This window comes from Rhinoderma darwinii, chromosome 1 (genome assembly GCF_050947455.1).
Source record: "Rhinoderma darwinii isolate aRhiDar2 chromosome 1, aRhiDar2.hap1, whole genome shotgun sequence".
Lineage (NCBI taxonomy): Eukaryota > Metazoa > Chordata > Amphibia > Anura > Rhinodermatidae > Rhinoderma > Rhinoderma darwinii.
In genome coordinates this window covers 345,124,930-345,269,108 of record NC_134687.1, presented here as the reverse complement: position 1 = coordinate 345,269,108, position 144,179 = coordinate 345,124,930, and positions in this window count along the sequence as shown.

The window sequence follows — 144,179 nt, the reverse complement described above, 5'->3', positions numbered from 1 at the left end:
TGGCATTATTATTATTATTTGTCAACATAATTTATATACATGATAATTGTCACCTTTTTTTCCTCAATTAGATTTTTATTGAAAATGTTACAAATAGAAATATACAGATATTCAGCATATCATACAGTGACATATTCCATAAGGGAAGGGAATACCAGGGTAGGGCTATCGCAAGCCCAAAGGAAGAAGACACGTAAGACACTGTCTGAACCTATACATGCAATACCATCTAAATTTTGTATCGCAGCTCACAACATAAAGAACAAGCATTACGTCAAAATATAACTTTAATTATTTTTATTTACATATCTTTTATTAATTCATTTTGGCATCTACCGCTTAGCATTATTAAATTAAATAGGCACAAAATACAGTGACAGCATTAAGTAAGGAACCTTTTTGAGGAATACACAATAAAGTCACTGTATTTACTGTGTCTACTGTTGCCAGTATTGTTTAATTGTAAAGTAGGGTGATATTGTTTAGCTGTAAAGTATGGCAGCATTTCTTATGTGTACAGTATGGCATCATTATTTAAGAGCTCTTATATAAGGACCCTGACCAGTACTCGCGTGTGTATATCTTTGTGTACTTGTATGATAGTGTAATTTGTGTAATTGTGTGCATGTGAATCTATGGCTTTAACCCCCTCTTCCCCAAATACATTCCTAAAACAACTGCTTATAAACATTTAGATAAACTATTGAAGAAGTGTATAAGACTAATAGTTCGATTTTACATGTGTATTAATACAGTTGTGTCTCAATAATTCATCTGTCTGGAGCATTACGTATTGAACTGTGTACCAGAAATGATAAAAGTTTTGGCACAGTAAAGAAATTAGTTTCAAGTTGAAGTATTGTTAAATCGTAAAGTAAAAAGAGACTTTGTGAAGCAGTAATGAAGTGTATATCTATTAAATACAATTGTTAGGTAATGATTCATGGAATATAAAGTGGTTTATCGTTTTTAGGTTGAGTTTTTTTTATTTTTTACTTTTGCACTTTTTAAATAACAGGTAGCAAAACAAAAAAAAACATTACAATATAGACAGACAACCATTCCCACTAGAGGAACTATAGCTGTAGTATACTAAACATTCCTTTTCACAATGTAAGACATATATTAGGGAATAAGCAAAGAAATCAACCAATTGTGGGGAGCTTAGTTTTCCTAATATACCCCACTCACAAAATATCCAAGGGATTACCCGTTTCTTGTTATAGCAATTAACAGCGTAATGGCCTGTTCACATCAGCCTCGAACTTGTGTTAATGGGTTCCGTTCGACCTTTCCATCAGAAGATCACTTAGAAGATCACTTAGTGAGAGATTGCTTGTACTCTCAGTTGTCTACTGGGAGCACATGGTAAGATGAGCTTTTTCCATCTGTTCATATGTTGTGGTGCTGTGGGGTGGTATCTGTTGCTGTAGTGCTGCACTTGTGGAGGGACGTGGCCCAGTGCCAAGGAGGCTTGGCATGGCCTGAGAGCATGGGTGCTTTTGGGCCACTGGGTTGCTCCCTCTGAAGGAGCGATGCTGTAGTGGCAGTGGTCGCCATGTGGTGCTGCAACCGATAGAGTAGGGACCCACTTTTATGAAGTCGCCGTGAAGTGGCAAGTGGGCTTATATACAATTTGATCAAAATGTTAACATGTTCATGTTTATCAATTTTGCCTAGCCTCGATAGATCAAAGTATTTAGTGGATGTGCGGTCCATGTCTAGTCTCTCTCTAAGTGAGCTTTCTATTGGAAGAACCGATGAACGGAAAGGTCAAACGATACCCATGAATGGAAGGCCGACGCTGATGTGAACACACCCTTTGGAACGCATGTAATAGGTTATTGGTTTTTAAAATAAATACTTCAATGACAAATTCAGCTGTGCTTTAACTCCATTTTCTGTACAGTTAGAAATAGTTTCCACAAATTCCGAATATAAAATGAACTCTATAGTCTTAGCCTCATACATTATAAACAGTTAGCATTATCACTATTCTTAGCACCCTTGTCTTTCACCAAAGTGTCGCTGAGGGACTTCTGCAGCTCGCAATTCTCAGATTGTACACTGAGACCACATGGAAAGGTAAGCTTTTGGGATCTGGATAGTGGGATTGCCCTTATCGGGGCAGCAGTTCCACTGGGGACAGTGCCTCTATGAAAGAGCAATATATGTAGGGTGAGATTTTACCTTTCTACTATATGTACCATCCCCTTCATGGATTTCCCTGCCTTCTTTATCAAGTGTTGATTTTGTGTTACCCAGCTATAAAAGCCATTTATACGTGTAGTGTTTGTATTAAATGTCAAGTTTTATATTCAGTCAGTTCTGTAACAATATGCACAGTTATAGTCAAGAATTTGGAAAAGAGAAGCTCAGATGCTATGTATATGTATATACATTACCGTTCAAAAGTTTGGGGTCACCCAGACAATTTTGTGTTTTCCATGAAAACTCACACTTTTATATTTATCAAATGAGTTGCAAAATGACTAGAAAATATAGTCAAAACATTAACAAGGTTAGAAATAATGATTTTGATTTGAAATAATCATTTTCTCCTTCAAACTTTGCTTTCGTCAAAGAATGCTCCATTTACAGCAATTACAGCATTGCAGGCCTTTGGCATTCTAGCTGTTAATTTGCTGAGGTAATCGGGAGAAATTTCACCCCATGCTTCCAGAAGGCCCTCCCACAAGTTGGATTGGCTTGATGGGCACTTCTTGCGTACCATACGGTCAAGCTGCTCCCACAATAGCTCTAAGGGGTTGAGATCTGGTGACTGCGCTGGCCACTCCATTACAGATAGAATAACAGCTGCCTGCTTCTTCCCTAAATAGTTATTGCATAATTTGGAGGTGTGCTTTGGGTCATTGTCCTGTTGTAGGATGAAATTGGCTCCAATCAAGTGCTGTCCACAGGGTATGGCATGGCGTTGCAAAATGGAGTGATAGCCTTCCTTATTCAAAATCCCTTTTACCTTGTACAAATCTCCCACTTTACCAGCACCAAAGCAACCCCAGACCATCACAATACCTCCACCATGCTTGACAGATGGTGTCAGGCACTCTTCCAGGATCTTTTCAGTTGTTCTGCGTCTCACAAATGTTCTTCTGTGTGATCCAAACACCTCAAACTTCGATTCGTCTGTCCATAACACTTTTTTCCAATCTTCCTCTGTCCAATGTCTGAGCTTTTGCCCATATTAATCTTTTCCTTTTATTAGCCAGTCTCAGATATGGCTTTTTCTTTGCCACTCTGCCCTGAAGGCCAGCATCCCGGAGTCGCCTCTTCACTGTAGACGTTGACACTGGCGTTTTGCGAGTACTATTTAATGAAGCTGCCAGTTGAGGACCTTTGAGGCGTCTATTTCTCAAACTAGAGACTTTAATGTATTTGTCTTGTTGCTCAGTTGTGCAGCGGGGCCTCCCACTTCTCTTTCTACTCTGGTTAGAGCCTGTTTGTGCTGTCCTCTGAAGGGAGTAGTACACACCGTTGTAGGAAATCTTCAGTTTCTTGGCAATTTCTCGCATTGAATAGCCTTCGTTTCTAAGAACAAGAATAGACTGTCGAGTTTCACATGAAAGTTCTCTTTTTCTAGCCATTTGGAGACTTTAATCGAACCCACAAATGTAATGCTCCAGATTCTCAACTAGCTCAAAGGAAGGTCAGTTTTATAGCTCCTCTAAACAGCAAAACTGTTTACAGCGGTGCTAACATAATTGCACAAGGGTTTTCAAGTGTTTTCTAATCATCCATTAGCCTTCTAACACAGTTAGCAAACACAATGTGCTATTAGAACACTGGAGTGATGGTTGCTGGAAATGGGCCTCTATACACCTATGTAGATATTGCATTAAAAACCAGACGTTTGCAGCTAGAATAGTCATTTACCACATTAACAATGTATAGAGTGTATTTCTCATTAATTTAATGTTATCTTCATTGAAAAAAACTGTGCTTTTCTTTCAAAAATAAGGAAATTTCTAAGTGACCCTAAACTTTTGAACGGTAGTGTGTATGTATATATATATATATATATATATACATACATACAATATTCAACAACAAGACGAACACAGCACTCCTCAAAACACTGTAAATTAGGCCTAGTGCAAGTTACCACAAGGAATGAATCAACTCCTTGACTTAAAATGGATAAAAGTAACCGCAGAGAAAGTAACAACACCAAAACTTCAGGATGGATGAAAAATGACGGGCCGTGCAAGTAGGCAGGAACTGAGTGGCGGGTAGATTAGGGCTCACCTGTCCGTCTCCCTACCCCGACATTACAGTGTATATATAAAATATGCGCACATCTAATACATAATTAAGCATAAATTCAGTGTAAAGTGCAATTTCATAAGGAGATCCATATATTTAACTGGTTCCCGACCGCTCACTATAAACTCACGTCGGCGCTTGCTGGGCTCTGTGCAACGCTAACGTGGATTCACGGTGGGTGTTAACAGAGCGATCGGGTGTCTCAGAGTGCCGCTGACACCTGGATCACGCTGTTGACACCTGCCTCTGGACCCGGAGACATGATCGGGGCCTGATTGGTTCAGGTCCCGATCATGTGATGGTCATGGTAACCAATCACAGGCCATCGCAGGGACAGTTTGTTGCAGCAACAAACTGGAATGTTTGTTGTAGCAACAAACTTTCCCGGGGATCAATCGCGGGTGTTGCCGATGGTTGTCAAGGCCTATGAAGAGCAGCTGGAGGCTGGTCCTGATAAGCTTCCTGTCAGAGTGACTCCCAGCGTCACACTGACAGTTATAATACATTACACTACATAGATAGTGTAATGTATTATGGCAGCTATCAGTGCTGCAGGTCTCCAAGTCCCCTAGTGGGACAAAAAAAAAGTTTAAAAAAGTTAATAAAAATGTTTTATAAAAGTGTAAAATTAAAAGTTATAAAACTGCAGTTCTTCATATAATAAGTCATTTATTATAGGAAAAAAATGAAAACTTTAAGAAAGTACACATATTTGGTATCACCGCATTTGTAATGATTTTATTGTGCAAATGCTGCAAAACATAAAAAAAACTATATACAAATGGTATTACCGTAATTGTATCAACAAGCAGAATAAAGTAAAATTGTTATTTAACTCACACGCGAACGCTGTAAAAAAGAAAGCATTTAAAACTGTTTTTTGGTCACCTTATCTCTAAAAAAAAATGTAAAAGGGGGGATTCACACGAGCGTGTATTCGGTCCGTGCGGGCCGCGTGGTTTTCACGCGCCACGCACAGACCAATACAAGTCTATGGGGCAGTACAGACAGTCCGTGCTTTTTGCGCAGCGTTTGTCAGCTGCGCAAAAAGCGCGACAGGTTCAATATCTCCGCGTATTTCGCGCATCACGCACCCATTGAAGTCAATGGGTGCGTGAAAACCACGCAGGTCGCATGGAAGCACTTCCGTGCGAACCGACTGAAACAGCGCACCAGCTGTCAAAAGGATGAATGTAACCAGAAAAGCACCACGTGCTTTTCTGTTTCCAAACATCCAAATGGAGTGTCTTTGAGATGAGCGAACCGGGACAAACGAACCGAACTTCACCGGGTTCGGCCGAACTCGTTTTGGCCGAACCCGGCAAAAAAATTTCCGGTACGCGACGTCCGGAGATAGTCACTGTCCAGGGTGCTGAAAGAGTTAAACTGTTTCAGCACCATGGACAGTGACTACCGATTCCAATAAACATGACCCTGTAAAAAAAAAACGAAGTTCTGACTTACCAATAACTCCCGGCTTCTTCCTCCAGTCTGACCTCCCGGGATGACAATTCAGTCCAAGTGACAGCTCCAGACAATCACAGGCCAAGCACAGGCTGCAGCGGTCACATGGACTGCCGCGTCATCCAGGGAGGTGGGGCCCGATGTCAAGAGAGGCGCGTCACCAAGGACGCGTCACCAAGGACGCGTCACCAAGGCAATGGCCGGGAAATTCTCGGTAAGTACGAACTTTTTCTTTTTTTTTTACAGGTTGCTGTATATTGTGTTCGGCATTCACTGTCGAGGGTGCTGAAAGAGTTACTGCCGATCAGTTAGCTCTTTCAGCACCTTGGACAGTGACGGGCGTCGACTAGCCTCATCTCTATGATGGTGGCTGCGCGAAAATCACGCATCATACACGGATGACACACGCAGCTGTCAAATGTTTTTTGCGCGCGCAAAACGCTGCGTTGTTTGCGCGCGCAAAAACGCAACGTCCATCTGTATCTGCCCTAAAAGTGATTACAAAGTTGTATGTACCAAAAGTTTGTACCAATAAAAACGACAGCTTGTCCCGCCAAAAATAAGCCCTCATACAGCTCAACCGACCAAAAAATAAAAAAGTTATGGCTCTCAGAATGTGGTGAAACAAAACAATTGTTTTTTTTAACAAATAGTTTTTTCTTTGTAAAAGTAATAAAACTTTAAAAAAAATTGTGTCGTTTTTACCGTGCGGTGAAAGCCGTAAAATATGAAACCCAAAAAACAATGGAGGAATCACATTTCTTTCCAGTTTCAGTCTGCAAATAATTTTATTTTCAGTTTTCCAGTACATTATATGGTACTTTAAATGGTGCTACAATTCCTGCCGCAAAAAATAAGCCCTCACACCGCTCTATTGACGGAAAAATAAAAAAGTTATGGCTCTTGGAAAGCAGGGAGTGAAAAACTAAACTCAAAAAGCAAAATAAAAGAATCAGTCATGAAAGGGTTAATTAATTTTTAATGAAAAACTATTTATGACCACATGTGGGGTATTGCAGTATTCGGAAGAAATTGCTTTACAAATGTTGGGGTGATTTTTCTCCTTTATCCCTTGTGAAACTGAAAATGTCAATATTTTAGTGGAAAAAAATTTGATATTCATTTTCACGGCCTAATTTCACTTAGTTCTGAAAAAAACCTGTGGGGTAAAAATGCTAACTATACCTCTAGAAAAATTCCTGGAGGGGTGTAGTTTCCAAAATGGGGTCATTTTTGGGGTGTTTCCACTGTTTTGGCACCACATGACCTCTTCAAACCTGATATGGTGTCTAAAATATATTCTAAAAAAAAGGAAAATAAGGAGGCCCCAAAATCCACTAGGTGCTCCTTTGCTTCAGAGGCCGGTGTTTCAGTCCATTACCACACTAGAGCCATATATTGGATATTTCTAAAAACGGCAGAAAAAAATGTACTACAAATGAATTTCGGGAAAAAAAAATAAAAATTATTTGGAAATTTCACCTCTACTTTGCTTTAATTCCTGTGAAACGCCTAAAGGGTTAAAAACACTTTCTAAATGCTGTTTTGAATATGTTCAGGGGTGCGGTGTTTAGAACAGGTCCCTGAAAAAATAACCTTTTGAAATTTTCTTTCAAATATGAAAAATTGCTGCTAAAGTTCTAAGCCTTGTAATGTCTTAGAAAAATAAACGGACATTCAAAAAATGATGCAAACATAAAGTAGCCATATGGGGGATGTTAACTAGTAACTATTTTGTGTGGTATTGCTATCTGTTTTACAATACAACCTATTTGTACATCCAGGGAGAATATCCTTCGCTTATAATATTAGTCATGTTTCATAATAGAACATAAGGCAAAAGAGATTAAAGTATGACCAAGTAGAGACTTGGTGCATTGACCTATTGAATTATACATATAACCTATAGATGAGGTCAATTAACACAAAATATTTTTAGAAAAATACAAAATATACTTTATTGTTACATATATTGAACAAACAGATTAAAACTGAATCATACAGTGCAATACCAAGGTGTTTGTCAGGGCAAGAAGCATATGGATATTGAAAAATATAGTATATGACCATAGGGTATGTGTCAAGATACATGCAAAATTGTTATGGGCAAAATCCCCATGCATGTATTAGAAGAGACCAGGGTCAAATATGAAAATATTGTAAAAGATAACAGATTATCTGAATAACGTGAAAGAACCCCCTGGTAAATATGCTGTTACATTAGAAGGTTAATCTGACATAACAAAGTGGGGATGTGGACAATGTGAACCTACCCATATTATTGCTCCTGCACCGTGGAGACACCAAACCCGATGCGCGATTCGGCGGAATGCCTTCGTCCGGGGGTGGTGCCTCTCCAGCGGAGGTCTCTACTTATGTGACATCCGTCCAATCATGTGATGGAAGTGGGGAGTCTCTAATGAAAAAAGGGGATAGCCTCTATGTGGCGTCATACACCGGGTGTGGAGGTGTCCGTCAAAGTACTTCCGGTGTCACATTATCGGGAGGGGCCAGAGAGCAACGAGGACGTCACTCCAACTCCGCCCATCTCGATAGAGACACGAGAGCGCAACACAACTCGGACACTCCCCCCGATGCGTAAGCGCTCAGCTTATCACTGAATTGTCAGCTGTGAAGGATACAACACATGATTGGGCGGAGGTGACAATGGATGCGTCGGATGAAGAATCGACTTACATAACAAGTAAGTATAACTGAGACGTTAAGATGGGATTGTACCAAGGATTATGTGACCAAAAATAAATAATAATGAAGTGTGAATATAATAGTGACATACCAAGAATGTGTAGGTATATGAATTATGATAATAACAGAATAATGTGTGGTTGAAATTCAATAATAAAATATAAAAAGGAACAAAATATGTATGTGCATGTATACAGAAATGTACACATGGGAATGCATACTTGTGTGAAAAAAAATATATATATAAAGTCATAATAATTACAATTAGTGAAGGAAAGTGAGGGAAATAAGGAAAAAAAGACTTTTACAAGTAGATACATTTAATTTTAGAAAAATGCAAATTTTTGCACATTTTCTCTAAATTTCGACCAAATATTTTCACTGACATCAAGTACAATATGTCACGAGAAAACAATCTCAGAATCGCTTGGATAGGTAAAAGCATTCCCAAGTTATTACCACATAAAGTGACACATGTCAGATTTTAAAAAATCGTCTGTGTCCACAAGGCCAAAACAGGCTGTGTCCTAAAGGGGTTAAAAGTGTACACTATAAAAAGGTGTTAAGTACAATAATTAGGAAGGGTCAGAGGCCAATCATGTAATATAATTAATACAGTAAAACCTGTACATCGCTGTACGAAAAGGCATGTTCACATCCATGTCCTAAAACATCTACTGTGCATGTCCAAGATGGCGCAGTGACAGGAAGTACCTCACTGGAATGTACACATTGTGGGAACCATAACTGCGCATGCACCGCACTTAAAGGGTGCGTTTTACTATTGAACTCTACTCTGCATGCTGCAGTATGAAAATATAGATTATAATCATGGAGCATGACAACATATTTTATTTCTTACAGTCAATTCTTAAGATTTTCCCAGCTTCCTGATGGAGATCTATGTCCAGATTTTAAGTATATTTTATCTGCACATGCAGAGACACAATTCAGCATGAAGAGATTCTATACACACGGTTTTCCCTTTCCAGACACAGTCCTGGTAATCTCATATTTATTGGAGTTGTTAAAAGTAAATTTTGACAGTGGTCATAATCACAAAAAATAAGAATTGGTCGCAATTTTGTATGTGGAGAGAGCAAAGAAATACCTCAGCTACCTGCTTGTCTCTTCCTCCAAGTCTAACACCTATCTAGTGTATGTCGGCAAGAAAACAGTCATGTGAATATTGTTGCAGGTGATTCTTACATCGCCGCAAGCAGTGGGAAGAGGATGAAAATGAATTTTGCAGACTATTTGTACAAAGATTATAATGCATATTTTCTATATGCTGTTAGCATTTTGTGTCTGCAGACACAGTTTTAAAGCAGTGATAGCTTAATGTTAGCCTCCGTTCCGGCCGATTAACCCCTTAGATGCAACCCTCAAAATGAGCGCTGCATCTATGGTGTTTACAAGCAGATCGGAACCCTGCAATGAAATTGCGGGGTTCCGATGACTGCTCTGGGAGACCGGAAGCCCAACAATGGCCTCCTGTCTGCCTAGAATGGATGCCTGCTAGGTACCGCCCAGAGGCGGGGCCTAAAAGACGTCCGGCCACTGTAACAAGATGGCGCAGGCTCAGAAGCTGAGCCTGCGACATCAGCCACTGGTGTCATCTGTATGTTATGCTGTAACAGCAGGGAATGGAGCTAGCTCTGATCCCTGCCATTAACCCCTCATATTCCGCGATCGCGGCATCTTAGGGGTTTGTAGCGAACGGCATCGACACGATTGCTATGGCAACCGGAGGCCTAATAATGGCCTCCTTGTCTGCCACGTATGATAACCTATTAGGCCCCTGCCCACAGACGGGACCTAATAGGCTTGCTGTCAGTGAATGACTGACAGCTCTAATGAATTGCACTACGTGGGTAGTACAATGTATTAGAGTAAAGATCAGAGGTGCAGGACCTCAAGTCCCCTAGTGGGAAAAAAAAAAAGTTCAAAAAAGTTAATAAAAAAGTTGAATAAAAGTGTACAAATTTAAGTTTCAAGTTAATAAAAACAGACACTGCCTTTTTTCCTATAATAAGGCTTTTCTTACTGGAAAAAAATGAAAACGTTATAAATAGTACACATATTTGGTATTGCCGGGTCCGTAACGACCCAAACTATAAAACTATCATATTATTTTTCCTGCATGGTGAACACCGCAAAAAAAATTATAACGTCTCATGTACCCCAAAATAGTACCAATAAAAACTACGACCCGTCCCGCATAAAACAAGCCCTTACACAGCTTTTTTGACTGAAAAATAAAAAAGTTCTCTCTCTCAGAATATAGCCACACAGAATGTGCAGAGTGTCCAAAAGCGGATAAGATTGGGGACCGTTTATCAGTGCGACACTGGCCACATATCTCTGAAATATTATTTATTTAACGCATTATTATACCCTCTTATTATGCCCTGATGTACTCCGCACAGATTACATACACCCCCACATTATAAACTGAAATACCAGCAAAACCCCAAACAAAACTACCACTAAGCAAAATCTGCGCTCCAAAAGCCAAATGGGGTGCTTTTTCTCCTTTATGCCTTGTAAAAATAGAAAATTTCTTCGTTTTATTTAAAAAAAAAATTAATTCCACTAAATTCAGCAAAAAAAAAGTGGGTTCAAAATGCCCACTATACCCCTTGATAAATTCCTTGAGGGGTGTAGTTTGTCAAATGGTGTCTTTTTGGGGCTGTTTCCACTGTTTTGGCATCACAAGTCCTCTTCAAACCTGACATGGTGCCTAAAACATATTCTAATAAAAAGGAGGCCCCCAAAATCCTCTAGGTGCTACTTTGCTTCGGAGGTCTGTGTTTCAGTGAATTACCACACTAGGGCCACATGTGGGATATTTCTAAAAACTACAGAATCCAGGCAATAAATATTGAGTTGCGTTTTTCTGGTAAAACCTTTTGTGTTACAGAAAAAAAAGGATTAAAATGGATTTTCCGCCAAAAAAAAGAAATTTGTACATTTCCCCTCTACTTTGCTTTAATTCCTGTGGGACACCTAAAGGGTTAATAAACTTTCTATATGCTGTATTGAATACTTTGAGGGGTGCAGTTTTTAAAATTGGGTGACTTATCGGGGTTTCTAATATATAAGGCCCTCAAAGACTCTTCAGAACTGAACTGGTACCTATAAAAATAGGTTTTGGAAATTTTCTTGAAAATGTGAGAAATTGCTGCTAAAGTTCTAAGCCTTGTATCGTCCTAGAAAAATAAAATTATGTTCAAAAAACGATGCCAACATAAAGTAGATATATGGGAAATGTTAATTAGGAACTATTGAGTGTGGTATTCCTATCTGTCTTACAAGCAGATACATTTAAATTTACAAAAATGCTAATTTTTGCAAATGTTCTCTAAAATGTGGTGACTTTCACAAACAAATACTGAATTTATTGATCAAATTTTTCCACTAACATACAGTACAATATGTCATGAGAAAACAATCTCAGAATCGCTTGGATAGGTAAAAGCATTCCCATGTTATTACCACATAAATTGACACGTCAGATTTGAAAAAATTGGTTGCGTCCACAAGGCCAAAACAGGCTCAGTCCTGAAGGGGTTAAGAAAGCCACTGCTAAGATTGCAAAATAAAAATAAAAAGACTTGCCTGAGCTTGGCAGCACCTCCAGTGGACTACTGAAGAGAGGAAGAAGGTCTTACGAACTGATGAATCAAAATTTGACATATTTATATATCACGCAGGGTTTTTGAACATACGTGAAAGGATGCTTCCTCAGTGTGTGACACCAGCTGTCAAACATGGTGGAGGAAGTGTGATAGTCTGGGGCTCTTTTTCTGGATCCAGAGTTGGCAACTTGCACAGGGTTACTGGCACACTGACAAAAAGGGTTATCACAGAATTTTGATGCGCCATGCAATACCCTCTGGTGTACGCCCACTTGGTCAGGGGTTCATATTACAGCAAGACAATGATCCAAAACATACTTCTAGGTTATGTCAGAACTACCTAAGAAGACAAGAAGGAGTCGGTAGGCTTCAGATAATGGAATAGTCTGCACAGTCTCAAGACTTAAACCCCATTGAGCTTGTTTGAGATGAACTGGACAGAAGGGTGAAAGCAAAGCAACCTATAGGTGAGAGGACTGAAACGTAGCTTATCCTTTGAAACATGGAACAATAAACCACATTTTTGTTTGACATCAACCTACTGGAGTGCTGCAATAATTTCTTCACACACACCCATATATATATAGTAAAAAATGATCTGCACTCCGGTTACGGTACTTTAAAACTTCTGTTGGCCGCACTGACTTATCAGCGCCTTCCGTACGAGGCCGCTGTCTCCGCAGTCACTGCTGTGCAGGTTTGAACATGTTACGTCTGTTTATTTGTGACTGCGGTGCGAGAAACAATGGCTGCCACACTTGTGATTTGAATGAAAGAAAAGCAGCGTGCAGTGATTCGTTTTTATAGTTTGAGGGGGTCTGATACCGATATTTATTGAAGACTTTGTGCACAGTATGGAGAAAGTGTTTTGTCACGAAGAAGTGTGTATGAATGGATAGAGAAATTCAAGGAAGGTTGCACAAGTGTCAGCCATGAAGAAGGAGCCGGACGCCCGTCCACGTTCACCAGTGATGACAACATTGAGCGTGCACGTGAGCCGATTCTATTGGATAGACTATGACCTGTTTGATCCCCTGAAAGTAGCCCTACGAGGACGAAGATTCACATCTGATGAAGACGTGAAGACAACGGAGCATTCGTGGCTCGCAGCTCAGCCTAAAGCATTTTGTTTATGTGGGAATACAAAATCTTGTTCACAGACGGAGAAAGTGTATCGAAAAGCAGGGAGATTATGTTGAAAATTATGTATTTGTCTTTTCTGAAAGCTGATTAAAGTAAATTCTACAACCAGAGTGTTCACCCTTGACTCACCCTTTAATATATATATATATATATATATATATATATATACATATATATACTGTATATACTTTCCTCGTCTCTCCATCCTGTCCCCTAATACTATTATTAAGAAATGACCCCAGACCATATGTTGGGTAAGTGGAGTGGCCACAACTTTATTAAATAAGAAAATGACCATAAATATTATATATCAAAACTTTATAAAAACTAGAAAATTTTCTGTTCGAGTACCGCCTTGCTACTATCCGTGCAGCAAAGCAGGTGACCCCTGCGCAGTGTCTTTCCACTAAAACCCCGCCAAGGAGGAAGATGTGTAAGCCTACACATCTCTCGGACCACCCCCACTCAACAACTGTAAAGCCTTCTCAACGCCGTTTTGCACACTGGATAGAAAAATATTCTTCCCGATATAAATCAGGCAACAAGACATCGATATTATCCCCTTCAAGCATCCGATGTCTGATCACGACACCACCTAAGGCCCTGACGAAACGAGACATGGGCAAATTGAATAGCTATCTCATGCGCTCAATTGCCACTGGATCCCTAGCTCCTCTTCAGGCCTACCGAGGCACTGCCTCAGACCAGACCAAAATCCATCTTTGAAAAAACTGATCAAAATGATTGACATTGGACTTCATCAATGACAGTAACTCATCCAACTTCACCTTACATAAGTCATTTCCACCGGCATGAACTACCGGCCCAGAACAGTCACGACTCGCCGACACCACTTCCAGCAGAACTTGCAACCAGTGCATATCTCTCACCCCTCTCCAGTGAAAGTCAGCAGAAAAAAAGCCCCCAATTTTTTCCAATTATTTATTTAGAAAAATAAATGATGTGGGGTCCCCCCCATTTTTCATAACCAGCCAGCTACAACTTAATAGCAGCAGAATAGCATTACCAGGGTGGGAAGGGCCAATGTTTTGGGGCTTTTCCAGCTTAATATTACCAGCGTGAGCCGCCCCAATGCCCGACCATCACTACAGTGTACCCAGCTCTTCCCGACACCCCTGGTTGCGGTAGGTATCGGTGTAATAATAGGGGGTTAGTGTTAGCCTCTGCACCGGCTAACACTAAGCCCCGCCTAAGTAATGGATGCTGTCAATCAGCCAGGTGCCATTACTAAGGCGATAGTAATAAAGTTTAAAAGTTAAGACAAAGACAAAGAAGAAATATGTAATTGAAATAAAAAAAAAACACACAACATTTGTTAACCATTTTGTTAAAAATAAGAAAAGCCGTAATCGAAATAGTCCTCGAATCCGAAGTAGTCCAACAACCAAACTCAAAAATAAAAAAAACACAAACACAAAAAAAACCATTAGTAACACATATGGTAGGTACAGGGCCCATGGGTGATACTGTCTCTTGGACCCTGTATCTAAGCCTACCACATGTTAGGCTTAGATACAGGGCCCCAGCAGACAGTAATCTTATACTGTATAAGATTACTGTCTGCTGGGGCCCTGAATTTAAGCCTACTATGTGGTAGGCTTAGATACAGGGCCCATCAGACAGAATCACACATGGGCTGTGTATCTAAGCCTAACATGTGGTAGGCTTAGATACAGGGCTCAGCAGACAGGATACTGTGTGATACTGTCTGTTAGACCATGTATCTAAGCCTACCACAAGGTGGGCTTAGATACAGGGCCCCAGCAGACAGTAATCTTATACTGTATAAGATTACGGTCTGCTGTGGCCCTGTATATATGCCTACTATGTGGTAGGCTTAGATACAGGTCCCATCAGATAGCATCACACATGGGTCATGTATCTAAGCCTACCATGTGGTAGGCTTAGATACAGGGCGCAGCAGACAGGATCAGAGTATGTGTGATCCTGTCTGATGGGCCCCATATCTAAGCCTACCACGTTAGGCTTAGATAAAGGGCCCCAGCAGACCGTAATCTTATGCAGTATAAGAGTACTGTCTGCTGGGGCCCTGTATCTAAGCCTACTATGCAGTAGGCTTAGATACAGGGCCCATGTGTGATACTGTCTGTTAGGCCCTGTATCTTTAGCCTACCATGTCGTAGGCTTAGATACAGGGCCCAGCAGAAGGAACACACCAGGCATGATCCTGTTTGATGGGCCCTGTATCTAAGCCTACCACATGGTGGTACCCAGCAGACAGTATTGTTACACTTACCCTCCTCTTCGGCTCCGGGTGCAGCAGATGTCCTGACACCACCCAGTGTTGCAAAATGGTGTGCGGCGCACAGCGTCGTGATGTCATGATGCCAGAAGACGTCATGACCTCCGCTGCACTCGGCAAGGAGGAGGGTAATCATAGTGTCATTACTATAGTAACAGGGGCCCGTGTATTTTATTACATAGGCTCCTTGGCTTCGAGGTCCAGTCGCAATTGCGACCGCTGCAACCCCTATAGCTACGCCACTGAATGTGGCAGTCGCCCGGGGATGCGGGGCACTGGGAAAAAGATTCGGGGCTTGGGCCCCGAAGGCCCGGTGCTAGCGATGCCCCTGGGTGCTGGACTGGGGCTCAGACGTGCGGGAGGTCGCATATGCCTTGAAGGCCTAACTCTGGCTGTTGTAACACCTGCTCCTACCCGCTCATCCTCCGTCTGATGGCAGCATGCCTTCCAGCCACGAGGGGCCCTCCTCCAGCCATTGCAGTACCTGATGCTCCAGGGGATCCATTCTTCTCTCTGTTCCTCACACCGCCCCGGTAGTAGGTAAGAGACTATGCATAGGCTAATTCTGTGTATTTAAGCTAACTAGTCACCCCTTTCCTAAACCCCCTTGACCAATAGTATCTTGAGCCCTTTTCCCGCTCAACTAACTCCTCCTTTCACCCTACCCTGCAGTCCTAGGTCCTTTCTGTAACCTCTTCAGTACCCATAATAAAGTGCTTATAGGCACACCAAAACACGATTTGTCTCCTACATTTACATAATATTTTCTGCTGGATATGGCACCTTTAGGCCAAATGCACACAATGCCTATTACATGTGGATTTGCTGCACATATTTTCGTGCGGCAAACCCGCAGCATAATACAGTTACAACAAAGTAAATGAGACCCCAAGAAATCTCATCTACATGTTGCATATTTTTTCTGCACGTAAAATGACCTGCGGTGTGTATTTTAAAATCCACAGCATGTCAATTTAGCTTGCGTTTTTCCATGCGAATTGTATTTGACTAGTTTAAAAAAAACGCACCAAAATCCGCAGCATAAAAAAAACATCAAAATGTAAAAACTGCACATAAAAACGCATAAAAAAGAACGCACTATTAAGTGCAGATTTTCCTGTGAAATTACCTGCGTCTACCTACGGTTTAGATGTGGATTTTCTGCACCAAATTCTTCAACGTGTGCAAAACTTTACTTGAACATTTCAGCAGAAAACATTTTGACTCAATCTAATTTACTGTAGGTGTACAAACTCTAATGGATGTGTCTTGGAAAAGGTACATAACCAACAAATATTGAATATTTGTGTCGTCTTATTTATTTTTCATAATCTCCTTGCCTTACAAATATTGCGCCCAGAAAAATGTGGACATTTAAACCTGAGCTTTGATAGGATTGTGTACACAATTCACAGTGGATTAACAACTTTGATAACATACTGCCGCTTCAGATAAAGTTATTTTGTAATAAAAACATTAGCAGCAATATCAGGTAACTTCCTTCTTTTAGAGGTTTTTCATCCATGACTATATAAGGTTTAAACTATTCTAGGCATATAGGAGGCCATGCACTGTGGATAAATAGTAATCTTTCTGTTCCTGGGATGGATTAGGATTCATCTTGGCAAATTACTAAATTCTGCTATAATTTTTTTCAGCGAATGTTCGCTTTTATTTTATATTGCATTTTGTATAGGTAAAACTCCTCATCTGTGATTATCCGCAAGGTTATTTGAGGCCAATGCCTAGGCACAACTACATTCTAGACAACGGACTTTAACCCATTCCCAATGTATGACATATACTTACATCATAGCCGGGTAGGGGAAGTATGGAGCGGCTCACGGGCTGAGCCCGCTCCATACAAAGCGGGTGTCAGATGTACAGCTGACAATTCACTGTAACAAGCGGGATTGCGCTCAAGCGCAATCTTGCTCGTCTAACCCTTTAAATGCAATAGCGACCACATCATTTAAATGGTTAAAAAGAGGGGGGCGACCCCCTCCAACAGCCCAACGTTGTTATGGCAGCCTGGGGGCCTAATGAAGGCCCCCATGTCTGCCACCTTTGTGCTCCTATTAAGCTCTGCCTCTGGCGATATACTGCAGTACATTAGTATTGCAGTATATAGTGCAAGCGTTCCAATGATTGCTGGTTCAAGTCCCCTAGCGGGACTAATAAAAGTAAAAATCAATTGAATAAAGTATTTTTTAGGTACAATTTTTTTTTTAAAAGTTAAAAAAAAACCTTTTCCCATTTTCCCCCTAAAGTGTTGTAAAAAAATAAATAAATAAACATAATTGGTATGACCGCATCGGTAAATGTCTGAACTATTACAATTTATCATTATTTAACCCGCATGGCGAACACTATAAAAATAAAACTTGCATGTACCTTAAAATGGTACGACTAAAAACGAAAGCTTGTCCCGCCAAAAATTTGCCCTTATGCCACTCAATCAGTGGAAAAATAAAAAAGTTATGGCTCTCAGAATTTGGTGACACAAAATACATTTTCTTTTATTACAGTTAGTTTTTTTTCCTTGTAAAAGTAGTTAAATATAAAAAAAACTATAGAAATTTGGTACCGCCGTAATCGTATTGCCGTTTGGGTCCGCTCTTTCTCTGGCTCTGGATTTTGTTCCATTCTTACAATATGTATGTATCTCTCCTATAGGGGTAACTATATGTGCTCATTTATTACATTGTGTATTTTAACCCCTTCCCGACATTTGACGTACATGTACGTCATGGAAAGTACTGACTTCCCGCATCTTGCCGTACATGTACGTCAAACGTTTGGCACCGGCTCAGAAGCTGAGCCGGTCCCATCATCACCGGATCTCAGCTGTATCTTACAGCTGACATCCGACTGTAACGGCGGGGACCGAAATTAGCTTCGATCCCCGCCATTAACCCCTTAAGTGCAGCGCTCAAACGCGATCGCTGCACTTAAGGTGTTTGCAGCTCATCGGAACCCCAGTAATGAAATTGCCGGGGTTCCGGTGGCTGCAATGGCAACCGGAGGCCTAATACTGGCCTCCCGGTCTGCCTAGCACCGAAGCCGGTCAAGATCCGCCCGGCGGCGGAGCCTGATCGGCTTCCGTAGCTGCCGGCAAGATGGCGCCGGGTCAGGAGCTGATCCGGCGTCATCAGCGGTGGAAGTCAGCTGTACTGTACAGCTGACATCCACCTGTAACGGCAGGAACCGGAGCTAGCTCCGATCCCTGCCATTAACCCCTTCGATGCAGCAATCGAAAGCGATTGCTGCATCGTAGCGGTTACAAGCAGATCGCCAGCCCTGACAGGCAATCGGGACTGGCGACTGCTGTTATGGCAACAGGAGACACAATGGTCTCCTGCTCTGCCATTCCGGAAGCCGATTTAGGCCCCGCCGGGAGGCGAAGCCTAAACGGCTTGCTGTCAGTGAATGACTGACAGATCTAATACATTGCACTACATAGGTAGTGCAATGTATTAGAAAAAAAAAAATCTGACCGTTGGACCTTCAAGTCCCCTAGTGGGACTTGAGAAAAAGTGTAAAAAAAGTATAAAAAAGTGTAAAAAAAAGTGCAAAAATTAAAAGTTTGAAAACAATAAAAGTTTCAAGTAATCAAATAACACACAATCCCCCTTTTACTCTTATCAAGTCCTTTATTATTGAAAAATAATAATAAACCATATGTATTTGGTATCGCCACGACCGGAGGTATCAAAATATTATATTATTTATTGCACGCGGTGAACAGCGTAAAAAAAACCCGTAAAAAACGTTACCAGAGTTTCTGTTTTTTAGTCACTTTGCCCTACAAATATTACAATAAAAAGTGATCAAAAAGTCGCACGTATCCAAAAATGGTACCTATAAAAACTATAGCTCGTCCCGCAAAAAACAAGCCCTCATACACCTCCGTCGACAAAAAAATTAAAACGTTATGGTTCTCACAACTTGGCGACAGAAAAAATACATTCTTTTTACAAAAGTAATTTTATTGTGCAAAAAGTTGTAAAACATAAAAAAGTTCTATAAATGAGGTATCGCCGGAATCGTACTGACCCGCAGAATAAAGTTAACATGTAGTTTATAACGCATGGTGAACGCTGTATAAAAAAAAACCAAAAAAAGCTGTGCCAGAATTGCGTTTTTTGGTTTACCTGGCATCCCAAAAAATAGGATAAAAGGTGATCAAAAAGTCACATGTACCCCAAAATGGTACCAATAATAACTACAGCTCGTCCCGCAACAAACCAGCCCTCATACCACTACGTCTATGAAAAATAAAATTAGTTATGGCTCCAATAAGTCAGGAAATAAAAAAATATGCAGTTGTGCCCGAGGAGAACATTTCTTCTGTTTCAAGAGGCGATTTATCAAGGACCTAAAATTAGGGAACCAGGAAGGGAGGGCCCAAACATATCCGCTGGAAGCGACGGTGCCCGTATTATACCAGGATAATACTTTCCCAGCAAAATTCCCCAAACTACAAAGGCGCGGAGTGTGGACCAAAAGGGGGATAAGAAATGACACCATTTATCAGTGCGACACCGGCCTGTGCAGAAAGGATTGCTTCACAGCGTAACACACATCTATGGATTATTTTTATTTTTTTATACCACCTGACTATGCCCCTTATATACTCCGCCCGGCTTACATGTACCCCCACATTATAAAACACCAGCAATACTAAAACAAATATAGTACCAAGCAAAATCCGCTCTCCAAAAGCCAAATGGTGCTCCCTCGGCCCTGAACCCTACAGCGTGCCCAAACAGCAGTTTCCTTCAACATATATGGCACCGTCATACCCGTGAGAACCCTTTTAACAATTTTTGTGGTGTGTGTCTCCAGCGTCATAAGCTGGGCATGACATATTTGCCACTGAATGGCATATCTAGGGAAAAATATAAATTTTTAATTTGCACCATCCGCAGCGCATTCATTTATGGAAAAGACCTGTGGGGTGAAAATGCTCACTACACCCCTTAATAAATGCCTTGAGGGGTGCAGTTCCATAATGGGGTCACTTATCAGGGGTTTCTTTTTATTATTTCACATCTGAGCCTCTGCAGTTGTGAACCAATACTTTGTAAATCGCCAAATTAGGCCTCCACTCCGCATGGTACTCTTCACTTCTGAGCCCTGTCATATGTCCAGACAAAAGATTAGGGCCACATGTAGGGTGTTTCTAAAACCGGGAAACACCGCATAATAATTAGAGAGCTGTCTTGTTATGGTGGCACAAGCCGGGCACCACATATTGGCATATCTATGGAAAAAAATCCCATTTTCACTCTGCAACATCGAGTTCACACTAATTTCTACAAAACACCTGCAGGGTTAAAATGCTTACTACACCCCTTGGTAAATGCATTGAGGGGTGTAGTTTACAAAATGGGGTCACTTCTGGGGGGTTTCCACTGTTTTGGGCCCACAGGTGCCCAGAAACCAATCCAGCAACATCTGCACTCCAAATGGCGGTCCTTCCCTTCTGAGCCCTGCCGTTTGCCCAAACAGCAGTTTATGACCACATATGGGGTATTGCCGTACTCGGGAGAAATAGCTTTACAAATGTTGGGTTCTTTTTTTCCTTTATTTGTTGAGAAAATGAAAAAATTTGCGCTAAAGCTACGTCTTATTGAAGAAAAAGGACTGTTTTTATTTTCACTGCCTAATTCTAATAAATTCTATGAAACATCTGTGGGGTCAAAATGCTCACTACACCCCTAGATGCATTCTTCAAGAGGTGTAGTTTCCTAAATGGAGTCCCTTTTTGGGCGTTTTCATTGTTTTGTCCCCTCAGGGGCTTTGCAAATGTGACCTGGCCTCCGCAAATCATTCCTGCTAAATGTGATCTCAAAAAGTCAAATAGTGCTCTTTCCCTTCTAAGCCCTGCCGTGTGTCCAAACAGCCGTTTATTACCACATGTGTGGTATTGTTTTACTCGGGAGAAATTGCTTTACAAATTTTGTGGTGCTTTTTCTCCTTTAGTCCTTCTGGAAATGAGAAAAAATTAGCTAAACCTACATTTTCTTTGAAAAAATGTAGATTATTATTTTCAGGGCCTACTTCCAATAATTTCTGCAAAAAAACTGTGGTGTCAAATCGCTCACTATACCCCTAGATAATTTCCTCAATGGGTGTTGTTTCCAAAATGGGGTCACTTGTGGGGGGTTTCCACTGTTTTGTCCCCTCAGGGGCTTTGTAAATGTAACATGGCCTCCGCAAACCATTCCTGCTAAATTTGAGTTCCAAAAGCCAAATGGCGCTCTTTCCCTTCTCAGCCTCGCCGTGTGTCCAAACAGCCGTTTATTACCACATGTGGGGTACTGTTTTACTCGGGAGAAATTTCTTTACAAATTTTATGGTGATTTTTCTCCTTTAGTCCTTGTGGAAATGAAAAAAAATTAGCTAAACCTACATTTTATTTGAAAAAATGTAGATTTTCATTTTCACAGCCTACTTGCAAAAATTTCTGCAAAAAACCTGTGGGGTCAAAATGCTCACTATACCCCTAGATAATTTCCTCAAGGGGTATAGTTTCCAAAATGGGGTCACTTGTTTGGGGTTTTCACTGTTTTGTCCCCTCAGGGGCTTTGTAAATGTGACATGGCCTCCGCAAACCATTCCTGCTAAATGTGAACTCCAAAAGCCAAATGGCGCTCTTTCCCTTCTCAGCCACGCCGTGTCTCCAAACAACCGTTTATTACCACATGTGAGGTATTGTTTTACTCGGGAGAAATTGCTTTACAAATTTTGCGGTGCTTTTTCTCCTTTAGTCCTTGTGGAAATGAGAAAAAAAATCGCTAAACCTACATTTTCTTTGAAGAAATGTTGATTTTAATTTTCACGGCCTACTTCCAATAATTTCTGTAAAAAACCTGTGCGGTGAAAATGCTCACTACACCCCTAGATAATTTCCTTGAGGTGTCTAGTTTCCCAGATGGGGTCACTTTTGGGGGATTTTGACTGTTTTGGCACCGCAAGAGCCCTTCAAACCTGACATGGTGCCTAAAATATATTCTAACAAAAATAAGGCCCCAAAATCCACTAGGTGCTCCTTTGCTTCTGAGGCCGGTGCTTCAGTCCAGTAGCACGCTACGGCCACATGTGGGATATTTCCTAAAACTGCAAAAACTGGGCAACAAATATTGAGTTGCATTTCTCTGGTAAAACCTTCTGTGTTATAAAAAAAATTGTATTAAAAATGTATTTCTGCAGAAAAATATGAAATTTGTAAATTTCACCTCTACTTTGCTTTAATTCCTGTGAAATGTTTAAAGGGTTAAGACATTTTCTAAATGCTGTTTTGAATACTTTGAGGGGTGATGTTTTTAAAATGGGGTGACTTTTTGGGGGTTTCTAATATATAAGGCCCTCAAAACCACTTCACAACTGAACTGGCCCCTGTAAAAATAGCCTTTTGAAATTTTCTTGAAAATGTGAGAAATTGCTGCTAAAGTTCTAAGCCTTGTGAGGTCATAGAAAAATAAAAGGATGTTCAAAAAACGATGCCAATCTAAAGTAGACATATGGGGGATGTTAATTAGCAACAATTTTGTGTATTATAACTGCCTGTCTTACAAGCAGATACATTTAAATTGAGAAAAATGCTAATTTTTGCAATTTTTCGCTAAATTTTGGTGTTTTTCACAATTAAATACTGAACATATCGAGCAAATTTTGCCAGTAACATAAAGTCCAATGTGTCGCGAGAAAACAATCTCAGAATCGCTTGGATAGGTGAAAGCATTCCGGAGTTATTACCACATAAAGTGACACATGTCAGATTTGAAAAATGAGGCTCTGTCAGGAAGGTCAAAAGTGGCTAAAGAGGGAAGGGGTTAACATATGAAGCATGATATTTGTTTACCATTGTTACTGCCTGTAGTTACCTGGCGTACCTATGTTGGGATGCATCAATACATGATTTTATTGTATTATGCTAAGCCTCATATGTAGGACCTGATACAGTCTTTATACCCATTCCACCTACCGTGTCTCTTCTTTCCCCCTCTTGTTGTGAAGGTTGCACGCTCCATTTTATCCTCATGTACGCTTGTATTCTTTTAATTATGCTGTGTAATAAAATTTGCTTTTAAAATTTTATTTTTGCAAAAAGGTTGTGTTGTTTCTTAATAGGCTTATAGAACACTATCTGGTAAGATTTTGTGCGCGTAGTGTAACTATAAGGGTATGTTCACACGACAACGCAAAATACGTCTGAAATTACGGAGCTGTTTTCAGGCGAAAACAGCTCCTGAATTTCAGACGTTTTTGAATGTACTCGCGCTTTTTGCGGCGTCTTTTACGGACGTAATTGGAGCTGTTCTTCATTGGAGTCAATGAAAAACGGCTACAAAAACGTCCCAAGAAGTGTCCTGCACTTCTTTGACGCAGGTGTATTTTTACGCGCCGTCTTTTGACAGCGACGCGTAAAATTACAGCTCGTCTGCACAGAACATCGTAAAACCCATTGCAGGCAATGGGCAGATGTTTGCAGACGTATTGGAGCCGGTTTTTCAGGCGTAATTTGAGGCGTAAAACGCCTGAATTACGTCTGAAAATAGGTTGTGTGAACATACCCTTAGGGCACATTCAGATGTGGCGGAATTGCTGTTGAATTCTGCTGTGGACAGTCCGCAGTGGAATTCTGCAGCAGCCGTTTTTTACATTTGTTTCTATACATTTTTAGGAAACTCAGTTCAGACGTTGCGGAAAATAACTGTGTGAAATTTAGGCTGCGGTGCAGAATTTCCCCTCCGCAGCATGCTCATTACGTTGCGGAGAAGAAGCGGAATTTCACTGCAGATTTCAGCCTTTGCAATGCAAAAACTGAAATCTGTGGCAAGTCCGCTGTGATATCTGCAACGTCTGAATTACCTGTCAAATATGCAAATGTTGGTGCAGATTCATTGCGTAATTGCCCCGAATCTGCACCAACATTTGCAGCGGAAAAATTCTGAAACATCTGAACATGGCCTAACAGAGGTATGGCCATCACTCCATGGATGGCCTAACATTTTTAAGTGCAGTACAGCACTAAGTATTCCCATGTACATGAATATTGCATGGACAGTACTGCCCCAACATCCATTGCATGTTGTTAGGGATCTGCCAGGTACTACGTCTAGGTATACTCCTGGGATTAATCAATCCACACCTGAGGCCAGACCTGTTCCACTGACACCATCTCCCACCAACCAGGGTGGCAGGCTCAGGAGTGGGAGAGCCTATCGCGGCCTGGTCAGTCGGAGTTAGCTCCGCCCCCTGTCCTTTATTACCTGCCGTGTTCTCCTCCTCAGTGCTTGTAATTCTTTTGGATTCCTGGCCCCACTGCTGCTTGCTCCAGCCTGCTTCTGCCGTGCTTCTGCCTTGCTGCTGTTCTGCTTAACCTGCTTTGCTTTGCCTCCGGCTTGCTTCCTCCTCCGTGCTCACCTGGGTATACTGCTCTTTATCCTGATCCTGACCACTCGTTCACCGCTCCATTTCCTCACGGCGTTCCGTGGACTGCTGCCCCTTCCCTTGCGTGTTCCCTGTTTGTTCTCCCGTGCACTTAGACAGCGTAGGGACCGCCGCCCAGTTGTACCCCGTCGCCTATGGCGGGTCGTTGCAAGTAGGCAGGGACAGGGCGGTGGGTAGATTAGGGCTCACTTTCCCTTCACCTCCTTCCTGCCATTACATAATTACAAGCCCATACCTAGTCTACCATTTCTCCTACGCTGACGCTATCATGGACCCCCTTGAGACCCTGACCCAGCAGATGCAGGGCCTCTCCCTACAGGTCCAGGCCCTGGCCCAGAGGGTCAACCAGGGTGACGCTGCCTTAGTAGTTCCCCTCACCTCACCTCTAGAACCCGACCTCAAGTTACCTGACCGGTTCTCAGGGGACCGTAAGACGTTTCTCTCCTTCCGGGAGAGTTGCAGACTGTATTTCCGCCTAAAACCCCACTCCTCAGGTTCCGAGAACCAGCGGGTGGGTATCATCATATCCCGACTCCAGGAAGGGCCCCAAGAGTGGGCCTTCTCCTTGGCTCCTGACGCCCCTGAACTTTCCTCTGTTGATCGTTTTTTCTCTGCCCTCGGACATTTACGACGAGACTGACAGGACTGCTTTAGCCGAGAGTCAGCTGGTGACCTTACGTCAGGGTAGGAGACCGGTTGAGGAATACTGCTCTGATTTTAGAAAGTGGTGCGTAGCTTCTCGGTGGAACGATCCGGCCCTAAGGTGCCAGTTTAGGTTAGGATTATCTGACGCCCTGAAGGATCTGCTGGTTAGCTACCCCTCTTCTGACTCCCTTGACCAGGTTATGGCCCTAGCAGTACGACTTGACCGACATCTCAGGGAACGTCAGCTTGAACGCTTCCATGTGCTCCCCTCTGACTTTTCTGCGATCCCCCCCGAGGTCCCGTCTCCTCGCCCCTCCACGGAGGACTCGGAGGTACCTATGCAACTCGGGGCCTCCATGTCCCCTCGACAATGTAGGGAGTTTCGCAGAATGAATGGTCTCTGCTTCTACTGTGGGGACGACAAGCATCTTCTGAACACCTGTCCCAGGCGCAAGAATAAAAAGCCGGAAAACTTCCGCGCCTAAGTGATCATCGGGGAGGTCACTTGGGCGCACAGGTATTTCCCGTTAATGTGAAACACAATAAAATTTTGCTTCCCTTTCAGGTCTCGTTTGCTGGCCGGTCTGCCACAGGCAGTGCTTTCGTGGATTCTGGCTCATCTGCTAATATCATGTCTGTGGAATTTGCTATGTCTCTAGCTATGCCTTTGATTGATTTGCCTAAACCTGTCCCGGTAGTGGGTATCGACTCAACTCCCCTTGCTAATGGTTATTTTACTCAGCATACTCCTGTTTTTGAACTCCTGGTTGGCTCCATGCATTTGGAGCAGTGCTCTGTACTGGTGATGCAGGGATTATCGTCTGATCTGGTATTAGGTCTTCCCTGGTTGCAGTTGCATAATCCCACGTTTGATTGGAATACTGGGGACCTCACCAAATGGGGTAGTGAATGTCTTATGTCATGTCTTTCTGTTAACTCTATTTCTCCCCGGGAGGAGGTAAACACGCTTCCTGAGTTTGTTCAGGACTTCGCCGATGTGTTTTCTAAGGAGGCCTCCGAGGTGTTGCCCCCCCATAGAGATTACGATTGCGCCATTGATTTGGTGCCTGGTGCCAAGCTTCCTAAGGGTAGGATATTTAATCTTTCATGTCCTGAACGTGAAGCTATGAGGGTGTATATCCAAGAATGCCTGGCCAAGGGTTTCATTCGCCCCTCGACTTCTCCTGTAGGTGCTGGCTTCTTCTTCGTTGGGAAGAAGGATGGTGGTCTTAGGCCGTGCATTGATTATCGTAACCTGAATAAGGTCACCGTAAGGAACCAGTACCCACTTCCTTTGATTCCGGATCTTTTTAATTAGGTTCAGGGAGCCCAATGGTTTTCTAAGTTCGATCTACGGGGGGCATATAACCTTATCCGCATCAAAGAGGGGGATGAGTGGAAAACTGAGTTCAACACACCCGAGGGTCATTTCGAATACCTGGTCATGCCCTTTGGGTTGTGTAATGCCCCTGCTGTCTTCCAGAATTTTATTAATGAAATCCTGAGAGATTACCTGGGTAATTTTCTTGTTGTGTACCTTGATGACATACTGGTGTTTTCCAAGGACTGGTCCTCCCACGTGGAGCATGTCAGGAAGGTGCTCCAGGTCCTTCGGGAGAATAATCTGTTTGCTAAGACTGAAAAATGTGTCTTTGGGGTACAGGAGATACCATTTTTAGGGCAAATCCTCACTCCTCATGAATTCCGCATGGACCCTGCCAAGGTTCAGGCTGTGGCCGAATGGGTCCAACCTGCCTCCCTTAAGGCGTTACAGTGTTTTTTAGGGTTCGCCAACTATTACAGGAGATTTATTGCCAACTTCTCGGTCGTCGCTAAGCCTCTTACGGACCTTACTCGCAAGGGTGCTGATGTCCTCCATTGGCCCCCTGAGGCCGTCCAGGCCTTTGAGACCCTCAAGAAGTGCTTTATCTCGGCCCCCGTGCTGATTCAGCCTTACCAAGAGGAGCCATTTATTGTGGAGGTTGACGCATCCGAGGTGGGAGTGGGGGCCGTCTTGTCCCAGGGTACCAGCTCCCTCACCCATCTCCGCCCCAGTGCTTACTTCTCTAGGAAGTTTTCGCCCACGGAGAGTAACTATGATATTGGCAACCGCGAACTTCTAGCCATTAAATGGCTTTTGAAGAGTGGCGGCACTTCCTGGAGGGGGCCAGACACCAGGTAACGGTCCTTACGGATCACAAGAATCTGGTTTTCCTAGAATCGGCCCGGAGGCTTAATCCTAGACAAGCTCGGTGGGCACTATTCTTTACCAGATTTAATTTCTTGGTTACCTATAGGGCTGGGTCCAAGAATATTAAGGCTGATGCCCTGTCACGTAGTTTCATGGCCAATCCTCCTTCCGAGAAGGATCCTGCTGGTATTTTACCCCCTGGTATAATCGTTTCTGCCACGGATTCTGATTTAGCTTCTGATATCGCGGCTGATCAGGGTGCAGCTCCCGGGAACGTCCCTGGGGACAAACTGTTTGTTCCCCTGCAATACCGGCTAAGGGTACTCAGGGAAAACCATGACTCCGCTCTATCTGGTCATCCTGGCATCTTGGGCACCAAACACCTCATTACCAGAAACTATTGGTGGCCTGGGTTGCCTAAAGACGTTAGGGCTTACGTCGCCGCTTGTGAGGTTTGCGCTAGGTCCAAAACCCCTAGGTCCCGACCTGCGGGCTTACTACGTTCCTTGCCCATTCCCCAGAGACCTTGGACCCATATCTCCATGGATTTTATCACCGATTTGCCTCCATCTCAGGGCAAGTTGGTGGTGTGGGTGGTAGTAGACCGCTTCAGCAAGATGTGCCACTTTGTGCCCCTTAAGAAGCTACCTAACGCCAAGACGTTAGCTTCTTTGTTTGTGAAACACATCCTGCGTCTCCATGGGGCCCCAGTCAATATCGTTTCTGACAGAGGGGTACAATTTGTTTCCTTATTTTGGAGAGCCTTTTGTAAAAAGTTGGAGATTGATCTGTCCTTCTCCTCCGCCTTCCATCCCGAAACTAATGGCCAAATGGAAAGGACTAACCAATCCCTGGAACAATATTTAAGGTGTTTCATCTCTGACTGTCAATTCGATTGGGTCTCATTCCTTCCCCTTGCTGAATTTTCCCTGAATAACCGGGTCAGTAACTCGTCAGGGGTCTCCCCGTTTTTCTGTAATTTCGGGTTTAACCCAAGGTTCTCCTCCGCTTCCCCTGGTTGTTCCAATAATCCTGAGGTAGAGGATGTCCATCGGGAACTGTGCACTGTCTGGGCCCAGGTTCAGAAGAACCTAGAGGCGTCCCAGAGCGCACAAAAGATTCAGGCGGATAGTAGACGTTCTGCTAACCCCCGGTTTGTCGTCGGGGATTTGGTCTGGTTGTCGTCCAGGAACTTGCGCCTTAAGGTCCCGTCCAGGAAGTTTGCTCCCCGATTTATTGGACCTTATAAGATCATTGAAGTCCTCAACCCTGTATCCTTCCAAAAATAGGAGAAGAGGGGGGAGGAATCCTCCAGCTCACCTGACACTGTGGGTTGTGTCACAATAGCGCCCGGATCCTCGTGTCGGCACACGGTCTGAAGCAGGGAAGAAGAAGAGTATTTGGATCCAGCGCTGCGTGCAGTTTAAAACGGAAGCAAAATTCCAAGTTTAATGGTTCTTGATTTAAAAGATAGTCCAGAGGTATAAAGTCCAGGTGTGAAGGTAAGCGGGCGGTGATGTCCTCAGAGCCTACGCGTTTCGGACGCTTCTGCGTCCTTAGTCTTGGCTGTAATGTCTGTGACATTAGACCTCTGGACTATCTTTTAAATCAAGAACCATTAAACTTGGAATTTTGCTTCCGTTTTAAACTGCACGCAGCGCTGGATCCAAATACTCTTCTTCTTCCCTGTATCCTTCCGTCTGGAGCTGCCCCCATCCTTTCGCATACATGACGTCTTCCATGCCTCCCTCCTTAAACGCTGCTCCCCGTCCTGGTCCCCCTCGAGGAAACCTCCTGTTCCCGTTCTCACCCCTGAGGGGGTGGAATTCGAGGTGGCCAAGATTATGGACAGTAGGATGGTCCAGGGCTCCCTCCAGTACCTGGTCCATTGGAGAGGATACGGGCCGGAGGAGAGGACTTGGGTACCTGCCCGTGATGTTCACGCTGGGGTATTGATCAGGAGGTTCCACCTTCTCTTCCCTACTAAACCGGGTCCTCTTAGTAAGGGTCCGGTGGCCCCTCATAAAAGGGGGAGTACTGTTAGGGATCTGCCAGGTACTATGTCTAGGTATACTCCTGGGATTAATCAATCCACACCTGAGGCCAGACCTGTTCCACTGACACCATCTCCCACCAACCAGGGTGGCAGGCTCAAGAGTGGGAGAGCCTATCGCGGCCTGGTCAGTCAGAGTTAGCTCCGCCCCCTGTCCTTTATTACCTGCCGTGTTCTCCTCCTCAGTGCTTGTAATTCTTTTGGATTCCTGGCCCCACTGCTGCTTGCTCCAGCCTGCTTCTGCCGTGCTTCTGCCTTGCTGCTGTTCTGCTTAACCTGCTTTGCTTTGCCTCCGGCTTGCTTCCTCCTCCGTGCTCACCTGGGTATACTCCTCTTTATCCTGATCCTGACCACTCGTTCGGCGCTCCATTTCCTCACGGCGTTCCGTGGGCTGCTGCCCCTTCCCTTGCGTGTTCCCTGTTTGTTCTCCCGTGCACTTAGACAGCGTAGGGACCGCCGCCCAGTTGTACCCCGTCGCCTAGGGCGGGTCATTGCAAGTAGGCAGGGACAGGGCGGTGGGTAGATTAGGGCTCACTTTCCCTTCACCTCCTTCCTGCCATTACACATGTACTATAATCCAGCCCTACAGGTATATGCGTTTGGTACCAAATTGGCAATCTGGCCTTGCAGATAATGTTCTCCTCAGATTTTTGCAGGTTTCCTATGGCTATTATGGTTTTCTCCCACACTCTAAAAAACAGTAATGCTGTATATTCATGGCTTGCATGATTCGTGTAAGCAGATATGTGTACTCATCATTGACCCCTTAAGCTGATTTTCCTCCTTTCTGCTATTCGCTTTGTGTAATTTGAGAAAGATTTGTTCATAGGGAACCGTCTTTTCGAGCTTGTCCCTCTACAGAGTAAATAATACAATTATTTGTTGCACAATAGACCAGTTTGACAGTTGATTCAAAGAATTTTAGTGTTTATTTTAAGTTCCTCTCATTTACATGTCACCAAATGTTGCAATCATATTTAGGCTTTTCAATATATTACTACTGACATTATTTAAAAAACAGAAATACACCTTTGAATTAAAAAAAATTCCCATTAAAATGAATTTAAAGACTGCAGCCCTTTATAAATATGTTCCAGAAGGCATTAAAGAAAATGTTCCTAATTGGCTAGGAAATGGAAACACTTAGGCTAGATTCACACGAGCGTGGGGACACTCGGACGTGAAAAACATGAAGTTTTTCACGTTCCGAGGTGCCCCTGTGCGGGTCCTGTTTTCACGGACCCCCATAGACTTGAGCCTATGGAGGGATCCGTGAAAACGGTACAAATTAGGACAGGTTCTATTTTTCAACGGACCCTTCACACGGTCTGTTGAAACAACGGCCGTGTGAACGGCCCCATTGAAAAACATGCGTCCGTGTGACGGATGTATTCAACGTTTGTGTGAATAAGGCCTCACTAATATACTTTCAGTTTCGAAACTGCAACGATGTCCAACCCCTTCATCATATCAGTAGGTGTCTCCATTTTATATTTCGAACCAACTACATTTTCTGTAGTCGGACAACCCCTTTAATGTTGCGTCTGATGTAAAAACCCATAAGATGAGGTCTGCCTGGGTCACATTCAGCTGGTGAGGTAGTTAGCATGCATTGCTTCATATCAGACACTGTACTTGATAATCGGAGGCAAAAAAAAACTGCGTAATGAAAAACAGCATGGTCTAGACTTACTCATCAGGCATTAAAAGGCTGAGCGGTTGTCAGGAGCAAGGGAAAAATAGAACTTTAGGCCCAAAAATTGGCATAGAATGTAATAAAAATCTTGATGAGGGGTAAAAAAAAATAAAAAAAATAAATTCATCGTGAAAGTATTAATATAAGAAAAGTTTATTTTTAACTGGTTCCCGACAGCTGGCTGTATATTTACGGCCTGCGGTCAGGGTCCTTAAAAACCGAGCCATAGACTTTTTACGGCTCGGGTTTTAACTTGCTGCCCGCGCGATCGGGCAGCTGAATGTCGGGTCTCCGGCTGTCAGTGAATGCCGGGGACCCTGAGGAGAGGATAGAAGCAGCTTTCACTGCTTCTGTCTTCTCCGATGTGTTTTTACACAGCGTTCAATGAACGCTGTGTATAGGAATAGAGACAGCAGCAGCGGCGCTGTCTCTATTCCTCCCGGTGATCATGTGACAGGTCACATGATCGCCGGGTCCCGTTAGTGACAGACTGCTGCTGGGTCTTACTAGACCCAGCACAGCCCTATTAGTGACAATCGTCACTATGAGAGGGCTGATTTCCCCTGTAACTGGGGCTGCTGTGCAGGTCCAGTTACAGTGGAAAAGATGGTGTAAAAGAAAGAAAAAATATATATAAAGTTACCCAAAGGTCTTTTTTGACCTTTGGGGGACAGACCATAGTAATAAAAAAATAATAAAGTAAAGTGCAAAAAAAAATTAAATAATAAATACACATAAAATACCCACCCCAAAAAAACATGTTCCCCACGCCAATCATTGTTGTAACGCTAGCGCTGACCCAATTACCCTAATATAGACATGTAATATATTAAAATTTACGGTAGACAATGACGATCACAAATAAAAGGTCTATTTTAGGTTAAAACTATGTTATTACCCCCAAAAAATAGCTGAAACGTAAAAAAGCTTATTTTTTTTACTATTATTTTCAAACTTTATGAATAAAAATTCTAAAATCGCAAAAAAGGTGTGTATAAAAACGATAAAAAATGAAACCTGCATTGTCTACGGAAAAAAAACGTCGCAAAAATCACGTCGTTAGCCCAACAAATAAAAACGTTATAGCCATTTAACTAACACGTGCTAAAAATGGCTAAACGGTGTCTGGTCCTGAAGGCGCAAAATAGCCCGGTCCTGAACTGGTTAAATATACTATAACTTTAATGATAGTAATGTGTATTGACTCCTGAGAAAGCTGTTTTTTTGCTGCCAATATGCTTGGGGCAGGGTTCTTTTGGCGTTAGCCCTCCTGCTGGATGTCTGTATGTTTGTTTTTGTTTTTTTGTGCAATTTGTATTTTGGTTAGATATGCATCTGTTTGCATTGGATGTTGTGGCTATTTCCATGCACTGATTTTATTCATCTGTCCTGTATATTTTCAATTAGTTGAGTATATTTGACAGATTATACACACCTCAATAATGTATGGATCACTGTTTTGTTTTTCTGTATGCAGTGTTTTTAGTTCTATTAAAAAGGAAATTATGTTTTATAGTCTAGATGTGCTTCATTTTTAATTTGTCCCTACTTTTTGTGTTGGTTTTAGTAATGTGTGTGTGTCTTCATAAATTCTCTTCATTGGTTGTAGCCTGCATATATATATATATAAATATATCGTATGTAAATAAATGTAAATATACTAAATACATACTAATTTAATCTAGGCTCATTATTAATATTATACATTTTACTTATACTTTTAAAAATTAAACATGATCTAATCCCACCTCCAATCCCAGTCCCATAATGTTGCATCCAGTTTATATAGTCAAAAGAGAAGCGCAAACATAATTTTCCTATAGCATTTCTTAGAATTAATGATCATTTCATTTTCATTAAAGTAAATAGCGTAAACCATAGGTGCTATATGATGCCCAGGTACTTCAACATTTCAAGGCCTGTGATAAGTAATAACTTTGTGTACAGGAGATTGGTAACATTTTAGTTCATTACTTTGGGAATATCTTATTTATATAAGGCCTTGTTCACATCAGCATTGAGCTTCTGTTCATCGGTTTCGTTCGACCTTTCCAATGGAGGAACCGATGAATGGAAAGCCAAACGGAAACCATAGCTTCTGTTGGCTTTACCATTGATTTCAATGGTAATGCTTCCGTTGCAATTGGTTTCCGTTTGTTTCTGTTCCGTAAAGTTTCAGTTTTTTTAGTCGACTACGCTATTGTTTCCGCGAAACCAACGGAAATGTTACGGAATGGAAACAAACGGAAACCAACTGCAATGGAAGCATTACCATTGAAATCAATGGTAAAGCAAATGGAAGCTATGGTTTCGGTTCGGCTTTCCGTTCATCGGTTCCTCCAATTGAAAGGTCTAACGGAACCGATGAACGGGAGCCCAACTCTGATGTGAACAGACCCTTCAATAATTTCCATCTACAAGTTCATCTGGAATGAGACATACTAACATATGGTGATAAAACCGTTTACTTTATTCTTTAAAAAAATAAAAATAATAATAATACGGCAGCCAAGGACAACACATGCCATGCCAAGCTGCTTCCGCTTCTTTGCAGTCAGCATGGTGCCAATCCATTTCATGACAGTCTGGTTACTGTGAATACGATCCATAACCACAGTTTTTCAATGGAGTGATCAGAAAGCATGTCCTGAGCAACCAGTCTGTCTCAGATTACTCTGGTCGTTATTTCAAGGAAAAATCGCCACTAAGCTTAGGACAGAGAATGGACAAGCTTGGCCTTGGTCTTTCTCTGTCTCATATACATTTGTTTTAACAGTATTTTTTGTAAAATATAAAATTAAAAATCAAAATTGTAAAAATGAATTTAGCTGGAGAACTTTTTTAACATAATGACCACATACCGTATCTGTATTTCTAATAACTATCTTACGAAAACGAATTCCCTTCTTATATGGATACAATACATATTGTGTTAGGATTTAGAAAGTAATATAATACAGATGATACTTGCTTGTCACTCTGTGCACACAGTGAATGCTTGCCTCCGCCACCACGATATTTACTTTCTAATGTGCCTTGAAAGATCTCCAAGTTTATGGAATGATCTGCTAGCTCACTATACACACTGCACAAACTTTCATCCCGCTGGGAATGACATCACTCTCGTGTAATTTCTCCTGACTTTTTTCCCATTATACTCAGGGCTTCTACGTAATTACCCACCTAGAATGGGCTGACCTAATTGATTTCACGGGGCTGACTTCTAAACACTGGTAATTGATTATGATTAGTCTTAATAGTCTGGCTTGTGAGACCTGCAGAGGAGCGTATGGAATGGCAGAAAATAGGTTGCATATGTGAAAAGAGAGTTGAAATAGTAATAAGAAAGCGGCCAGATGGGCATGTGCTTAAGAAGCTTGTTTATTGTCTATAGATAGAAGAAAAACAAGTAGCATGTGGTGACTACTGGGGAATTTTCTTAATGCTTTGCTGTGGTTTTGAAACATCTCCCAATTGTTACACAGCAGCTTTGGATTACTTGTCCCACATGAGTGAATTTGTCTTTTCAAAGAGTTTATAGACTATGTCAACTTTTCATGGCATTTTGTTAAAAATAAATCAATGTTTTATTTTATCTTTAAAAACGTTTGCATTGCATGTTATAAAAAAATAATAATCGCTTTTTGAGAAAAAGCTTCTATGTATCCTGTATACAGTACATAGAAGCTATATCTTGCTGTCAAAGCCGAATCCATCAGGTCAGCAGGACTGACGGCTTTGGTAAGCACTGGTCAGCTATTATCGATAACATCTAGGTTCCTGAACTGCTAACATACCAGTAGCGCTCTATATACAAAACTTACCAATGAGTTGGCAGCGCCCACTGTGCAGAACTAGAAAAAGTCCTTACCGCTGGCTGGTCTAAGCATAACAGAAAAAGTAAAAATAAAAACTTTTCCATAACAATAAGCTATTTTCATAGCTGGGATCTTTCTTTTCCGACGTTTGATACTAAATTAAATGTAACATTTTAGCCTTACCCTTTAACTGTATTTTCTTGACCAGGCAAGGTAAATAGGTAACAGACGGCATCCCTATCTGGGACAAGTTTCATAATACTTTGCTTCACTATTAAATATAAGACCTTGACCCGTCCTTTCACATCTCACAGTGTCCATCGCTCAAACTGGTACGCACCTGTTTGAGCAATGGACACTGTGATCTGACGTGTACACGGTGGGTCTGTCTATTGGATAGAGGTTTTGGATACCTGAGGCTTCCTAGGTTAGGCTATGTTCACATCTGCATCAGAGGCTCCATTAAGGGACTCCGATGCAGATCCGGCAGGGTTTGGCGGAGTTTACCGGAGACAATAGCGCAAAATGCTGCGCTAATGTGTCCGGTAAAATCACGGACACTACAACGAAAAGCCAACGAAACCCATTAAAGTCAATGGGGTCCGTCGGCAACCGGCGGTATCCGTTGTGCAATGGAACCGTTGGTTCTGTTATTCCCTTGTTCTGCTCCTCTGACGGAGCAGAACAACGGAACACACTAACGCATGTGTGAACCCAGCCTAACCTGATGCCGCTTAGTCCACACAGGCAATGTATAGACGCTGTTGTGAGAGACCACTCGTAAAATAAGACAATATTTTTTATTATATGAATCTATTGTTGCATTATATCTATTACATAATAGTGTGATGACAATAACTGGTGATTGTGATCACTCACACTAGGACCGGATGATTGTATATTGTCTCTATTTATATGCATGAAGGGATCATTTACACCATTTATTTCTGAATTCTATAATGATTATGTCATTTTCTATATAAACCCGTGTACTACACTATGTTCACACAGGGCGAATACGCTAAGTAAAAGCACACAGCGTATCCGCCCTGGAGCCAATTTGTGGTGCAGTTTTTCGGCCGGAATACCCGCTGCGGAAAACAGCACAAAAAGTCTATACTCACCCGTAGCCATGGCGACGCATCCCTCTGACATCCTGCAGCCCGGCCTTCTGGGATGACATTTCATCCCAGGTGACCGCTGCAGCCTGTGATTGGCAGTCACATGGGATAAAACATCATCCCTGGAGGCTGGGGTGGACGCAGGAGCATAGAGATCTGGGTAAGTATAGACTATTTTTTACGAGTTGTGATTTTTGCAGCAGGATAGCAGTTTTTTCAGCACAAAAATCCCAACATCTGCTATTTGATGCAAGTGTTATCTCTCTGCTGATTTCAGTGGGGAAAACTCGCAACAAAAAAGAAGCGATTCCGCCGCTTAAATTTACATGGTGTGGATTACAAAAACACACCGCAGGTCAATTTATGAACAATTTTTTGTTTTTGTTTTTTTTACGCTGCGTGCGGATAAGATTTGCTCAAATCTTATCCACTTTGCTGCTACTGTACTATGCTGCAGATTTTCCGCAATGAAATCTGTTGCGTAAAATACACAGTTTTTACACTACGTGTGGACTCATATACTGCTGTATGGTGAGTGCTGCTGTTTTCATTTGACTGTAGTTATTGGGCCTAGGAAGGGGAACATAGGAAGAAAGTCACAGGCTGTACTATTAGTTATGTGAGAATTTCAGATAGTCTTTCCTAATTTGAGTCTAGTACATGTATGTTTTTATAGTGTCTTATTGTATTACAAATTTCTTGCTTGTTGAAAACTTTTTTATATTTTAAAGAGATAACAGAAAACATTCTCTTATACAACATTTATCTTTGTTATGTTTTTAGTCAGAACAAATTCACAAAACAAACCAAACCCTCACTCATCACCAAGAAGCACCCTCTTGCTAAATCATTCAATTAAATTGTAATACAAATTTATTATATGTTAAGCAATGTAATGCAATAGGAGCTGTCAAACACAACATAAAAGCCCGTGTTGTGAAAGGCAAAATTATGCACAGCAGGGCATCATAAAATATTGAATCTTCAGAAGGAATCTGCAAGTGCTTATGAAATACATGAGATAAATACAAAATATTAAAACATGAGTTGCCATGTTGAAATAAGTTTTTTTTAAAGTGAATTTATCTAGTGATAAAAAATAACACATGTTATTTTTCAAAGATAAACATTATTATCCATTTTTTTTCTTTGTCATTTTTTCTGGGGGTGTGGGTTTGCATGGCTTTGGAGTGCATTCGAGCCATAGAGTTCTATATATTGAAATGTTAAGATGTGGCATTTTCGCAGCAGTTTTTGCTGTCATTTTTTGCGTGTTTCTTTTTTGTAAGGGCAATGGACCCTTACCAACCACCGAATCGGGTTAACAGAATGCCTTTGAGCAGCATTTATTTATGTATCTCTTATTTTTGTTTTGTTTATTTTTGTTATTTTTTTGCACTTAAACTTAAAGGGGATTGTCCCATTAGGTAAAGCCCTCTCCATAGGCCTAATTACGGCTTAGGGATGTCATAGGGGGGGGGGGCTGGTCAGCTGCCTGTCCGCTACGGCGGTGCGGCCTAGTGGGTCCACATACCCTGTGACCGTGACATGTATATATACATACATATACACACACTCACATCTTTCAGCCATAATAGCAAAATTCTGACAGTTGAGGGGAATAGCATTGATTATATTGTTACAATGGACCAAGTACACCCTTTCATGGCAACAATATTCCCTTATGGCAGTGGTCTCTGTCAGCAGGATAATGCCCCTGCCACACTGCAAAAATTGTTCAGGAATGATTTGAGGAACATGACAAAGAGTTCAAGGTGTTGACTTGGCCTCTAAATTTACCAGATTTTAATCTGATCAATCATCTGTGGGATCTACTAGAGAAACAAGTCAAGGGTGATCAAATACTTATTTCTCTGTGCACAATACAAATAAATATATATAATTTTGACAATGTGATTTTCTGTTGTTTTTTTAATATAATCTATCTCTCATTGGTAAAATTAACCTAGCCTAAAAATTCTAGACTGTTCATGCCTTTGACAGTGGGCAAACTTACAAAATCAGCAAGGGATCAAATACTTATTTCCTTCACTGTATGTATACTTTTATATATATATATATATATATACATATATATATATATATATATATATATATATATATACATATATACATATATACATATATATACATATATATATATATATATATATATATATATATATATATATATACATGCACTACCGTTCAAAAGTTTGGGGTCACCCAGACAATTTTGTGTTTTCCATGAAAACTCACACTTATATTTATCAAATGAGTTGCAAAATGACTTAAAAATATAGTCAAGACATTGACAAGGTTAGAAATAATGATTTTTATTTGAAATAATTATTTTCTCCTTCAAACTTTGCTTTGGTCAAAGAATGCTCCATTTGCAGCAATTACAGCATTGCAGACCTTTGGCATTCTAGCTGTTAATTTGCTGAGGTAATCGGGAGAAATTTCACCCCATGCTTCCAGAAGCCCCTCCCACAAGTTGGATTGGCATGATGGGCACTTCTTGCGTACCATACGGTCAAGCTGCTCCCACAACAGCTCTATGGGGTTGAGATCTGGTGACTGCGCTGGCCACTCCATTACAGATAGAATACCAGCTGCCTGCTTCTTCCCTAAATAGTTCTTGCATAATTTGGAGGTGTGCTTTGGGTCATTGTCCTGTTGTAGGATAAAATTGGCTCCAATCAAGCGCTGTCCACAGGGTATGGCATGGCGTTGCAAAATGGAGTGATAGCCTTCCTTATTCAAAATCCCTTTTACCTTGTACAAATCTCCCACTTTACCAGCACCAAAGCAACCCCAGACCATCACATTACCTCCACCATGCTTGACAGATGGCGTCAGGCACTCTTCCAGCATCTTTTCAGTTGTTCTGCGTCTCACAAATGTTCTTCTGTGTGATCCAAACACCTCAAACTTCGATTCGTCTGTCCATAACACTTTTTTCCAATCTTCCTCTGTCCAATGTCTGTGTGCTTTTGCCCATATTAATCTTTTCCTTTTATTAGCCAGTCTCAGATATGGCTTTTTCTTTGCCACTCTGCCCTGAAGGCCAGCATCCCGGAGTCGCCTCTTCACCATAGACGTTGACACTGGCGTTTTGCGGGTACTATTTAATGAAGATGCCAGTTGAGGACCTGTGAGGCGTCTATTTCTCAAACTAGAGACTCTAATGTACTTGTCTTGTTGCTCAGTTGTGCAGCGGGGCCTCCCACTTCTCTTTCTACTCTGGTTAGAGCCTGTTTGTGCTGTCCTCTGAAGGGAGTAGTACACACCGTTGTAGGAAATCTTCAGTTTCTTGGCAATTTCTCGCATGGAATAGCCTTCATTTATAAGAACAAGAATAGACTGTCGAGTTTCACATGAAAGCTCTCTTTTTCTAGCCATTTTGAGAGTTTAATCAAACCCACAAATGTAATGCTCCAGATTCTCAACTAGCTCAAAGGAAGGTCAGTTTTATAGCTCCTCTAAACAGCAAAACTGTTAACAGCGGTGCTAACATAATTGCACAAGGGTTTTCAAGTGTTTTCTAATCATCCATTAGCCTTCTAACACAGTTAGCAAACACAATGTACCATTAGAACACTGGAGTGATGGTTGCTGGAAATGGGCCTCTATACACTTATGTAGATATTGCATTAAAAACCAGACGTTTGCAGCTAGAATAGTCATTTAGCACATTAACAATGTATAGAGTGTATTTCTGATTAATTTAATATTATCTTCATTGAAAAAAACTGTGCTTTTCTTGCAAAAATAAGGAAATTTCTAAGTGACCCTAAACTTTTGAATGGTAGTGTATATATATGTATATATATATATATGTGTGTATATATATATATATATATATATATATATTAGCTGTAACGTCAAGTCAATGTAATGAGAATGAATTCAAATTAACTATAATAGTTTTTCACAATGATACCTATTAGAGCAAATTCGGCAATAAAGATCAAGATACATAGTATCTAGTACTAAGTGACAGCAAGGCAGGTAAAGTTACTGCTAATATATACTGTATGCTTAAAGCAGCCATGTCAGTGCTAAACTGCAGCACAGCTGGACAATATTTTTGCCAATGTTACACACAAGGGAGAAGCTTTGGAATAACATTTTTTTTTCCTTTAGAGTCACAGTGAAATTTTAGAATCACTACTAAAATAAAGAAATGCGTTTCTGTCTTCCTAGATAATTTAAAAAGTTAAATAAATCTGATTTATGCAGTGGCAGAAAATTAGGACTGCTGGAATAGGCTTAATATAGTGGAAATTTATGAAAATTATGGGTTTATTCTACTAAAATTCTCAGTGAAATATGAATGCCTAAAAGTTTTATAAATAGCTCCTCGCTCTCCTTTATTGAAGTGCTGTCAAATACATCCAGGAAAGAACTAATAAGGGCTGCGCCAATATAGATTCTGCATCATACTTGCATTAGGTTTACTCTACAAGATGTCATATAATATAGCTAGGAAACCCCCCTCATCCCGATGTAATGGCATCAGTAGCTTGAGCCTCGCCACAAAACGATGCCTGTACTTAGATCTAAGTCCAGTGGTCAATTGATCTGTATATAAAATGATTCTCAGTATAGAACATAATGAGCAGTTCCTGGTTATATAAAGTGCTGATAAATGAAGACATAAAATAATGACTTAACTGTTGTGTAGCATAGGCCCAGTACTTGTTAATGTTGTGTATAAACTAATATCCAGTCCCTGATGGTCCAGAATATAAGTACCAATCTCTGGTGTCCATAGTAAAAAATAATGACTACTTCCTTTTGGTTCAATACAGAAAATAATGCATAGAATTATCCCATAGACCTTCAGAACAATGAATATAAATATTACATATGGTGTGTGCTATCAAAAGAAAACAAAACACACTATCTTATTGTAGCCAATTGCCACTTTGTTAGTCACAGTGCAGCCCTAGTGTAGTGGCTAATAATCTCAGGAACACTTTGTCATGATGCCCATGTGTTACTGTAATTATAGTGCCACATAAGAGACCAAGCTTTGGAAAACAATGGAGGTAGCTAAACTTTATTCACCCATATATATAAGTAAATTACTAGGGAGCCCAACTTAAATGACACATCACCCCTGAGCTGGAAGATGTGGCTCTCACTTTCCTTGTGCTGCAGTTAGGCATGCATGACTCAACTGTTAAAACTTTTAGGACACTTGGACCCAGTTGGTCTCTCGGGTATTTATTGTTCATTTCTGGACAAAATACATGACAAGCCCAGGCCAACCAAATGGGACCACTTGTACCAGCCTATGTCCCCATCGGTGGGCAGATCTAACATACGAGTGGCCCTTTTGCACTATACCAACTACAGGGTAAAATGGCATGAGCTGTATATTCATCACATTGCAGCTGGAGTGCCCCAATCATCTTACTAATTAGTCGGAAATATGGGGTTCACAGCAAAATTTACTCTACATAAATCATTTGTAAGCCTCCATTAAACCTTGTCCCTACACCCTTCCTCCCTACACAATCCTATTTGCCTTCTTTCCCCCATTCCTTCTCAAATTGTGTCAGCTACCATAGAACTCTATAAAAACTGGCACTGAGGACCATGTGATCAGTAACATCTTGCTCTACCACTGTTCCTAAGCTCCTGGATTCCAATCTGTAAACCATGGCCCTCAGATGTTAGAACTTAAAGGCTATGTAAACCTTTGAAAGGGATTTTTTATTTATTTTTTGCAACTTTCAAAATACTTTTTATTAAAAATTATTTTTACTTTTTGAAACACAGCTGCTTTGTATTCTGTATACAGAGCAGCTGTATCGTTTGCTAAGACCTGAATTCGTCAGTCCCGCGGACCCAATGGGTTCTGTGTCAGAGGGTCCTAAGTGTCTCTGACACACAGGATTCACCTGTAATCTATCACATCTAATAGATTACACCCGCTTTCACTGAACCTGCCAGTCCCGAGGACCTGACAGGTACAGGATTCAGCGAATGATACAGCTGCTCTGTATACAGTACTCAAAACAGCTGTATCTCAAAGTAAAAATAATGTTTAATAAAAACTAACTTGAAAGTTGAACGAAACACACTGACTGACATTGTTTTTATATATATATATATATATATATATATATATATATATATATATATATATATATATATATAAAATCCCTTTCAAAGGTTTACATAGCCTTTAAGGCCCTTTCATACAGACTAATTATCGGGCAAACGAGCGTTACATTGTACATAGTTTGTACGGTTGAAAAAAGACACATGTCCATCAAGTTCAACCAAGGGATGGGAAAGGGGAAGTAAAAAATTTCTACATATAGGAGATAATATTTTTTTGTTCTAGGAAATTATCTAAGCCTTTTTTTAAAGCCATCTACTGTCCCTGCTGTGACCAGCTCCTGCGGTAGGCTATTCCATAGATTCACAGTTCTCACAGTAAAGAAGGCTTGTCGCCTCTGCAGGTTGAACCTTTCTTTTTCCAGATGGAGGGAGTGTCCCCTTGTTTTTTGAGGGGGTTTTACATGGAACAGGATTTCACCATATTCACAGAAGGCTCGTTCCCAATCTTTAGCCATTGTAAACAGGGCAACGGTCAGCCAATGAACGAGCAAACGCTCATTCCTCGGCTGATCTGCTCATTTATGCAGCCGAAAATATTATCGTAGTCGGCAGCATATCTCCCTGTGTAAACAGGAAGACATGGTGCCGACATGGTAGAAATGTATGGGGACGAGCAATCGTTCCCATACTAGCTCCTTGTGAAAGGAGCAAACGAGCGCTGATCAACGAGCTGTCTCATTGATCAGCACTCATTTACATGGCCCATGTCAGGCCGTGTAATAGGATCCTTAGAGTCATGAATGTTCTACTGTGCAACTCCCAGATAATTGCTAATGGGTAAAAGTAGCTAGTGGTTTATAAATGGCAAATGATAAATGATGCTGATGGATTTCCTACTACCTTCATTTACTCAGCATACACTGAGAATAGTCCGAGCAGGTTACACAGACAAAGCTTAGCGAGAATGCTTTATATATTAGTCTTATGACTTTTTCATGATCTCCTTAAGAGCATAGAAATGATTTAGATTCATTAGATATAGACACACTAGTAACTGGTACATGGAAAAAGCAACGTAATAGAGACCTTTATTGTGTTAGACATTTATTTTAAACCTCTTGAAAGTACATCAAATATTCACATTTTTAGTGGTTGTTAAGTGACATAAAGACCTTAAATAACCTCTTGAGGAGTTTTGGACATATCTGTAGAGTGCATGGAAAAGAACTCTGTGCTGCCTGGTGGCGTGGAAAAAGTGTGAATAAACAGCTGGATTTGTGATGTGGACGCTACATTGCAGCTTTGTATTGTGATTAAATAAAATAGAAACTTAAAGCAGTTTAAAAAATCATAATTACTGCCTTTATTTCACTTTTCATGTTGCCTATTTTAAAAATTAGGGGATAAATATACAGTATTGATGCAGCACATTGTCTAGCTTATGAAAAGATTTCATACAAATGTTTTTTTTTCCAGTAAATTAGACTTTGAACCCCCTTAGTGCTTGGGATGAGCAATGTAATTGCTAAAAATTGCCTGTAATGTCAGGGTTACAGTCCAGATATCAGTTGGTATCCATTAGTGGCGTAGCTATAGGGGTCGCAGCGGTCGCAGTTGCGACCAGGCCCCTAAGCCTGGGGGGCCCTCGGGCCCCCATTGCCATACAGCATGCAGATAATTTTTTTGTGCCGTGAAGCCGCCATTACTTAGTGTACCATGTGACCGTGTTGTCACGGGACACGTCTTCCAGCCAGTGCAGTGGAAGAGTCAGTGCGGAGGACTCCAGGTGAGCTGCAGAGTATGTATTGTAATGTGTTGTGTTGTATTGTGTTTTCTTGTAATGTAATGTATTGTAATGTAATGTAATGTAATGTGTTGTGTTGCCGTGTAATGTAATGTATTGTGTTGTGTTGTCTTGTAATGTGTTGTATTGTGCTGTTTGCGGTGGAGAGGGGGGCCCGTTAAATTACAGCACCCCCTCCTCTCTCCACCTCAAACTGCACAATACAACACAATACATTATAAACCGTGAGTTGCGTTTCCCTGGGGGGTCGTGTGAAGACCTCCGGGGGGTCGCGAGTCACTCACCGAGGTCCCGATTCCATTCAATGCTGGAGCAAGGAGATGATGTCTCCTTGCTTCAGCATTCACTGTGCCCTGAGCGGCTCGACGAAGACAGGTGGGATGTAGCGACATCATCGCGCCTGTCTGCGCCGAGTTACTCATAGCACACACCGAAGGAGGCGAAGAAACGGGAATAGGTAAGTAATTATGCTATTTTTCTATTATGCACATATGGGGGCATTATACTTTATGCGGGGCATTATACTGCATGGGGGGCTGATAAGATGGGGGAGCATTATACCGCATGAGGGCTTATATGGGGGAATTATACTGTATGGGGGGCTGATATGGGGGGCATTATACTGTATGGGGAGCTCATATGGGGGCATTATACTGTATGGGGAGCTGATATGGGGGTATTATACTGTATGGGGGGGGGGCACTATACTGTATGGGGAGCTGATATAGGGGGCATTATACTGTATGGGGGGCTGATATGGGGGGCATTATACTGTATTGGGAGCTGATATGGAGGGGCATTATACTGTATGGGGAGCTCATATGGGGGCATTATATTGTATGGGAAGCTCATATGGGGGGCATTATACTTTATGGGGGCATTATACTGTATGGGGCAGCTATGTGGGGCATTATACTGTGGGGGCTGATATGGAGAGCATTATACGGTATGGGGCTGTTATGGGGGCATTATACTGTATGGGGCATTATACTGTGTGGAGACATTATACTATGGGGGCTGTTGGGCAAAGAGTCTGGGCATAGGCGCGCGCAGGGGTCTGATGATGGTGGTGTTGGGGAGGGATAGGGGGGCCAAAGCTCAATTCTTGCACCCGGGCCCATGAGCCTTTAGCTACGCCCCTGGTATCCATTATTGGTCACGGCTCTTGACTTTAGCCCATAGACACTCTCCTAACCATATATAGACTAACATGGTTTATAATAGGCTTGGTGATCTGAAACAGACAACCTTTTCAATAATGTCCCCTTAATATTGATCATGTATACTCATCCTATGGCTATACACCGCATTCCAAATTATTATACAAATTTTATTTTTCGCTGATTTTCCTAAATAGTCAATGCGAATGACAGTCAGTATAATCTTCAAGCCATCAACCGTTGGAGTATAATGCAAATTTTATTGAACAAATCTCCTAATGATAACAGATTTTTTTTTAGAAGTAAAAAACTCAAAATGCACTGTTTCAAATTATTATGCACAACAGAGATCAAAACATTTTAAAGGTTGTAAAGAGAACTAAAATGGTAATTTGTTGAATTTGCAGCATCAGGAGGTCATATTTACAGAAATCCAAAACTCTTTCAATCAAAAAAAAATTAACAGGCCAAGTTACATATTAACATAGGTCCATTGAATTTGTGAGTATTTGGACAGTTTCTGCTTGAATATCTTTGCAGGATGTCAGAATAGCCTCCCAGAGCTTCTGTTTTGATGTGAACGGCCTCTCACCCTCATAGATATTTTGCTTGTGGATGCTCCAAAGGTTCTCAATATGGTTGAGGTCAGGGGAACATGTGGGCCACACCATGAGTTTCTCTCCTTTTATGCCCATAGCAGCCAATGACACAGAGGTATTCTTTGCAGCATTAGATGGTGCATTGTCATGCATGAAGATAATTTTTCTGCGGAAGGCACGGTTCTACTTTTTGTACCACGGAAGAAAGTGGTCAGTCATAAACTCTACGTACTTTGCAGAGGTCATTTTCACACCGTCAGGGACCCTTAAGGGGCCTACCAGCTCTCCCCCCATGATTCCAGCCCAAAACATTGCAATGGCATTTTAGCAGCTGCTCTCCCAATGCTATTAATTTGTCTGGCAGAAACCTTCCTCATTATGCCTTTATCTGAACGAACCCGTCTGTGCTCTGAATCAGCCACAAATCTTTTCACAGTACGATGATCACGCTTACGTTTTCTTGAAATATCCAATGTTTTCATACCTTGTCTAAGGTATTGCACTATTTCAACCTTTTCGGCAGCAGAGAGATCCTTTTTCTTTCCCATATTGCTTGAAACCTGTGGCCTGCTTAATAATGTGGAACGTCCTTCTTAAGTAGTTTTCCTTTGATTGGGCACACCTGGCAAACTAATTATCACAGATGTCTGAGATTGATTACAATGATCCAAAGAGCCCTAAGACACAATACCATCCATGAGTTTAATTGAAAAACGAATAATTAAATGTTTATGACACTTAAATCCAATGTGCATAATAATTTGGAACACGGTGTAGATGTGGTATGATGGAAAAAGGAATAGGGGATGACCCACATTGTAGCCAGTGTCTATCATTAGATGCCTCTTTTTAGGCTTGGGTTCCACTGTGACTTTTGGTCATGCACTGGTTGCGGTGAAAGCCCAGGTTATGATGACCATCACAGAACTTTAATGTTGACCTTTAAGGGAAAAGTAAGATTTGCTGTAATTGCCATCCGCAATTTTTTGTCTCATAGGGTTGATGTTGTATTAAAATCTAATTTTACCGCAACCATCACATGACCAAAAGTCACCCTTGATCCCTAGTCTTACATTGGAGCTTTATCTTACATACACATATAATTGTATTATGTGGCTCTTTCCTATTTGTCAGACTGGTTCAAGGAGTTTGAAATAATCCAAAGAATGGAGGCACTCAAGGCAGATACTACTCTTCAAGCATCTGATAGCTACGCAAAGTTTGGTGCGACTGGCATGATTTATCAATCCCTGAATACAGATACTTTATTTTATTGCATTTGTTGCTTTGTACTTGAGAATTGCTCACCTTATACCTATTTTGCTCATCATGTCATTGAGGGCACGTTTTCTGGACTGTGAATTTCTCTTTCCCTACCCCTTTCCCAACACCATTCTTTAGTTCTCTATAGTCCTCTTCTATTATTCCTACACACCACAATGTAGCAAAAATATATTGCCAAAGTAATTTAAATTAAAGGTGCCAATTGCCGTAGCTTTAAGCAGCCAGATCCAAAAGAATCAGCTGATCACCAGCAGATCCTCATTTATTAACTTTTTCTGACGTGGCCATGTGTATGGGAATGAATGGGCAACCATGTACCCATTAGTCCTTTAGAGCGGCAAGCACTCTTTCCAGCAGCTCTTCACTCAGACTAATAAAGGGGGTCAAAGCAGGGCATAAATGCCTTATAGGGTATATATCCGGGGGTTATCCTAACCCTTTAACCCCTTCAGGTCCCAGCCTGTTTTGGCCTTCAGGACACAGCCGATTTTTTTCAAATCGGACATGTTACTTTATGTGGTAATAACTCCGGAATGCTTTTACCTATCCAAGCGATTCTGTGATTGTTTTCTCATGACATGTTGTACTTTATGTTAGTGCAAAAATTTGGTCGATAATTTTGGTATTTATTTCTGAAAAACACCAAAATTTCGAAAAAAGTTGCAAAAATTAGCATTTTTCTAAATTTAAACGTATCTGCTTGTAAAACAGATAGTAATACCATGCAAAATAGTTACTAGTTAACATTTCCCATATGTCTACTGTATGTTTGCATCGTTTTTTGAACATCCTTTTATTTTTCTAGGACGTTAAAAGGCTTAGAACTTTAGCAGCAATTTCTCATATTGTAAAGGCCATTTTTTCAGGGACCAGTTCAGTTCTGAAGTGGCTTTGATGGCCTTATATATTAGAAAATCCCCAGAAGTCACCCTATTTTGAAAACTGCACCCCTCAAGGTATTCGAATCAGCATACACAAAATGTTTTAACCCTTTAGGCGTTTCACAGGAATTAAAGCAATGTAGAGGTGAAATTTACAAATTTATTTTTTTTGCCGAAATTCATTTTTAATACATTTATTTTTGTAACACAGAAGGTTTTACCAGAGAAATGCAACTCAATATTTTATTGCCCAGATTCTGCAGTTTTGTAGAAATAATCCACATGTGGCCCTAGTGCAATAATGGACTGAAGCACCGGCCTCAGAAGTAAAGGAGCACCTAGAGGATTTTGGGGCCTTCTTTTTATTAGAATATATTTTAGACACCTTGTCAGGTTTGAAGAGGTCTTGTGGTGCCAAAACAGTGGAAACCCCCCAAAAGTGACCCATTTTGGAAACTAAACCTCTCAAGGAATTTATCTAGGGGTATAGTTAGCATTTTGACCACACAGGTTTTTCACTAAATATATTGTAATTAGTCTGTAAAAATGAAAATCTACTGTTTTTCTGAAAAAACATAGACATTTTTTAATATTTACAAGGAATAAAGGAAAAAAAAAACTACAACATTTGTAAAGCATTTTCTCCTGATTACGGCAATACCCCACATGTGGTAATAAACTGCTGATTGGACCCATGGCAGCGCTCAGAAGGGAAGGAGCGCCATTTGGATTTTGGAGCACAGATTTTGCTGGATTGGTTTTTGGTGCCATGTCGCGTTTGCAACGCCCTGGAGGGACCAAAACAGTGGAAACCCCCCAAGTTACCCCATTTTGGAAACACCCCTCAAGGAATTTTTCTAGGGGTATAGTGAGCATTTAGACCACATGGGTCTTTTGCATACTTAATTAGAATTAGGCCTCTAAAATGAATATCACAATTTTTTTCACTAAAATGTTGAATTTTCTAATTTCACAAGGGATAAAGGAGAAAAAAACAACCAATTTTTGTAAAGCAATTTCTCCCGAGTACAGAAATATCCCACATGGGGTCATACATTTTTTTCATTAGAAATGAATTAACCCTTTCAGGACTGATCCATTTTCTGCTTTCTTATTTTAGTTTTTCACTCCCCGCCTTCCAAGAGCCATAACTTTTTTCTTTCTCCTTCAATAGAGTGGTGTGAGGGCTTATTTCTTGTGGGGGGAATTGTAGTTTCTATTGACATCATTTAAAGTGCCATAAAATGTACTGGGAAACTGAAAAAAAATTATTTGCGGGCTGATATAGGAAAAAAATCTGATTCCATTTTATGGGGTTTTCATTTTTACAGCTTTCGCCGTGCGGTAAAAATGAAGACTTTACTTTATTCTGCGGTTGAATACAATTACGGTGATACCAAATTTATATATTTTTTTTATATTATACTACTTTTACAAAGAAAAATCTATTTTTTAAAATAAAAAATGTTTTGTTTCACCACATTCTGAGAGCCGTAACTTTTTTATTTTTCGGTTGATTGAGCGGTGGGAGGTCTTATTTTTTGCGGGACGAGCTGTAGTTTTTATTGGTACCATTTTTTGGTACATAAAAAGTGATCAAAAAGTTGTATTACATTTTTTTTTGAGAGCTAGGGTGACAAAAAAAAATGATTTTGGCAGTTTAAATTATTTAAGTTTCTTATGATGTTCACCGTGCCAGTTAAATAATGGTATATTGTAATAGTTCGGCCTTTTACGGACGTAGCAATACCAATTTTGTTCATTTCTTTACATTACTTTAGAAGAAAAATGGGAAAATGTCTTGTTTTTTTTAACTTTAAACTTTTTACTTTCTCACTACTAATAACTTTAATTCTTCGACAAATTTTATTAGTCCCCTTAGGGGACTTGAGCCAGCGATCATTGGATCGCTGGTACAATATACTGCAATACTAATGTATTGCAGTATATTGTTATTTTTGCAGGCTTCTGTAACAGCACGATCGATGTTCCTGTCCGTTAGTCCTGGGTGTCAGCTATAATACACAGCGGATACCCGCAGTGTATGGAGCGTGCTCAGCACGTGAGCCCGCTCCATACATCAAACCCCACACCATGACGTGCAATTAAGTCATAGGGCTCAAAGGGGTTAATGCACAGCGGATGGTGTGAATATTGCAATATTCCACTGGTATGCCATTTTAGTGCATAATATGTTGTGCCCAGTTTGTGCCACTGAAGACAAATACCTCATAAAACGTTAAGCGGCTTCTCTCGGGTATGGCAATGCCATATATGTGGGCGCTAACTGCTGTTTGGACATACTGCAGGGGTCAGAAGGGAGGGAGCGCCATTTTGTTTTTGGATTTTGCTTGGCAGTTGTTTTGCTTGGGGTTTTGCTGGTAATTCAGTTTATAATGTGGGGGTATATGTAATCTGTGCGGGGTACATCAGGGCATAATAAGAGGGTATAATAATGCCTTAAATAAATAATAATTCATAGATGTGTGGCCGGTGTCGCACTGATAAATGGCGCCGGATCTTATCCGATTTTGGAACACTGCACATTTTGCATCGCCATATTTTGAGAGACAGAACTTTTTTATTTTTTCACCACCGGAGCAATGCGAGGGCTCATTTGTTGCGGGACAATCTGTACTTTTCATTGGTACCATTTTAGGGTACATGCGATTTTTTTTATCACTTTTTATTAAATTTTTTTGCAAGCCGGGTGACCGAAAACAAGCAATTCTGACAATGTTCTTTAGTTTATTGTTTGCGCCATTCACCGTGTGCTATAAATGACAGTTTTACTTTATTTTGCGGGTCCGTACGATTACGGCGATACCATATGTACACTACCGTTCAAAAGTTTGGGGTCACCCAGACAATTTTGTGTTTTCCATGAAAACTCATACTTATATTTATCAAATGAGTTGCAAAATGACTAGAAAATATAGTCAAGACATTGAAGAGGTTAGAAATAATGATTTTTATTTGAAATAATAATTTTCTCCTTCAAACTTTGCTTTCGTCAAAGAATGCTCCATTTGCAGCAATTACAGCATTGCAGACCTTTGGCATTCTAGCTGTTAATTTGCTGAGGTAATCGGGAGAAATTTCACCCCATGCTTCCAGAAACCCCTCCCACAAGTTGGATTGGCTTGATGGGCACTTCTTGCGTACCATACGGTCAAGCTGCTCCCACAATAGCTCTATGGGGTTGAGATCTGGTGACTGCGCTGGCCACTCCATTACAGTTAGAATACCAGCTGCCTGCTTCTTCCCTAAATAGTTCTTGCATAATTTGGAGGTGTGCTATGGGTCATTGTCCTGTTGTAGGATAAAATTGGCTCCAATCAAGCGCTGTCCACAGGGTATGGCATGGCGTTGCAAAATGGAGTGATAGCCTTCCTTATTCAAAATCCCTTTTACCTTGTACAAATCTCCCACTTTACCAGCACCAAAGCAACCCCAGACCATCACATTACCTCCACCATGCTTGACAGATGGCGTCAGGCACTCTTCCAGCATCTTTTCAGTTGTTCTGCGTCTCACAAATGTTCTTCTGTGTGATCCAAACACCTCAAACTTTGATTTGTCTGTCCATAACACTTTATTCCAATCTTCCTCTGTCCAATGTCTGTGTGCTTTTGCCCATATTAATCTTTTCCTTTTATTAGCCAGTCTCAGATATGGCTTTTTCTTTGCCACTCTGCCCTGAAGGTCAGCATCCCGGAGTCGCCTCTTCACTGTAGATGTTGACACTGGTGTTTTGCGGGTACTATTTAATGAAGCTGCCAGTTGAGGACCTGTGAGGCGTCTATTTCTCAAACTAGAGACTCTAATGTACTTGTCTTGTTGCTCAGTTGTGCAGCGGGGCCTCCCACTTCTCTTTCTACTCTGGTTAGAGCCTGTTTGTGCTGTCCTCTGAAGGGAGTAGTACACACCATTGTAGGAAATCTTCAGTTTCTTGGCAATTTCTCGCATGGAAAGCTTGGTGGTTTAAGTGGCTTGTGAACTAAATTCGTTCCAGCTGAACAGCTGACGAGGGGGAAGGGGTTAACTGGACACAGATTCGTTCCAGCTGAACAGCTGACGAGGGGGAAGGGGTTAACTGGACACAGATTCGTTCCAGCTGAACAGCTGACGAGGGGGAAGGGGTTAACTGGACACAGATTCGTTCCAGCTGAACAGCTGACGAGGGGGAAGGGGTTAACTGGACACAGGTGGTATAAATTAGTCAGCAGACCTCATTTTGAGCTTGCTCTTTCTGAGCTTGGTGGTTTAAGTGGCTTGTGAACTAAGTGGAGTTCTAAAACCGGAGTTGAAAAGAGGAGTTGAAGCCCCAGTAAGTACTCTTCTTTTTCTTTGACAATTGTTCGCTGTTTTGGTGTAACTTGGATAATGGATAGCAAGATTGGAGGTTTTCTTCAGTGCACAGTTTGTCATATGTATACACGACTGGAGCCGGAGTTCCAGGGTGAATATCTCTGTGGCAGATGTGAGCATGTTGTTCACCTGGAAGCTCGTATTAGAGATCTGGAGGAGCAGAATGCAACACTGAGGAGGATAGACAATCTTGAGCTGAGCTTGCTGCTCACGGAGCATGCAGTTAGTGGGTTAGAACTGGAGGGTGAAGACATGGGTGAGCAGGATCAGGTAAGTAGCTGGGTTAATGTAGTTAGGGGCAGTAGAAAGGGGTCAAAGACAAGGAAGGCCGATCCGGTTTCTGGCATTCCAAGCAAAATTGCCAGGTTGGGTGATGATGCGAGGGTGTCAGTCTCAGAAAAGGCAGCCCTAGTGGATACTGATCTCCCTAACAGCCGGGAGAACAGCCCAGCTAGTAGTCGGTGGGATGGTAATGCAGGCAAGCCAAGACAATTGATAGTTGTTGGGGATTCTATAATCAGGAAGACGGATAGAATAATTTGTCGCCATGACCGCCTCAACCGAATGGTTTGCTGTCTCCCTGGTGCCAGGGTTCGGCATGTGGTGGAACGGGTGGACAAATTGCTGGGAGGGGCTGGTGATGATCCAGCTGTCGTGGTCCATGTCGGTACCAACGACAGAATAAATGGTAGGTGGAGGAGCCTTAAGAATAATTTTAAAGAACTAGGCTACAAGCTGAAGGGAAGGACCTCCAAGGTTGTATTCTCAGGAATACTGCCTGTGCCATGCGCATCACAGGAAAGACAGCGGGAGCTTAGGGAGTTAAATGCATGGCTGAAGTCTTGGTGTAGAGGAGAAGGATTTGGGTTCCTAGAGCACTGGGCTGACTTTTCATTGGGGTACAAACTGTATTCTGCAGATGATTTGCACCTAAATGGAAGGGGGTCCGCTGTGCTGGGGGAGAGAATTCTAGCTGGGGTGGCGGAGTATTTAAACTAGGGCTGAGGAGGGAGGTCAATGTAGAAAAAAAAGGGGTAGCCAGGTTAGAGAGGGGTCAGACTATATTGGTGGGGGGAGAAACAGAATGTGGGGAGAGGACTAGACAACAAGATAAGGAGATCCTTTCGTTACAAAACATCAGTGTAAATAAAAAGGACCGATTAATGTCAAATCACATTTCTGATAATAAAAGTGAAAAACTGACAGGCAAGTTAAAGTGTATGTTCACAAATGCCAGAAGTCTAGCAAGCAAAATGGGGGAGCTGGAGGCCTTGATACTGGAAGAAAATATAGATATAGTTGGTGTTGCTGAAACATGGCTGGACTCTTCACATGACTGGGCTGTAAATCTACAGGGTTTTACACTTTTTCGTAAAGACAGGACAAATAGGAAAGGTGGTGGTGTATGTCTGTATGTGAGAAGTGATATGAAGGCGAGTGTGAAAGAGACAATAGTGGGTGAAGACTGTGAGGAGGTTGAAACCTTGTGGGTGGAACTAGAAAGGGAGGTAAACACTGAAAAAATTACTTTTGGTGTAATCTACAGACCCCCCAATATAACTGAGGAGATGGAAGGTCAGATATATAAACAGATGGAGCGGGCTGCACAGGCGGGTACTGTAGTGATAATGGGAGATTTTAATTTCCGGGATATTAATTGGTGTCATGGTTCGGCTTCAACTGCAAAGGGGAGACATTTCCTCAACCTGTTGCAGGAAAATTTTATGGGCCAGTTTGTGGAAGACCCGACTAGAGGTGAAGCTCTGTTGGATCTGGTCATTTCTAATAATGCAGATCTTGTTGGGAATGTCAATGTTCGTGAAAACCTCGGTAACAGTGATCACAATATAGTTACATTTTACCTATACTGTAAAAAACAAACGCAGGCTGGGAGGGCAAAAACATTTAATTTTAAGAAAGCCAATTTCCCCAGGATGAGGGCTGCAATTCAGGATATAGACTGGGAAGAACTAATGTCAAATAATGGAACAAATGATAAATGGGAGATTTTCAAATCTACTTTGAGTTATTATAGTGCAAAATTTATTCCTACAGGTAATAAGTATAAACGACTCAAATTAAACCCCACATGGCTTACACCTTCTGTGAAAGGGGCAATACATGACAAAAAAAGGGCATTTAAAAAATACAAATCTGAGGGTACAGCTGTAGCCTTTGTAAAATATAAAGAGCTTAATAAAATCTGTAAAAATGTAATAAAATTAGCAAAAATACAAAATGAAAGGCAGGTGGCCAAGGATAGTAAAACAAATCCTAAAAAATTCTTCAAGCATATAAATGCAAAAAAGCCAAGGTCTGAACATGTAGGACCCCTAGATAATGGTAATGGGGAGTTGATCACAGGGGATCAAGAGAAGGCAGAGTTACTAAATGGGTTCTTTAGCTCTGTATATACAACAGAAGAAAGAGCAGCTGATGTAGCCGGTGCCAGTGCTGTTAATATATCAGTTGATATACTGAATTGGATGAATGTAGAGATGGTCCAAGCTAAATTAAATAAAATAAATGTGCACAAGGCTCCGGGACCAGATGGGTTACACCCTAGAATTCTTAAAGAGCTTAGTTCAGTTATTTCTGTCCCCCTTTTCATAATATTCAGAGAATCTCTAGTGACTGGTATAGTGCCAAGGGACTGGCGCAGGGCAAATGTGGTGCCTATTTTCAAAAAGGGCTCTAGGTCTTCCCCGGGTAATTATAGACCAGTAAGCTTAACATCCATCGTGGGGAAAATGTTTGAGGGGCTATTGAGGGACTATATACAGGATTATGTGACAATAAATAGCATTATAAGTGACAGCCAGCACGGTTTTACTAAGGACAGAAGTTGTCAAACTAACCTAATCTGTTTTTATGAAGAGGTGAGCAGAAGTCTAGACAGAGGGGCCGCTGTGGATTTAGTGTTTTTGGACTTTGCAAAGGCATTTGACACTGTCCCCCATAGACGCCTAATGGGTAAATTAAGGACTATAGGTTTAGAAAATATAGTTTGTAATTGGATTGAGAATTGGCTCAAGGACCGTATCCAGAGGGTTGTGGTCAATGATTCCTTCTCTGAATGGTCCCCGGTTATAAGTGGTGTACCCCAGGGTTCAGTGCTGGGACCACTATTATTCAACTTATTTATTAATGATATAGAGGAAGGGATTAATAGCACTATTTCTATTTTTGCAGATGACACCAAGCTATGTAATATAGTTCAGACTATGGAAGATGTTCATGAATTACAGGCAGATTTAAACAAACTAAGTGTTTGGGCGTCCACTTGGCAAATGAAGTTTAATGTAGATAAATGTAAAGTTATGCATCTTGGTACCAACAACCTGCATGCATCATATGTCCTAGGGGGAGCTACACTGGCGGATTCACTTGTTGAGAAGGATCTGGGTGTTCTTGTAAATCATAAACTCAATAACAGCATGCAGTGTCAATCAGCTGCTTCAAAGGCCAGCAGGATATTGTCGTGTATTAAAAGAGGCATGGACTCGCGGGACAGGGATGTAATAATGCCACTTTACAAAGCATTAGTGAGGCCTCATCTAGAATATGCAGTTCAGTTCTGGGCTCCAGTTCATAGAAAGGATGCCCTGGAGTTGGAAAAAATACAAAGAAGAGCAACGAAGCTAATAAGGGGCATGGAGAATTTAAGTTATGAGGAAAGATTGAAAGAATTAAACCTATTTAGCCTTGAAAAAAGAAGACTAAGGGGGGACATGATTAACTTATATAAATATATTAATGGCACATACAAAAAATATGGTGAAATCCTGTTCCTTGTAAAACCCCCTCAAAAAACAAGGGGGCACTCCCTCCGTCTGGAGAAAAAAAGGTTCAAGCTGCAGAGGCGACAAGGCTTCTTTACAGTGAGAACTGTGAATTTATGGAATAGCCTACCGCAGGAGCTGGTCACAGCAGGGACAGTAGATGGCTTTAAAAAAGGGTTAGATAATTTCCTAGAACAAAAAAATATTAGCTCCTATGTGTAGAAATTTTTCCTTCCCTTTTCCCTTCCCTTGGTTGAACTTGATGGACATGTGTCTTTTTTCAGCCGTACTAACTATGTAACTATGTAACATTACTATGTAACTATGGAATAGCCTTAATTTCTAAGAACAAGAATAGACTGTAGAGTTTCGCATGAAAGCTCTCTTTTTCTAGCCATTTTGAGAGTTTAATCGAACCCACAAATGTAATGGTCCAGATTCTCAACTAGCTCAAAGGAAGGTCAGTTTTATAGCTCCTCTAAACAGCAAAACTGTTTACAGCGGTGCTAACATAATTGCACAAGGGTTTTCAAGTGTTTTCTAATCATCCATTAGCCTTCTAACACAGTTAGCAAACACTATGTACCATTAGAACACTGGAGTGATGGTTGCTGGAAATGGGCCTCTATACACCTATGTAGATATTGCATTAAAAACCAGACGTTTGCAGCTAGAATAGTAATTTAGCACATTAACAATGTATAGAGTGTATTTCTGATTAATTTAATGTTATCTTCATTGAAAAAACTGTGCTTTTCTTTCAAAAATAAGGAAATTTCTAAGTGACCCTAAACTTTTGAACGGTAGTGTATATAGTTTTCATTATGTTTTGCAGCGTTTGCGCAATAAAATCACTTTTTTATAAAATTATTTATTTTCTGTGTCACCATATTCTGAGATCCATAACTTTTTGATTTTTTTGTCAAAAAATCTGTGTAAGGACTTGTTTTTTGCGGAACGGGTTGTAGTTTTTATTGGTAATATTTTCGGGACTTTTTGATCACTTTTTATTCTCTATTTTGGGAGGAGTGGTGACCAAAAAAATCGCGATTCTGGTGTAATTTTTTATTGATTTTTTTGGGATGTTCATCGTGCGGGAAGAATAACGTTATAGTTTTATAGTTGGGGTCGTTACGAACGCGGTGATACCAAATATGTGTACTTTTTTTAACGTGTTAATTTTTTTTCTGTAATGAAAGTCTTATTATAGGAAAAAATGCGTTTTTTGTTTATATAACTTATAACTTTTATTTTTACCCTAAATGTATTACTTTTTTTTTTTCGTTTTTTTACTGGTCCCACTAGGGGACATTTAGACTTGCAGCTTGATCGATACGTATTGTAATGTATTCTAAGGGCAGGTTCAGACGTGGCGGAATTGTTGTGGAATTCTCCAGCGGCTGTTTTTTACATTTGTTTCAATACATTTTTAGGCAAGTTAGTTCAGACGTTGCGGAAAACTCGGCTGCGGTGCGTAATTTTCCCTCCGCAGCATGCACTGTCTGTTGCGGAGGAGAAGCGGAATTTCACTGCGTATTTCAGCCGTTGCAATGCAAAAACTGAAATATGTGGCAAGTCCGCTGTGTCTTCTGCAACATCTGAATTACCTGTCAAATATGCAAATGTTGGTGCAGATTCGTTGCGTAATTGCCCCAAATCTGCACCAACGTTTGCAGCGGAAAAACTCTGCCACGTCTGAACGTGCCCTAACAGTCATTGTGACGTGACAGTCACACTGACAGGAAGCCTCAGGGGACCGGCCGGAGGATGCTCCTCCGAGGCTTCCATACATGGCAACCCGGAGGTCATTGTCTGGCCTCCGATTGCCACGACAAGCATCGGCAGCCCCCACAATCACTTCATGCGGGCTGCCGATGTGCTTCAAACACCTTAAATGCTGCGATCGCAATCGGTCGACCCATTTATGGGGTTAATTGCCAAAATCAGCGGCGATGGTCCGCTAACCGGCAAGACTGGAGTGTCAGCTGTCAGGGACAGCTGACCTCCATATTCCCGGACACTATCCGTTAGGATAGTGTGCGCCGGGAACCGCTCCGCAACTGTATGTCAGGGTGCGGGAAGCAAGCTCTCTGCAGGACATACAGTTGCGGCGCAGCGCGTGAAGAGGTTAAGGTAACTTGGGGAAGAGTTTTTCCAAATCTGCAGAGCATCAGCTACAAAATCTGCAGGTATTACATATGGATTGTACTGCGGATTCGCTGCAGATGAAATCTGCTGTGAAATCCATGGTAATTCAGCAAGATAATAGTCATGCTGCGGATTGGAAAATCTCCAATATGGGCTAAAATTTTTGCTGATTTTTTTGTGCTAGATGTGAATGGTGTTTTCACATGTATTGTACTTTTCAGTAATTTGTCATGGATATTGGTATGGAAATCGGACTGAAAATCTACGTTAAATCCGCCATGTGTGAACACACCCTTCCCTCTGCAATGTTATAATCTGCCTAATGTCTCTTATTAGACGTTAAATGCAACCAATAAAACTGAACATGTCTAATTTAATTTTCCAATCGCATATTCAGATTTTAGGTCCATATTTGATCCATACACTTCTTGCTAAAGAAAAGAAAAAGAAATATACTGACTGTGTGAATGCTGTCTCATTGGCAGCTATAGGAAGTTGCTCCAGCTTTTACTTCCATTAGTTTTCATACACTTCTTCCATTGTCTCAGCATAATACTTTTTGAATTTATCTTACACAAATTTAGAGTTTCTTACTTCTATTTTTTTTTTTAAACAATATGAAAATTAGTTAATTGCTTAGTTGTTGAAAAAATAAATCACATTATACAAATTACTTTTTAAAATGCTTGTGGGGGGTAGGGCTTTGTATGTCTATGTCTTTCCTCAAGTTGTTCTCAATTACAAAACAAATATAAAATAACTTCACATGAATTAAACTTGTTTTTATGTTCTGTGGATACTTTCTTTTATTGGCTTTTGCACTGTTTATCTTTGAAATTTATTTTATTTGCATGTACAATATTTTTCATATGAAATCCGCAGTGAAAATCCTCTGGTTTTCCACTGGCGGCCATGCATGCTGCGCAATAAAAATTCTGCACAGCAGCCTATTTTACACCATGGCTTTTTCCACAATGTCTGCACTAAGTTACTTAAAAAGCCATAGAAAGTATTTTGTCTGCTGCAGATTTCTACTATGGACTGTCCGCAGCAGAATTCCACAGCAATTCCGCCACGTTTGAACATGCCCATATATATTTTTTCTGTGTAGGTTCCAATCCTGGTTTTTGCCTACAAATTTGTAGTAACTCAAGTGTTGGTATTTTTGTAAATTTTTTTTTGTAAATATTGTCTATCAGTGTTATTGGTGAAACTTTCAAAATACTTTTTATTAAAAATTATTTTTACTTTTTGAGGGGGAACCTTATTCTAGTGTTCGGTGGGGGTCCCAGTGGTGGGGCCCCATGCGATCAGACATTTATTAGCTTCCTAAATGGTGTTAAAATGTCAGCATTCACTTTAACGGCTATGTAAACCTTTGAACGGCATTTTTATTTATTTTTTTATAAAAAGGTCAGCCAGTGTGTTTTGCGTAACTTTATAAATAGTTTTTATTAAAAAATAATTAAACTTTTTGAGATACAGCTGCTTTGTGTACTGTATACAGAGCAGCTGTATCTGGCATTGAATCTTGTATCTGTCAGGTCAGCTGCACTGATGGGTTCTGTGTCAGCAAGTCCTGCGCTTCTCTATCATGCAGGATCGAACTGCTACCGATCACATCTAAGTTCATAATTTAGATGTGATCGATTACAGGTGGATCCTCTGTGTCAGAGAGACCAAGGACCCGCTGTCACTGAACCCATCATAAAAATGTATGGCTTTTGGAATGTGCTGGAGAAAAAAAATGCTCAGCCCTGAAGGCCAAAAATAGACCAGTCCTTAAAAGGGGTAAATTAAATCAATATAAACCTACATAAGAAGGAATATTCCATTTAACTATTAGAAAATATGTACGCTAACCCTGAGTTTACCACCATAAACACAACCAATAAGACCCCAAATTATACAAAAGACTATATGAATCACATAACAAATTAATCTTTATTTGAGACCTAAGCAACACACAAATCATAAAATCACAAGCTTAAAATGACTACACAAGGAGGGGACAGCATCCAGATACATACAACAGTATATGTGGGTGTATATTACACCCAAAATAAAACCATGATGTGAACCCACTATAAGTTCTTGCAAGAATCTTAAATTTGAAAATTAAGGCCTCATGCACACGACCGTAGTGGTGTGCACGTGCTGCGACTTGCGGCTCACACGGCCGCAGAGTGTCACCCGCTGCTGCCCGCGAATCTCGGGCCGTGCACATGGCCACGTGCATTCATTTCTATGGGCCTGGACCGCAATATACGGCCGTAATAAGACATGTCTGTTCTTTTTGCCGTCCAGGCTCCAGGGCAATGCACGGACCGTGGAAACGACGTTTGTGTGCATGGGCCCATTGAAATGAATGGGGCTGCAATTCACCCACAGATTTGCGGGTGAATTGCGGCCGCAAAAATACGTTTGTGTGCTTGGGGCCTAAAGGAATTGTCCCAAAAAGAACATTTATCACCTATCTACACGTGTGTGATAAATTACTGATTGTTGGGGGTCCCACTGCTGGAGCCCCCACCGATCGCTAATACGTTCTTTCTTACTGCACGATTGCAGTGAGGAGGAGCTTAAATGTAGTTAAAGACTTTCTTAATGCCCAACTGGGCGTGTTTTTACATTTGACCAATTGGGCGTTGTAAAGGGAAGTGTATGACGCTGACCAATCAGCATCATACACTTCTCTCCATTCATGTAATCAGCACATCTTGTGCTGTCACATACACCCACTGAAGTGTCTTGACAGTGAATAGACATTACCTCCAGCCAGGACGGGATGTCTATTCACAATCCCGACACTTCGGTAACATTTGTGTGTGACTTACAGCACAGCAAGCGTAATTTCGCGAGATCACGCTGTAAATGACAGCACAACGTGATCTCAATGTGCTGTGCTGTAAGTCCCACACAAACGTTACCGAAGTGTCGGGATTGTGAATAGACATCACATCCTGGCTGGAGGTAATGTCTATTCACTGTCAAGACACTTCACTTCAGTGTGTGTATGTGACAGCACACGATGTGCTGATTACATGAATGGAGAGAAGTGTATGACGCTGATTGGTCACTGGTTGGTCATTACTGTAGTGTCCTGATAATGAATATACATCACTACCAGCCTGGACGTGATGTTTATTCAAAATCCTGACACTTCTGAATATTTTCTGTGAGATTCCAGCAAGGCAAGCGTAATCTCGTTTGAAATGACAGGTTACATCGTAATCTCGCGAGATTACGCTTGCCTTGCTGGAATCTCACAGAATCTCACAGAAAAGATTCAGAAGTGGTCAGGATTCTGAATAAACATCACGTCCAGGCTGGTAGTGATGTATATTCATTATCAGGACACTGCAGTAATGTTAGTGTTTGTGTATGAAGCTACACATAACGATATAACTATATCGCTAGTGCAGTGTAAATGAATGGAGAGGAGTGCATGACGCTGATTGGTCAGCGTCATACACTCCTCTGTACAACGCCCACTTGGTTGAAAGTAAAAACACGCCCACTTGTTCTAAGAATCTCATTAGCATAAAGCTAAAAATCGATCATAAAGTGGTTTAAAATAGATAGTTTTTCTAAATAAAAAGCATCACTGTCACCTACATTATAGCGCCGATCTCCTTATATAGGAGATAGGTCACTTATAATGTGGTGACAGAGACACTTTAAGTTATCTACGGAGCCCTTATATTCTGTAAATCAATGATGGTCTGACCCTACACCAGAGTGATTTTCTCACCAGTATCTATGACTTTGTCCTCTAATCTGAGATCTGACAAATCGGAAAGTCTAATAATCTGGCACTAGTTTTCAGCACAGAATTGCAATGCAATGATCAGAGATAACCAATTGTAGTTTGTAGTAACATCATTTTTTAGGCTTTCTTCTTGAGCGTTCTCTACCCTTATAAATGGGTTTTATGTACTTGTCTATGGTTTTTAAATATACCAGAATATTTGATCATTTAGCACTTATCAGGTTTCATTGATTTAAGATATTTACTGCACGCTTGAGATAAATAAGTGTGGGCAAAGTAAAAAGGAAACTTACTGACCCAAGCATTTCTATTCACCATAAATAGCCCCATATGTAACATATGGAAATCATTTTGAACTTGTGTGAATTTGTGCATATACTTTCACCTATGCTAATCCAATACTTAACTATTTGAATGTGGTTGGCAATGTAAAAAGTAAAAACTTGCAATATTTATCTTCTCATATCCCATAACGTTATGCACAGATATTCTGCAACCAACTGTGTGTTTGGTGTTATCATGTGTAAGTAAACAGCATGTATATAGAAAGCAACATTTATTTACTCTCTTTTAAGAGGGTAGGGGAGATTTCCCACTCTTTAAGGGGGACATTATGTGTTTTTGTATATATTTTGTGTATATGCTACAGTATTTGGTCAGTGCATAGATCTGTTTCTGTGCTCTATGTGATGCTCTATTCTGTTTTCTCCCCTAGGTGGCATGAAGGAAAAGCCATTGCCATTCTGGGCAATTGCACTTGTGTGTATTTATGATATGGCTTTTAATGTGTTTTCTGACAGTAGGTGATATTGTCTTAAGAAGTCATGTTGTGCTTATGTTTATTGACCGCCCATACACCTTTTCATGACGGTCATTAAGGGTACTTATGGCACAGCGGGGGATGGGGCTTAGCTATAAGTGTGGCTTAATGAACTGTGTATGTCCTACTGTAGATAGGGCAGAGGGGGGAGGCTCCTGCTGCAGCCAGTTGTCCTTCAGCCAGACACAAGACAGTGAGGAGGAGCAGAAGGGACATGGCTGATCTCCTGGAACACATACAGAATGTTTATTTATATATTTCTCCATATTATTAGCAACAGTATTATTTGAGACAAAATAGCTGATATTTTTTTGAGCATTTCTATGTTTAGTATTCCTTTAAATGCATAATATAACATGAATAATAATTCTAAAGCTCTGTTCACATTAGTGGTTTTTTTTTCTATTCCGTTAGGATTCCATTGTTTTTGATGAGAAGTATAGTGCACTCTGTAGCACTATTCTTGCCATTAAAAATACCTGACCCACGGCCGAAATGTCAAGAATCAAATTTTAAGTCAATGGGATCTGTTTAGAATCCATTTCAAAACAGATCTGCTATATCTGTCATGATAATGTTAAGAACAGAAGCCATGACGCTACTGTTAACATAGCCTAAGTGTTTAGTAGAAATTGTTACTGCATCTATTACCATTTCATTTAAAATAAATTATGTCTAAATGGCTTCTCTTAAGCCTGCAAAGAAAACTATGTTCACATGTAGAGTTTTAGCCACATTTTGGCCATTGCCGTCATTTTTTTTTTAGAGGTAATCCTAGGTATATTGTTTAGACCAATGTTACTAAACTCCAGCAGGTCTAGAGTTGCGGATATCCCATAGAAAGAACACCTGTGACAAATCCTGGTGCACTGACAATAATTATATAATTTGATAAATACTAAGGCAATCCAAGAAGCATAACCTGTTGGAGGTACTTGAGGAAAACAGGCCTAGGCTAACCAGTGGGTGAATTATATTACAGCTTTATGATGTATAAGTCATGAATAGGTCCAATACTTAAAGCACTCACAACCCACCCTTGCTCATAAGTAGGCAGGACAGAATTATGAAGACAGACATTACTAATTGTAGACTGCATGTGGCTACAACATAGGAAATGTAGTATTACCTACCAGCTATTCAAATGATTGTCCAGGCTAGTTATACATGGACAGGCCCAGGTCCGCCAATGTGGGAGCTGCTCTTACTTAGGATCTCTTTGCTCTCGCTCATCTAGGGGATTCCTAATAGGGCATATGGACAAGGGTTGTCTTCATAAGACAAACCCTTTAGGGAAACTATAATTATAATTGTCCCAATTTAATATTCTTTTAATAACTTTGAAGGCGGAGAAGGGATCCATGTAAACAGCAGTTGAACATGGGTCAGTCGGTCCTAAGAGTTATATTATGCTGTGACTGTGACAGCTTTTTTTTTTTCATCTACTAAAGGCTTTATGGCTTTATGCATACAGACAACCAGCGCCCTTCACAATTCCCAGGTCTGCTTGAAAAATTAAGTTAAACATAGCTGAAGGTTGTGTGCATTTACTATGAAATGATTGCCTATTAATATACTTTTTTGTAGTTCTTTTCAATTTCTTTTACATTTTTACTAATAAAGTGGATTTATATCATTTTTTCAATTTATATTTCAAATCTATTTTTGCACCACACCTATATTTTTCAATAATGTATTTATTATTTGTTTATGTATTTTTTCTCTTCGTGCTTATTTAGCACCAATGTATTCCACTGTGCTGTAAACAGATATTTAGCTCTCTTAACTTACTCTCCCTTTATTAAACTGTCTATCAGAAATAGTACAACCTACAAATTACCTCAAACTAACCCATAAAGGGCCCCCATCATAGCCAAACAGCTAAACCTACACATGTACCAAAAAGAAGGATAGAATGCCCAACGGATATATCAGTGATATCTTTATTATATATATATATTAACAAATAACATTAGAATCAAAAGCACAGTTACAATTGTATGAGAGAGCAAAAGGGACAAGATGGAAACAAACAGACTCAAGACACAGAAAAATAGTACACCTCAACATCCATAACCAGAATCATGTCCTAGTGCATATATATGTACATACCAGATTATACCAGTTATAACAAGTCTGTATATACGCAATAAGACAGAGATAATAAAAATCTGAGCCACAGGCAGAAGTGGTGCGGTCCTGCCATGTTGGAACTGCGCGCATACCCTGAGCGCCGCAACCAGCAACATGACATGACGCCACGACATCCATAGAATGTCATGCGTCCGTCATGGAAATGCTGATGCTCAGCGGCAACAGGAGATACAGTGGGAACAGCGCATGAATGGTCCGCGCCAGCCATCGAAGCACAGGGGAAGCGGCACAGGAAAGCAGGGAAGAGTGGGGCGGACAGAATGGGCTGTACTGGAATAGATGAAAGTTATTTTAAATGGCAGCCGTCATGACCAATAAAATAGCGTATTAGACAGTAACATTACAGTAAAACTTTTTATATATCTAATAGGCATGTACTAATATAGATATAATAATGACATAGTTTAGGCTGATTTTTACATAAGCATGCCCTAAAGATAACTATAAAATATCTAACGGAACGTGTCAAAATAATATGATTATATATAGTGGATATAACAAGTCTACACACCCCTGTTAAAATGCCAGGTTTTTGTTCTGATACAAAATCAGTACAAGATGAATAATTTCAGAACTTTTTCCACCTTTAACCCCTTCCCGCCGCAGCCCTTTTTCACATTTTCATTTTCGTTTTTTCCTCCCCACGTTCCGACAGCCATAACGTCTTTATTTTTCCGTCGATATAGTACCATGAGGGCTTGATTTTTGCGGGACGAGTGGTAGTTTTTCGTAGCACCATTTATTTTGCCATATAATGTGCTAGGAAACGTGAAAAAAATTATTTGTGGGGTAAAAAATGAAAAAAACTGTGAATCCTCCATGGTTTTTTGCGCGCCGTTTTTACGGAATTCACTGTACAATTAAAACAACATGTTAACTGTATTCTGTGGGTCAATACGATTACGACGATACCAAATATATATTGTTTTTTTATATTTTACTACTTTTACAAGTAAAAAAGAAAATTTATTTTGTGTCGCCAAATTCCGAGAGCCATAACTTTTTTATTTTTCCGTCGATTAATGGGTATGAGGGCTTATTTTTTGCAGGATAAGCCATAGTTTTTAATAATACCATTTTGGTGTACATTCGATGGTTTGATCACTTTTTATTTCCTTTTTTGTGGGAGATTAGGTGATCAAAAAATAGAGATTCAAGCGTTTACAAATTTTTTTTACGGCGTTCACCGTGCGGGTTAAATAATGATATATTGTAATAGTTCAGACTTTTACGGACGTGGCGATAGCAATTATGTTTATTTATTTAAAAAAAAAATTACTATGCTCTAGGGGGAAAATGGGGATTTTTTGGAACTTCCACTTTTTTTTATTAGTCCTCCTAGAGGACTTCAACCAGGGATCGTTAGCTCGCTTGTACTATATACTGCAATACTAATGTATTGCAGTATATCGTGATTCTGCCAGGCATCTATTAAGCCCTGCCGGAGGCAGGGCTTAATAGGTGAACAAAGATGGCGGACCTGGGGTCTTCATTAGGCCCCCAGGCAGCCATAGCAACCATCGCCCCCACGCGATTGCGTTGCGGGGGGCACGATAAGCTGTTAGAGGGGGTCGCCCCCCTCTTTCTAACGCTTTAAATGCGGAGTTAAACTAGCGGGATCACGCTCGAGCGCGATGCCGCTCGTTACTCTGAAGTGTCGGCTGTAACAAACAGCTGACACTCCGTGAGCCCGCTCCATACTTCCCCTACCCAACTTTGCCGTATGGATACGTGAAATGTCGGGTAGGGGTTAATGTGACCTATTATTTGTACAATTTTATTGAAAAACAAACTGAAATCTTTTAGGGTGGAAAAATAAAAACAAAGAACAAAAATAATGTGGTTGCATAAATATGCACATCCTTAAACTAATACTTTGTTGAATTACACTTTGACTTTCTGACAGAATTCCGTCTTTTTGGGTAGAAGTCTATCAGCATGGCACATCTTGACATGGTAAGTGTTGCCCACTCTTCCTTGCAAAAGCGCTCCAAATCTGTCAGATTACGAGGGCATCTCCTGTGTACAGTCCTTTTCAGGTCACCCCACAGATTTTCAATGGGATTCAGGTTTGGGCTCTGGCTTGGCCATTCCAAAACTTTGATCTTCTGGTGTAGCCATTCTTTTGTTAATTTAGAGGTATGCTTTGAGTCGTTGTCATGCTGAAAGGTGAAATTCCTCTTTATCTTCAGCTTTTTTGCAGAGGCCTGCAGGTTTTGTGCCAATTTTGCCTGATATTTGGAACTGTTCATAATTCCCTCCACCTTGACTAAAACCCCAGTTCCAGCTGCCGAAAAACAGCCCAAAAGCACAATGCTGCCTCCACCATGCTTCACTATGGGTATGTTGTTCTTTTGGTGATGTGCAGTGTTGGCTTTGCGCCAAATATACCTTTTGGAATTATGGCCAAAAAGTTCAACCTTGGTCTCATCAGACCATAACACGTTTTCCCACATGCTTTTGGCAGACTTGATGTAGGCCTTTGCAAAACATAGCCGGGCTTGGATGTTTTCTTTGTTACAAAAGGCTTCCGTCTTGCCACCCTACCCCACAGCTTAGACATATGAAGAATACGGGAGATTGTTGTCACATGTACTACACAACCAGTACCTGCTAGAATGTCCTGCAGCTGCTTTAATATTGCTGTAGGCCTCTTGGTAGCCTCCCGGAGAATTTTCGTCTGGTCTTTTCATCAAGTTATGAGGGACGTCCAGTTGTTGGCAATGTTACTGTTGTGCCAAATGTAATCCACTTCTTGATGACTGTCTTCACTGTGTTCCATGGTATATCTAATGCCTTAGAAATTCTTTGGTACCCTTCTCCTAACTGATGCCTTTCAACAATCAGATCCCTTTGATGTGTTGTAAGCTCTTTACGGAGCATGGCTTCTGCTGTCACATGCAACAAAGAAAATGTCATGAAAATCCTAATAGAACAGCTGAACTTTATATATGGTTACTCAGAATCACTTTAAATAATGGCAGCTGTGTACTGACTACTATTTAACATGAGTTAAAATGTGATTGGCTAATTCTGAACACAACCACATCCCACATTATTGTAGTTTTGCTATTTTTATCTTTCACCTCTAAATGATTTCAGTTTGTTTTTCAATGGAATTGTACAGATTATGGGTCACATTATACTATTGTACTGATTTTTTGACATGACAAAAACTTGTCATTTTAACAGTAGTGTGTAGACTTTTTATATCCACTGTATACCGCATATATGCTACCAACATTATTTATGTCTCACATAATATTATCACGTCTGAGCAGTAGATCAATATACTAAAAAATAATAAAAGAGCCGAGATCATGTAATCACAAAAATACTGAGAAAATATATCATAAATATGTAAATAAATGAAACATATGGGAAAAAAAGATATAATAATAAAGTGCAAAGAAATATGTACATACAACATGAAAAAATTTATATATAAAGAAAATAATGAAAATAAAAAATAAAGAATAGAGAAAAATAAATAAAAAATGAAAATAGAAATACAAAATGAACACACAAAAATCCCAGAGTGACCATGTAATATAATCAAATATGTCATAAGGACAATCCACAATAAGATAGAGGATGCAAAAGTAAATTAATATTAAATAGGAAAAGTATATAAATACACTAATAGCATCCATACGCGAAAAACAAAGTGTATGCAAATATATACAGTATATAAATGTAAAAAAAGAATTGTATCACAGATAGTACATATACAAGAAAATAGACACAATGTCTTACAAAGTAAAATACAAAAGTTATATATAGTAGACTCATTCTATAAACAATAATGCAGAATTCCATCAGATAGAAAAATACAACAGTGGGCATACGGCACAAACGGCAGTAGACGTTCTCGTAGACAGCTCAGGTCCCATTCGCAGCCAGCCTGTAAAGGATCTGCCAGGCACTACGTCTGGGTATACTCCCAGGATTAATCAGTCGACACCTGAGGCCAGACCTCTGAGACTGACACCTGCTCCCATCAATCAGGGTGGCAGGCTCAGGAGTGGGAGAGCCTATCGCGGCCTGGTCAGTCAGAGTTAGCTCCGCCCCCTGTCCATTTATACCTGCCGTTTTCTCTTCCTCCTTGCTTGTTATTCTTCTTGGATTCCTGGCCCCACTGCTGCCTTGCTCCAGCCTGCTTCTGCCGTGCTTCTGCCTTGCTTCAGTTCCGTTTATCCTGCGTTGCTCTGCCCCTGGCTTGCTTCTGCTCCGTGCTCCCGTTTGTATACTCCACTACTTCCTGATCCTGACTGGCTCATTTACCGCTCCGTTTCCTCGCGGCGTTCCGTGGGCTACTGTATTCCCTTGCGTGTTCCCTGTTTGTACTCCTTGCACTTAGACAGCGTAGGGACCGCCGCCAAGTTGTACCCCGTCGCCTAGGGTGGGTCGTTGCAAGTAGGCAGGGACAGGGCGGTGTGTAGATTAGGGCTCACTTGTTCCCTTCACCTCCTTCCTGCCATTACACAGCCTTAACCCAGCGCAACAACAACAGCTACAAAAATACACAAGAAAAATAATAATGAATAATATAGACAAACAATTAAAAACACAAAAATATCCCAGTAGACACAACAGGTGAAGTGGTATTGAGCAACACAATCCACCTAGTTTCCTTTCTCAACAGGACCTTCCGTGTGTCTTGACTTCCACATCCAAGGCTGACCCTATCAATGCCACGTACTTTGAATCCAGCCAGATTACATGACTGATGGTCACGAAAATTACGAGGAATAGGCTGCAGTTTATCCAAATCTTTAACATTAGCTACTGACGCAATCCTACTGGCATGTTCAGACTCACCATGCCCACATATATAAGATCACATGGACAGGTGACAAAATAAATGACAGCCTCTGTTTTACAGGAAATTTAATGGACTATCTTGTAATCTTTGTTCCTTGCCACTCCTCTTTTCTCTCTACACAGCTCCTATTGGACAAACCATCAGCAGATTTGGCTTCCAGTACCATCTCTACGCTGATGACACCCAATTATATACCTCTTCCCGTGACATCACCCCTGCTCTAATACAGAACACCAGTGATTGTCTGTCCGCTGTCTCTAACATCATGTCCTCTCTCTATCTGAAACTGAATCTTTCTAAAACTGAGCTCCTTGTGTTCCAACCATCTACTAACCTCCCTAAACCTGATGTCTCTATCTCTGTGTGTGGCACTATCATAACTCCTAAGCAGCACGCCCGCTGTCTCGGGGTTATTTTTGACTCAGATCTTTCCTTTACTCCTCACATACAATCACTTTCACGCTCCTGTCATTTTCACCTAAAAAACATCTCCAGAATCCGCTCTTTTCTTACGGAGGAAACTGCCAAAACTCTCATTGTTGCTCTGATTCACTCTCGTCTTGATTACTGTAACTCATTACTAGTCGGTCTTCCCCTCACTAAACTCTCCCCTCTCCAATCTATCCTCAATGCAGCAGCCAGGCTCATCTTTATGACCAACCGCTACACCAACGCCTCTAATCTGTGCCAGTCACTGCACTGGTTGCCCATCCCCTTCCGAATAAAATTCAAACTTATTACTCTCACCCACAAAGCTCTCCACAGTGCTGCACCTCCTTACATCTCCTCCCTCATCTCTGTCTACCACCCTACTCGGGCTCTACGTTCTGCCAACGACCTTAGATTAAAATCCTCCATAATCCGAACCTCCCACTACCGTCTCCTGCACCCGTCCTCTGGAATGCGCTACCCCAGACAATCCGATTAATTCCCAATATCCACAGTTTTAAACGTGCCCTGAAAACACATCTATTTAGACAGGCCTATAAAATTCCCTAATCTGACTCCTTTTCATGGCCCTCCATTTAGATTAGTCATCAGAATAAGATTCCCTCACACTCCTTCTCTTCATGTCCGTCATACACGGATACTGGCTGGTGACCGGCTCATGCAGCTTTATGTTACCACCGCATGTGTATAAAAATGGCCGGACCATTGTACAGAACAAACACTGTTACACTTTGTGTCTCCCTTATGTCCTCATAGATTGTAAGCTCTTGCGAGCAGGGTCCTCACTCCCCAGGTTTGAATTGTAAATGAACTTTGTCACTATGTAATGTCTGATATTGTTTTCATGTTCCCTCTACATTGTAAAGTGCTGCGTAATATGTTGGCGCTATATAAATAAAGATTATTATTATTATTATTATTAGTTCCAAAAAACGGATAAACCGCACCTTATTATCAAAATGCCTCGTTTGTTTGGGTTTACTCACCAAGAGCTTGTTACGCGATGAATGCTTAGCTCCCCTGTATCCTAATTTAATGTCTCTGTGGCTATAGCCAAGATTGTGGAATCTATGAATCAGGTCAGCAGCCTCTTTTTCAAAGTTTAACTCATTGACGCAGATCCGCCGTATCTGCAAAAATTGCCCAGTTGGAAAAGCCTTCTCAACTTTTGGATAGTGAGTGGAGGTGGCATGGAAGAAAGAGTTGGTAGATGTAGCCTTCCTATAGACATCAGTGGAAACATATCCATAAGTGTCCTTGATAACAGAGATATCTAATAACTCAACATTCGTGAGACTATATGTCCAAGTGAGCTTGATGTTCAATTTATTACTGTTAAGTTCCTGGAGGAAAGTCTCCAAATGTGACGTGGAGCACTGCCAGATAAACAAAATATCATCAATATACCTTGACCACTGGAGTTCCGCATCATGGCCAGATGTATGTTGGACCACTTCCCTCTCCCACAGCCCCAAGAACAATTTTGGCATATGAGGGCGACCAAGTCGACCCCCCATAGCCACGCCCTGGAGCTGTAAAAATTATGAGTCAAAATAAAATCTAGTTGAATCTAGGCCAGTCATTTCCAAAAATTACTGAGATGTGCTTACTCCGTGGTCATGGCATATCGACATATAAAGGGTCTGCATGTCGCATGTCACCAAAATCATATCCTCATCAAGTTGCAGGCTATTAATACATACAATTGTAACTGTGCTTTTGATACTATTGTTATTTCTTAATATACATATAATAAAGATATCATTTATATATCTGTTGGGCATTCTATTCTTCTTTTGATACATATGTAGGTTTAGCTATCAGAAATAGTAAGCATACAACACCATACACATTTCCTTGTAGTAACCGGTCATTAGGGGTGCATTAATGTGAAGAAAAGTAAAAATATAGCCACTGCACTTAATACTGCCATACACCCTGCACAACAACCATGGTTGTGATGCCACGGTAGCCACGTCCTCACCAAGATTGTTGAGCAGCGTGCACGGCAACATTAAATGCAGTGTATTTTTATTCTAACATAACATTTTAGCTATATCTAAGTAAAAAGATGTTTTAATCCTCTATTTTGGGCAGTGATAAGATTTTACACAGATAAAATACCTCTCACATCACATCAATCTAGGGCCAATTTAATTTGAAGCATGGTAATCTTGCATTATGTTTTTGGATTGCAGGATGAAGCCAGAGGAAACACATGCAAATACAAGGAAAACATAAAATATTCATGCAGATGTTGCCCTTGGTTGGATTCAAGAACTCATGACCCAAGTTCTGCAAGGCAACAATGTCATCCACTGAGCCACCGTGCCGTGTCTAAATTAAAGATAAATACAAGGTGTAAATTGAAGACTTTGGTTGCATAAAGAAGAAAAAATACATTGGTTTGAAACAACAGTTCCTTTTCCATTGTCAAGTTAAAGGTTAAACCACGGGTCCCCAGCCATATAAATCTGTAGTTATCAAGTGTCAGTAGTGCTTCCTGCACACCCATGGTCTTTGTCTTCAGCTCTGATTAATAGAGGCGGCTAAATTTATACTGACATTTCCTGAGTCTTTGTTAGAAACCCTTTTGTATTGTGTCCAGTTTCTTTCTATAGGGAAGATGGTTACACTGAATATCCTTTCACGTAATCACAGGCTTGGGGCTGGGGTAGGGGAGAATTTACTACGTAACAGATACAAAGTCATACTATTGAAAAGATATTTCAGACAGTACCAACACTATAAGGCCTAGTTCACACAGAGTTTATTGACAGGCAGAAGAATGTCCCTCAGGAATTTTGAGGCATATTTTGAATTGCCAGCGTTGCTTGACGCTTTTTTTTCTTTCGTGTTTTTTGCCTGCAGCCGTTGAATCTAGAGCAAAAATCGCAGGTAACAAAACACCGCAAAAAAACTTTCCAAACAAGCACCAGAAGTTTTTTCTGCCTCCTATTGATTTCAAAGGGAGGTCAGAGGCAGAAACCGCTCAAAGAAAGAGCATGCCAATTTTTTTTTCACAAAAGTGGCCAAAAGCCGCCCAAGAAAAAACCGCCACTGCCTCTCAATGAAATCAATGGGGTATGATTTGGGGTATTTCTTGGCGCTGACTCAGACACGGTCTCTGCCTCAAAATCAGTGGCAAAAATGGCGTATGAACTGACCCTAAAGTAACACAGTTGCTCAGTGGTTAGCACTGGTGCCTTGCAGCACTGGAGTCCTGTGTTCGCATGGAGTTTGTATGTTCTCCACATGTATGTGTGGGTTTCCTCTGGGTTCTCCAGTTTCCTCCTACCAGGGACAGTGAGTGATGACAAGTTCTGCAAAGCACTGTGGAATATGTTGCCGCTATATAAGCAACATAAATAAAATATACAATGGAGTTAAAAGATTATATTGGTGCTACCACAATGTGCATTATTTAACCCCTTAAGGAGACGGCCAATCTTCGTTTTTATCATTTTAATTTTTTCCTCCTGCCTTCAAGTTTTAGTTTTTCATGGCCCCATTTATTGTACCGCATAATGTACTGGGAAGCTGAAAAACAATTATTTGTGGGGTTAAATGGGCGAAAAAAACTCAATTTTACACCATTTTTTTGATGGGTTGGGTCTTTACAGTCAACTACTTTCTAAAAAAGATTGTTGTCTCGCCATATTCTGTCACGTTGGGTTCGTGGACCCACTGGGCCGTACTGCCTTTGGCGGTATGGCAGCTGGCCAACAGGGCACATGTTACAGTCTATAGTTCGTATAGGGTACCTGTGGCAGCTCGGACAGTAGCAAGGAAGGCTCAGCTGGGACTGGGCAGAAGGTAGACGTCAGGCATGGTGTAGCAGAACAGGTGTGGTATACAGCACAGCACGACTTCAGTACAGCATGGCACTTGACCAGGATAGCACGGAATACAGGATACAGGAGCAGGGAACACTGGGAACTGGGAAACACTAGGAGACCATTTGCATAGACAAACTTAGGGTACAACAACAACGCTCAGGCATGGGAGGAAGGGGCTGAGCCCTTCTTATAGTCCAGGGTGCTATGGGCTAATTAAACATGAAAGTTCGGTAAGCGCGCTGCTCCTTTAAGAGCGCGCACGAGCGTGCGCGTGCACCCTACGGGACCCGGCCGAGGTGAGCGGAAGTGAGCGCTGGCGTCTCCTGAGGAGGAGACTGGGGCCAGTGCTCGCAGATCCACGGCTGCGGGCGTCAGGAGATCAGTGAGCCTGATGGCCCGTGGCCATGGGCATGACACATAACTTTATATTTTTCCGTAGACTGAGTGATGTGAGGGCTTATTTTTTGCGGGGTGAGCTGTAGTTTTTATTGGTACCATTTTAGAGTACATACGACTTTATGATCACGACTTTTATTCCATTTTTTTATAAGAGCTAAGGGGACCAAAAAAACAGCAATTTTGGATGTTTTAAATATTTTTGTTACGGAATTTACTGAGCAGGTTAAATAACTCTATATTGTAGTAGTTCAGACTTTTACGGACGTGGCGATACTGGTTATATTAAATTTTATTTATTTTAACATTGCTTTAGGGAAGAAAACCGGAAAATATATATTTTTTTACTTAAATTTTTTTTTTTATTAGTCCACCTAGAGGACTTGAACCAGCTATAATTGGATCACTTGCATGATATACTGCAATACTAATGTATTGCAGTATATCACTATACTGACAGCCTCTTTTGAAGCCCTGCCAGAGTATGGCAGACCTGGGGGCCTTCATTAGGCCCCCAGGCTGCCATAACAACCATTGGCACCCCGCAATCACGTCGTGAGGGGTCACTGGCACGTCGGAGGGGGTCGTCCTGCTGATTCTACTGCTTTAAGTTTGCGGTTACGTTTGCCTGTGGCAATTAGGGGGTTAAACGGGTGGAATCAAAATATTCTTTGGTTCTGTCCGTTGCAGTGAGGTGTCATCTGTATTACACAGTCATCACCCGCTAAGTATGGAGTGAACTCAGACCGTGAGCCCGCTCATGTACGTGGCATGTCGTCAAGGGGTTAATAAAGTCCATCATAAAATGAAAAACGACATACGTAATTATAGTGGCTTTGATATCCTGGAGTAGAACATGCTAAACTTAATTAAAACACAACATACAAAGTTTATGTAATAAAACGTTGATTCATATTGCAAGCTTTCATCACCCAAGTATGAATCAGTAGTAGATTAGTGGCTTTAATAGTAAAATGTGGAAAAAATTAAGGATTCTCTTAGTAGGGCAGATTCTGATCCAGTGAGCTAAAATATGCCATGTTTATTTATGTTGTAATCTGCCCTCGCTTATTAAATTAGCCAATCAGCGTATTTACTGCATATGGCTCTGCTTTACGCATTGTATGAAAATGTCCAATTCAAGTTGTAAAAAAGAAAAAATCTTTTTATTTTGGCATCTTTTAAGACACAGCATGAGCACAGTAAATATCAGGCTGTATTTACTATGTAAACCAACCAACATATCTGTCAATGTAGAGAAATTTAGGGAGCACAAGTTGCGTTAACTTTACTTTTTAATATTGTTTATTCAGATTTTGTATGGTTACAAATCAAAAAGTTCTAAGAGCAAACAATATTTTGTATGGTACACATATAAAAAACATTTCCAGCATGGTAATATCTGAAAGTTTACAGTTAATACTTAGATTATTAAAATTATAATATAACCTATTTCTCTTTAGGTGTATAGATTCTATTAAGGTTTATATTAAATCGAGAGCTCAGTGTTTTATGTGGCTTTGAGTTCCTGAATGTTGACCAGCAATTCCAGAGCTTTTCAAAAATGTTATGTTTATGATCTAATTTTCTCTAGAGAAAACATATTTTTTATTTTGTTCAGCCACTTTTTGAGGGTTCCCATTTCTAACCAGTATTTAGCAATAAGAAAATTGGTCACATCTAAAAGAAAAGACAGGATGATATTCTGCCTGATGGTAAATCCCCCATATCCTAAATTTAAAGAGAAACTCTCTATTACAACTTGAACAATAGTATAATACCCTGAAAGAGTTATAATAGTAGATATAAATACACCCACTCAACAGACCTCTAAAGCGCCAAACAAGGGAGGGCGAGGTTCTGAAAAGAAAGGACTTTCTAGAGCTGCGGAGTCACATGGTGTATCACATGACCAATCTCAGCCAGTCAGCAGCTCTGAAAATAATCATGTGATGCAGTCTGTGACTAATTTCCAGAGAGTCGCAGTGAGTATTTCACATCATCCTTTTCAGAGCTGCTGCATGGCTGAGAACAATCATGTGACCACAGAACCAGGAAGTGTTTTCTTTTTTTATCAACCTTTTTTGGCACTTTGGGGGTCTGTTTAGTAGATGCAATAACTCTTGTAAAGTGTAACATTTAAAAGGTCTATGACAGGTTCTCTTTAAAATGACCAGGATTGTGAATGATTTATTAACTAAAGTTATCATTTTTAGGAATTTTGTTTTATTTCTTCCCAGAATGTTTTGATTTTACTACAGTAAAACACATATTTCTCAGAGAGTCCATTTGGAACAGGGCTCTTTTACATCTGTATTATGACTTCCATTCATAGTTTGGAATGGGGTCCGTCAGGGTCCATCAAGGTTTGTGTAATTTTGAGGTTAAAAATGCTGCGGACAGAACTGACAATTAAAGGTCCAAATGGAACCCCTGAATAGCAGATTTTTTATTTTGTAAGTATTCTTCATTGCTATTTGTTTTTAATATGCAGTTGATATTCCCCATAATTGATGTAGGAGCAGTTGTTGGATAACAAGTCATAAAGGTGTCAGTAGTGCTATCGCTATGTAAAATAAAGATGCAACTTTAGCCAACGGTTGCCCAAAATGCAAAACCATAATAACATAGTTACATAGTTGATAGGGTTGAATAAAAGCACCGGTCCAACAAGTGCAACCTATAATTCTACCGAGTTAATCCAGAGAAAGGCAAAACCCCCATGAGGTTGATGCCTCATTAGGGGAAAAATTCCTCCCCGACGCCAAATTTTTCAGAATAAATCTCTGGATCAACGTCCCATCTCCAGAATCTAGTACCTATAACTTGTAATATTATATTTTTCAAGAAAGGCATCAAGGCCCGGCTTGAACTTGTTCAAAGAATCAACCATCACAGCATCTGTGATGCCCACAGTCGTTGACCGTGGGAATTCCCCTCTTACTGGCAGCCGCGACCGCAGGACTGCGAATCCCCGCCGGCATCTTCCTTCCTAGGGATGCCGCCACGCTCTGCTCTTTGCCTCCTCCTCCCCTGGATTGTGCCCATAGAGTGCACGCACGCTAATGATTCATCTTAAAGGGCCAGCACATGCACCAGTAAAAGTGTCCCCAGCCTATCCCTGGATACCCTGGACTATTTAAGGAACCCTGCCCACTAGCTTAGTGCCTGAGAAATGTTGTTACTAACACAGTGTTAGTCTGCGAAGGTTCCATATCCTGTTACCTCATTAAGCCCCTGAACCCCTGAGGATGCTGTATAGCACAGCGAAACATGTCGGGGGGGCTCTAACACATACTTTTTAACTCAAATACGTACCTCCGTTGTCTTCCACACATGCTGAGTGCCTGACTAGCTGGGCTGCAGCCAGGAGCGGCACTGTATCTGATACAATACATACGTGGTGCACAGCTAATCTAAATTCTAACGGAGGTGATATTATTTATTTTAAACAATTAGTGTAGTCAGTCTTTTTGCTCCAAGAAGCACAATATAAATTTAAAATTTATTTAGTTTAGTTTTTTGTACATTCAATATTAGCAGTTGGTGCAAGAGGAATTATTCTGCTGGTAGCAGCCTTTTGTAAATATATCCTGTTGCCTGAAACCCGTGTCCATGGCAAGTCCTGTATCCATGTCAAGTCCTGTATTCTGAGTCTAGTATTCGTGACAAGTCCTGTATCCGTGTCAAGTCCTGTGTGCTGAGTCCAGTGTTCATGACTAGTCCAGCTTCCAGCTATCTGGCACAAGCCTGCTTTCAGTAATCCAGCACAAGCTTGCTTCCAGCAATCCGGTACAAGGCTGCTTTTAGTAATCCAACACAAGCCTGCTTCCAGTAATGCAGCACAAGCTTGCTTCCAGCAATCCGGCACAAGGCTGCTTTTAGTAATCCAGCACAAGCCTGCTTCCAGTAATCCGGCACCAGCCTGCTTCCAGTAATCAACAAACCTGTCGAGGCTTCCTCAATCAATGCAAAATACACTTTCAACTTCATTCTCATCTGTTTCCGTCCGACCAGAAAAAAATAGCCTTCATCATTTCTCTGTTGTCTGGTAAGGCCTTGGCATGGGTGAATCCCCTCTGGAAATGTGAAAAACCGGAGTCCACAAATCTGCAGCGCTTCCAGGACACCTTCCGTATCGTCTTTGAGGAACGGAACCAGGCCGTAAATCCTCAGCTGCCACTTCTATTCACTCTCTATATCAGGCAAATTCGACTGTGGGAGAATATGCTATCCAAATTTGTATTCTCACAGCAGAGCTTGCCCGGAATGATGAAGCTCTGGTGGTGACCGTCTGGCAAGGATTAGCCAGTAGGATCAAAGATGAACTGGCAGGTCGTAATCTCCCATCTTCTCTGGATGTCCTGATTCTGCTGGCCACTCGCATAGACCTGAGGTTTCGGGAATGCTCTCAAGAAACCCTCAAAGAGAGATTGTTTTCTAGACAGACACCCACGTTTTAAAGACCCCTGCTTCCTCCTTCCACTACTGCTTCTGAAAAACCTATGCAGGTTGACAGGGTCAGAATATTAGACCAGGAGCGGCAGCACAGACGTGCTGCGATCTTGTGTATGTACTGTGAGAGGAAAGGTCACTATGTGCGTCAGTGTCCTCAGAAGCCGGGAAACTCCAGCACCTAGGGTTGATAGGAGAGACTACCCTAGGTGAACCCACGTCTTCTATAAAATCCTCTCCTAAACTGTCACTCACTTTGGCTTGCTAAGTCAAGTGGTTTGTATATCAAGTGGAGTTACTTAACCGGATTGACTTTCTATGTTCTTGTGTGGGATACTGTATGGGATACAGTGTGCGATATATGAATTGAGTGCTTGCTAATAGAAGTTTGCAAAACTGACACAATTTAAAACCCTTTTTTCCTTTTAAGCTTCTGTCCTGCTGTGCAGCTGACTAGGGGGAGGGGTTAACTGCTCTTTTTTGGCTTGCTAAATCAAGTGGTTTGTATATCAAGTGGAGTTACTAAACCGGAGTTAAAAAGAGGAGTTAAAGCCCCTGTAAGTACTCTTCTTTTCTTATACTTTAACAATTGTTCACTGGTTTATTTGTAACTGGGATAATGGATAACAAGATTGGAGGTTTTCTTCAGTGCACAGTTTGCCATATGTATGCACGACTGGAGCAGGAGATCCAGGGTGAATACCTCTGCGGCCGATGTGAGCATGTTGTTCACCTGGAAGCTTGCATTAGAGATCTGGAGGAGCAAAATGCAACACTGAGGGCGATAGACAATCTTGAGCGGAGCATTCTGCTCACTGAGCAAGCAGTTAGTCGGGTAGAACTGAAGGGTGAAGACACGGGTCAGCAGGATCAGGCAAGTAGCTAGGTTAATGCGGTTAGGGGCAGTAGAAAGGGGTCCAAGAAAAGGAAGGCCAATCCTGTTTCTGATATTCCAAGCAAAATTGCCAAATTGGGTGATGATGCGAGGGTTTCGGTTTCAGAAATGGCAGCCCTAGTGGATACTGATCTCCCTAACAGCCGGGAGAACAGCCCAGCTAGTAGTTGGCGGAATGGAAATGCAGGTAAGGCAAGACAATTGGTAGTTGTATGGGGATTCTATTATCAGGAAGACAGATAGAATTATTTGTCGCCAAGACCGCCTCAACCAAATGGTTTGTTGTCTCCCTGGTGCCAGGGTTCGGCATGTGGTGGAACGAGTGTATAAATTACTGGGAGGGGCTGGTGATGATCCAGCTGTTGTGGTCCATGGGGTGGAGGAGTATTTAAACTAGGGTTGAGGAGGGAGGTCAATGTAGAAAATAAAGGGGTAGTCAGGTTAGAGAGGGGTCAGACTATATTGGTGGGGGAGAAAAAGACTGTGGGGAGAGGACTAGACAACAGGATAGGGAGTTCCTTTTGTTAGAAAACAGCAATGAAAATGAAAATAAAAATGCCCAAATAATGTCAAATAATCACATTTCTGGTAATGAAAGTGAAAAACTGAAAGGCAAGTTAAAGTGTATGTTCACAAATACCAGAAGTCTAGCAAGCAAAATGGGGGAGCTGGAGGCCTTGATACTGGAAGAAAATATAGATATAGTTGGTGTTGCTAAAACATGGCTAGACACTTCACACGACTGGGCTGTAAATCTACAGGGTTTTACACTGTTTCGGAAAGACAGGACAAATAGGAAAGGCGGTGGTGTATGTCTGTATGTGAGAAGTGATATGAAGGCGAGCATGAAAAAGACATTAGAGAGTGAAGATTGTGAGGAGGTTGAAACCTTGTGGGTGGAACTAGAAAGGGAGGTAAACACTGGAAAAATTACTTTTGGTGTAATCTAAAGACCCCCCCCCAATATAACTGAGGAGATGGAAGGTCAGCTATACAAACAGATGGAGCAGGCTGCACAGGCGGGTACAGTAGTGATAATGGGAGACTTTAATTACCGGGATATTAATTGGTATCATGGTTCGGCTTTAACTGCAAAGGGGAGACTGTAATGGATTTGCCTGACACAGCTTCTTTGTCGACGCCCATGATTAATCAGCCGGCATCTGTGCCTAGGTCTGTTAGAGTGACTCGATCTGCTACCACTCAGGCTGGGAGGCTGAAGAGTGGGAGAACCTATCACAGCCTGGCCAGACGGAGCTAGCTCCCGCCCTCTGTCTATTTATACCTTCATTTCCAGCTCCTCCTTTGCCTGTGATTCTATCCTGTTTCCTGGCTCTGCTGCTCCTGCTTGTCCTATTGTCCTCAGCTTCAAATTGACCCTGGCTTACTGACTACTCTCCTGCGCTGCGTTTGGTACCTCATACACTCCTGGTTTGACTCGGCTCGTTCACTACTCTTGTTGCTCACGGTGTTCACGTGGGCAACGGCCCCATTTCCCTTAGCTTCTGTGTACCCTTGTCTGTTGGTCTGTCGTGCACTTATTGAGCGTAGGGACTGTTGCCCAGTTGTACGCCGTCGCCTAGGACGGGCCGTGCAAGTAGGCAGGGACTGAGTGGCGGGTAGATTAGGGCTCACCTGTCTGTCTCCCTACCCCGTCATTACAGAGACATTTCCTAAACCTGTTGCAGGAAAATTTTATGGGCCAGTTTGTGGAAGACCCGACTAGAGGTGAAGCTCTGTTGGATCTGGTCATTTCTAATAATGCAGAACTTGTTGGGAATGTCAATGTTCGTGAAAACCTTGGTAACAGTGATCACAGTATAGTTACATTTTACCTATACTGAAAAAAAACAAAGACAGGCTGGGAGGGCAAAAACACTTCATTTTAAGAAGGCCAATTTCCCCAGAATGAAGTCTAGACAGAGGGGCCGCTGTGGATATAGTGTTTTTGGACTTTGCAAAGGCATTTGACACTGTCCGTCATAGACGTCTAATGGGTAAAGTAAGGACTATAGGTTTAGATAGTATAGTTTGTAATTGGATTGAGAATTGGCTCAAGGACCGTATCCAGAGAGTTGTGGTCAATGATTCCTACTCTGAATGGTCCCCAGTTATAAGTGGTGTACCCCAGGGTTCAGTGCTGAGACCACTATTATTCAACTTATTTATTAATGATATAGAGGATGGGATTAATAGCACTATTTCTATTTTTGCAGATGACACTAAGCTATGTAATAAAGTTCAGTCTATGGAAGATGTTCGTGAATTGCAAGCGGATTTAAACAAACTAAGTGTTTGGGCATCCAGTTGGCAAATTAGGTTTAATGTAGATAAACGTAAAGTTATGCATCTGGGTACCAACAGACTGCATTCATCATATGTCCTAGGGGGAGCTACACTGGGGGAGTCTCTTGTTGAGGAGGATCTGGGTGTACTTGTAAATCATAAACTAAATAACAGCATGCAATGTCAAACAGCTGCCTCAAAGGCCAGCAAGATATTGTCGTGTATTAAAAGAGGCATGGACTTGTGGGACAGGGATGTAATATTACCACTTTACAAAGCATTAGTGAGGCCTCATCTAGAATATGCAGTTCAGTTCTGGGCTCCAGTTCATAGAAAGGATGCCCTGGAGTTTGAAAAAATACAAAGAAGAGCAATGAAACTAATAAGGGTCATGGAGAATCTAAGTTATGAGGAAAGATTAAAAGAATTAAACCTATTTAGTCTTGAAAAAAGACGACAAAGGGGGGAGATGATTAATTGATATAAATATATTGATGGCACATACAAAAAATATGGTGAAATCCTGTTCCATGTAAAACCCCATCAAAAAACAAGGGGGCACTCCCTCCGTCTGGAGAAAAACAGATTCAATCTGCAGAGGTGACGAGCCTTCTTTATTGTGAGAACTGTGAATCTATGGAATAGTCTACCGCAGGAGCTGGTCACAGCAGGGACAGTAGTTGGCTTTCAAAAATGCTTAGATAATTTCCTAGAACAAAAAAATATTAGCTCCTATGTGTAGAAGTTTTTACCTCCCCTTTTCCCATCCCTTGGTTGAACTTGATGGACATGTGTCTTTTTTCAATTGTACTAACTATGTAATTATGTAACAGACTCTATCCTCGTTTGTGAAGTCTTACATTTCGTCTCGGCCTATCTGGATTCTGGAGCTCCGGGAACTTCATACACCAGGCCTTAGTAAACCGTCTCCACTTAGCCACGATTCCCCTAAAGAAACCTCTGACCGTGAATGGTAAGACTGACCCAATTCTGTTCATCACTGAGCCATTGAAGTTACAAGTGGATGCCCTACACTCTGAACAAATAGCCTTCTACGTTTTACTCGTGGCTATTAAGCATATTCTGTTGGGACTACCCTGGCTTCGCAAGCACGCTCCAGTGCTTGATTGGAATTCTGGAGAAATTCTTCAGTGGGGACCTCACGGTACCCTCAACTGTCTGCCTGTGGTTTATCCTGCAAGACCTCCAGTGCCTCAGTCGCTCCCCGGTATACTTCAGCAATCTGCCTTCTATACAGACGTGTTCAGCAAGAAGGTGGCTGAGACCTTGCATCCGTATCTCCCATACGACTGTCCAATCAAGTTGCTTTCTGGGACTTAACCTCCTCGTAGGCGGGTATGTTATATCCTCCCTCTCTGCCCTAGACCCAAGTACCCCTTACCACTGATCTCTGAGCTCTTCGACCGTATCCGTGGAGCCAGGATTTTCACTGAGATGGATCTCCATGGGGCTTACAGTGAAGGAAATAAGTATTTGATCCCTTGCTGATTTTGTAAGTTTGCCCACTGTCAAAGTCATGAACAGTCTAGAATTTTTAGGCTAGGTTAATTTTACCAGTGAGAGATAGATTATATAAAAAAAAAATTAAAAAATCACATAGTCAAAATTATATATATTTATTTGCATTGTGCACAGAGAAATAAGTATTTGATCCCCTACCAACCATTAAGAGTTCAGCCTCCTCCAGACCAGTTACACGCTCCAAATCAACTTGGTGCCTGCATTAAAGACAGCTGTCTTAAATGGTCACCTGCATAAAAGACTCCTGTCCACAGACTCAATTAATCAGTCTGACTCTAACCTCTACAACATGGGCAAGACCAAAGAGCTTTCTAAGGATGTCAGGGACAAGATCATAGACCTGCACAAGGCTGGAATGGGCTACAAAACCATAAGTAAGACGCTGGGTGAGAAGGAGACAACTGTTGGTGCAATAGTAAGAAAATGGAAGACATACAAAATGACTGTCAATCGACATCGATCTGGGGCTCCATGCAAAATCTCACCTCGTGGGGTATCCTTGATCCTGAGGAAGGTGAGAGCTCAGCTGAAAACTACACGGGGGGAACTTGTTAATGATCTCAAGGCAGCTGGGACCACAGTCACCAAGAAAACCATTGGTAACACATTACGCCGTAATGGATTAAAATCCTGCAGTGCCCGCAAGGTCCCCCTGCTCAAGAAGGCACATGTACAGGCCCGTCTGAAGTTTGCAAATGAACATCTGGATGATTCTGAGAGTGATTGGGAGAAGGGGCTGTGGTCAGATGAGACTAAAATTTAGCTCTTTGGCATTAACTCAACTCGCCGTGTTTGGAGGAAGAGAAATGCTGCCTATGACCCAAAGAACACTGTCCCCACTGTCAAGCATGGAGGTGGAAACATTATGTTTTGGGGGTGTTTCTCTGCTAAGGGCACAAGACTACTTCACCGCATCAATGGGAGAATGGATGGAGCCATGTACCATCAAATCCTGAGTGACAGCCTCCTTCCCTCCACCAGGACATTAAAAATGGCTCGTGGCTGGGTCTTCCAGCACGACAATGACCCGAAACATGCAGCCAAGACAACAAAGGAGTGGCTCAAAAAGAAGCACATTAAGGTCATGGAGTGGCCTAGCCAGTCTCCAGACCTTAATCCCATCGAAAACTTATGGAGGGAGCTGAAGATCCGCGTTGCCAAGCGACAGCCTCGAAATCTTAATGATTTACAGATGATCTGCAAAGAGGAGTGGGCCAAAATTCCATCTAACATGTGTGCAAACCTCATCATGAACTACAAAAAACGTCTGACTGCTGTGCTTGCCAACAAGGGTTTTGCCACCAAGTATTAAGTCTTGTTTGCCAAAGGGATCAAATACTTATTTCTCTGTGCACAATGAAAATAAATATATATAATTTTGACAATGTGATTTTCTGTTTTTTTTTTATATATAATCTATCTCTCACTGGTAAAATTAACCTAGCCTAAAAATTCTAGACTGTTCATGTCTTTGACAGTGGGCAAACTTACAAAATCAGAAAGGGATCAAATACTTATTTCCTTCACTGTATATCTTGATTTGTATCATTGAGGGTTACGAGTGGAAAACCGCTTTCAACACCCGAGATGGTCACTATGAATATCTCCTTATGCCCTTCGGTTTATGTAATGCTCCAGCTGTGATCCAGAAATTCGTTAATGATATATTCCGGGATCTGTTATATGTCTGCGCAGTGGTTTATCTGGACAACATCTTGATCGACTCACCTGATCTAACGACACCCCGGAAGCATGTTCGCCAAATACTGTTGCGGTTAAGGGGGAACAACCTTTATGCTAAACTGGAGAAATGCATTTTTGAAAATAAATCCTTGCCCTTCCTGGGCTATAATATCTCTGATTATGGGCTTCAGATGGATCCGGAAAAGGTAAAGGCCGTGTTAGATTGGCCTCATCCATAGGGTCTTCAAGCTATACAGAGGCTTCTGGGTTTTGCGAACTTCTACAGAAAATGTATCCCTAATTTTTCTTTGCTTATTGCTCCCATCTCAGCCCTCACCACAGAGGGAGCCAATGCAAAGGATTGGCCCCCTGAAGCTGAATCTGCATTCTCAGAGCCTCCGTTCTACACCATCCAGATGTCTCCCATCAGTTCTCATTGGAGGTCGACGCCTCTTCCATTGGTGCTGGAGCACTCCTCTTCCAAAGAAACCATATACCTGTGACTGTCTTATATCTGTCTGGCCAGCTGCTACTCCGTTACGGCGGAGTAGCCAAGTGGGTTCACATCCCCTGTGGTCAGTACAACATCCTGTAGCAGAGAGTTCCATAGTCTCACTGCTCTCAAAGTAAAGAATCCCCATCAGTGATGATGGTGAAACATTTTTTTCTCTAGATGCCGATGATGCCTACTTGTCCTTGTTACAGGCCTAGATGTAAAAAGATCATTAGAAAGATATCTGTACAGTCCAATTATATATTTGTACATTGTAATTAGATTGCCCCTAAGCCGTCTTTTTTCTAAACTGAATAGCCCCAAGTTTGATAACCTTTCTTGGTACTGCAATCCGCACATTCCCTTAATTACCGTGGTCTTTGCATCCGTTCTAGTTCAGTCATGTCCTTCGTATACATAGTTGCCCAAAATTTGACACAATATTCCATGTGTGGTCTGACTAGTGATTTGTATAGAGAAAAATCTTGTTATGAGCATCATGATTTAATTTGCCTTGGCAGCAGCTGCCTGGCACTGGTTGCTAAAGGTAAATGTACTGTCCACCAATATCCTCAAATATATTGAGTAGTAGTTTTACCCAGTGTTTTACCATTTAATGTATAATTGTAAAAAAATCTCCTCGAACCCTTGTGCATAACCTTACATTTATTGACATTAAACTTAATTTGCCATTTCTCTGCCCAAACCTCCAGCTTCCCCAAATTCCTCTATAGTATTACATTATCCTCCTCTGTGTTGATTACTTTACAGAGTTTAGTATCATCTGCAAATACAGAAATTATACTCTGTAAACCCTCTACAAGGTCATTAATAAACATATTAAAAAGAAGAGGGCCCAATACTGACCACTGTGGAACCCCACTTGTAACTGTGACCCACTCAGAGGATGTACCATTATTAACCACCGTGTTTTCTATCACTGAGCCAGTTGTTAACTCAATTACACATATTTTCCCCCAGTCCCAGCATTTTAATTTTATATACCAACCTTTTATGCGGCACAGTATGAAAAGACTTTGAAAAATCTGGATACACCACATCCACAGCCTTACCCAGGTCCAGTCTAGAACTTACCTCCTCATAGAAGCTAATCAGATTAGTTTGACAGGACCGATCCCCCTTAAACCCGTGCTGATGCTGCGTTAGCCGTTTATTTGCATTGAGATACTCGAGAATAGCATGTCTTAGAAAACCCTGACATATTTTACCCACAATGGAGGTTAAACTTACAGGTCTATAGTTTCCAGGCTCACTTTTTGACTCCTTTTTGAATATTGGCATCACATTTGTTATGCGCCAGTTCTGTGCAACAGACCCAGTCATGATAGAATCCTTAAATATCAGAAATAAGGGTCTGTCTATCACCCAGGTCCAGTCTAGAACTTACCTCCTCATAGAAGCTAATCAGATTAGTTTGACAGGACCGATCCCTCTTAAACCCGTGCTGATGCTGCGTTAGCCGTTTATTTGCATTGAGATACTCGAGAATAGCATGTCTTAGAAAACCCTGACATATTTTACCCACAATGGAGGTTAAACTTACAGGTCTATAGTTTCCAGGCTCACTTTTTGACTCATTTTTGAATATTGGCATCACATTTGTTATGCGCCAGTTCTGTGCAACAGACCCAGTCATGATAGAATCCTTAAATATCAGAAATAAGGGTCTGTCTATCACGGTACTTAATTCCTGCGGGGGTGTATACCATACGGATCCAGTGATTTGTCTATTTTAGTGTTTTTAAGGCAGCGCTGCAGTTCTTGCTGGGTTAAGCAGGTGACGTTTAATAGAGAATTTACTTTATCGCTTAGGAGGTCTGGGGTCTGTATTAGTTTAAGGGGTCTGGGGTCTGTATTTAGGGGTCTGGTCTGGGGTCTGTATTAGTTTAAGGGGTCTGGGGTCCATATATTTAGGGGGCCTGATCTGGGGTCTGTATTAGTTTAAGGGTCTGGGGTCTGTATTTAGGGGGTCTGGTCTGGGGTCTGTATTTAGGGGTCTGGTCTGGGGTCTGTATTAGTTTATGAGGTGTGTATTTACGGGTCTGTATTTAGGGGTCTGGTCTGGAGTCTGTATTAGTTTAGGGGTCTGTATTTATTCCGGAGCGCAGCAGAGGTCCTGACGTCACAGCGCTGTGCACAGTGCATGACGTCACAATGCTATGGCCACGCACAACATTGTCATCCTGGATAGAGTCAGGACAGGACTTCCGCCGCGGCTGAAGAGGAGGGTAAGATTAATATCCCTGTCTGCTGAAGCTGATTGGCGGGGTCCGACTCCCGGTCTTACTCCCGTACGAGTGCTGAGGCCCCTTCAAAACAGCTGATTGGCCGGCTCCCGGGAGTCGGACCCTGACCCATCAGCTATTGATGGCCTATCCTGAGGATAGGCCATCAATGTTTAGGGACTGGACAAGTCCTTTAAGCCTACGATGTGGCAGGCTTAGAGGGCCCATGAGACAGGATCACAGATTGTGTGATGCTGTCTGCTGGGCCCTGTATCTAAGTAAATCACATGGTAGGCTTAGATACATGGCCTATGTGTGATCCTGTCTGATGGACCCTGTATTTAAGCCAATCACACGGTAGGTTTAGATGCAGGGCCCCAGCACACAGTAATCTTATACTGTATAAGATTACTGTCTGCTGGATCTTGTATCTAAGCCTACCTTGTGGTAGGCTTAGATACAGGGTCCCACAGACAGTATCACACATGGGCCCCGTATCTAAGCCTAACACGTGTTACTAATCGATTTTTGTGTGTTTTCTTACAGGTTCGGTCGTTGGACTATGTCGGATTCCAGGACTACTTCAATGACGGCTTTTTTTATTATCAATAAAATGGTTAATGAGGGTCGTGTGTTTTTTTTTTGTTTCAATAAAATATTTTTTCTATGTCTGTGTGTTTTCTTAAACTTTATTACTACCGCCTTAGTAATGGCCGCCAGCTGATTGACAGCGTCCATTGCTAAGACGGGGCTTAGTGTTAGCCGGTGCAGAGGCTAACACTAACCCCCTTTATTACCCCGGTACCCACCGCCACCAGGGGTGCTGGGAAGAGCCGGGTATGATCCAGTACTTGACCATCTGTAGTGATGGTAGGGCAATGGGGCGGCCGCAGGCTGGTATTATCAGGCTGAGAAAGGCCAGATACAGTGGCCCTTCCCACCCTGGTAATGCTAGGCTGCTGCTGCTTTATTGTATCTGGCTGGTTATGAAAAATGGGGGGAGACCCCACGTCATTTAAAAAAAAAAAAAATAATAATAATTTGAAAGAACAATGTGGGGTCCCCCCCAATTTTCATAACCAGCCAGATACAACACAGCAGCAGCAGGTAGCATTACCAGGGTGGTAGTGCCAATGTTTTTGGCCTTCCGGCGCTTAATGCTACCAGCCTGCGGCCGCCCCGGTGCCTGACCATAACTGCAGATGGTCGGGTGCTGGTTTGTACACGGCTCTTCCCAGTACCCCTAGTGGCGGTGGGTACCGGGGTAATAATGGGGGTTAGTGTTAGCCTCTGCACCTGCTAACATTAAGCCCCGCCTTAGTAATGGAGGTTGTCAATCAGCTAGTGGTCATTACTAAGGCGGTAATAATAAAGTTTAAAAAAGTACAAGCACATAGAAAAAATATTTTATTGAAATAAAAAAACACAACCCCAATAACCATTTTATTGAGAATAAAAAAACGCTGTCATTGAAGTCCTCGTATCCGAAGTCCAACAACCGAACCTGTAAAAATCACAAACACACAAAAATAATTAGTAACACATAAAGAAGCAAAACAATTATTATTCTTACCTTTCCTGGGTCCAGCGATGGAGCCGCAATGTCAGCGAGCTGGGCCCTATATCTAATCCTATCATGTGTGATACTGTCTGCTGAGCCCCTGTATCTAATCTTATCATGTGTGATACTGTCTGCTGAGCTACTGTATCTAACCCCATCATGTGTGATACTGTCTGCTGAGCCACTGTATCTAATCCTATCATGTGTGATACTGTCTGCTGAGCTACTGTATCTAATCCCATCATGTGTGATACTGTCTGCTGGGCCCTATCTCTAATCCTATCATGTGTAATACTTACTGCTGAGCTACTGTATCTAATCCTATAATGTGTGATACTGTCTGCTGAGCTGTGTATCTAATCCCATCATGTGTGAAACTGTCTGCTGGGCCTTATATCCTATCATGTGTGATACTGTCTGCTGAGCCACTGTATCTAATCTTATCATGTGTGATACTGTCTGCTGGGCCACTGTATCTAATCCTATCATGTATGATACTGTCTGCTGAGCCACTGTATCTAATCCTATCATGTGTGACACTGTCTGCTGAGCTAATTTATCTAATCCTACCCATAGTTTATAGGGTTGTACTGCTATAGATATGCTATGCTGTCTCCTATACACACACACATGTATATATATATATATATATATATATATATATATATATATATATATATATATATACACACACATACATTTTTTTTTTGGGGGGGCACATATGTATTGGGGCTATTTGTCCTGACATTTTAATTCCTTAGTGACGCCCCGGCTGCTAGTGCTGCATTGTTGGGTCACTTAGGTGACACAGCGATGCAGCTTAAAGCTGCGGACCGTCGGCCATGAGAAGTTTGTGGGGGGGGGGGCCCAATAAGAACTTTTGCATCGGGGTCCATGAGCCTTTAGCTACGCCCTTGGATATGGCCCACTGGTGTGTTGACTCTCTATATTTGCTGTAGTTGGACAGCAGTGCGTGAACTACCCACAAGCTGCCTCGCAAATTAGCTTATAGGAAACCAACACAACAGTGGGCCAAATCTCTGGAATTGGGGGGGGGGGTGGGCTTCAGGAAAAAAAATAAAAACTGGAATAAGGGAGACAGCGCTATTCAGGTTATTTAAAGAGTTCAACTTATATAACCTTGTGACAGGTCCTCTTTAACTGTTTAGTCCACCCCTATTCAGCAATATGCAGTATAAAACGAAGCATTACTAAAGTATGTGTATTCACACAATGTGTATAGGTCAGTACAATCTATAAAAACAGCTCCGATAGCGTGGTTTAATTTTCAAATATAGGCATGTATTTCTACACAATGGCCCTTTAAGAAAGATTAGAGGTTAAAAAAGTTGTTAAGAATTTTGTCAATGCTGCTCTATGGGTTGTAAAACATTGGATACATTACACTTAGATGTATGTTTATGCATACATTTCCAGTTTCAAGGAAAATCATGTGCACACGCTCTAAAAGGGAAGTTTACAAAATGGTGGTCTACATAACATAAAACTGTTCTGACAGGTGTAACAAACAGATGTATATGTTTACTAGAGTAGCATATGTTAAGCATACACTGGGTTGAATAGCCCTTACCTCTATAACCTCTGGGGGTAAATTCACATTACACTATAATATAACAACTTTACATTTAATATGTTGTGGAAATGTTTACTGACATTGTGATTGAGATTATTATGGTGGAGATTTAACAAAACTAGTGCGAGGCAAAAGTGGAGTAGTTGCCCATAGCAACCAATCAGATTCTCACTTTCAATTTGCAGAGGCCCATTGGAAAAAGAAAGCAACAGCCTGATTGGTTGCCATGAGCAACGACTCTACTTTTGACTTGCACCCATTTTGATAAATCTGCCCCTATGAGTTTGAGAATTTCCTTTCTACGCTATTAGTTCTTACTAGAACCCTTTATTAGTTGTGTTGATGATTATTACGTAAACCAAAAATATGTGACGAGGCTATCAAGAACTTATATGATATTTAAGCCCTTATATGATATTTAACCCCTTATATGATATTTAAAACCGCTTACATTGCAAATGTATAGTCAACCTACCTGCTGCCCCGCTCTAGTTACTCGTATTTCACTCTCCAAAATGGCTGCCGCAGGTTCAGTCTTCCCTATGGAGAGATTATTTGGAAGTATTAGACACGCCTCCACCCTCTCTATTGCCCTTCGAAGACCCAGCGCTGATGCTTCGGCCCTTGTGCTCAGCAGCAGGCAGGTTGACTATACAATTGCAATGTATAGTCTAATTTTCTATTTGGACTGAAGGGTTGCTTTAAGGACGCAGCAATTTTGGGGAATCTGTCAGCAGTTTTGAGCCCCCCAAACCTCTGACAGCGCTATTTATAGAAAAAGGAAGGGAGTGTAACAATACTTGCATGACCGAGAAATTAATGTTTAATGCCCCAGCATCGCGGTAGCAAACACTACTCGCTGCTGTGAGTAGGGTCTCAAGCTCCCAATCAGGAGACTGCTAGAGCCATCACTTGGAGCAGAGGGGAGGGGCTGGCAGCATTCTCTAAGGATAGCACTTGAACATCAGGTGGTCATCTCAGTGGCACTTGCGATTGCGGTGCCGAGGGAATTAAAACATGGATTTATCAGTCATGCTACTTGCATGACCAGCATAACAGGTATCATTACACTGACCTCCCTCTTCTCTATACAGCACTGTCAGCAGTTTGAGGGCTCAAATCTTCTGAAAGATTTCCTTCAAGGACACAGCAATTTTCTTTTTGCTTGCTCATCTCTGTTTTTTGTAGAGCGAGTTGTATTTTTAAATGGTACCTGTAACGTCCGTGGTCGCTGACCACGAACTCCTTCCATCCAGTCGACGCCCTTCTCTCAAGAGATGTCTGCACATACGGCCGTCCTGCTCCACTATGACCACCAGGGTGCGCTCACGAGCTCAGTCCAGACTTAAGAAGCATGTTGGTGATTTGAGCTAATTGCTCCAGAGCACCCTGGGCTATAAGAAGGTCCCAGCCCCATCCTCCCACGCCTGAGCCTTGTTGTTGTATCCCTAGTCTGTCTTGCAAATGGCCCCCTAGTGTTTCCTGCTCCCAGTGTTTTCCTGTTCCTGTTTCCTGTTCCTGTATCCTGAATCTAGTGTCGTGCTTGCTGTAGCCGTGCTGTACTGTATTCTACGCCTGACCTGTCTCGCCACACCTGACGTCCACCTGCTGCCAAGTTCCTGCCTAGCCTGCCTCGCTACTATCTGAGCTGCCACAGGTACCCGATACGAACTATAAACATTTACATGCGTCCTGTTGGCCAGCTGCCATACCGCCAAGACGGTACGGCCCAGTGGGTCCACGAACCATTCGTGACAGTAGGCTCAGACCATGGACCCCGCTGGTCAATCCAAGACCATGACGACGTCACAAGAGATGCGGGCGGATTTGCTGGATCTCCAGTCTCGACAGGACCAACTCGTCAGCAGGAAGCAAAAGCTGCTGTTCCTCCTACTATACCTCCTGGCAGTGTTGATACTCAGACTACACCTCCTGGCAGTGTCGACCCGTGTTTTTCTTTGCCACTTCCAGACCGCTATGATGGAGATGCAGGTTCCTGTCGTGGATTTTTGAACCAGTGCCAGATACATTTCAGCCTGTGTTCCAGGACATTTTCATCTGACGGCGCAAAGGTCGCATTCATCATTTCTCTCCTCACCGGAAAGGCTCTTGCATGGGCGAACCCTATCTGGGAGAGACAAGGACCTGAGACCCGTGACTTCCAAGCCTTTCTCCGGACCTTTTGCATGGTATTTGAGGAGCCTGGACGGGCCTCATCTGCAGCGGCTGCCTTGATTAAACTACGCCAAGGAGACACCTCCGTGAGTGAGTACGCCATCTACTTCCGCACCCTGGCGAGAGAACTGTTGTGGAACAATGAGGCTCTGGTGGCGGCATTCTGGAATGGACTGTCCCCTAAGATTAAGGACAAACTTGCCGCTCGAGACCTGCCATCTACCCTGGATGACCTCATCCTTCTGTCCGCCCGGATTGACATACGGATCCGAGAACACCTCCAAGAGGTTCGTCGGGAGGGAGACCCTCCTAGTCTAGGACCTACTTTGCAGCAACCCCTGCTGTCCTCAGATGTCGATCCTCCTAAGGAATCTGTGATGATGGACCGGGGTAAGCTATCCACCCAGGAGAGACAACGCAGACGCACTTCGGAACTTTGTCTCTATTGCGGCCTCGGTGGCCATCTTGTGCGCCTGTGTCCCCTAAAGCCTCAAAGCCTAGGGTTGCTAGGAGTGACATCCCTGGGTAAAAAGGGACTTTCATCCAAATTGTCCATACCAGCGACCATAGTGTCCGGCGAGAGAATGCATCAGGTCTCTGCGTATCTGGACTCGGGATCCGCGGCTAATTTCATCCGTAGAGACCTGGTGGACCTTCTTCAGTTGCCGACCATCCCTATGGAGAGCCCGTTGACAATTGCTTCTGTAGATGGTCTACCCCTGCCTAACCCAGTTGTTGCTGTGACCAAACCACTGAGGTTCAAAGTAGGGGCCCTCCACTCCGAACTGCTGTCGTTCTATGTCCTACCCAGAGCTATTGATCCTGTGTTGCTGGGCCTGCCTTGGCTCCGATTACATGCCCCAGTCCTGGACTGGAACTCTGGAGAGGTTCTCCAGTGGGGCCCTGAGTGTCACAATCGTTGCCTGGGACAGATTCGTTTGGCTCAGTCTCCTCTGCCTCAGTCACTGGCAGGATTGCCTAGTCATTTTGCTTCATTTGCGGACGTCTTCAGCAAGAAAGAAGCGGAGACACTGCCCCCACATCGGGCGTATGACTGTCCTATTGAGCTGGTTCCTGGTGCTTCCCTTCCCCATGGCAGGGTATATCCTCTCTCTCTGCCAGAGACTCTGTCTATGTCCGCCTATGTTAGAGAGAACTTGGAGCGGGGCTTCATACGCAAGTCTTCCTCCCCGGCAGGAGCCGGGTTCTTCTTCGTCAAAAAGAAGGATGGTTCTCTTCGTCCCTGTATAGACTACCGGGGACTCAACCAGATCACGGTGAAAAATAAATATCCATTGCCATTGATCTCAGAATTATTTGACCGTATACGTGGTGCCAAGATCTTTTCCAAGTTAGACCTGCGGGGGGCTTACAACCTAATCCGGATTCGCCAGGGTGACGAATGGAAGACTGCATTTAACACCCGGGACGGACACTATGAATATCTAGTAATGCCCTTCGGCCTGTGTAATGCTCCCGCGGTCTTCCAGGAGTTTGTGAATTACATTTTCCGTGACCTCCTTTATGTTTGTGTAGTAGTCTATCTTGATGACATCTTAATTTTTTCTCCAGATCCTATGACGCATCAGAAACATGTCCGTCAAGTCTTGCTGCGATTAAGGGAGAATCAACTGTATGCCAAATTGGAGAAATGCGTATTTGAGAGAGATGCTCTACCCTTCCTGGGCTACATCATTTCGAATAGAGGCCTCAAGATGGATCCTGAAAAGGTAAAGTCCGTCCTGGAATGGCCACGTCCTCAAGGCTTGAGGGCCATACAGTGCTTTCTGGGATTCGCCAATTTTTACAGACAGTTCATCCCAAACTTCTCTTCATTAACATCTCCTATCTCTAACCTCACCAAGAAGGGCATGAACGCCAAGGTGTGGACTCCTGAGGCAGAGTCCGCATTCAATACCCTGAAGAGTGCCTTCACATCAGCCTCTATCCTCCATCATCCAGACGTTTCCCTACAGTTCTCGTTGGAGGTGGACGCGTCCTCTGTCGGTGCTGGTGCACTCTTGTTCCAGAGAGGTTCCAAGGGCAAGTCAAGGGTATGTGGATATTTTTCTAAGCTCTTCTCTTCCGCAGAACGCAACTACTCGATTGGGGATCGAGAGTTACTGGCCATCAAATTGGCCCTGGAGGAGTGGAGACATCTGCTGGAGGGCGCAGCTCACCCCATCCTGATTTTTACGGACCACAAGAACCTCACCTACCTCCAGACAGCCCAACGGCTGAATCCTCGTCAGGCCAGGTGGTCACTGTTCTTTGCCAGGTTCCAGTTTGAGCTCCATTATCGCCCGGCTGACAAGAATGTGAGGGCCGATGCCTTATCCAGGTCTTTCGAGACGGAGGACACTATGGAGATGCCCCAGAACATTATCGACCCGTCCTGTATTGTTTCAGTCAACCCACTGCAAGTTGGGGACATCCCTCCAGGGAGAACTTTTGTGTGCATGGCTGACCGAAGGAGAGTCCTCCGCTGGGGACACGCCTCTAGACTGGCAGGTCACGCGGGGATCCGTAAGACCAGGGATTTGATTGCCCGTCATTTCTGGTGGCCCACGCTGCCCAAAGATGTTATGGACTTTGTTTCCTCCTGCTCTGTGTGTGCAACTAACAAGGTCGCTCACTCCAGACCCGCTGGTCTGCTCCAGCCATTGCCTGTGCCCGATGCTCCCTGGCAGTATATAGCTATGGACTTTATTACGGACCTGCCCCTCTCTGCCGGATGCAGCACTGTCTGGGTGGTCGTGGATCGATTTTCAAAAATGGCCCACTTCATTCCTCTGACCGGTCTTCCGTCTGCTCCCCAACTGGCCAAACTGTTTATCCAACACATCTTCCGCCTGCACGGCTTGCCACAGCATATTGTGTCTGATCGGGGGGTTCAGTTCACCTCGAGGTTCTGGAGAGCCCTCTGCGGACTTCTAGGTGTGAAGTTGGACTTTTCCTCGGCCTACCATCCTCAGTCCAATGGACAGGTCGAGAGGATCAATCAAATCTTGGAGAACTACCTGCGTCACTTCGTCTCTAGGCAACATGATGACTGGGTACAGTTGCTCCCGTGGGCTGAATTCTCCTACAACAATCATACCAGCGAGTCCACAAGGAACACTCCGTTCTTCATAGTCCTTGGCCAACACCCACGAATACCTCTCCCGGTTCCTGATTCATCCAAGGTACCAGCTGCTGACGCAGCCTTCAAGGACTTTCTACAAATTTGGCGGCAAACTCGATCCTCCATCCTGCTGGCGGTGGATCGTATGAAACGGAGGGCGGACACAAGGAGAAGAGAACCACCTCAGTTTCTTCCTGGCACAAAGGTCTGGCTGTCCTCCAGGAACATCCGACTAAGAGTACCGTCATGCAAGTTTGCTCCCAGGTTCCTCGGTCCTTTCGAGATCCTACAGCAGATCAACCCTGTCGTCTACAAGCTTCGGCTGGCTCCTACCCTCATCAAGAAGTTTCTCTCTCGTTCTGGTCCCAAGAGGAGGGGGCGTAAGAGGGGGGATACTGTAACATCCGTGGTCGCTGACCACGAACTCCTTCCATCCAGTCGACGCCCTTCTCTCAAGAGATGTCTGCACATACGGCCGTCCTGCTCCACTATGACCACCAGGGTGCGCTCACGAGCTCAGTCCAGACTTAAGAAGCATGTTGGTGATTTCAGCTAATTGCTCCAGAGCACCCTGGGCTATAAGAAGGTCCCAGCCCCATCCTCCCACGCCTGAGCCTAGTCTGTCTTGCAAATGGCCCCCTAGTGTTTCACCATGCGGTATAAATAACATGATAATTTTATTCTCTGGGGTAATGCGATTAAGGAGATACCAATTTTTTTTACGTTTTAATACTTTTGCACCACAAAAATACTTTGGTTTAAAAAATTATTTATTTTTGTCTCTCCGCATTCCAAGAGCCATAACATTTTTATTTTTCCAAAGTCCCCATAATGCCCACACACAGTATGATGCCACATAGTGTCGTCACACAGTATGATGCCCAATAGTGCCTCTACACAGTATCACGCCCCATAGAGCCCCCACACATCATGTGCTGATAGTGCCTCCACACAATATCATGTCCCCATAGTTCCCCACACAGTATCATGCCCCAATAGTGCTTCCCTACACAGTATAAAGCCCCCATAATGCCCCACATACAGTATAATACCCCCATAGTGCATCCCCACTCAGTATAATGCCCTCATAGTGCCTCCCCAAATAGTATACGCCCCATAGTGCACCCACAAAGTATCATGCCACCAGATAAAATAAATACTCACCTAGTGCATTTCCCATGGTGAATGGAGGAGATTTCTCTGCTGGATGCCCCGGTCTGTGCGATTTATGGCTCAGTGCAGGCAGGTGCCATGACGTCACTGCATTGTGCCTTTCTGCACCAAGGTATTCATGGCAGGAGTCACAGGTTGAATGGTGGGGCAGGGAGCTGAAGGCTCAACAACAGTGGTTAAGACTCATCCAGTAAGCAAGTAAGTAATTACCAAAATACGATTGCCAATAAAATAAAAAAATCATACCTGCATGACATTTTTAACATTTTTATTCATCAGAGATCAATACTTTATTATAATTATTATAATTATCAAAGATAATATTTTATAATTTAAACCATCATTGATCAACAGGGCAATCATTGGTATGAATATTGTTACAGGTCCTACTGCACAGCATTGAAGTGAATGGAGCTACAGATGTAGCCGTCTTTACCTTGACTTTTAACGCATTAAATAAACAATGGCTAGATCCCTTATCTTGACTTTTTCAATGGCTTTTGTGGTGTGATATAACGTTGCAGCAAGTTATCAGAGTCAATATAAAGATGGCTACGTCCATAAGTCGCAATAATAGACACAGAGCATGGACAATAGTAACGAGAGGAAACAAAGGCCTATCATCAATTTAGGCAGAACCTGTTCATGTAGCCAATAAACTTGGTGTGAAAGAGTCATTATCTTAGTAGGATATTTAGATTCAGGGCTAAGACAGGGAATTGAATCTTTCTCACCGGTAAAAGAAAATATTGCTATACCTCTGGGCAGTGTAGTCATACCAATCAGTCAGTCTCAAGAAACTTAGCAATACAGAGCTAGAATGGCACTATACTGAAGGTAGTGGAGGGGGAAGCAGCTGGCAGCATTGATGTCATGCCATGCCAAAGAAAATAATGCCAGAAGATAATCAGATGCTTATAAAACAAAAAACTTAGGGAAGAAGAGCTGAGAAACCCCAAAGGGCATTTTATTAAAGTATTTGATATAATGATTTATTAATGTATTTACTATCTATGCATTTACTATATGTGGATATGTAACTATAAAAAGACTTTAATATTTGTTAGCCCCTCAAATTACAGGGATCAATTGCAGGGATAAAAGAGTATGGCAAAGAAAACTGATGTGCACTCGATTACTTATAAGGAGTTCTCAATGATCTGTTGCTACCTGGAAACTGCCCAAAAGCAGACTAGGTGCTTTTGACAGATCCTATCACACCTATATTTTTATTCTGATTTAATTCTGACTGTGAGATTACAAGATGCAAATAGGCTCATCGGCCCATGAATATTTGGTCTGTATTTGTGTGTTAATATATGGAAATGCAAAAGAGTAATACCTAATAAATACATAATGAACCAGTCAGACCCACAACTTATTCAAAACAGTAATAAACCTTGACCAGTCTGTCAACAGCAGTTTGTTGATAGTTTCTGAGGAACAAAACAATGTTATTTTTTACTCTACGGAGAGTAAAAAAGGCCTAAGGGGGAGTTCACACTAAGTTTTTTGACGCGGAAACCGCGCCGCAAAACGCTCCAAAAAACGGCCGGGGCGGATGGCGTCTTTTTCCCACGAGCGGAAAAACCGGCTCGCGCGAAAAAGAAGGGACATACCCTATCTTCTGGCGTTTGCGCCTCTGACCTCCCATTGACATCAATGGGAGGCAGAGAAAGCGTATTTCGCAGCGTTTTATGCCCGCAGCGCTCAATGGTCACGAGCAAAAAACGCCGCAAAAAACGCAGCGAAAATCGGTGTGCAGGCAGAGGAAAATCTGCCTCAAAATTCCAAACGGAATTTTGAGGCAGATTTTCCTCCTGCAAAAAACTCTGTGTGAACCCAGCCTAAAAAAAACAACAATTTTTTATTACAAAGATTAAGCACTAGAATTGTAATCTTTTTGTAGTCTTTTTTTTTTAATAACAAGTCTTTTTATTTAATTTGTATATTTTTATTTTCTTCAATGTAAATGTGCGTAATACATCTGGTGTCATGTGATTGAGTGCTTATATAGGACTTTTAATTAAATTATACAATTTGAAAAAAAACTAAAAACATACCATTTCTGCTAATGAAAAAAATGGCGATACTTCAATTTTGATCTATAATATAAAAAAGTCCATAGTCCGTGCATTTTAATCTGCGTAAAGAGCAAGTAAAATAAATAAAATGCTTTTTACTTTTCTTTAACGTCCATTTAAATTCTGTAAGTGGTGTCTGTAAAAGGCTATTTGATTCCATTAGAAAAATAATGTAACTTGATAGACTAGAATGTAACTCAATGCTGACCCATTCTTAGTGAGAATGTTGTTGTCCCCCTCCCTCTCGGAATTGTGAGCAAATACCATATACAAATAGTCATCATACTGCCCCACTAACCCAAAAATTAATTTATTTTTTTTGAGAAATGTAAACAAAGAAAATAAGAACTTTAGATAAGTGGAACTTATTTCTATGTGGGAATGAGTAAAGCCATTGCAAAACGCTATGGGGTGCATAATAATATTCAGAGGAGGCGGTGGTCCACAATGGTGTGAGATGCTGAGTCTTTCAGTTTTTCTGGTTCCTATAGATAAAACATTCCTATTATGTATTCCTAACTAGAAAGCTAAACTATATTTACATACATACATGCAGAGCTGAATAAAGTCTACTCATTTTTTTTATTGAACTTACCAAATTGCTGCCATTTTTTGCTTGTTTATACTTGATTTGGATCAGAGGCGTTGCTAGGGTATTAAAAGATCCGAGACATATATTTACGCCCCCCCCCCTCCATAATTCTATTTTGTTTTTTTACATACAGTGAAGGAAATAAGTATTTGATCCCTTGCTGATTTTGTAAGTTTGCCCACTGTCAAAGACATGAGCAGTCTAGAATTTTTAGGCTAGGTTGATTTTACCAGTGAGAGATAGATTATATAAAAAAAAAAAAAACAGAAAATCACATAGTCAAAATTATATATATTTATTTGCATTGTGCACAGAGAAATAAGTATTTGATCCCTTTGGCAAACAAGACTTAATACTTGGTGGCAAAACCCTTGTTGGCAAGCACAGCAGTCAGACGGTTTTTGTAGTTGATGATGAGGTTTGCACACATGTTAGATGGAATTTTGGCCCACTCCTCTTTTGCAGATCATCTGTAAATCATTTAGATTTCGAGGCTGTCGCTTGGCAACTCGGATCTTCACTGTATATTTCGGAGATAGCATATCTAAAAGACTAAGGCTCCTATAGCTACACCGCTAGATAGAATTGGATGTATTGTCTCAGCAGACATTATCATACATGATAGGCTTAGATACATGGCCCCAGCAGACAGTATCACACATGATAGGCTTAGATACATGGCCCCAGCAGACAGTATCACACATGATAGACTTAGGGCTCATTCAGACGAGCGTGAATCTCATCCATGTGCTGTGCGTTGAAATCAATGACACCTTTAGAGCGTGCTCCACACAATGCCCCTTGTCCACAGTGTCACAACCCCCCTGTATGGTTCCACACACTGTCCCCCTGCCATACATTCCCCTTGTAGACAGTGCCATGCAGTCCCCTGTAGGCAGACCCACAAACCCACCTTGTCTCAGCAGACAGTATCATACATGATAGGCTTAGATACAGGGCCCCAGCAGTCAGTATCACACATGATAAACTTAGATACAGGGTCCAACAGTAAGTATCCTTGTACTAACATATGTCCACCCCCGAAAAAAAATGTGTGTGCGTGCATGTATATATATATATATATATATATATATATATATATATATGTATATATATATATATATATATATATATATGAGAGAGAGACAGCATATCTGTAGCACTCTGACCCTATAGCTATGGATAGGATTAAATACAGCGGCTCAGCAGACAGTATCACGCCTGATTGGATTAGATATAGGGCCCAGCTCGCTGACATTGCGGCACCAGCGTTGGACCCAGGAAAGGTAAGAATAACAATTGCTTTACTTTTTTATGTGTTACCAATTTTTTTTGTCTGTTTGTGTTTTATTACAGGTTTGGTTGTTGGGCTATGTCGGATTCGAGGACTACTTTGATGACTGCTTTTTTTATTCTCAATAAAATGGTTGTGCAGGTTTTTTTATTTCAATAAAATATTTTTTTTATGTTCTTGTATTTTTTTAAACTGTATTACTACTGCCTTATTAATAGCTGCTGGCTGATTGACAGCGTCCATTACTAATGCGGGGCTTAGTGTTAGCCGGTGCAGAGGCTAACACTAACCCCCATTATTACCCCGGTACCCACCTCCACCGGGTGTGCTGGGAAGAGCCGGGTACGATCCAGTACCCGATAATCTGTAGGGATGGTGGGGCAATGGGGCAGCCGCAGGCTGGTGTAATTAGGCTGGGAAAGGCCAAAAACAGTGGCCCTTTCCGTAATGCTAGGCTGCTGCTGCTGCTGCTGCTGTGTTGTATCTGGCTGGTTATGAAAAATGAGGGGTGGGTGTAGTTTTTTTCCAATTATTTATTTAAAAAATGAATAAATAAAAAAAAATGATGTGGGGTCCCCCCAAATTTTATAACCATAACCATTTTCATAACCAGCCAGATACAACATAGCAGCAGCAGCCTAGCATTGCCACTGTTTTTGGCCTTTCCCAGCCTAAAAATACCAGCATACGGCCGACCTAGTGCCCTACCATTGCTGTATAAGATTGCTGTCTACTGGGGCCCTGTATCTAAGCGTAACATGTGGTCCATGTGTGATACGGTCTGTTAGACCCTGTATCTAAGCCTACCACAAGGCAGGCTTAGATACAGGACCCCACCAGACCGTAACATTACACTTACCCTCCTCTTCGGCTACGGTTGCAGCAGATGTCCAGACACTATCTAACGTTGTGACGTCATCTGAGGCTCACAGCATAAAAAAAATTGCATAAAAAACAATCCGCCCAGTGAAAAAAATATATATATTGTTCTTCTTGGATGTCCCTTTGGATGTCTTTTAACCATTTTTTATACTTTTATTTTTTTTTTGCTGTCGGCAAGCTATGCTATGTATATTCATTCAGGCATTCCATAACTGTGTGGCTTAAAATACCGTAATATTCATAAGTGTGTTTAATCTGGTATAAATTACAGCTAGTGAGAATTGACACTAAGTGGCAAATGAGGCTCATATTTGTGATATTGTGTCATCCGCTCTACAAATCTCAAACTGGCTTCTTAGTGGTATTGATGACTAAATGAATGTGTGTAATGCAATAATATTAATGGAAATGAAACTCATGTTTAGTATGAAAACAGCCCATCTGTTAGGCAGCTGCATGGATTACACAACTATTGCAGATATTACACTGGAACTACAGATAACATAAAAAACACATTTCTCTTGATTTCATCTGTATTTTTTTCTTAATCAGAGTTCCTGTATGTAACACCTATGGCCAAGGGCTGTCGGGATTATTCACCTCCCGACTGCCGCAGCCATGGATCCATTTCATTCTGCGGTGTCCCATACTCACCCTGGACTATAAGAAGGGCCCTGCCCCTTCCTACATTGTCTGAGAGTTGTTGTGTTTACCCAGAGGAGTAGCTAGGTACTCCTGCACCCGGGGCAAAGATTCACATTGGCGGGGGGCGTGGCTTGGACCTGCATGTGGACGGACGTGTGACCGGGAGCTCCGTGACTAAGAAGCCTAAACCGGCTTAAATAAACCTAATTGACACCAGGAAAAGACGTCTCCCGGCAGAGGAACATACCCTAAGCCCGGAGGGAGCAGTGAGGTCAGAGAAGCAGCTGGGTAACGGAGGAGACTCGGCTCAGAAGTCGGAGCAGCGTGGGGAAGGGGAGACACGAGGCACAGCTTCCCGGGCTAAAGCGCCCTACAGACAACTCCTGTGTGGATCATCAGCAGCAGTCAGGAGTTGCAGGAGGCCAGAGTCCAGGAGAGAAGTGAGGATTCTGTGAACGGAGGTGAGGAGGGGAGTCACTGCAGCCCACGGAGGGTCGGTAGCACTGCGGGAGAAAGAAGGGAAGGAGGGGAGCGGCCTAGAAGGGAAGAAACTTCATTTCTGGAGGTACGCCACAGATCAGTGCACTCAGTGGAAAGAAGGTTGAGCAAAGTCACATACTTATACAAGCTCTCCTCCACTTGATACCAATTACACCAAAGCAAAGAGAATATAGGAGGAACTAAGAGACAGCCTGCTTGGGCAGGAGCAGTCGCCATTTCCCTTCCTCCCACATAGCAGGATACATCACAATACGCAATACGGTACAAAGATATATCGACAGTAACTGGCAGAGATAAATAAAGTACACAGTTACTTGCACTGAACGTTTATTATAATTTTCTCGCTTACCGTGTGTATCATACTTTACAATGGGCGGCACTACAAAAAAGAAAGACCAAAAAGCGAAACCTACTAAACTCACAGAGTTTTTTGCCACTTCTCCCTCTAGACAGGCTGGAGCAAAGAGACGGTTATCACTCCCTCCGTCGTCTCCTGCATCTTCTTCCAGAGCAGAGTCTTTAAACAATGATACGGGGGAAGAATCTGACTTACACCCAGTTTCGGAAACCACAATTAAAAAATTACTGAATTCTTTGAGAGACTCTCTACAGTCCGATTTCAAAAGTATCGTTGGGGAACTGAAAACGGATATTCTGGCTATTGCGTCGCGCACGGATCATATTGAGCACAAATTTGAATCCTTTGCCAAATCGCATAATTTGTTAATTGATGCGAACTCTACGCTAGAGGAGGAGGTTCAAAGGTTATCAAACAAAGTGTTGGATCTTGAGGACAGATCGCGTAGGAATAATGTCAGAATCAGGGGCATTCCGGAATCGGTGACTCCGGACCAGCTTGCTCCATATCTTACAGACCTATTGAGCGCGGTAATACCTCAAAAATCCAACTTGGATATGACAATAGACAGGATCCACAGAATTCCAAAACCGCGGCATATTGCACCTCACCTCCCGAGAGATTCTATAGCCAGGATCCACTTTTATCATATTAAAGAGGAATTCCTTAGGGCTTTGAAAAGCTCTCCAGAATTACCGGAACGTTTTAAAGATATCGCGATCTACCCTGATTTGTCAGCAGCTACTATGTTAAAACGTAGAGAATATATGCCTCTCACAAGAATCTTGAGAGATAAAGGAATACTTTACAAATGGGGATTTCCGGTGAAGCTGATTGTATCCAGGAACGGCAGTGTTCACGTGTGTAATTCACCGGAAGCAGCGAAGGAATTACTTCAAGAATGGGGACTTAGTACATCACCATCTCAAAGTTCTCGACGCAGGGAAGAGGTTCGTCCAGAAGTGATCACCCCATTATGGTCAGAAAAAATAAGCAGATCCAGGAAGAAAACGGGAGACTGATATAAATGTATGATATAAATGTATAAGTGTTTAAGAATATGGTGCTACATATATAATGGCTTCAAATGTCATAGTCATTTAAGGAGGCTGCTTGGGGAGGTAGTCATGGTTACTTTGGGAAAGGCAGGTCCTACTGACGTTGCCTCCTTTTCTTCCCTGAAAGAGGGAAATAACATGTTGTTGGGTTCTTTAAACGATCCGCTAAGTTGGAAAGCGGTGTGTTGTTATGTTAAAGTGTGTTTTGCTTTGAGGTTGCGTTATGGCCTCCCCTCTGGTAAGATTAAAGCTAAACGAAAGTCAAGCCTTTATAGTCAAGATGGGTCTTAAATTTGTATCGCTCAATGTAAACGGTTTGAACTCACCTTATAAAAGGTCTATGTTGTGGAAGGAAGCTAACAAAACTGGGTGTGATGTATTATGCATTCAAGAATCACATATGCGCACAAAAGATGTCCATCTTCTTAAACATCCAAAATTTTTAAATATTATTTCAGCTACTACCAATGTGAAAAAAGCAGGAGTTACTATTGCAATCAACAACTCAGTAGTGTTTGAAAAAATTGCGTCACTAATAGACCCTCAAGGTAGATATATAATCCTGGTATGCAAATTGGATTTAGTTCTGTACACTATTGTGTCTTTATATGCACCTAATAAACGGCAAATTCCGTTTATCACTAAAATTCTTACTAAAACTAAAAAGATACAGCAAGGGGGCTTGCTGATTTGTGGAGATTTTAATACGGTTATGTTTAATAGGCTAGATAGATCTAACCCGGAAAGGGGCAGAGGTTTAGACATAGAATCTCTGATAGCAGGGGAATATTTACACGATGTATGGCGCTACCAACACGCATCCGAAAGAGATTTCACATTTTTTTCTGCACCTCATACAGCGTATTCCAGGATAGATTTTTTTCTCGTAGACAGAGAGATCCTTCTAAACTCGGAGAACTCAGAAATAGGGGTTAGTACTTGGTCGGATCATGCCCCCATATCCTTAACACTGAAGGCACAATATAGTTTCCCTCCAAGAGCCCCTTGGAAATTAAACACGTTTCTTTTGAAGTCTCAGCCCGTCCAAGACTCTATACGAGCAGCTTTAAAAGAATTTTTTGACATAAATTCCCCATCGGCTACTCCAGAAATGGTGTGGTGCGCCCATAAAGCTTTCGTGAGGGGTCTCTTTATTCAACAGGCGGCTAGGGCAAAGAGAGTTAGGAACAAAGAAATGGAAGAAGTGTTATTGGCCATTAAAGACAAGGAATCCTTAATGAAATCAAATCCGACAAGGGCTACGGGGGAGGTTCTCAGAGAGTTGCGGGAGAAACTACAGGTTCTGAATTTGGTCCAATATGATAAAAATTTGAAACGCCTTAAATTGAATTTTTATGTACAAGGGGATAGGCCAGGTAAACTCTTAGCGAAAAGGGTGAGAGTTCAAACAGCTAGGTCTAAAATACCATATTTAGCTCGTTCAAATGGACAAAAGGTATATGATCCCCAAATGATCGCAGATTCCTTTGCAGATTATTATAGCCGATTATACAATCTGAAGGAAGACCCTTCACTAACACACGCATCTTCAGACCGAATTAAAGAGTTTTTATCGCAAATAAAGCTCCCGCGGCTCTCTGAGTCTCAACTACTTAGCTTAAATGCGCCTATTTCAGAGATAGAGCTACGGAAAATATTGAAGGGTTTAAAATTAAATAAAGCTCCGGGCCCAGACGGACTCCCAAATGAGTATTTTAAAATATTTGAAGAAATACTTATTCCATTCATGACGAATACATATAATGGGTTGGTAGCCAAACAATCTCCTCCCTCAGAAATGTTACAGGCGATCCTGATAACTCTCCCTAAACCTGGGAAAACAGCGGACAGACCAGAGAATTTCCGTCCAATCTCGCTACTGAATAGCGATATTAAAATCTTCTCAAAATTATTAGCTATGCGAATAAATGAGTGCCTACCTTCCTTGATCTCACTGGATCAAGTAGGATTTGTGAAAGGTCGTCAGGCCAGAGATGGCACTAGAAGAATGTTAGACTTGATCCAGATTGCATATGACTCGTCTGATCCCACGGTAGTTCTTTCTTTGGACGCGGAAAAAGCTTTCGACCGAGTACATTGGCGTTTCCTAGAAGCGGTATTAGACAAATTTGGCTTTCACTCTTTTATTAAAAGTGCGGTTCTTTCCCTGTATACATCCCCTTCAGCTCTGGTATACACATCTGGGTTTTTGTCCAAAACGTTTCTCATAAGCAATGGAACTCGCCAAGGCTGCCCTCTCTCCCCCCTAATTTTTGATTTGTGTATGGAACCATTCGCGGAAATGATTAGAGCATCCTCACTTATTTCAGGAATTATAGTAGGGGGAAGGGAACATAAAATTGGTCTTTACGCAGATGATGTGGTATTAATTTGTAAATCGCCCATGTCTTCCTTGACGGAAATAACTAGGATTATAGCGTGTTACTCTGAAATGTCATATTACAAACTGAACGTAGCAAAATCCCTGATAATGCCCATTCATATCCCTCCAATAATGAAACCACTACTCTCTAGCTTTAATTTCATATGGGCGAACGAGGGGATATCATATCTAGGTATAATGTTGACTCCTCACCCATCTATGGTTATGAATAAAAACTACATGACGCTCTTATCTCAAATAACGAAAGATTGCAATAGATTGGATACATTTCAACTATCTTGGATGGCCAGGATTAATATAGTAAAAATGTTAATATTGCCCAAATACCTATACTACTGCAGGACGTTACCCTATTTAATATCGACCTCATTATTGTCCAGATTACAAACAGTAATTATGAGATTCATTTGGAACAATAAGAGAGCAAGAGTAGCTAAACATTTACTGTTTCAGAGAGGGAAATATGGAGGTTTGGGCGTTCCAAACTTAAAAGCCTACAATGTAGCGGCTATAATGGATCAGATGAAACCAAGTTGGTTTTCCAATGAGCAACCATTATGGTCTCAAATAGAGGACGCAATGTTCCCTAAGTTCCTAATGAAACATTTTATGATGGCTGTATATATGGGAGCAAAAGCTCCACCCATGCCTTTGCGATCAATGGCAGATTCTCTTCAGGTGTGGAGTAAATATGTATGTAATGAAAAATGGATTCAAGTGCCAAAAACTAAAATCCCAACCCAAGTTCTCGCATTACTTCTCCCTCATATTTTGTTTACCCCTTGGGTGGAAGCTGGGATTGAATGGATATCGGACTTTTACGAAGGGGAAACGTTCAAATCTTTCGAATATATTTCAAAAACTCATAATATTCCCTCTAGTCTTTTCTTTCAGTATCTTCAAATCAGACATCTCATGCAGTCAGTAAAAATCCAACCGACAACAGATAGTTTTAATTCCTTTCACAGGTTTATGTGGGCGGAGTCAGGAGTGGTAAAAGGGATGACATGTAGTTATGATCTTATTATTCAAATGGGGAAAACAGGGAAGGCAGCATATATGACAAAATGGGAAGGAGAACTGGGGACTTCCTACTCTACTGAGCAGTGGATTAAAGCGTCATGTTGGTCGTCTAAATTCTCCAAATGTGTGAATCACACGGAATTAATGAAAAAAATACACCTTAGATGGTATCTTACTCCAACTAGGGTAGCACATAGTACCCAAGGAGCCTCTAGACTGTGCTGGAGAGGATGCGGAATCATGGGTTCTTTAATACACATGTGGTGGTCGTGCCCTAATATAGCTCCAATCTGGTTGGACACATTTAACTTAATTTCAGAAATATTAGAATTCCGGGTTGAGAGTAACCCTTCTCTAGCTATTTTAGATATCACATTAGAAGACGTCCCACCGGACAAGAGAGTAGTTATTCATCATATTTTAATTGCTACTAGACTAACTATAGCTCGGACTTGGAAGTCTCCAGAGTTTCCGAATATCAGAGAAGTTATTCAAAGGGTGAATATGCAATGTCATTATGAAATGGCATTATTATCACAAGTCCACACACAGCATCGCACTAAACAGCTGTGGGATAAGTGGTTACAATCTAAATATTTCAAGTAATGTATAAGGTTGGATCTAACCAGGGGCAAGTTTTAATGGAGGCATTGTTAACTTGTGGTTGCGTGTTTGCATTATAGAATGTAAGTCAGATCTCGAAATGTTTAGAGATCTTCTCATTTATGTTTCTTGTATTTGTGTTGGAAAAATCAAATAAAAACTTATTGAATTAAAAGATTCACATTGGCACCCCCCAACTTATTTCCCGACATCTCCTTCCACCTCGCCATGTTTGCTTTCTCTACCAATCAATGAGGTGTCATTTTTTTTTCACAATTTTTTAAATGTAAATCAAGCATAAAACCATTTCTAAATTTTACAAACGATATAGTTATATAAAGTAGTCAACATAAAAATGAAAATAAAATAAATTAAAGAGGCCACACACAGCCCGCTTCCCCCCTTGTAGCTAGCGGCACACTCCACCCCTTGTAAATAGCGGCACACTCCCCCCTTGTAGATAGTGCCACACACAGCCTGCTGCCCCTTTGTAAATAGCGCCACACTCCTCCCGCTTGTAAATAGCGCAACATTCCCCACTTTTAAATAGCGCCACACTCCCCCCTTGTACTTAGTGACACACTGTAAACAGAGCGGCGAGCGGTAGCCTACCGCTACCATTCGTCGCTCTGCCTGACGTGACTTAACGGAGGAGCTGAGGCGGTCATGCGGCGCAGGCAGCGGCGGAGTTCCTTCTGACTAGGGTCGGTGACAACCAGGACCGGCCTTAGGTTGGATGGCGCCCTGTGCGGGACTCTCTATTGCCGCACCCTATACAAACCAAAAATTAACCACATATATAGACACGCACATACTGGAATATATACTGTACATACAAAGAGGAACGTATTTATACATACTGGCAAATATATACATACACACATTCTGGAATATATACATACAGGTAAATATATAGACGTACAGACACATATACACACACACTGGCAGATAAATACACAGACAGGAACATATATACAAGCAAAAAGACACATATATACCCAGTACAGATAATGTAGTAGATGTCATGTGCAGCCCTATGTAACACCACAGATAACACACAGTAATAACTCTCTGACTACAGATAATGTAGTAGATGTTACCTGCAGTCCTATGTAACATCACAGATAATACACAGTGGTAACTCTCTGAGTACAGATAATGTAGTAGTGTTACCTGCAGTCCTATGTAATACCACAGATAACACAGTGATAACTCTCTGAGTACAGATAATGTAGTAGTGTTACCTGCAGTCCTATGTAACACCACAGATAACACAGTGATAACTCTCTGAGTACAGAAAATGTAGTGGATGTTATCTGCAGTCCTATCTAACACCACAGATAACACAGTGAGTACAGATAATGTCGTAGATGATAACTATACCCACAGACACATATAAACACACACAGAGGCATATATATAAGGGCAGCAGAGTATATAAGGGGCAGCAGGGTATATAGGGGTCAGCAGGGTATATAGAGGTCAACAGGGTATATAAGGGGCAGCAGAGTATATAGGGGCAGCAGGGTATATAAGGGGCAGCAGGGTATATAAGGGGCAGCAGCGTATACAGGGGCAGCAGGGTATATAGGGGAAGCAGGGTATATAGGGGCAGCAGGGTATATAAGGGGCAGCAGCGTATATAAGGAGAAGCAGGGTATATAAAGGGCAGCATGTTATATAAGGGGCAGCAGGATATATAGGGAACAGAAGGGCATATATGGGAGGCAGGGTATATAGGGGGCAGCAGGGTATATAGGACGCAGCAGGGTATATAGGAGGAAGCAGGGTATATAGGAGGAAGCACAGATATCTGCATTTTATCTGTTCTACTTTAATATTGAACACACACTTTTACAAAGAGACATAAACACACACTGTAACATATACACATGCAAACACAGAGACACACACTGTGTACCCACTACACACACATATACGCAAAGACACACATAGATACTCACCATGTCTCCTTGCTGATAGGATCACAGGCTTCTCGCAGGACGGGCTGTGGGCGGAGCTTCCTCCACTGCTCCTCGGCTGTTATTTACTTTGTGTGTGTAACAGCAGAACAAAGAGTAGAGGCAGAGCCCAGTGGCGCCCCCTACATGTTGGGAGGGTGCAGCGCCCTGTGCGCTCGCACACCCCTAAGGCCGGCCCTGGTGACAGCCCGGGAGTGGACCAGTCCAGTCACATGACCTGAGTCATCTGACATCATGTCACTGACGTGAGGTCAGGTGACTGGACTGGTCCACTCCCTGGCCATCACAGACTCCAGTCAGAACGCCGCTGCATGATCTCCTGTCTTTTCCCAAAGCTAATCGATGCTGCAGGTGTCCGAAATACAGGGAGCCTATCAGCAGCGATCAGCTGCTCTGCGGCGCCCCCCTTCCCTACCACGTAGTTGCGCCCGGGGCACATGCCCCGTCTGCCCCCCCCTAGCTTTGACCTTGGTTTACCTGTGTTAGTCTTAGCAATTGGTCCCTTATGGTTTCCAGTTCCCAGTGTTCCCGTACCTGCTACTTGTATCCTGTATCCCCTGCTACCTTCTTCCTGTGTCATAGAGAGTTGAAGTCGTGTTGTGCCATATACTACGCTTGCTGTGTTACACCACGCCTGGTGTCTGCCTCCTGCCAAGGTCCCATCCGAGCCTACCATCGCTACTGTCTGAATTACCACAGGTACCCTTATTGGAACTATAGACATTGACTTAATATACTGGTCAGCTGCTACACCGCTACAGCAGTACGACCCAGTAGGTCCACATACCCACAGATCGTGACTGTACGCTCAGGCCATGGACCCCACTGGTCAATCCAAGACCATGATGACGTCACAAGCCATGCGGGCAGATATGCTAGACCTACGGTCACGACAAGACCAACTCCTCCAGAGTAAACATCATTGCACATCGGCTGGATATGCAAGCTGCAGCCTTTCCGGCGCCTGTTCCTGTTACCTCTGCCGTTCCTCCTACTACACCTCCTGGCAGTGCTAACTCACGATTTTCTCTGCCACTACCTGATTTCTATGATGGAGATGCGAGTACCTGCAGGGGGTTTCTGAGCCAATGCCAGATTCATTTCACGTTCTATGCAGAGGCCTTCTCTTCTGCTGACGCAAAGATCACCTTAATAATCTCTCTCCTCACTGCCAAAGCCCTGGCATGGGCGAACCCCATTTGAGAATATCAGGGACCCAAGACTTACAGCTGTTCGTACAGACTTTCCATACTATACTTGAAGAACCCGGGAGAGTTTCATCGGCTGATGCATCCCTGCTGACCCTTCGCCAGGTAGACACCTCCGTCGGCGAGTACGCCATTCAGTTCCACACCCTGGTTGCTGAACTAACCTGGAACAAAGAGGCCTTGGTGGATACATTCTGGCAGGGACTGACTCTTGAAATTAAGGATGAACTTGCCGACCGAGATCTGCCATCTACCCTGGATGACCTCATTGTTCTGGCCGCCCGGATTGGCATGAGGATTCGAGAATGGTTCCAAGAGGTTCGTCGGGAGGGAGGACTCCCTAGGCCGGCTTCTACATTTCAGCAACCCCTGCTGCCCTCATCAGATGTTCCACCAGAGGAGTCTATGAAGATGAACCATCTCAAGTTGTTTATCCAGGAGAAACAATACAGATGCACTTCGGGACTCTTTCTGTAATGTGGCCTCGGAGGCCATCTTGTGCGTCTGTACCCCCAAAAGTCCCAGAGCCTAGGGTTGGTTGGGGAGACAACTCTGGGTAGGAAAGGACTTGCTTCCAAATTGTCCAACCCCGTGACCATAGTGTCTGGTGAAAAGATGCACCAGGTCTCTGCCTATCTGGACTCTGGATCCGAAGCTAAATTCATTCAGAGAGACCTGGTGGATCTTTTTCAGTTGCCCACAACCCCCCTGGAGAGGACATTGATCATTGCCTCGGTGAATGGACTGCCTCTTCTCGACTCAATTGTAGCTGTGACCAAACCGCTGAGGCTCCAAGTGGTACCCCTTCATTCAGAGCTAGTCTCGATTCTTGTCCTGCCCAAGGCCATCAACCCTGTGCTGCTGGGCCTGCCTTGGCTTCGACTACATGCCCCAGTTCTGGACTGGAATTCTGGAGAGGTTCTCCAGTCTGGTCCCAAGTGCCTCAACCGCTGCCTAGGGTATCCAGCACAGCATCCGCTGCCTCAGTCATTGGCAGGATTGCCTTCTCACTATTCCAGTTTGTGGATGTCTTCAGCAAGAAGGAAGCGGAGACACTGCCCCCACCCCGGGCGTATGATTGCCCTATTGAACGTGTTCCAAATGCGTCCCTTCCTCGTGGAAGGGTATACCCCCTCTCCTGGCCAGAGACTCAGTCTATGTCCGCCTATATTAAGGAGTATTTCGATAGGGGATTCATATGAAAGTCCTCCTCCCTGGCCGGGGCCGGGTTTTTCTTTGTCAAAAAGAAAGACGGATCTCTGAGACCTGGCATCGACTACTGGGGCCTCAACCAGATCACGATCAAAAATAGATATCCGTTGACGCTGATTTCAGAATTGTTTGACCGCATACGAGGAGCCAAGATTTTTTCCAATCTAGACGTGCATGGGGCTTACAACCTAATCTGGATCCGCCGGGGTGATGAATGGAAGACGTCATTTAACTCCCGAGACATACCTGGTGATGCCCTTTGGTCTGTGTAACGCTCCGGCGGTCTTCCAAGAGTTCGTTAATGACATCTTCCATGACCTCCTCTATGTCTGTGTTGTGGTCTATCTCAATGACATCTTAATTTTTCTCCAGACCCGACGACTCATCAGAGACATGTCCGTCAAGTTTTGCTGCGATTAATGGAGAATCGCCAGTATGCCAAGCTGGAGAAGTGCGTGTTTGAGAAAAATGCCCTACCCTTCCTAGGCTACATCATCTGGGATAAAGGCCTCAAGATGGATCCTGAGAAGGTAAAGGCCCTCCTGGAATGGCCACGTCCTCAAGGCTTAACCCCTTCGGACCCAGCCTGTTTTGGCCTTCAGGACACAGCCGATTTTTTCAAATCTGACATGTTACTTTATGTAGTAATAACTCCGGAATGCTTTTACCTATCCAAGCGATTCTGAGATTGTTTTCTTGTGACATGTTGCACTTTATGTTAGTGTAAAAATGTGGTAGATAAATTTGGTATTTATTTCTGAAAAACACCAAAATTTAGAGAAAATTTGCAAAAATTTGCATTTTTCTAAATTTAAACGTATCTGCTTGTTAGGGTATGTGCACACGTAGTCAACAAAAACGTCTGAAAATCCAGAGCTGTTTTCAAGGGAAAACAGACCCTGCTTTTCAGACGTTTTTTGACCAACTCGCATTTTTCACGCCGTTTTCGCGGCGTTTTTTACGTCCGTTTTTGGAGCTGTTTTCATTGGAGTCTATGAGAAAACAGCTCCAAAAACGTCCAAAGAAGTGTCCTGCACTTCTTTTGCCGAAGCTGTATTTTTACGCGTCGTCGTTTGACAGCTGTCAAACGACGACGCGTAAATAACAGGTCGTCTGCACAGTACGTCGGCAAACCCATTCAAATGAATGGGCAGATGTTTGCCGACGTATTGTAGCCCTATTTTCAGACGTAAAACGAGGCATAATACGCCTCGTATACGTCTGAAATTTGGCCGTGTGAACATACCCTTAAACAGATAGTAATACCATGCAAAATAGTTACTAATTAACATTTCCCATATGTCTACTTTATGTTTGAATCGTTTTTTTGAACGTGATTTTATTTTTCTAGGACGTTACAAGGCTTAGAACTTTAGCAGCAATTTCTCATATTTTAAAGAAAATTTCAAATGGCCATTTTTTCAGGGACCAGTTCAGTTCTGAAGTGGCTTTGAGGGCCTTAGATGTTAGAAAATCCCCATAAAATACCCCATTTTGAAAACTGCACCCCTCAAGGTATTCGAATCAGCATTCACAAAGTGTTTTAACCCTTTATGCGTTTCACAGGAATTAAAGCAAAGAAGAGATGAAATTTACAAATTTCATTTTTGTTGCCGAAATTCATTTCTAATACATTTTTTTTGTAACACAGAAGGTTTTACCAGAGAAATGCAACTCAATATTTTATTGCCCAGATTCTGCAGTTTTTAGAAATATCCCACATGTGGTCCTAGTGCGCTAATGAACTGAAACACCGGCCTCAGAAGCAAAGAAGCACCTAGTGGATTTTGGGCCTCCTATTTTTTTAGAATATATTTTAGGCACCATGTCAGGTTTGAAGAGGTCTTGTGGTGCCAAAACAGTGGAAACACCCCAAAAGTTACCCCATTTTGGAAACAACACCTCTCAAGGAATTTATCTAAGGGTATAGTTAGCACTTTGACCACACAGGTTTTTCGCTAAATATATTGGAATTAGTCTGTAAAAATGAAAATCTACTTTTTTTCTGAAAAAACATAAACATTTTTAATTTTTACAAGGAATAACGAAGAAAATGCACCCCAAAATTTGTAAAGCAATGTCTTCCGATTAAGCCAATACACCACATGTGGTAATATACTGCTGATTGGACCCACAGCAGGGCTCAGAAGGGAAGGAGCGCCATTTGGATTTTGGAGCACAGATTTTGCTGGAATGGTTTTCGGTGCCATATCGCGTTTGCAACTCCCAGGAGGGACCAAAACAGTGGAAAAACCCAAAAAGTGACCCCATTTTGGAAACTACACCTCTTAAGGAATTTATCTAGGGGTTTAGTTAGCATTTTGACCACAGTTTTTTTTTGCAGAATTTAGTTAATTTAGACTGTGAAAATGAAAATCTACTTTTTTTCTGAAAAAACATAGAACTTTTTAATTTCTACAAGGAATAAAGGAAAAAAAGAACCACAACATTTGTAAAGCATTTTTTCCTGATTACAGCAATACCCCATATGTGGTAATAAACTGCTAATTGGACCCATGGCAGCGCTCAGAAGGGAAGGAGCGCCATTTGGAATTTTCTGCACAGATTTTGCTGGATTGGTTTTCGGTGCCATGTCGCGTTTGCAACGCCCTGGAGGGACCAAAACAGTAGAAACCCCCCAAAAGTGACCCCACTTTGGAAACTACACCCCTCAAGGAATTTGTCTAGGGGTATAGTTAGCATTTAGACCCCACAGGTTTTTTGCAGAATTTATTAGAATTAGGCAGCGAAAATGAATATCAAAATTTTTTCCACTAAAATGTTGAATTTTCTCATTTTCACAAGGGATAAAGGAGAACAAAACAACCAATTTTTGTAAAGCAATTTCTCCCGAGTACGGAAATACCCCACATACATTTTTTCATTAGAAATGAATTAACCCTTTCAGGACTGATCCATTTTTTGCTTTCTTATTTTCGTTTTTCACTCTCCGCCTTCCAAGAGCCATAACTTTTTCTTTTTACGTCAGTAGAGTGTTGTGAGGGCTTATTTCTCGCGGGAGGAGTTGTAGTTTCTACTGACACCATTTAAAGTACCATAAAATGTACTGGGAAACTGAAAAAAAAAATATTTGCGGGCTGAAATTGGAAAAAAATCTGATTCCATTTTTGTGGGAGCCGTAACTTTTTTATTTTTCAGTTGATTGAGCAGTGGGAGGTCTTATTTTTTTCCGGGACAAGCTGTAGTTTTTATTGGTACCATTTTTTGGTATATAAAAAGTGATCGTAAAATTGTATTACATTTTTTTTGAGAGCTAAGGTGCCAAAAAAAACTGCTCCATACACCAACCCCCGCACCATGACGTGCAATTAAGTCATAGTGCGCAAAAGGGTTAATGCTCAGCGGATGGTTCAAAGTGAATATTGCAATTTTCCACTGATATGCCATTTTAGTGCATAATATGTGGTGCCCAGTTTGTGCCACTGAAGACAAATACCTCATAAAATGTTAAGCCGATTCTCTCGGGAATGACGATGCCATATATGTGGGCGCAAACTGCTGTTTGGGTACGCTGCAAGGGTCAGAAGGGAGGGAGCGCCATTTTGCTTTTGGAGCACAGATTTTGCTTGGTAATAGTTCTGTTTGGGGTTTTACTGGTGTTTCAGTTTATAATGTGAGGGCATATGTAATCTGTGCGGAGTACATCAGGGCATAATAAGAGGGTATAATAATGCCGTAAATAGATATGTGGCCGATGTCGCACTAATAAATGGCGCCCAATCTTATCCAGTTTTTGAACTCTCCGCACATTTTGCATCGCCATATTCTGAGAGCCAGAACTTCTTTATTTTTTCTCCAGCGGAGCGGTGTGAGGGCTTATTTGTTGCGGGACAATCTGTAGTTTTCATTGGTACCAATTTGGGGTATATGCGATTTTTTGATCACTTTTTATTCCATTTTTTTGCACCCGGGTGACCAAAAACAAGCAAGTCTGACAATGTTTTTTAGTTTATTTTTTTGCAGCGTACACCGTGCGCTATAAATGACCATTTTACTTTATTTGCAGGTCGATACAATTACGGTGATACCATATGTATATAGGTTTTTTTATGTTTTGCAGCGTTTGCGCAATAAAATCACTTTTTTATAAAATAATTTATTTTCTGCTCCTCTGAGGCTTCCGTACATGGCAACCCGGAGGCCATTGTCTGGCCTCCGATTGCCACAACAAGTAGCCGCAGCCCCCACAATCAGTTAGTCGGGGCTGCTGATGTGCTTCAAACCCCTTAATTGCGGCGATAGAAATCAGTCGCCGCATTTATGGGGTTAATTGCCAAAATCAGCGACGATGGTCCGCTGACCGGCAAGACTGGAGTGTCAGCTGTCGGGGACAGCTGATCTCCCGGTTCCCGGACACTGTCCGTTAAGACAGTGTGCGCCGGGAACCACTCTGCAACTGTACGTCCTGGTGCGGGAAGCAAGCCCTCTGCAGGACGTACAGTTGCGGCGCAGCGCGTGAAGGGGTTAAGGTCCATACAGCGTTTCCTGGGATTCGCCAATTTTTATCGGCAGTTCATCCCAAGCTTCTCCTCACTGACAGCTCCAACCTCTACCCTCACCAAGAAAGGCATGACCGCCAAGGTGTGGACTCCAGAAGCTGAATCTGCATTTAATAGCCTGAAGAGTGCCTTCACGTCAGCCTCTACCCTCCATCATCCTGATGTATCTCTACAGTTTTCGTTGGAGGTGGACGCCTCCTCAGTTGGTGCTGGTGCATTTCTGTTCCAGAGAGGTCCCAAAGGCAAGGCAGTGATATGTGACTTTTACTCTAAACATTTCTCTTCCACAGAGCGCAACTACTCGATTGGGGATCGGGAGTTACTGGCCATCAAATTGGCCCTGGAGAAGTGGAGACATCTACTAGAGTAGAGGGCGCAGCTCATCCCATCCTGATATTTACTGACCACAAGAACCTCATCTATCTACAGACGGCCCAACGGCTGAACCCCCGTCAAAACAGGTGGTCGCTGTTCTTTGCCCGGTTCTGGTTTGAGCTTCACTACTGCCCGGCCGAGAAGAATGTGAGGGCCGATGCCTTGTCCAGGTCGTTCAAGACAGAGGACACCATGGAGTCTCCACAAAATATTATTGATCCATCCTGCATTATCTATGTCAACCCTCTGCAAGTTAGATACATCCCTCTGGGGAGGACGTTTGTGTGCCTGGCAGACAGAGGGAGAATCCTTCTCCGGGGACACAGCTCCAAACTGGCAGGTCAAGCAGGTGCCCATCATTTCTGTTGGCCCACGCTGCCCACAGACATCATGGACTTTGTCTCGTCCTGCACTGTGTGCGCAGCTAACAAGGTTGCTCACTCCAAGCCTGCTGGCCTGCTCCAGCCGCTGCCTGTGCCCAATGCTCCTTGCCAGCATATAGCAATGGACTTTGTCACGGACCTGCCCCCCCTCTGCTGTATGAAGTACGGTGTGGGTGGTGGTGGACCGATTCTCGAAAATGGCTCATTTTGTTCTGCTGGCCGGCCTACCGTCTGCTTCTCAACTGGCCAACCTCTTCATCCAACACATCTTTCGCCTGCAGGGCTTACCTCTGCATATCGGGTCTGATCGGGGGGTTCAATTCACCTCAAAGTTCTGGAGAGTCCTCTGTACTCCTCGATGTAAAGTTGGACTTTTCCTCAGCCTACCATCCCCAGTCCAATGGTCAAGTCGAGAGGATCAATCAGATCATGGAGAACTACCTACGACATTTAATCTCCAGGCAGCATGATGACTGGGTGCAGCTTCTTCCTTGGGCCGGGTTCTCTTATAACAACCATACAAGCGAGTCCACAAGAACCACACCATTCTTCATCGTTTACGGCCAACACTCACAAATTCCTCTCCCGGTATCAGATATGTCCCAGGTGCCCGCAGCTGACTCTGAATTCAGGGACTTCCTGCAGATCTGGCAGCAGACCCTATCCTCTATTCTGCTGGCGGTCGACCAATGAAACGAAAGGCAGACACAAGGAGTAGAGAGTCTCCCCAGTTTCTTCCAGGTACCAAGGTATGCCTGTCCACCAGGAATATCCGGCTGAGGGTGCCATCATACAAGTTTGCTCCCAGGTTCCTCGGACCCTTCGAGATCCTACAGCAGATCAACCCTGTCTCCTACAAGCTTCGGCTGCCTCCTACCCTCAAGATCCCCAACTCCTTTTATGTCTCCCTCCTGAAGCCTGTGGTTCTGAAATGCTACACCAAGACTCCTAGTCCTGCAGTTTCCCCCAGGGTTCTTCTAATTCATTTGAGGTCAAGGAGATCTTGGACAACAAAAGAGTGGGAGGAAGAACTTTTTATTTGGTGGATTGGAGGGGGTTTTGTCCACAAGAGCGGTCCTGGGAGCCAGAGGAGAACCTCAATGCTCCTACACTCGTGAAGGGTGTTATCTCCCGCTCTGGTCCCAAGAAGAGGGGGCGTAAGAGGGGGGATAACACCCATGGCCACGGGCCATCGGGATTACTCACGCAGTATGTCAAATTAGCCCATGATCACCCTGGACTATAAGAAGGGCCCTGCCCCTTCTTTCATTGCCTGAGCATTGTTGTGTTTACCTGTGTTAGTCTTTGCAAATGGTGTTTAGTGTTTTCAAGTTCTCAGTGTTCCCGTACCTGCTACCTGTATATCCTGTATCATGTGCTACATTGTTCCTGTGTCGTAGAGAGTTGGAGTCGTATTGTGCCATATATTTCACCTGCTGTGTTACACCACACCTGGTCTCTGCCTGCTGCCAAGGTCCCATCCGAGCCTATCCATCGCTACTGTCTGAACTACCACAGGTACCCTTATTCGAACTATAGACATTGTCGTGATATCCTGTTGGCCAGCTGCTATACCACTACGGTGGTACGACCCAGTGGGTTCACATACCCACAGATCGTGACACTGTAAGCCAGTGGAAAGCACCTACATCAATATGATAGACATGTTCTTCTTCCAGCACTATAAGAACATTTTCTGCATTTTATTTATTTGGCCAAATTGTTAACTATATACAAAACATATAGATAATTTTGATTTGTCGTACTATATAAAGTCAAATCTAGGCATTATAGGGGTTCTAAGCTTTGGACAATCACTACTTTTTAAAAGAGTCCCTTGATAACAAACTGATCACAAAGTGTCCCCCTGCTAGGACCCCCAGCCATCAGCTGTAATCTGTGGCAAAGCCTGACAGGAAGTTTTCAATTTTCCTGCAGCGCCACCACAGGCGAAATGAAGCATTACACTGTGCAAATTCACGTCAATGGGTTAAATGTGTAAAGCAGGACAGGGCAGGTTTTCTTGAGAGAAAACACCCTTAGGAGCCACTTTCCACTCTGGTCAAGAGATGAGGTTCATGAACAGAGGACCCACCTCTATTAACCCAAAATTTCCTATTAGGGTATATGAAAATAGGTTTTCTTAACCCGACAACCCCTTTAATTTATTTGAAGTGAAAAACTTACTGGTGTTACAAATGACAAGCTTAGTTTAAGCAGGCCTATAGCAGACTTGTTATTGTTTTTTTATTTCAGATTGCTTGTATAGCATAATAGCACCTACAACTGTACAAAGAGATCGTCACCACTCACATCAATATCTCTGTATCCCTTTAGCTGCAGGTGCGACCTGATAATAACAAGATTGTTATTACTAAATTCTCCTTACTTGTCAAATTTTCTTTAAAAAAAAAAAGGCACATATGACTGTAGTGGGGAAAAGAAAAATGTTTTTTGAGTCTTTAAGTAAACCTCTACATAGATGATTACTATTGAGACTCTTGCAGTTTGTGAATGGAATTCTTCAGGGAGGATCCCTTAGTAAATTAACCATTTAGTCCCTTCTTTTATGATATCTCGACTTAGAAGAAACTTTATAGTTCATTTTAAGTATCGTTCCATAAAGTAATTCCCACACATATCTATCCTGTCACCTTATTCTGTTTCATGCACCAAGATCAGTAGGTTCGTCAGTGTCTAAGAACACCACAAGAATTACCTACCTCCAGCAATTTAGAACAGTCCCTACATGTTTTATTTATGTTACAAATCCCTATACACAATATGTAATTTGCAATATAAACTAGTTATTCTAGTGAATGTATATGCTAAATATTGCCTTAGACGGCAATATAGTTGCCTTACCTCCACAAACACAACTGTATATTTTATTAATGCCCAATAATAGTTTAAAGGAACACTCAAAACAAAACTGACACACTGTGTTATACCTAGAGCAGAGACTAATGTGGCGGTAAATTACTTCTCTCTTTGATGTTCTTTGTATCCTTGAGTCATGCACTGCCCTCTTAGGCCCCATGCACACGAACATATATTTTTCCTCCTGTAAATACTGGCGTAAATACGGGTCCATTGTCCCACGTATTTGACCCGTATTCCACGAGTATTTACGGACCCGTGCCTGTAAATACGGGTCCGGTGTCACCAGTATTCCACCCGTATTTACGGACCCGTTTTCTCTGCACCAAGCGTTTCCGCTTAGAGTTTCCGCAGCGTTTGAAAGTAAAAAAAAGTTCATACGTACCCCGGTCGTTGTCTTGGTGACGTGTCCCTCTTTTGACATCCAGTCCGACCTCCCTGAATGATGTGGCAGTCCATGTGACCGCTGCAGCCTGTGATTGGCTGCATCGGTCACATGAAACGTCATCCCGGGAGGCCGGACTGGAGGAAGAAGAAGAAAAGTTCTGGGTAAGTTAACTTTTAATACTATTAACTCCAGCGGTAGTCACTGTCCCGGGTGCTGAAAGAGTTACTGCCGATCAGTTAACTCTTTCAGCACCCTGGACAGTGACTATCCCCTGACGTCGCCTAGCAACGCTCCCGTAATTACAGGTGCACACATATAGCCACCCGTAATTTACGGGAGCCCCATAGACTTCTATGGGGCCGCTATTACGGCCTGAAATAGGACATGTTACATATTTTTCAACGGCACGGGCACCTTCTCATGGCCAATAGAAGTCTATGGGCCCGTAAATAGGGGCCGTAATTGCGGCTTGTAATTACGGGCGTTTTTACGTTCGTGTGCATGAGGCCTGAGTCCCAGCAAGATATATAACACAGTGTATGAGGTTTGTCCAGAGTGTTCCTTTAAAGAAATGCAGAAATGCATGTGTCACTGTAATGACAGGGATAGGGAAACAGACAAGTGAGCCCTAATCTACCCGCCACTCAGTCCCTGCCTACTTGCAACGCCCCTACCTAGGCGACGGGGTACAACTGGGCGACGGTCCCTACACTCAGTAAGTGCACGACAGACAACCAGACAAGGAAACACAGAACAAAGGGAAACAGGGCAGTTGCCCACGGCAACACCGTGAGCAACAAGAGAAGTAAACGAGCCGAGTCAAACCAGGAGAGTACAAGGTGCCAAACGCAGAGCAGGAGAGTAGTCAGTAAGCCAGGGTCATATGAAGCAGGGTCAAATAGTACAGAAGCTGCAGCTGGGCCAGGAAACCAGCAGAGAAGAATCACAAGCAAAGGAGGAACAGGAAAGACAGGTATAAATAGACAGAGGGCGGGAGCTAGCTCCGTCTGGCCAGGCTGTGATAGGCTCTCCCACTCCTAAGCCTGCCATCCTGAGTGGTGGAAGATGGAGTCAGTCTCACAGACATAGAAGCAGGTGCAGACTGATTACCTATGGGCGTGGATACAGAAGCTGTGCCTGGCAGATCCTTAACAGTCACATCTTACATTAGTGGTCCACTCCAGATATGTGAATCCTAGTGATTATCCTATACAGACCAACAATCTCTGGCCACTGCACAATGTAGGCTTTTATTCTATATACAATACAGCTCCATTTAATTCTTATGGTCCTCTTTATGCTTCATCTGCTTCTTTAAGACTAAAATCTGAGCTTCTGTCTCTGAGACACTGATAAATAGGAAATATTGAAAGCAAAACTGTAAAATGCACTTGACAAGCCTGAATGCATTTGACAAGCCTGAATGCATGTCATACAGGTTTGTAAAAGTTATCTAAGATCAGATTCTTTGAAGTTTTCCAACTTGGCTGATGGTAGAAGAATAGGAAATACAGGCTATTTACCTGGACATTTGTAACTGTTCCAACAGCAATTGAAACAATTTTGAGTCAGTAATGAATTCTTTTTGCTTTTATACATCATAGGGAACAAGGCAACTTGCAATGCTAGAATTCTATGGACTGGTTTATGTTAAGGATACAGATAACTGGGCTGTAAATTAAATTAAATTATAAGGTAACAGTAGGTGTAGCTCTATCACTGAAAACAATAAAAACACAAAATTTAGTTTCAGATGTTCAAATTTAGAACAGACATCCATGCTGACACTAAATATTCGGGCTGACACATTTTTTGCATAAAACATAATAGAAGGTTGTCATAGCCATACCTATTATATAAACTGTTCAAAAGAAGATCTTGCAGCATTATATAAACTGAATATACCAAAAAGAGACAATGGAGTTAAAGCTGCGGATAGGTGAGCCGCTTAGCAACACACATTTCTGTGGGACATACCTATTGATTCTCTTTTGCTACTATAATAACATTCAGTAGTTTTGACAATATTGTAGACGTGTGATTGCTTTGGATCCTTATTGCAGATAAGCTGTTGATAAATCCGCTCCTACAGCTTGATGACTTCAATGGACACCATAGCTCCCAACTTTCAAGTATCGCAAAGAGGGACAACCTAAATATTTTCCTTTTAAGCCATGCCTCTAATCCCGCCCAATCCACGCCCATAGACATCCGGTCCAGCCCACACAGTATCATGCTCCCATGGTGACTCCCACACAGTATATTGCCAAATAGCTGCCCCCATACAGTATAATGACCCATAGATATACCCATACAGTATAAAGCCAACACAGGTGCCCCCATATAGTATACTGCCCACACAGATGTCCCCCTGCAGTATAAGGCCCAAACAAATTTCCTCATACAGCATAATGCCCCATAGCTGCCCCCATACATCATAATGCCCCCATAGCTGCCCCATACAGTTTAATGCCCCCATGGCTGCCTCCATACAGTATAATGCCTCAGCAGTTGCCACATACACTATAATGCCCCCACATCTGCCCCATACAGTAAAATGCCCCTATAGTTTCCCCAATAAAGTATAATGCCCCCATAGCTGCCCCATAGAGTATAATGCCCCTTTAGCTGCCACCATACACTATAATGCCCCACAGCTGCGACATACAGTATAATGCCCCTATAGTTTACCCCAAACTGTATAATGCCCCCATAGCTGCCACCATACACTATAATGCCCCCTTAGCTGGCCCCATACAGTATAATGCCCCCTTAGATGCTCCTAGTGCCAGTGCCCACATATAAAGAGCCAGTGCCCACATAGATAGTGCTACAGTGCCCATGTAGAAAGTGCCACACACAATGACCATGTAAATAGCACCAGTGTCCCCTGTAGATAGTGCCACAGTGCCCATGTAGATAGTGCCACACCCCCTTAAAGATAGTGCTAGCCATTGGGACTCCCTCTAGGAGCGGAATCCACAGACAGAGTGTCGGCAACGCTCTGGTCGGGGATTCCCCTCCAAGAGGAGCCACTGATGTCACTGTCCATAAATGGACAGTGAAATCAGGGATTCCTTCTAGGAGCGGAATCCCTGGCAAGAGCATCAGCAATGCAAGGGATTCCGTTCCTGATGGAGCCCCTGACGTCACTGTCCATATATGGACAGTGACATCAGTGGCTCCTCTTGGAGGGGAATCCCCGACCAGAGCGTTGCCGAGGCTTACCCGGGCTCAGCGCTTAAAGGACGCAGATACAGTTGACACCGGGAGTCCAGGACACACCAACAGCCACCCGGGACAGCAGGACATCGCCCAAACTCCAAGACTGTCCTGCTGAATCCGGGACAGTTGGGAGGTATGGAACACTAACTTTTCAAACAACTTCTTTTCTTTTACTTTAACAACTATTCACTGTTTTTTTTTGGTAACTGGGATAATGGATAGCAAGGTTGGAGGTTTTCTTCAGTGCACAGTTTGCCATATGTATGCATGACTGTAGCCTGAGTTCCAAGGTGAATACCTCTGTGGCAGATGTGAGCATGTTGGTCACCTGGAAGCTCGCATTAGAGATCTGGAGGAGCAGAATGCAACACTGAGGACAATCTTGAGCGGAGCATGCTTCTGACGGAACAAGCAGTTAGTGGGGTAGATCTGGAGGGTGAAGACATGGGTCAGCAGGATCAGGCAAGTAGCTGGGTTAATGTAGTAAGGGACAGTAGAAAGGGGTCCAAGAAAAGGAAGGCCAATCCTGTTTCTGATATTCCAAGCAAAATTGCCAAGTTGGGTGATGATGCCGGGAGAACAGCCCAGCTAGAAGTCGGCGGGGTGGTAATGCAGGTAAGGCAAGACAATTGATAGTTGGAGGGGATTCTATAATCAGGAAGACGGATAGAATAGTTTGTCGACAAGACCGCCTCAACCGAATGGTTTGCTGTCTCCCTGGTGCCATGGTTCGGCATGTGGTGGAACGGGTGGACAAATTGCTCGGAGGGGCTGGTGATGATCCAGCTGTTGTGGTCCATGTAGGTACCAACGACAGAATAAATGGTAGATGGAGAAGCCTTAAGAATAATTTTAAATAACTAGGCTACAGTTATACTGCCTGTGCCATGCGAATCACAGGAAAGACAACGGGAGCTCAGGGAGTTAAATGCATGGCTTAAGTCTTGGTGTAGAGGAGAAGGCTTTGGGTTCCTAGAGCCCTGGGCTGACTTTTCATTGGGGTACAAACTGTATTCTGCAGATGATTTGCACCTAAATGGAAGGGGGTCCACTGTGCTGGGGGAGAGAATTCTAGCTGGGGTGGTGGAGTATTTAAACTATGGCTGAGGAGGGAGGTCAATGTAGGTCAATGAGGAGGGAGGTCAATGTAGAAAATAAAGTGGTAGTCAGGTTAGAGCGGGGTCAGACTATATTGGTGGTGGGAGAAACAGATTGTGGGGAGAGGACTAGACAACAGGATAAGGAGATCCTTGTGTTACAAAACAGCAGTGAAAATAAAAATGCCCAAATAATGTCAAATAATCACATTTCTGACAATAAAAGTGAAAAACTGAAAGGCCAGATAAAGTGTATGTTCACAAATGCCAGAAGTCTAGCAAGCAAAATGGGGGAGCTGGAGGCCTTGGTACTGGAGGAACATATGGATATAGTATGTGTTGCTGAAACATGGCTAGACCCTTCACACGACTGGGCTGTAAATCTAGAGGGTTTTACACTGTTTCAGAAAGACAGGACAGATAGGAAAGGCAGTGGTGTATGTCTGTATGTGAGAAGTGATATGAAGGCGAGTGTGAAAGAGAGAATAGTGGGTAAAGATTGTGAGGAGATTGAAACCTTGTGGGTGGAACTAGAAAGGGAGGTAAACACTGAAAAAATTACTTTTGGTGTAATCTATAGGCCCCCCAATATAACTGAAGAGATGGAAGGTCAGCTATATAAACAGATAGAGTGGGCTGTACAGGCTGGTACTGTAGTGATAATGGGAGATTTTAATTACCGGGATATTAATTGGTGTCATGGTTCGGCTTCAACTGCAAAGGGGAGACAGTTCCTCAACCTGTTGCAGGAAAATGTTATGGGCCAGTTTGTGGAAGACCCGACTAGAGGTGAAGCTCTGTTGGATCTGGTCATTTCTAATAATGCAGAGCTTGATGGGAATGTCAATGTTCGTGAAAACCTTGGTAACAGTGATCACAATATAGCTACATTTTACCTATACTGTAAAAAACAAACCGAGGCTGGGAGGGCAAAAACACTTAATTTTAAGAAGGCCAATTTCCCCAGGATGAGGGCTGCAATTCAAGATATAGACTGAGAAGAACTAATGTTAAATAATGGTACAAATTATAAATGGGAGATTTTCAAATCTACTTTGAGTAATTATAGTGCAAAATGTATTCCTATAGGTAACAAGTATAAATGACTAAACTTAAACCCCACATGGCTTACACCTTCTGTAAAAAGGGCAATACATGACAAAAAATGGGGAATTAAAAAATACAAATCTGAGGGTACATCTGTAGCCTTTTTAAATTATAAAGAGCATAATAAAATTTGTAAAAATGTAATAAAATTAGCAAAAATACAAAATGAAAGGCAGGTGGCCGAGAACAGTAAAATAAATCCCAAAAAATTCTTCAAGTATATAAACGCAAAAAAGCCAAGGTCTGAACATGTAGGATCCCTAGATAGTGGTAATGGGGAGTTGGTCACAGGGGATCAAGAAAGGCAGGGTTACTAAATGGGTTCTTTAGTTCTGTATATACAACAGAAGAAAGAGCAACTGATGTAGCCGCTGCCAGTGCTGTTAATATATCAGTTGATATACTGAATTGGATGAATGTAGATATGGTCCAAGCTAAATTAAATAAAATAAATGTGCACAAGGCCCCGGGACCAGATGGGTTACACCCTAGAATTCTTAAAGAGCTTAGTTCAGTTATTTCTGTCCCCCTTTTCATAATATTCAGAGATTCTCTAGTGACTGGTATAGTGATAAGGGACTGGCGCAGGGCAAATGTGGTGCCTATTTTTAAAAAGTGCTCTAGGTCTTCCCCGGGTAATTATAGACCAGTAAACTTAACATCCATCGTGGGGAAAATGTTTGAGGGGCTATTGGGGGACTATATACAGGATTATGTGACAAAAAATAGTATTATAAGTGACAGCCAGCACGGTTTTACTAAGGACAGAAGTTGTCAAACTAATCTGATATGTTTTTATGAAGAGGTGAGCAGAAGCATAGACAGAGGGGCCGCTGTGCATTTAATGTTTTTTGACTTTGCAAAGGCATTTGACACTGTCCCTCATAGACGTCTAATGGGTAAATTAAGGACTATAGGTTTAGAAAATATAGTTTGTAATTGGATTGAGTATTGGCTCAAGGACCGTATCCAGAGAGTTGTGGTCAATGATTCCTACTCTGAATGGTCCCCGGTTATAAGTGGTGTACCCCAGGGTTCAGTGCTGGGACCACTATTATTCAACTTATTTATTAATGATATAGAGGATGGGATTAATAGCACTATTTCTATTTTTGCAGATGACATCAAGCTATGTAATATAATTCAGTCTATGGAAGATGTTTGTGAATTGCATGCGGATTTAAACAAACTAAGTGTTTGGGCATCCAGTTGGCAAATGAAGTTTAATGTAGATAAATGTAAAGTTATGCATCTGGGCACCAACAACCTGCATGCATCATATGTCCTCGGAGGAGCTACACTGGGGGATTCGCTTGTTGAGAAGGATCTGGGTGTACTTGTAAATCATAAATTAAATCACATAATGCAGTGTCAATCAGCTGCTTCAAAGGCCAGCAGGATATTGTCGTGTGTTAAAAGAGTCATGGACTCGCGGGATAGGGATGTGATCTTGCCACTTTACAAAGCATTAGTAAGGCCTCATCTAGAACATGCAGTTCAGTTCTGGGCTCCAGTTCATAGAAAGGATGCCCTAGAGTTGGAAAAAATACAAAGAAGAGCAACGAAGCTAATAAGGGGCATGGAGAATCTAAGTTATGAGGAAAGATTAAAAGAATTAAACCTATTTAGTCTTGAAAAAAGACGACTAAGGGGGGACATGATTAATTTATATAAATATATTAATTGCACATACAAAAAATATGGTGAAATCCTGTTCCATGTAAAACCCCCTCAAAAAGCAAGGGGGCACTCCCTCCGTGTGGAGAAAAAAAGATTCAACCTGCAGAAGCGACAAACCTTCTTTACTGTGAGAATTGTGAATTTATGAAATAGTCTACCGCAGGAGCTGGTCGCAGCAGGGACAGTAGATGGCTTTAAAAAAAAGGCTTAGATCATTTCCTAGAACAAAAAAATATTAGCTCCTATGTGTAGAAACTTTTACCTTCCCTTTTCCCGTCCCTTGGTTGAACTTGATGGACATGTGTCTTTTTTCAGCCGTACTAACTATGTAACTATGTAATTTATGCTAATCTAATAGTATAACAAAAGAAGAAAAAATATCCTATTAAATAATCAAAAAAATGCAAAACCAATAAATGCACGGTGCCGTCCAATATTAGATATAAGACAAAGAAAAGAGAAAACAAAATAATTTAACAAAACCAGCACACTTTGGGTAAGATATGAGTAACAAAATACAAAATATTTAATTATTTAAATATTAGACAATGATCAATTAGATCTGAGAATACAAAAAACACATATCCATGTTATAATAAGAACAATATTCCAATATCCCGAGCAATAAATACATGCATCCAAGCAGTCCTTATCCTTTCAAGGACATAGAAAATGTTGAGCTGGAGAATAAGTCATCCACATGTAGGTGAAAATACCGGATTGTGAAAATATGTGCCAAGGTAAAGAGCAGATCAATCCCTTTAGGAGATTAACACCATCAGGTTCACTTCATGTATTTGCGGGAGAGATGTGTGAGACGCTCCCCAGGTGAAACCAACAATCAGTGATTCCAACCTCGTGGCTGAGTATTCATTCGCCCGTACCTTGAAATTGGAAGTATAGCACAGGTCCCAAAACGTCTTTCAGGACGTGGTTCAGTTAGGACAGGGTCCGGGCAAACCTCAGTCCTCCGTAATATTCCTCATAGCCTTTGCGGCTTGGTCTGGATCTGTCTACCTTTACACCTCCTTCCTTTTTATTTATTATTCTCTCTTTTTTGACTCATAATCTTTTTTCTTTTTTGTCTTGTTTTATTTTATACAATTTTGAGAAACATCTGTCCACAAGCAAATATAGAGAATTTTACTCATGAAATTTCTACCCAGCACTGTACTTAGGGATTGTAAGAATTTGCAATGTAATGTTTTCATAAATGGAGATATTTTGATAATTTGTAATAGAATGATAATCAATATTGGTAGTCATATTCGCTCTACCTTAACCTTTATAAATTTATATATTGGTAAAAAGTTAATGTTAATATATATAATGGCATATTATATTAAAATGTCTAATCCAAAAGTACTACCTTATGTAATGGCCGGGGTAGGGAGACAGACAGGTGAGCCATAATCTACCCGCCACTCAGTCCCTGCCTACTTGCACGACCCGTCCTAGGCGATGGCGTACAACTGGGCGACGGTCCCTATGCTCAATACGTGCACAACAGACAAACAGACAAGTGTACACAGAAGCTAAGGGAAATGGGGCAGTTGCCCATGGCAACACTGTGAGCAACAAGAGTAGTGAACGAGCCGAGTCAAACCAGGAGTGTACGAGGTACCAAACGCAGAGCAGGAGCGTAGTCAGTAAAGCCAGGGTCAAACTAAAGCAGAGGTAAATAGTACTAGCAGAACAGCAGAGCCAGGAAACAAGACAGAATCACAGGCAAAGGGGAAGCAGGAAATGAAGGTATAAATAGACCAAGGGCGGGAGCTAGCTCCGTCTGGCCGGGCTGCGATAGGTTCTCCCACTCCTCAACCTACCAGCCTGAGTGGTAGAAGATCGAGTCCCTCTATCAGACCTAGGAGCAGATGCAGACTGATTAACCAGGGGCGTCGACACAGAAGCCCCCCGAAGATCAAACTTAGAGAACCATTGGGCCCCCTGAACCTGATTGAAGAGATCAGAAATCAAAGGAAGGGGATACTGGTTCCTTACAGTGACCTTATTCAAGTTTCGGTAATCGATGCATGGCCTAAGACCACCATCCTTCTTCCCTACGAAGAAGAAGCCAGTACCTACAGGAGAAGTAGAGGGGCGAATGTAACCCTTGGCCAGGCTTTCCTGGATATATTCTCTCATGGCCTCATGTTCGGGACAAGAGAGATTAAATATCCTACCCTTAGGGAGCTTAGCTCCTGGTACCAAATCGATTGCGCAATCGTATTCTCTATGAGGACGTAACACTTCGGAGGCTTTTTTAGAAAAAACATCAGCGAAGTCCTGAATAAAGTCAGGTAGAGTGTTCACCTCAGGGAGAGAAATAAAATTAACAGAAAAACAGGATGTCATGCATTCATTACCCCATTTAGTAAGATCCCCAGTACTCCAGTTAAACGTGGGATTATGCATCTGCAACCAGGGAAGGCCTAAAACAAAATCGGACGATAATCACTGCATCACCAGTACAGAACACTGCTCCAAATGAATGGAGCCAACGATTTCAAAAACAGGGGTATGCTGCGTAAAATAACCATTAGCAAGTGGGGTGGATTCGATACCCACTACAGGGACAGGTTTAGGCAATTGGCAGACCTACCCTCAAAAGAGACCTGAAAGGGAAGCAAGATCTTATTAGGTTTCATATTTACGGGAAATACCTGTGCGCCCAAGCGACCTCCCCGATGGTCACTTAGGCGCGGAAGTTTTCCGGCTGGAGTAATCTTACGCCTAGGACAGTCATTCACTTGATGCTTGTCATCCCCACAGTAGAAGCAGAGACCATTCTTCCTGCGGAGCTCTCTACGTTGTTGGGGAGACACGGAGGCCCCGAGTTGCATTGGTTCATCCGAGTTTTCCGTGGAAGAACGAAGCAACGGAACCTCGGGTGCCATCATGGGGGAGCCAGAGAAGAAGGCACAAAAACGTTCAAGTCGTCGTTCCCTGAGACGTCGGTCAAGACGTACCGCTAAAGCCATAACCTGATCTAGAGAGTCTGAAGAGGGATAGCTAACTAACAGGTCTTTCAGGGCGTTCGACACACCCAATCTAAACTGGCACCTCAAGGCAGGGTCATTCCAGCGAGAAGCTACACACCACTTCCTAAAGTCAGAACAGTACTCTTCAACGGGTCTCTGACCCTGACGTAAGGTCATCAGCTGACTCTCGGCAAAGGCAGTCTTGTCAGTCTCGTCATAGATGAGCCCAAGAGCGGAAAAAAAAGGTCAACAGAGGAAAGTTCAGGGGCGTCAGGAGCCAAGGAGAAGGCCCATTCTTGGGGCCCGTCCTGGAGCCGGGACATAATTATACCCACTCGCTGGCTCTCAGAACCTGAGGAGTGGGGCCTTAGACGGAAATAGAGTCTACAACTCTCCCGAAAGGAGAAAAAATTCTTCCGGTCCCCTGAGAACCGGTCAGGCAATTTGAGATGGGGTTCAAGAGGTGAGGTGGAGGGCGCTAGCTGGTTAGCATCACGCTGGTTGCACCTCTGAGCCAGGGCTTGGACCTGTAGGGAGAGACCCTGCATTTGCTGAGCCAAGGTTCCAAGGGGGTCCATAGTAGTAGGAACCAGGGTAGAAAAGGTATATGGGCCTGTGATTATGTAATGGCCGGGGTAGGGAGACAGACAGGTGAGCCCTAATCTACCCGCCACTTAATCCCTACCTACTTGCACGACCCGTCCTAGGTGACGGCGTACAAATAGGCGACGGTCCCTACGCTCAATTTGTGCACAACAGGCAAACAGACAAGGGTACACAGCTAAGCTAAGGGAAATGGGGCAGTTGCCCACGGCAACACCTTGAGCAACAAGAGTAGTGAACGAGCCAAGTCAAACCAGGAGTGTACGAGGTACCAAACGCAGAGCAGGAGCGTAGTCAGTAAAGCCAGGGTCAATCTAAAGCAGAGGTAAATAGTACTAGCAGAACAGCAGAGCAAGGAAACAAGACAGAATCCCAGGCAAAGGGGAAGCAGGAAATGAAGGTATAAATAGACCGAGGGCAGGAGCCAGCTCCGTCTGGCCAGGCTGCGATAGGTTCTCCCACTCCTCAGCCTACCAGCCTGAGTGGTAGAAGATCGAGTCACTCTATCAGACCTAGGAGCAGATGCAGACTGATTAACCTGGGGCGTCGACACAGAAGCTGTGTCTGGCAAATCCTTTACACCTTATGGGGATGAACCGAAATGTATAGATATATATAGAATACTATATCACTACCCTAAGAAATATCTTCTTCTACTTTGAAATTTAATGGGAGTGTTTAATTTAAATTGGAAATCGACCCTATATAAACTGCACATACCTGGAGGGCTATAACGGCTCTGAGGAAGTCCCGGAATGGATGAAACGCGTTAGCCAATCGAATTCTCTGTTGACACGTGTGTTTGACGTCACACACCGTGCACCTATTCTGGATCTAACTCCAGGCTGTGACAAGTTCGCTTCAACCTGCACCACGCCTGAACGTGAGGAGGTGTAAAGGTAGACAGATCCAGACCAAGCCGCAAAGGCTATGAGGAATATTACGGAGGACTGAGGTTTCACCTGGGGAGCGTCTCACACATCTCTCCCGCAAATACATGAAGTGAACCTGATGGTGTTAATCTCCTAAAGGGATTGATCTGCTCTTTACCTTGGCACATATCTTCACAATCCGGTTATGTTCATCTACATGTGGATGACTTATCCTCCAGCTCAACATTTTCTATGTCTTGGAAAGGATAAGGACTGCTTGGATGCATGTATTTATTGCTCGGGATATTGGAATATTGTTCTTATTATAACATGGATATGTGTTTTTTGTATTCTCAGATCTAATTGATCATTGTCTAATATTTTAATAATTAAATATTTTGTATTTTGTTACTCATATCTTACCCAAAGTGTGCTGGTTTTGTTCAATTATTTTGTTTTCTTTTTGTCTTAATCTAATAGTATACCTGATATATATCAACTTTGTACTTTACTTATAGTTAATAGTTTGTCATTTTATCCATGCAAATCCTGTGTGAAGTTACTGCCACAAGGTGTCTCCCTTCTTTTAATCTGCTGTCCTCCCCCTGTTGTCAAGCAAAATCTGTCCCTAGTTACAGAGCAGAGCAGATGGACTGCAGGAAGTGGGGGGTGTCTGTTTACTGCCTACCTATACAAGTCTATATAGAGGGGAGTGAGTCTGACAGGCTGCTCATACAAGTCTATGGAGAGGGGAGCGGGAGCAGGAGCAGAGTGAAAAAGACACACAGGGACTTGCTGCAGCTGCTAAGTGTTCTATCTCACCCTAATATATATCAACTTTGTAATTTACTTACAGTTAATAGTTTGTCGTTTTATCCATGCAAATCCTGTGTGAAGTTACTGCCACAAGGTGCCTCCCTTCCTTTAATCTGCTGCCCTCCCCTATATATAGATAGATAGATAGATAGATAGATAGATAGATAGAGACAGGGGAGAAACATTCTCCTCTTTTCTATGTGTGCAGTGTATAAAAGACATGATAACATTTAGCCTCCACCCACTAGCTTTGAGACAACTGAGAATTAGAGATAGAGCCTGCAAAGGGGAAAACTGCTAAGAAAAGTTACCTGAAAAGTTAGGTACGTTTGAAAGAGGAATTTGTGTATTTGTGGACACTCTATGAACAGAAAGGATGATTTCATACCTGGATGAAAAGATTTTTTTTTCATACTTGTCCACCAAAAAGGTTCCACTAAAGTTTTATGAAAAAGTCCAAACATTCTGATGGTTCAACACATGTTTACAGCACAGAAGGTAATCTAGAATCTCACCAACTATGGAGCTCATGTACTAAGACTGCTGTTATACAGACCCATAGCAGGGCACCATTGGTGGGGAGATATACTGTATGTACATGTCGTCAAACATGACATACTCAGTTCAGAACGTGTTATGTTAGAATCGCTAGACCTGGCCTAGCATTACTGCAACATCTAATTAGTGCCATTTTATGGATGTATGCCACTTAATTTATTAATCTTTATACATACTAAATTGGCATATGACAACTAGCTATTCTACCTTCTGCTGCTGTTAATATGATAGTTGCAGCTAGCAGTATTTCTTATATAAACAAAGTATTCATTATTAATACCATGTTTCCTGCAATATAACATAAATAAGCCCCTAAGAGTAACATACGATTAAAAATTCCCATTATGATCATTTTTATTAGTGGTAACATAACAATATACTTTTATATGCCAAAAACATGTAAAGAAAAGTTCATGTTCAGATTTCTGTGACCCTAGTTCATGGTATTGTGAAAGGACTGAAGATGAGTAATTCTTAAGAGAATGAATGTGCAGATCTGCTCCATTTACTGAAAGCGCTGTATGAAAATTGAATTCCCACGATTTCCAGCAGTTGGACATCTAGTTCATGTTTGAGTAACTTTCCTGTAAAGGTCTTCCCATTTAATAAAATAGATGCTTCCAAGATGCTTCCAGGCATATAAAGATTATTATAAAGACTTATCTTTCCAGTTCTGGAATAGGACACGGTGCACATTCTGCATAAGATATTATCAGTGGCGTAGCTATAGGGGTCGCAGCGGTCGCACTTGCGACCGGGCCCCTAAGCCTGGGGGGCCCACGGGCCCCCGTTGCCATACTGTATGCTTCCAAAAAAAATCTGTGCCGTAAAGCCGGCACTTCCTGGTTACGGTCACATGGTACACTTAGTGTACCATGTGACCGTGTTGTCACGTGACACGTCTTCCGGACAGTGGAGTGGAAGAGTTGGTGCCGAGGACTCCAGGTGAGCTGCAGTCTGTGTTGTGTTGTAATGTATTGTGATGTAATGTGTTGTGTTGTGATGCCTTGTAATGTATTGTGCTGTTTGCGGTGGAGAGGAGGGGGGGGCGTTAAATCACAGCCCCCCCTCCTCTCTCCACCGCAAACTTCACAATACAGTATAGTACACATGACTATGAGAGCGGGGCTGCGGCTGTGTAATACAGCCATTGCCCCGCTCCTGAGTCCTGACATGTGCGCGCCGTCAGCATGATATGATGCGGCCGGCGCTGCACTAATGATCTGCGGCACTGAAGACAGAACATGGCACCCCCATGTTCTGTCTTCAGTGCCTGAACCGCCGCTCATTAGTGCAGCGCCGGCAGCATCTCCTCATGCTGACCGCGCGCGCACTTACTGTCAGGAGCGGGGCAAAGACTGTATTACACAGTCGCAGCCCCGCTCTATAACGGCGGAGATCAGAGGAACCTCTCATCTCCGCCGCTATTCTCCTGAATGCTGCAATCAAAGCCGACTGCAGCATTCAGGGGAAAATGAGAAGGGGGGGGAATTCCTGTGACGCGATCGAGGGCCATACCATATATGGGCAGACAGCCCTGGGGTCTATTGAAGGACCCCAGGGCTGTCTTACCATATTTCCTGTTAGGGCATACTGAGGTATGTCCTAACAACTGCCTGTGTGCTATCTGTCCACAGGCTAATGTACTGACATATATCTGATATATGCCAGTACATTAAAGTTTAAAAATAAAGTAAAAACATAAAGTAATGTTAAATAAAAAAAACACATTCACCTTTTTTACAATAAACATTAAAATAGGTCTCAATACATAAAATATACACATATTGGGTATTGGCGCGGCCGTAATAACCTGCACAACGATTTTTTTGCATTATTTGTGATGTGTACGCTGTAAAAAAATAAAATAAACTGCTTTCTATCACTTATTGTGAGGCACAAGGTGTGATGAATTTAACCTCCATGTGCCTCACATTAATAGTAATTAACCCCATCATGTACCTTACACATTAACCCATTATGACTGAGAAACATGACGGGATTAATTACTATTAACGTGAGGCACATTCAAAATTCATCATCACACCTCGTGCCTCACATTAGAAAACGAAAGAACTTTTTTTTTTTATTACTGTAAACGAAGTATCGGTATCAAAGTCCAAATTTTGGTATCGTGACATCCCTACACTGTGGGTCGCGTCCCCCTGGGGGTTCGTGTGAAGACCTCCGGGGGGTCGCGAGTCACTCACCGAGGTCCCGGTTCCATTCAATCCTAGAGCAAGGAGCTGGCATCTCCTTGATCCAGCATTCACTGTGCCCTGAGCGGCTCGACGCAGGCAGGCGGGATGTAGCGACATCATCGCGCCTGTCTGCGCTGAGTCACTGATAGCACAGACCGGAGGAGGCAAAGGATCCTTCACCCGGCGTAGGAACGGGGATAGGTAAGTAATTATGCTATTTTTTTTATTATGCACATATGGGGGCATTATACTGTATGGGGGGGGGCTGATATTGTGTGGGGGGCATTATACTGCATGGGGGGCAGATATGGCATGGGCGCTGATATGGGGAGCATTATACCGTATGGGGCTGTTATGGGGGGGAATTATACTGTGTGGGGGCAGCTATGGGAGCATTATACTGTGTGGGGGCATTATACTATGGGGGCTGTTGGGCAAAGCGTCTGGGCATAGGCACGCACAGGGGTCTGATGATAATGATGATGGTGGTGTTGGGGAGTGGTAGGGGGGCCCAAGCTGAATTCTTGCACCCGGGCCCATGAGCCTTTAGCTACGCCCCTGGATATTATCACATATAAAGCACCAGGTAGATATGATATGGTAATGTATATTATTCTAAAGTGAACCAGACCAAATAGGGAGCTTAAAGACTGACTGCGGGGGCACTTATTTACCCCCCCCACACACACACACACACACACACACACATTTTCCATTTTATTGGACATAAGTGAAGCCCTTGTAGATCTGTGCCCCCTTGAATCCTGTTATCCTTTACTTATTAATGAAGATGTAGTTGTACTCAGTAGTGAACAATACGATTAGGACCAGGGGCAGATTACAATGAGGGCAATCTGGACCAGGGGCGGATTACAATGAGGGCAATCTGGGCACGTGCCCAGGGCCCGAGGCTGAAAGGGGGCCCAGTTCGCTCCGGTTCTCCCGAACCGGTTGTTAAAATTACAGCCGGTTCGGAGAACCGGGGTGAAGCGGGACCTCTCCCCCAATAGTATCTGAGTCCTTAGGATGCGGATACAATTGATTCCAATTGCGCTGGCGAGACGGGAACTATCAGTTCCCGACTCGCCATTTGACACTTTAACAATGATGTGGTCAGCGTGATGACGTCATCATGGCGACTGCGCCGTTACCCCCGGATGATGCTGCCTGGTTACTGACCAGTGCCATGTCGCTGGAGGATGGCGAGGGAACAGGGACAGGTGAGAAAGTTTTTTTTTTTTTCGTGGCCAGCATTAGGGGCCATATCTACAGGGGGCGCTATCTACACTGGGCATTATCTACAGGGGGCATTGTGACTGACATTATCTACAGAGGGCATTGTGACTGGCATTATCTACAGGAGGCATTGTGACTGGCATTATCTACAGGGGGCATTGTGACTGGTGCTATCTACAGGATGCATTGTGACTGGCATTATCTACAGTGGCCATTGTGACTGATTATCTACAGGGGGCATTGTGACTGGCGCTATCTACAGGGAGCATTGTGACTGGCGCTATCTACAGAGGGCATTGTGACTGGCAATATCTACAAAGGGGGTTGTGACTAGCGCTATCTATAAGGGGCATTGTGACTGGCGCTATCTACAGGGCCATTGTGACTGGTGCTACCTACAGAGTGCATTGTGACTGGCACTATCTACAGGGGGCATTGTTAGTGTCTGTGGTGTTTTACTTTACAGTGTTTGACTATTTAATCAATGGGGACCGAGTGCGGTGCTATTATATTCAGGGGCACGGTGTATAGCACTATTATATTTAGTAGCGCAGTGTGTGATACCATTATATTCAGGGGCATAGAGTGTGGCACCATGAGAATTTTATCTTCAATTATAGGTGCAGAAACATTGGAAAAGTGGGGAGACGAAGACATCTGAGTGACAAACGCTGCAGAACTTACTGTGGCCGGGAGAAGTCATCATAGAGGTCTGGAACGGATGGAGAAAAAAAAAGAAAAAGAACAAAAAAGAACCAGAGGCATCACCTGTGAGTCACTCAACGTAAATGTTTATTCTCCCTGTGACTGATCAGTACTATATTTACTGTATGATCTGCAGCGATATGATGGGTCTATTATTTTTTTTTTTGTGAAACAACAACTACCAGCATATCCTAACCATCGTTCTGGCTATACTGGGATCTGTCGTTCTGTGTCATACCAAGTTATATGGCAGGGGTTAAACTGAATTTGCAAATGATCTCTGTACGGAGGTGTATTTGTGCTGGTGCTGTATTTATGTATTGAGCTTAGTTCTGATGCTGTATATATGTACTGAGTTTTGTTCTGATGCTGTGTATATGTACTGAGCTTGGTTCTGGTGCTGTATTTATGTACTGAGCTTGTTTCTGGCACTGTATATATGTACTGAGCTTGGTTTTGGTTTTGTATTTATGTAATGAGCTTGGTTCTGGGGCTGTATATTTGTACTGAGCTTTGTTCTGGGGCTGTATATATTTACCTTATCTTAACCCGTTCACGCTCAGTGACGCACTATTTTGTCGAGCTAAGTGCATCGTTCACGCTCAGCGATGGAATAGTACGTCGCGGGAGGAACGGCCATTTCGGCCGTCCTCCCGGCACATACAAGAGCTGTGACAGCTGCTGTCTCGTACAGCAGTTGCCGCAGCTCCTTCAGTGGGGACCGATTGTGTCCCTGCTGATTAACCCCTTAAAAGCCGCGTTCAATAGCGATCGTGGCTTCTTAGGGGTAAAACCCCCATCGACGGCCCGCTACATGATAGCGGCCGGCGACGGTGGCTATAGCAACCGGACGCCTAATAATGGTGCCTGGCTATGCCATCTACGGAGGCCTAGTGGGTCCTGACTAAGTCAGGACCCACTATGCTTGCTGTCAGTGAGTAGCTGACAGCTCTAAAACACTGCACTACGCATGTAGTGCAGTGTATTTGAATAGAGATCAGGGCCTCCTGCCCTCAAGTCCCCTCGTGGGATAAAGTAATAACGTAAAAAAACGTTAAAAAAAAGTTGTGTAAAAAAATAAAAGTTTTAAAAGTAATAAAAGTAAAAATCCCCATTTTTCCCTGATCAGTCCTTTATTATTAATAAAAATAAATAAACAAACAAATAAACTATACAAAATTGGTATCGCCGCGTCTGTAACGACCTGAACTACAAAAGTATTTCATTATCTATCCCTCGTGGTGAACGCCATAAAAGAAAATAATAATAAACCATACCAGAATCCCAATTTTTTTGGTCACTTCACCTCCCAAAAAAATGGAATAAAAAAAGATTAAAATGTTGCATGTACCTAAAAATGGGACTGATCAAAACTGCAGTTTGTTACGCAAAAATCAAGTCCTCACACGGCTTTCTTGATGGAAAAATAAAAACGTTCTGGCTCTTAGAATATGACAACACAAAAAGTGAATGATTTTTTATAAAAAGTATTTTATTGTGCAAACGCCATAAGACATAAAAAAAACTATAAACATATGGTATCGCCGTAATCGTATCGCCCCGCAGAATAAAGTGAATATGTCATTTATAGCGCACGTCGAACGCTGTAAAAAAAAAAAAAGGGATAAAAAACATTTGTAGAATTGCTGTTTTTTAGTCACGCCACGCCTCTTAAAAATAGAATAAAACATCATCAAGAAGTCATATGCACCCGATAAAAACTACAATGAATTCCACAAGGGGTCTAGTTTCCAAAATCGGGTAAATTTTAAGGGGTTTCCCCTTTCCTTATACCTCAGAAGCTCTGCAAATGTGACATGGCGCCCAGAAACCAAACCAGCAAAATCTACATGTTTGTCCAACCTGTAGTTGTATGACCACATATGGGGTATCGCCGTAATAGGGAGAAATTGCTTTACAAATGTTGGGGTGCTTTTTCTCCTTTATTCCTTGTCAAAATAAAAAATATGTAGTTTTTATTGGAAAAATTAGATTTTCAATTTCTTAGCCTAATTCCACAAATTGCAGCAAAAAACCTGTGGGATCAATAAGTTCCTTGAGGGGTGTAGTTTGCCAAATAGGGTCACTTTTGGTGGGCTTCCACTGTTTTGGCACCACAAGACCTCTACAAATCGGACATGGTGCGTAATAAAAAGGAAGCTTCAAAATCCACTAGGCGCTCCTTTGCTTCGGAGGCCGGTGTTTCAGTCCATTACCGCACTAGGGTTACATTTCGGATATTTCTCAAAACGGCAGAATCTGGGCAATAAGTATTGAGTTGCGTTTCTCTGGTAAAACCTCCTGTTTTACAAAAAAAAATTGATTAAAATGGATTTTCTGACAAAAAAATTTAATTTTCTCTACATTTTGCTTTTTTTCACAAATAAACACTAAATATATCGACCAAATTTTACCACTAACATAAAGCCCAATGTCTGACGAGAAAACATTCTCAGAATCAATTAGATTGGTTTAAGCATTCCGAGTTATACCACAAACAATTTAAAGCTCCTGACCACTTTAGGGTCTCAAAGTATTCGGCTTTTACAGCAAATTCATAGCCATAGCCATGCCAAATCTGCAAATATATACGGTACAATGTCATCAGAGTTCTAACTTCAGAGTTTGGGGGGGGGGGAGCAGACTTGAAAAAGTGCCCGGGGCACATGGTAGCCTTAATCCGCCCCTGATTAGGACTACCCTTCTCCCTCTGCCTTCTTCCTTTTTCCCAAATTGGAGACATAAGTAAGATTCCCATACATGCACTGCATATACATACATACATACAAAAACCTGGCCAAGTAATGGAGCTGCACAGTGAGAAAATCCCATATGGCAGGTGCTAGCTTTCTGGCAAAAGACCACTTCACCTACAGCAAACTGTCCATCCACGAACGAAAGCAGCAGTCCTGGATATAATCAAATGAAATTTTTTTTTATTCACGAGTGTTCACATAAGCAACGTTTCACCCTCTCAGTGAGGGCATTTTCAAGCATGGCGTGTCAGTAGTTACCACACATTTATACAACGCATTGTGCAATTAATAATTATATCTCATTATTACAAAACATCAAAAAGTGTAACAAATCTAGATAGTTACAAAATGCCCCAAATCCATACATCCATACTAATGTACTATCTTCCAAAAAAGTGCATATCACATGCTAAGGTAATAAAAACATTCTTTATAAATGTAGTAAATATAATTAATTACAAACAGCTGGCACTGACGCCCTAGATTTTAAATGACATTTGCATAATAGTAACGATTTAAGCATGTGTATATAGCAACCTTCCTCCATTCCAGCGTCTAAAAGGACTCACTGCGCATGCCCTAGTCCTCGCTCCAATTATAGTGTAGGACCTTCTGTTCACGTGTCTGGAAAGATATGTGTAAACAAAGATAGATAGATAGATAGTACGGTTCACCGCATTATGTCGGCGCAATATCTGCGTAGCTAGGTTCTCCAGCACCTGGGCAAAAGATTCAGTTTGGCACCCCCGAAACCTCTTTCCCGACATCTCCTTCCCCTTCGCCATGTTTGTTTTTTCTACCAACCAATGAGGGGTTATTTTTTTCCAAATTTTTTGTGTGTAACTCGAGTATAAAACCTTTTGTACATTTTACAAGCAATATAGTTCTGTATACAACACCAGAACCAATCTCATTACATATTTACAGCACCAGAACAAAGCTCAGTACATAAATACAGCACTAGATCCAAGCTCAGTACATAAACACAGCTCCAGAACCAAGCTCAGTACATATATACAGCCCCAGAAACAAGCTCAGTACATATATATACACAGCACCAGAACCAAGCTCATTACATATATACAGCCCCAGAACAAAGCTCATTTCATATATACAGCACCAGAACAAAGCTCAGTACACAAATACAGCACCAGAACCAAGTTCAGTGTCACGATATGTGGGTATGTGAACCCACTAGGCCCTACTGCCGTAGCAGAGTAGCAGCTGGCCAAACAGTGTACCAAGTCTCTACAAAGTCCAAGCACAAGGGTACCTGCAGGGCGGTATTTCCTAGTGCTGCCCTCCACAAATAAAGAAGTAATCACAAATATACTGTACAAAAATATATATTTAGACATACAAGCAAATATACAAAACAAACACACACACACACACACACACACACACATGAGGAATGTATATACATGCACACACACACACACACACACACACAGGAGGCATGTATATACACACACACACACGAGGCATGTATACATATACACACACACACACACACAAAGACACACGAGACATGTATACATATATATATATATATACACACACACACACACACACGAGGCATGTATACATATATATATATATATATATATACAGGGTGGGCCATTTATATGGATACAACTAAATAAAATGGGAATGGTTGGTGATATTAACTTCCTGTTTGTGGCACATTAGTATATGGGAGGGGGAAACTTTTCAAGCTGGGTGTTGACCATGGCGGCCATTTTGAAGTCGGCCATTTTGTATCCAACTTTAGTTTTTTCAATGGGAAGAGGGTCATGTGACACATCAAACTTATCGAGAATTTCACAAGAAAAACAATGGTGTGCTT